Source organism: Bubalus bubalis, chromosome 7 (genome assembly GCF_019923935.1).
Source record: "Bubalus bubalis isolate 160015118507 breed Murrah chromosome 7, NDDB_SH_1, whole genome shotgun sequence".
Lineage (NCBI taxonomy): Eukaryota > Metazoa > Chordata > Mammalia > Artiodactyla > Bovidae > Bubalus > Bubalus bubalis.
The window spans coordinates 46,065,650-46,209,828 of record NC_059163.1 but is presented as its reverse complement, the minus strand read 5'-3'; the positions used below and the strand labels follow the sequence as shown (position 1 = coordinate 46,209,828).

General features: G+C 38.5%; 2 protein-coding genes, 1 long non-coding RNA gene and 1 pseudogene across 12 annotated transcripts; 2 read left to right on the top strand and 2 right to left on the bottom strand.

Moving 5' to 3' along the window:
* Positions 1-10,302: 10,302 nt before the first annotated feature.
* Positions 10,303-15,641, bottom strand: LOC123334419 (annotated as a pseudogene).
* Positions 15,642-49,885: 34,244 nt separating this feature from the next.
* EXOC1L (exocyst complex component 1 like) lies at positions 49,886-66,957 on the top strand. 2 transcript variants are annotated; one of them, XM_044945870.1, is made up of 4 exons: positions 50,520-50,633; positions 51,177-51,308; positions 60,098-60,228; positions 66,548-66,957. In XM_044945870.1, exons 3-4 carry the CDS (start codon positions 60,127-60,129, stop codon positions 66,812-66,814), a joined length of 369 nt encoding a protein of 122 aa, XP_044801805.1. In that variant the 5' UTR covers positions 50,520-50,633; positions 51,177-51,308; positions 60,098-60,126; the 3' UTR covers positions 66,815-66,957. The 2 variants fall into 2 exon arrangements, with proteins under 2 accessions (XP_025145824.1, XP_044801805.1); XM_025290039.2 differs by lacking the exon at positions 51,177-51,308 and having other exon boundaries at positions 49,886-50,633.
* Positions 66,958-82,336: 15,379 nt separating this feature from the next.
* Positions 82,337-89,380, bottom strand: LOC123334418. The gene is made up of 3 exons (XR_006552243.1): positions 89,243-89,380; positions 87,654-87,857; positions 82,337-85,917 (listed from the first exon to the last, which is right to left on the bottom strand). It is a non-coding gene; the product is annotated as an uncharacterized LOC123334418 (long non-coding RNA).
* A 25-nt stretch (positions 89,381-89,405) lies between these two features.
* Positions 89,406-143,837, top strand: EXOC1 (exocyst complex component 1). 9 transcript variants are annotated; one of them, XM_006058331.3, is made up of 21 exons: positions 89,406-89,559; positions 94,781-94,914; positions 98,375-98,505; positions 102,394-102,553; positions 105,626-105,646; positions 107,175-107,362; positions 109,314-109,541; positions 109,749-109,881; positions 110,488-110,597; positions 111,385-111,438; positions 115,325-115,474; positions 122,972-123,077; positions 127,586-127,630; positions 128,912-129,075; positions 129,638-129,745; positions 131,108-131,184; positions 131,703-131,931; positions 135,737-135,920; positions 137,950-138,149; positions 140,543-140,737; positions 143,029-143,837. In XM_006058331.3, the coding sequence occupies exons 2-21, from the start codon at positions 94,791-94,793 to the stop codon at positions 143,179-143,181; spliced, it is 2,760 nt and encodes a 919-aa protein (XP_006058393.1). In that variant the 5' UTR covers positions 89,406-89,559; positions 94,781-94,790; the 3' UTR covers positions 143,182-143,837. The 9 variants fall into 9 exon arrangements, with proteins under 9 accessions (XP_006058393.1, XP_025145820.1, XP_006058395.1 ...); XM_025290035.2 differs by lacking the exon at positions 127,586-127,630 and adding an exon at positions 124,109-124,135; XM_006058332.3 differs by lacking the exon at positions 89,406-89,559 and adding an exon at positions 89,591-89,730.
* The last annotated feature ends 342 nt before the right edge of the window (positions 143,838-144,179 follow it).

Here is a 144,179-nt window from a genome sequence, read left to right as displayed (position 1 = left end):
TCCCAAAATTACACAGCAAGTGAATGGCAGAGCCAGGATTAGGACTTTGTTCTGATTGTAAAATTCTGTTCACTACACTAAAGCGATTTCAGACTCCTTGAATAATTTGCTCATATTAAATGAATTGTTTTTAGTGAATTAGAAATAAAGACAAATCTGGAAACTATAAGTGTGCTGTGAGTAACTGGGTAAGATACTCAAAATCTAAAAATCACTCAGTTTCTTAAGGTTGTTGGAGATAAGCTTTTGCACAACCTGCGCCCGGGCTGAATAATCAGAAGCATGCAGCTGAAGAGGCCTCATGGCCATTCCTGGAAGAATACTCTGTTTCTCAATAATAGAACTCTCCTTTCTAGGACTCTAGAGCCAATAAACCTGAAATGGTTTTGATGTATTGACTTTAGAGCAAACAAATAAAACTAGTAAGAGAAAAGTGTGAGATTGTAATGTCCACTGCAGCTTTCTTAGGCAACCACATCAGATACTGCTGATAACCACCTATTCAATTTTAGGACTTTCAAGTTTCCTGTGGCTACCCAGTCTCCAGCACGGTATTTGTTTTCCCTCAAAGGCAAACACCACTGAGGCAACCCCACTGCCTGGAGAGAAGAGAGCTCCTGCATGGGACTAGATACACCTGCATGGATCTCTTTTCCCAAATACAAGGCAGTCACTGACTTCCGGAACACACTTACTTCCTGAGATGAGCTTCCATTGCTCAGGTCTCTCTGACTGCTCAGGAGAGGAGCTTGGCTACCAAGTGTCAGGTGGCCTAGGAGTGCCAATTGCTTATTGTTCAGTTCCCAGGGCCACCTCTAATTATAGAAAACTGGAAGTATATACAATAGTAAGTGAACATTTCCGCCTACAATTCAACCAGACAGTTGGCACAGAGTGTACAAGTCTGTGATTAAGATGGTGAGTCAGGCCACAAGCCTAGGTTTGTACAAATATTCTGGCATATTATGGGATGGATCACTATATAGTAAATCTTGGCACAAACAAATAAAAAGGCTTTTTTAACTATCTTGGAAATCAGGAGGTTTCACAACTATCTATCCAAGCTTGCAGGGCAGTCTCTAAAACTTCATGAGAGGTCTGTATCTTTCACAGCGTCACTTAATGGACATATCACAGTCGTTAAGGACTCTGGGTGTGAATCCTACAGCTCAATAGGCTCGGGCCCTGAAACAATTTCTTAATGATCTTTTAGCTTTTTTCCCTTAATCTGTGAAAGGGAATAAGGATAGCAGCAAATAGAGTTATTGTGAGAATTAAATATTACTGCAAGTAATATACTTAATACAAATGTCTTCTGAATCTTGAGACATTTCCCAACACTGGGCTCTGAGTCCTCATACAGGCAAAAGAGTTTCACAAAGTACATTAGTTTCCAGATTTGGAGATTTCCCAGATTAGTTCATTAAAAAAAAAAAAAAAAAGATTTGGCGATGGAAGAATATGATATATAGCTGGCAACCTCTGGTTTTCTTGCGTTATGTCACGTAAGAACATTAGGATTGTCAACATTATTTCATGAAATAAATGATACTTAAGCACAAAAGAGAAAGAAAGAAAGACAGAAACAAGTCTAAAATAGTATTTTGTTTTTAAATTTTGAATAAATTCAGCCTTCTGAAAAACATACATTATCCATATCTTTCTCATCTGCTCTCTGGCAGGTGAAGAACTATCAGAGAATATCAATAATGCATGAACTAGCATTTGAGAACCATTTGACAGCCTCCCCTGGCATCTCTCTGTGACCCCAGAGCATCAAGGACCCAAAAGCAAAACTGAGACTCCATCCTTCTTGTGGCTGGATCCCAGGAAGTTCTCCAAGTTAAGTCTCTTAAGATTCAGAAGACATGATCAGATGTAAAAAAGAAATACAGAAAGTCTGTGAGGGGTGGCCAGGATAGGAGCCCTAAATTTTTGTGGTTTTCACATAAGATGTTCATGGCACTGCCAAATAAGGGCACATCACAACCTGAGATACGACACTGTGACACCTACTGCAAGGCTGTACGTTCAGTCTTGACTCAAACTGGTGACTATCACTTTAAAGAGAATAGAATACACTTAAAGAAGGTAGCAGATTAACACCAGGAGTATTATTACATTTTCCCTATGCTAACACATTGGCAGCATTTTTCTGTTTTGTTTAGTAAAGAATTGGAGTTGCTTATAAATTTATGCTGAAACTCATAACTCACTTTCAGAGGCTAATGTGAGCTGCCCTACTTGCACAGGGAGCTGTATTTACCATACCTACTATTCCTACGTTTCCATTAGAATGCAATTATCCTGCTTGGGAAAAAATAAAGGTCACTGGGTTAATGGAGCTTACCTTCCTTTTATAGTCCATAAATAATAAATCAGATATAATATTTAAAAAGAAAACCACATCCTTCATATCATTGTATTTCTGATGCTTTTTTTCATAGGACCTTTTGAGTACCTGGCACTTACTATGGCCATAAGTCTTGCAGTCCATCAAGTTCCCACAGCACAGGTTCAGTGCAAAGTACATGGCATGTGTCTATTAAATTGATATTCATCAATACTAAAACATCCACAAAATTTCCTATGACATTTTCAAATCAGATTATTGAATGGCCCACTCTGAATTCGAGGAGTGTATCACAGAATGATTTATCCAAGCAAACACACAGAAAACCTCGTGAGCTTGATCTAAGTATTGACAGAGATATCCATTTAAAACATTCCAAACAAATATAGATTCAGGTGCCTTGCTTTGCTTCCAGAATGACTCAGCAACAGATGTCGTAAGTAGCCAGTAACCAGTGCTTGTGACCATGCTAAGAGCAATAAATGGCTCAAGGTAAGACTCTCCTGCCACTAGTTTCTCTAATGAAAAAATGAAGACTTTTCTGCCAGCTAAATAGCTGAATAGGGCTCTCAGCCCAAAAGAACCTAATCAACGCTTTCACTTCAGACCTCCCAAGGGATCGGGCAATCGTGCCAGTACCTAGCACATTAAAACTTATAGGCAGATTAGGAATGCATGGCCTAAACAGCTTCAGAAAGCCATTTGTCTTGAATTATATTAAAAAAAACAACAAAATTTAGAGCAGCTGCTGTTGGATCATCAACACCCTGAAACTAACAGGACATCTCGTGAGATTTATCCAAGAAATAATTTTAAAATAATATGGGAATGAAAATACACCCCTAAGCCTGCTGTAAGAACTGTTAAACACTTATAAATCACTTTCCAAAAATAATGAAAATCTCTGCTTTCCGCTTAACACAGGCTTGTGTAACAAAATGCACTTCAACTGCCAACAAACAGAATCACACACAACCCATGCAGCAGCAGCACAGCACGTTTCTGTGAATAAGCATTTTAGGTTCAGATTATAAACCTAGCAATGAACCAAGCAACCACTTGCATTAACAACACAGCATTATAAGCACACTTTAAAAAAGTTAATTTGAAGAGCATGTATCTGTCAATAGCACATGATTATTTGTTTTTATTATAATTAGTAACAACAAAATGGTAGTTAACTACCATTTACTGAGTGCTGTTCAGCTGGGCACTGATCTATTAGTTTAATGTGCATTATCTAACTTAATCCCTGAAAGAGCTTTATGGTCTGTGATAGGTGACAGAATATCCCACCCCCAAATATGCCACTTTGACATGAGAATTATTTAGAACTAAAGACTTTAAAAACAACATGTAAGAAGGGCATTCTAAGCTCCCCTTTTCTTCCTGAATATAGAATATCAAAAACTCCCATGTAGGGACTTCCCTGGTGGTCTAGTGGTTAAGAATCCGCCTGTCGATGCAGGGCACAAGGGTTTTATCCATGCCTAGAAGATCCCACATACTTTGGAGCAACTAAGCTGGTGTATCCCAACTACTGTGCCCGAGCTCTCTAGAGCACGTGCTCCGCAACAAGAGAAGCCACTATGAGAAGCCTGCGTGCTACAACTACAGAGCAGTCACCCACCGCACAGCCTAAAATTAATTAAAAAAAAAAACAAACTCCTATCTGAAAGATGCCCTCCCTATACCAGGAGAAAAGAACATTCTTCCATGGGGAGTCAAAGCCAAGAGAATTCTGTACAAACAGACCTTGCTAAAATAATTCCTATCTTCTTATCCTTTTCAATCTTCCTTAAGCCTCCCCATATATTTTAGTTACATTCCTACAATTGCCTCTCTTTCTTCAACCTGGTATACAAGTATTTAGGTTTTGTCACTTCTTTGGGTCTTCCTGTCATTATAAGGGCTCCTGTGTTATGTAAACCTTATAGAAATGTATATGCTTTTCTCTTGTTAATCTGTTCTATGTCAGTTGAATTTTCAGACCTAGCTGAAAAACTCCAAGAGGATAGAGGGGGAATTTTGCCTCCCGTACTTCTGTAATGGATTGTTATCTAATTAAATCTACTGACCTAATAGCACAGAGCATTAAGACCTAACATTTTATAGACACTTAATTTTCCTTAGTATTCATTCTCAATGTAAATATTTTGGGGCTTTGAAATTTATTTAGGCTGCGGTCCATGGGGTTGCAAAGAGTTGGACACGACTGAGGACTGAAATGAACCGAAGACCTCTCCACTTAGGGACTTCAGGTTTCAAGGATCTCTAAATGCAATCAGCCCTTGACTAAATATAGAAATGAAGCAAGTTTTATCATTACATACAAGCTGCTTTCTTAGCCTAAATTTTAACCCTTTAGCATAAAATCTTTGGAAAGGATAAAATTTCTTTAAAGAATCAGAAAGAGACCCATGAATCCATAAGTGTTTTAGCATAATTTCTCTATTTTTTAATGCCACCCTGACTCCTGAGCTACATGGTTTGTAACTCCTTCATTTAACCAGTCAGTCACTCATGTAAGTCATTTGATAATCTTGTATGTCCTCTACATTGACAAACTATATAATAGGCTATAAATTGGCTCTACAATGCTAAGGAAAACTGCTTTTACTAAGCATGTCAATTACCAAAATACATAATACTCAAGGACAATATTATAGTATACTATGTTAATTATTTTAATGCAATGATACATATAATTTTTTAAATCTTAATTTAAAAAAATGATGATGAAAGACTAATAAATTGGGACAGTATTTACCCCTATGAAGTTGCCTTCTTCAAACGCACTTAAAATTTCAGAGTTGGTATTTTTGTTCATGCTTATATTACTTGACATGACCTTTAAATGTCCAGCACGAACCAAGCAGTATTTCAAGGGTACGTGTCCTTGTCTCAGAATCATACTTTCAGCTTCAAATCTGGGGAGAAAGAATATTAAAAACATCTCTTCTGTGAGTTAGAAGTCATTTTTGGCTAACAAAATCCTGTCATCTTCTTCCGTAAAGAATTTTACTTTTTATTTTCTTAATAAAACTATCATCCTCTTCTCATAAAGACCTTGAAGGCAGGGACCCTAGTCAACTTGTCTATAGCTATAGCATCCAAGCCTAGAATGGTGTTTGGGTCAGAAAGTCGACACTCAATGAACATATGTTAAATGGATTTATAAACAGGCAAAAGGGGGTATCACACAACCACAGAACAGAAGGTCTCCCTACAAAATAATTTGTTAGATGAGCCCTGCTATTTCACAAAATACAGGTGTTTTTTGAAATCACTACTGCTGAATTCATGACATAAAGCCAGATTTTTGGCTTTCTGGGAGACATAAATTTGATGTTGACTTGCATTCCTTCTATCAAGACTTTTTAAAAGTACTGTATTCAAGAGAAGTTTTGTGAATCTGTTTCTTTCCCCTATTTGTAAATTTTTAGCCAGAAAGAGCAGTCCACCCTTAGTTTCTAGAACCTGCCCTAGTAATAATGCATGGTAAGTGCTAATAAACATAAAAATGACATGGGGCAGTTGATTAAAAAATTCAAGATTCCTTGATACCCTTGGAATTCTGATTTGGTAAGTCTGGGGTAGAGCCAGCCAGGAATCTATTCTTAAAAGACTGTCCAGATTATCTGATGAGGACCACACTTTGAGAAATACCATAATTGAAGCTAAGAATAAATGTCATTTATTTTGTTTTTTTCTGATATGAGTAATTTTTGTGAAGACCAGAACATGTTCTATGAAATATTAAGAATGGCATTGAAACATGTAAAATATCATGTATGAAATGAGTCGCCAGTCCAGGTTCGATGCACGATACTGGATGCTTGGGGCTGGTACACTGGGACGACCCAGAGGGATGGAATGGGGAGGGAGGAGGGAGGAGGGTTCAGGATGGGGAACACATGTATACCTGTGGCGGATTAATTTTGATATTTGGCAAATCTAATACAGTTATGTAAAGTTTAAAAATAAAATAAAATTTAAAAATTAAAAAAAAAAAAAAAAAAAAAGAAGTTCTATGAACTATTGGGATAGTTTCTGATTTTCAGTTAGCAGTTATACTATCCAGAATTCTTTCTTCCTAGAAGAACAGTTATAATTTCTTTATTCCATATCAGGCAGGTGTAATTATCAGAGAATGTGAATGGGAAAGAAGATAGCGGTATTAGATATCAAAGACACAACCATCTCTATGTTATCAGTGAGAAGGCCTGAATTCTAGCACTTGATGAGCTAGATACATTAAAAAACCTTGAAAAAAACCACTTAAGCTCCAATTCCTCACTTACAAAATAGGAATATACCAACATTCCTCATAATAAATGTTTTAGGGGAAAAGCATGGAATATATAACAGTGACTTAAATTATTCAAAAGGAAGATATTTTGTAAATAAAGTATTAGGATTTTGGCCCTACTTCAATAAATTTGACATCACAGAAGCAGGATAACTTCCAACAAAAAACCATACAAGTTGATAAGTAAGCCTGTCGCAGTTCCATGGATGCTGACGTGGGACTCTTGAGTCAGAGACAAAGGACTTTACCAGTTGCAGCAGGAGAAGCAGGCGTATCAGTATCGTTGCACCAGTCCTCAGACCTCTCAGGCAATGTGGAGGGTCCAGTGGGGCCTGCACACACAGTATGGTGAGTCCCAGAGGATTCTATGCATAGGAAATCCGCTGCTGTAGAATAGGAAGTAAGCAAGTTGGTTTCTCTGAAAGGTGACCAGGTGCTGTGAACTGCAATGCATTACTTTCTCAGGATTACCAAGGGCATAAACACTCCAAGAAACGGCCCAGGTTTTAAAAAAAAAAAAAAAAAAAAAAAACAGTCAAAGACTTGGGTGGAGAAGGCAATGGCAATCCACTCCAGTACTCTTGCCTGGAAAATCCAATGGATGGAGGAACTTTGTAGGCTGAGTCCACAGGGTCGCTAGGAGTCAGACACGACTGAGTGACTTCACTTTCACTTTTCACTTTCATGCATTGGAGAAGGAAATGGCAACCCACTCCAGTGTTCTTGCCTGGAGAGTCCCTGGGACAGGGGAGCCTGGTGGGCTGCCGTCTATGGGGTCGCACAGAGTTGGACACGACTGAAGCAACTTAGCAGCAGCAGCAGCAAAGTCTTGGGATGTATACAGCAAGATGTATAGGAACATAAGAGGCTCAAGCAGGCTGTATCTCAACATATAGCACATAATAATACAAATGAATGGAATTTTAAAATAAAGTTAGATGGCTACTTAAAGAATTATGATTCTAGTTCTAAAAGGGAAAAAGGCAAGGAGAAATTTTACAATGTTATTTTCACTGCCTTTGAGAAGAGGATCATAAGATTACAATGTGAAGACTCCCGACTTTGTATTATTTATGTTAACAGCAATTTTTAAAAACCATGACTAAAGCTCTTTAGACTTAAAAAAAAATCAAAAATTCCTGAACTGCCACATCACAGAAATATCCTCAAGATAATGATTAGTTTCCATGAACTAACTGTAGGAGAACAGTCCATAGGACCACCAAGAAATTACAAGAATGAGGCCAACGGTAAGGATGTGATGGAAAAGGACGGAGAAGGTGGGAGAACCTGAGAACTTACAAATTTAGCATTTTAATGGAAAAGGTCTGGAATTCAAGACTCAATCAGAGTTGAGGCCTCACAGAAACAGGAGGAGGATTCCACATTCTGTTTTCTTCCCTTTATATTATGAAAGTGTGGATGACAGCCAGTCATTCCCAGCCAGGTTTTGAAGTACATCATTTGGCTGCCAGACACCCATTATACTAATTGGATCACCAGTTTCCTCTCTATCTTGTTGACACAAGAATTCTAGGGCTACCTATTTCTTTCACAGCATTAAAATTTAAGCCTGCCACACATACAATAAACCATAAAATATTCACATAGGCCTGTACTCTGCTTTGGTATTATATTGTAACTCCAGAATGATTCTTCAATAGTCTGAATGAGTGACGAGAAGGCATGCCAATACTCAACAGGTTTCCCACGCTTAAACATTTAATTTTATACTTCTGAGGCATTTGACACATTTGTGAATTACAGTTTGATTCCAAGCATCATCTTTCTCAATAATTTTTTCTTGTTTAGAATATAGCTACAACTACTCCCAGTGGAGAAACAGAAATCAGAGTACTTCTATTAGGAGTAGAAAGACTTAATACCTTCACATTCAAAAACTACATAAAATGTCCTCATTAATATGCATACGGCTATACATGTATACTGTATATTGAACTCTAAGAGAGCGTATTAATATTATTAATTATTTATAGATAACACTGATTCATTTGGTTTTACTCTCCATTTAAAAGAAAGGGAAACTTGAATACATATTAATATCAATCTTCACTGAATGACCTGGTACTTTTAAAAAGTAATTCACCATTAAAATTTCTAAATATCCATGATTTTTTAAATGAGGCTTCATGTTAATGTTACACTTTTAACACTTTCCAAGACTCACATACACAATGTATCTTATATTAAGCAGGGTTCTGGGTTGCAGACAAAAGAATCTACTCTGGTTTAAAGAAAGAAAGGATTTAGTATGGGTACTAGATAGCTTATAGCAGCCGTAACCAACCTTTTTGACACTGGGGACTGATTTCATGCAGGACAATTTTTCAATGGAGTAGATGCTGTGGTGGGGGGCAGGGCTGGTTTGGAGATGATTCAAATGTGTTACATTTATTATGCAGTTTTTTGTAATCTAATACCAACACTGATCTGACAGGAGGTACTGGTCTGTGGCCCAGAGGTTGGGGATCTCTGGATTACAGAACCTTTACAAAGGTTAGTGAAATAGCCTGTAGGCAAAACTTACAAGAATAATTGTGAAAATGCCAGGCAGATCCCAGAACCATTTTATCTCTACCACAGTCAGAAAACTGGGGCCAGCCACCACACCTGAACAAAGAATCACATGATTTTTGCCAGTTTCTGCATCAGCAAAATGGATGTCCCATGTCTAATCCTTCCCCCACATACGTTAATTGCAAAAAAAAAAAAAAAAAAAAAAAGTGCAAGTGTTAGTCGCTCAGTTGTGTTGACTCTTTGTGACCCCATGGAGCCACCATGTGACCTCCACATGACCACCAGGCTCCTCTGTCTGTGGACTTCTCCAGGCAAGAATACTGGAGTTGGTACCCATTTTCTTCTCCAGGGGATATTCCCAATTCAGGGATCGAACCCAGGTCTCCTACATTGCAGGTGGATTGTTTACCATCTGAGCCACCAGGGAAGCCCATTAATTGCAAACCAAATGTCATAAAGCTATATTTTTTAGAATCTAAATCATTTATTGATAGTCTAAAAGAAAGTGAGGAGGGACTGGAAAAGGTAAGTTTTGGGGTTTTTCTGTTTTGGTTAATATTCTACATTGAAATGGTGAGGTTAACATTATGGGGAAATATTAAAATGTAGAGTTTGTTTCAAAGGATTTTGGGCAACTCCAGATTGCAAATGTCAACTTCAACCTTTATCACAAAATTCAGGGTGCCTTACCTAATACATTTTGCATGTTTTTCCTCTTTCTTGACAAATAAGGAGACTGTTACAATAGTCCAGTCATTTTTAAATTGCTTTGGTATTTGCTTATAAGTTTTGATCTTCATCCTGTTTTCAATTCTAATTTCCTTCAGGTTGGTTGGAAAATTCATCATTACATGACAGAGTTTAAAGCACAAACCCCAAATTATTACATATTTCTTTTAGTCACTCTTCAATTCGTAATATGTCTTTTGTCTTTAAAGTTTTGTTACACTCTATTCACCATCTGTCCCTGCCTTTCTTAGGGAATTGCCAAGACCCAAATGGAATATTTTTGTGTCACTTACTCTTGGTAGATTGCGGTCTGGCAAAGTTGGAGCTGTACTTCATTTGGCAAACTGTGAAATGACCTATTCCTCTTTAGACATAGTTGAAGCTTTAAAAAAGAAGGAGAAAGAAAATAAATAAATAGCCTAGAAAGGGGATGAAGGAAAAAGATTATGATCCTCTGCAATTAGCTCAGATCCCTTCAATGTTTCTGATAACCAAAACAAGAATAGACTTTATGTGTTCTCTAAAGTCTAATCATTTTTTAGGCGGTAGATAGTGATCATTAAAATCTTCCATATCTAGATTCATGAGAATTTGCTATGATGCTAACAGAGCAAAACTTCTATGGAAGAGAAGGAGACATTGATACAGTGAGGGGATGGTCTTCCCCTGTACTCACGAAGTGCCATGATGTTAGGGCCTCAAACTGTGCAGAAGTTGGTAAGGAATATTTCAGAACCTAGCTAGGCCAGCAAAACAGTTAAGAAAAAGCAAGCACCAGAAAAATAAAATCTGATGGTGTCCAGGAATCCTTGACTGGAAGACATCTGAGATGAAAAGTTCAAGCATGCCTTTTTTTTTTTTTCCTTTTTCAAAGTATTAGGTTTTAATATGCATGAATATTGCATCTGACTGCTATTACTGAGAAAGAACTGTGAAGTGGTTACTAAATCTTTAAAATGTTTGCATTTCTAAAAGGTCTAAAAACAAAGACATGTTCATAACTCCTACCTCATACCATAGATAAAAATTAACTCAAAGAGTAGATCAATGATGTAAATATAAGACTCAAAAATATTAAACCAGAAAATATAGAGGTAAACCTTCATGACCTTGGATTTGGTAATACATTCTTAGATATAACACACAAGCAGCAACAGAAAAAAATTAATTGGACTCTATCAAACCTAAGACTTTTTGCATCAAAGGACATTATCAAAGAAAGTAAAAAGACAACCTGTAGAATGGAAGAAAATACTTGCAAGCCATATATTTGACAGAGGTTTAATATCCAGAATACATAAAGAACTCACAATTTGGTAACAAAATACAAATTGGCCAATTAAAAGTATGCAGTGGACTTGAATAGACATTTCTCCAAAGAAAGTATACAGTCATAAAAACGTACATGAAAAGATGCTTAACATCCTTTGCCACTTGGGAAATGCAAACCAAATACAGAATGAGATACCGTTCACTCCTACTAACATGGCAGTAATAATTGTGGTGGGTGATTTAGTCGCTAAGTCAAGTCCAACTCTGTGAGACCCCATGACAGTAAACTGCTAGGCTCCTCTGTCCAAGGGATTTTCCAGGCAGGAGTACTGGAGTGGGTTGCCATTTCCTTCTCCAGGGGACCTTCCCCATCCAGGGATCAAACCTGGGTCTTCTGCATTGCACGTGGATTCTTTACCGACTGAGCCATACCAGGATAATAGTAGTAGTAGAAAAATAATAAGTATTGATGAGGATATGAAAAAGCAAACACTTGGGCATTGCTGGTGGGAATGCAAATGGTGCAGCTGCTATGGAAAACAGTGTATGGCAATTACTCACAAAAGCTACAGAATTATCATACAAGCAAGCAATCCCACTCTTAGGTAACCCCTTCCTTGACTCCTAATTCCTGGCAAACACTAATTGTTTTCTTTATAATTTTGCTGTCCATGATATATAAATAGAATCACACAATGCAGTACTTTTGTGCCTGGCTTAGCAAAATTCACTTAAGATCATCCCTGTCTTGTAGGGTTCCCAGGTGGCACTAGTGGTAAAGAATCTGCCTGCCAATGTGGGAGACTCAAGAGATGCTGGTTCAATCCCTGGAAGAGGAAACGGCAACCCACTCTAGTATTCTTGCCTGGGAAATTCCATGGACAAGAGGTGCCTGGCAGGCTACAGTCCATGGAGTCCCAAAGAGCTGGACACAACTGAACAATCGACTACATACGCACACCTGTCTTGTATGAATCAGCAGTTTGCCCCTTTTTATTATTCAGGTGTATTTCACTGTATGGGTATATCAGTTTGTTTATCCATTCACCTGTTGAAGAATATTTATAAGGACGATCCTTGAATTTCTCTTTCCGTTACTAAATAATTAAAATTCCATTTAATTCCTAGATGAGTATAGTGATAGATAGATAGTGAAGTCGCTCAGTCATGTCCAACTCTTTGCGACCCCATGGACGGTAGCCTATCAGGCTCCTCTGTCCACGGGATTTTCCAGGCAATAGTACTGGAGTGGATTGCCATTTCCTTCTCCAGGGGATCTTCCCAACCCAGGGATCGAACCCCGGTCTCCCACATTGTAGACAGATGCTTTACCGTCTGAGCCACCAGGGAAGTCAGATGAATATAGTTTTGTGTTAATATTTGCTTGAAATTTGCTGTTTACGATGTACAACTTACTATTTATAAAATCACTTAACTAAAAAACCTCATTTTCTGACCTGCTATGTAAGTTTTCTGCCAAGTCTACTTGATTAAAAATTTTGAAATTATAGGGTGTTTAAAGCCTAAGTATCAACTTCTACATATCATGACCATATCTTCTAAACTTCTAATGTCATTTTAACCATTTTTAAGTGTACAGTTGGTGGCAACCATCACCACTGTTTCCAAATCTTTTCCATCCTCCCACATACAAACTCTGTAACTACTCTGTAACTACTAAGTAATAACTCTTCATTATCCCCTCACTACAGTCCCTGGAAAGCCCTGTTCTACTCTCTCTGGGGTTTTTTTTTGTTTTTTGAAGTTAAAAATACTTCCTTTATTACATAAAGTCAGTACTGCTACTTCTAAATTCCACTGCTTGTGCATCTCTAGGTTGTTCAGTGTTATGCCTATGATGTGAAGGACAGTTACTTCCAGGTGTCCTCAGCGTGGCTTCCCATGAGAGTCATCAATCATAACTGCTCCCGGAATCACGGTTGCAAGCTACTCTAGGAGAGTAAGAAGTTCTCCCAGGCCCTAGAGTAAACGTAATGTTCTTCCATACTTGATAGTACCAGAAGCAACAAAGTTCTGAAGGAGACACAATTAATTAAAGACAGCATGGAGTCGCAGTCTGTCAATATATACCACCCTCACTGTTTTCCTTAACAAAGCGGGTTACACTGGGGCTCGGATCCGCTTTATGATTCACTATTACAAGATGGTGCACATTCTCCTGATTTCTAGGGTGCAAGGTCACTCTCAGAACAGCCTCCTGACCAGACCTGGGAGTGAGTGGCCCCAGGTGTGGGAGCAGCTCGGCAAGATCAGTGCTGGTTTTAAGCCTACACCATTTCAAGGCAGTCTCCAGCACATGTCCAGTGAATTACTAGGCTAGCATTTTAGTGCTGTAATATGTTGTGAGGAGAATTATTTTCCATTATGCAGTTTAGCTCAAGGAAATAAATAAATTTGGGCCAAAATTACAACCAGATTATGACCAATTCTCTAAGCAAAAAAGAAACAAAGTAACTGCTGAGGTTAACAAAGATGTGATTGTCTTCTTGTGGCCTTCTACTGGTTTGTGAACTGCACTATTAAAAATCATGAGCTTTAACAAAAATCTTTATAACAAGCCAACGCATCCCCAATTTAATTTCACAGCAATAAAATTTTAGAGTTTAGATTTATTTAGGGCCATTTGCACATGTTCACAGAATAGTTTACCCCTACAAATGACAAGACAGCTCCCCTTCAGCAAGTCCCTATATTCTGCTTTACTTATATATAGCAAAAGGATAACATTAAACATGGAAGCTTTTGATTTGTGGCACCAGATGATGGTCTACACAGGTCATCCTTCAAAAGCTACAATTAGGGATCCACCTAGCTTTTCAGCAATACAAGCTCGATTGAGGTCTTCTGGCCTATTTGCTTGACATTTGTTTTATGCCTTGGAACTTCTTTCCGATGGCATCCTTGGAGCTCCCATAGATCATTTTACTCTTCAGAGGAGATAGTTCTGGTGCCTACAGGAAAAACATCAACTCCTCTTTTCTGGATTCCTTTGTTTCAAAGCCTGTATCATACAGAGCATATCAACAATCTTTTTCCGGAAGCATCCCCACAAAATGCTTGAAAGGATTGCTTTTGGTGACACCAACATCTCCTACCAAGATCTCCTTGCCTTCCTCCATGATGATGCACTTTTTGTCTACACTGAGACAGAAGTTGACAGCCTTCTTTCTTTTCTTGATTTCTTCTGGTCGCAAGCACTTCTGAACTTTCCTGTCATAAAAAATGCAGCATACTTCGTCGGCAACGTGCACTCCTGAGGTTATGTTCGCCATGGTGGTCGCAAAGTGCGGAGAGGGAACCAGCCGGCTCCGATACTGAGCGTCCTTCTCACAGCAGCAGGGCGAGCCTCCCGGAGGGCAGGAGGGCACCTTGGGCCCTCTCTCTCTGGTTTTGGTTTGCTTGTTTTGGTGTGTGGTGTTTTTTTTTTGGTTTTTTTTTTTTTGGCCAGTGCCATGCAGCATGTGGGATCTTGGTTCCCCGACCAGGGATCAAACCCTTGCATTGGAAGCTCTGAGTCTTAACCACTGGACAGCCAGGGAAGTCCCTCTACTCTCTGCTTCTATGAGTTTTACTATGTTAGATACCTCATATTAGTGGCATCAAGTATTATTTGTTGTTCTGTGACTGTTTATTTCACTTAGCATAATGTCCTCAAGGTTCGTCCATACTCTTATGTGTATAAGAACTGTCATTCCTTTTGAAGGCTAAATAACATTCCATTGTAAAGATATACTACTTCTTTATCCATTCATATGTTGATGGACATTTAGGTATTTCCACATCTTGGCTATTTTAAATAAGTAATTCTTCAGTGAACATAGAGTTGCTAGTATCTTTTCAAGATTCTGATTTCAATTCTTCTGGAAAAATACCAGACGTGGGACTGTTGGATCATACGGTAGTTCTATTTTTAATTTTTTGAGAAACCTCCATACTGTTTTCCATAGTGATTACACCATTTTTCATTCTCAAAAACAATTATTTACAAGGATTCCAATTTTCCCATGTCTTTGTCAATACTTGCTGTCTTTTGATTTTTTGATAACAGCCATCCTAACAGGTATGAGGTGATATTGTGGTTTAGCTTGCATTTTCCTGACAATTAGTGACCTTAAGCATCTTTTCATATAGCTATTGGCCACTTGTACATCTTCTTTGGAAAAATATCTATCTAGTTCTTTTGCCCATCTTTTAATCTGGTTATTTGCTTTTTTGCTATGAATTGCAACAGCTTCTTACACCTTTTGGATAATAAGCTCTTATCACATAAATGGTTTGCAAAAATTATCTCTCATTCTACTGGTTACCTTTTTATTTTGTTCATTCTTTCCTTTGATGGTTCAAAACTGGGAAAGGAGTATGTCAAAGCTGTATATTGTCATCTTGTTTATTTAACATATGCAGAGTACATCATGCAAAATGCCAGGCTGTATGACTCATAAGATGGAATCAAGATTGCCGGGAGAAATATCAATAACCTCAGATATACAGACGACACCACCCTAACGGCACAAAGCAAAGAGGAACTAAAGAGTCTCTTGATGAAGGTGAAAGAGGAGAATGAAAAAGCTGGCTTAAAACTCAACATTCAAAAAACTAAGATCATGGTATCCGGTCCCATCACTTCATGGCAAATAGATGGGAAAAAAGTAGAAACAATGACAGACATTATTTTCTTGAGCTCAAAATCACTGTGGACAGTGACTGCAGCCATGATATTAAAAGATGCTTACTCCTTGGAAGGAAAGCTATGACAAATCTAGAGTGTGTATTAAAAAGCAGAGATATCACTTTGCCAACAAAGGTCCATCTAGTCAAAGCTGTGGTTTTTCCAGTAGTCATGTACAGATATGAGAGCTGGACTATAAAGAAGGCTGAGTGCTGAAGAATTGATGCTTTTGAATTACAGTGCTGAAGAATACTCTTGAGAGTCCTTTGGATAGCAAGGAGATCAAACCAGTCAATTCTAAAGGAAATCAGTCCTGTATATTCATTGAAAGGACTGATGCTGAAGCTCCAATACTTTGGCCACCTGAGGCAAAGAGCTGACTCACTGGAGAAGACCCTGATATTGGGAAAGATTGAAAGCAGGTGGAGAAGGGAGTGACAGGATGAGATGTTTGAATGGCATCACAGACTCAATGGACATAAGTCTGAGCAAACTCTGGGAGATGGTGAAGGACAGACAACCCTGGCATGCTGCAGTCCGTGGGGATGCTAAGAGTTGCAACTGAACAACGAGGAGGAGACATGAAAACTAAAAGCACCACTGTCTCCTGACTTGAATACAGGAACAGAAAAAGGACAGTGGAAATACTGGGGAAATATATATAGTCTATAGTTTAGTTTACAATATTTGTTAAACTAATCTTAATTCTTAGTTTTGGTCACTGTTCCATGGCTATATGAGATGTTAACATATGGGGAGACTGCATAGAGTATTATTGGAACCATCTGTACCATTTCTACAACTCTTCTGTAAGCCTAAAATTATCAACATAAAAAGTTTTAAAAAAATTTAGCTTCAGCAAAACACAGGGGGTATACTCAGCAATGCTGCTGCTGCTAAGTCGCTTCAGTCGTGTCTGACTCTGTGCAACCCCATAGATGGCAGCCCACCAGGCTCCCCCATCCCTGGGATTCTCCAGGCAAGAACATTGGAGTGGGTTGCCATTTCCTTCTCCAATGCATGAAGTGAAAAGTGAAAGTGAAGTCACTCAGTTGTGTCCGACTCTTCGCAACCCTATGGACTGCAGCCCACCAGGCTCCTCCATCCACGGGATTTTCCAGGCAAGAGCACTGGTGTGGGGTGCCATCACCTTCTCCAATACTCAGCATTAACATAATTCAAATAAATGGGTCTAAATCTCAGGTAACTGAAACCCAAAATAAAAACAAGTCATCAGTATCCAGTTATTACTTTTCACCCACACAGTTTGAATGTCCAAGTTTTCCAAACTAAAATCTCACATGAGTCATGAAGAGTGAGTAAATACCTACTTTTACACCTTCAGGAACACAATTCTGTATTTAAATTTAGATTCTATGAGAAAGATAAATTTAACTTAATCATGTTTATTTATACTACTTCTTCCAAGTTGTAAATTCACTGTTAAGGACTGTCTGTAACAAGAATTTCAGCTTGTAGTTATAGGAACTTACATGGCTATGACACGGAGTAGTGTTGAATCCTCCCAGACTAAAATGGTATAGGTGTACATGTGTGCCCACCTATACCATTCATTTTGATATTTGGCAAAACTAATACAATTATGTAAAGTTTAAAAATAAAATAAAATTTAAAAAAATAAAAATAAAAAAAATAAAATGGTATAGGTGGATTCAAGGCAATGGCATAAGCACAGAAAGCACTGTCAGAACTGTCTGATGCCAAAGATAATGAGTATTTGTAATACAGTATTTTATTTTTTAGGATACTCTGAACTGCTTTATATCTTAAAATGCCTAAAAATTAATACTTCTCTTTACTTTATAGCAGGTTTATAAAATGTTAGAGGTTTATTAAATGTTTTAGAGGCTTAAAAACAACAAATGTAAATCCAATTTACTTATACCTCAAAAAGTATATTAAACTCTTAACAGAAGTAGAGAAGGTCCACCTAAATTCTTATGGACAGAAATTCATGAGTATATAATGGATTGCTTTGAAGTTTGTTCAAATATTAGTAAATTAACATTACAGAAAGCATTTTAATATGTTGAAATAAATTTATTTATATTCAAAATCAAGTATCTCAAACACATACCTCAAACATAACACATAATAGTAACTCAATGATTAATATTTCTTTAATATATGAAATAAATTAAAGATTGTTTCACTAGACCAAAAGAAAATATGAATATCACAGCCAACTTTATTTAATCCCATTTTGTTTTCTAAAACTCCAAAATTAACACAAGGATTAGGAAAGTAGAAAAATAAGAAAAACAATTTGGCCTGGTTCTTTTATAGTGTTAACTTATATTTGCTTAAAATGATAGATGAAAAGTGTTATTAAAAACATTGGCATAATCATATATCAGAAAAAACCTTTTTTTATCTCTTTACCTCTCTGAGATTTTCTGGGCTTCTCTGCTTAGATCGAATGGACAGTGTTTTCAGCTTTTCCAAATCTTTGCTCTGTAAAACAAAGTGTACTTACATTGATCTGTCACCATGAACATAATTTCTTCTAAAAATTCGGAAAGGATTTATAGCCTGGGTAACAGAGTGTTACACTTATGTAATACTGACTTCTAACTCTGCACAGACATTTTATTGAAATAAAGAAACAGATTTACTTAAAACTACTGAAGCACTAAGTGTGGGATTCACTGGTCATGTTATATTGATAGACAAATTTGATTATAACTAATACAACAGGACCATTAAAGCAAATTGAGAGTTGTTTGTATGATGAAGTGGTATTTCTTGTTATGAGTATGAGGGACCCCATGAGTGTAGCTTACTCTCATGTCAACTCAGTTGCATAGTGGTCACATGCACCAGACTCTGAAACTACACACGAGTAGTTGTTTCCTTTTTATCTACAGAATTCAGTTTCAAAATAGTGTTACTGACTGAAGGCTATCTTCTAAGACAATCCCCTGGAGAAGGGAATGGCAACCCACTCCAATATGCTTGCCTGGAGAATCCCAGGGACAGAGGAGCCTGGTGGGCTACAGTCTATGGGGTTGCCGAGTCAGACACAAGTGAAGTGACTGAGCACACACACCCTACTATAATGTCCAATAAATAGTTATTGAAAAAGAAGTTGTTTCCTTTTTAAAAAAATATAAACAATAATAGGATCAACATTACTGCACACACAAATCTGTGCACTTGTCCAATTATTCCTGTGGCATAAATTTTGAAAATTGGAATGGCAGAGACAAAGGTATGCACATTTTGAATTGTAAAGCATATTGCCAAACTGTCCTCCAAAATCCCTGTAGAAATTTACATTACTACCATCAATGGATAAAAGTTTCCGTTTCTTTTATATCTTTGAGATATTGCTCATTATCACCCTTTAAAAAAAATTTTTTAACCAGAATGATGTCATTATCATTCATCACTTTTACAATTAGAAAAAAAAAATTGAGATATTACAGGTTTTACTATTCTTTAAACTTGTTGTTTAGTCACTAAGTCATGTCTGACTCTTTGTGACCCTGGACTGTAACATGCCAGGCCCCTCTGTCCATGGGATTTCCCAGGCAAGAATACTGGAGTGGGTTGCCATTTCCTTCTCCAGGGAATCTTCTGAACCAGGGATTGAACCTACATCTCCTACACTGGCAGATGGATTCTTTACCAATAAGCCACCAGGGCAGCCCATTCTTAAAACTAGATAGCTATTAATTAGCATGAAGTTAAGAAATACTAACCAAGTTATGTTCAGAATAATTGCTCATGCTGAATAACTCATGCTCAGTTCATTGGCTGAATGGTTTTTTATGTTCAAGTAAAATAGTGTCCATTCTTCTCCTCAACTCTTCAAGGTACCTGAAGGAGAGACAAAATAAGTTAATTGTTGTTGAGTTGCTAAGTTGTGTCTGACTCTTTGCGACCTCATGGCCTGTAGCCTGCCAGGTTCCTCTATCCGTGGGTATAAGTAAATAGAAAAGGGTATATAATAAGTACTTACTTGATGGAGAATAATGTAGAGATGAACTGACTGGAGTAGAACATACTTTAGTGCAAGTTAAGATGAGAGGGAAATTCTAAGGTGTGGATTCAAAAGACAGGATGGAATTGGGAACTTACTATGGAGGTGGTACATGTAGCTCTGACAAATGAAGTTGAAAGGTGCTGTCTTGCTATTCTAGAATTGCATTTCCAAAAGCTTATACCCCAAACTCAGCGTGTCCAGAAGAAAACGCATATTCTACACCTCTTTTCCAAAGAACATTCAGCTAATTGTGGATCCAGGCCATGATGCTATAGCTAGACTTGCACTTTCAGTATGTACATACAGTTCATACAAATGGAGATGAGCTATAAGTACTCACTGGATTTCAAAGATTTAGTATAAAACAATGTAAAATATGTCACTGTAATTTTTATATAGATTACCTATTGAAATAAGATTTTGGAGACACTGAGTTGAAAATATATTACTACAAAATAATTATCACTTGTTTGTTTCCCTCTCTCCTTTTTTAAAATGAGGCCACTGGAAATTTAAAATTAAATGTGTGACTCATATCAGCGGCTTGCATCATATTTCTATTGGACAGCAATGATCTAGACCATTGAGATCTAGATTGCTAAGTTTCAACGGCTAGATTATGAAGCTAACCATCAGTTGCTGTGCTCTAAGAATCTTCCAGAAAGGAGCAAAGAAGTGAGAGGTGGAAGGAGTTACCGGTGAACTGGGTTTGGCTTGAACTTAGAGGAATAAAAAAAGGGAATTTCCAGACATGGGAGAAAGGCTCATAAAGCAAAGATAGAAAACTAGGTTTTAAATGTCAGATTATCTAGAATACTGCTCTCACTGTGTTATCTCTGCTGCTTTTGCCAGAGCTTTCAGCAGTGCCTCAGAACATTCTAAACATGTCTTAGCTGGACCACGAGGTAGCACACTTGAGCCAAAGTGTTAAAATGGGAAAGTATGTCCTCTGTATCCAGCAGCAGCCAGTAAGAGAACCAAGAGGGCATGAACTTGAAGGGCAGAAATCAGTTGCCCCACCCCCCAGGAGATTCCATTTCCAGTACCAGACTGGGAGGTCTGAGTTTGGGTGGAAAGGTTTATTTGTATGTTTTTATTTAGGCTGTGCGTTTCAAGGATGGCATCACTCCCTCACAGGGCCTCCTTTAATTGTAACAAAACCCCGGGCTATCCCAAAGTTTACCTGAAACTCATCAAAATTTGCCACACACATGGAATCTTTGCCTTGATGCCAAAGTTGTCATCAGTGTCCAGCTTTGTACCCATCTTCTTTTTTACATGCAGATGGTAGGCTGGCTGGCCCTAGTTACGTCAACTTCCCTCATGCTCTTACCCAGTGGAACCCTGCATGCCTGTGCTCAGGCATGCCCAACTACTGAGCAATTGAAGCTCATGACCTCTGAGGTTTTCTTCAACCTTATGTTACTAAAACAAAAGCAGTGGTTCCCTGGAACCAGAAAGGCTGAAGAAACTTTGAAGAGTGATGTACATTTAAATTATTTTGATTATGGTGAGGGTTTGTGGGCATATGCATAAAGCAACTTATCAAAATATACACTTTCACCATGTCAATTATACCCCTATAAAGCTGTTAAAAACAGTATTAACATATTTCCTTCTCATAATCAGGTTCATCAATCAAGAAATCAATGAATACTCATCTATCACCTACTCTGGCCACCTCCATCCCTGGTAGGAATAGTGTTTTTCTGGCCAAACAGCATCTAAAAGAAGCCATATTGTTATTTCCTTTATGCATATAAAATAACATTTTAGCAGCATAACTTCCTTTATATATCTCTTTATATATTAGCCAGAAGAGAAAGTCATCTGATAGAGACATGCTTAAAACTGATGGACTGTATTTCTATAGAATTCCCGCTAGGAAATTAAGAATAAACTCTGAAAACTTCACAACCCAGTACAGGCATACTTCATTTTACTGTACATCACAGATACTGTTGGTTTGCTTTTTTTTTTTTTCCCAAACAAATTGAAGGCTGTAGCAACCCTGCTTTGAGTAAGTCTATCAGCAAAAAGATAACGACTTGCTGAAGGCTCAGATAATGGTCAGCAATTTTTAGCATTAAAGTACTTTTTAATTAAGGCATGTACATTATTTTGGACATACTGCTTCTGCACACTTAACAGACTACAGTATAGTGTAAACATAACTTCTTATGAACAGGAAAACAAAAAAAAATTCATGTGAATCAGTTTATTGTGATATTTGATTTATTGCAGTGGTCTGCAACCAAACCCAAGGTATGCCTACTGCAGAGCAGAGCAGTTGTCTCAGGTTGAGATTCACAGAAGCACATCCTGAGACAAAGACTCTTGTGTGCAATGATGGGAGGTTCTCAGGTGAAAACTATAAGGAAATGGGGCAACCAGGACAGCAAAAGGCAGGAAGCAAAGATGTGGGCCCAGCTGTAGCCCACCCCAGCCTGATCCCGTAGGCAGCTGTAGACCATGAATGCACTGCAAAGCGGTTCCCCCTGGAGCAGGCGGGTGCCCTCCTAGCAATCCTTAGCTACAGAACATCACCAAAAGCCTTGGGGTGTAACCACTGGGGCACTTCCTGGCAAGGCAGCCTCCATCAGTGAAGGCAATTCTTGAAAGGAGGTGCAACTGTGAGCTGTTAGGAGCCTATACTCGTAGCAGCTGGAGAACTGGGGCATTTACCCACTTGAAAAACTCTTGTTTTCATTTCCTCATCTGTAAAATGGGACTATAACAACAGCAGCTACTTCATATACTCATCAAAACTAAATAATAATACATTAAAGCTCTCAAAAGAGCACTCGGTATTAAATAGTATATGCAATTCATTTAGAATCGCACATAGCATATGCTCAATAAATATCACACTGTTATTGCTGCTGTTGCCTCTTCAGAGGTGGCCACACCAGGCCTCTCAATGCCCAGGTGCAAGCCAGTGCCCTACACAGCTGCACACCCAGGAGTGAGATTTTTGCCCAAGCATTACTTAAGGGCAATCTAAAGATTTCACTTCTAGGTGACGCCTAAACACATCCATTTTATCTGACATTTTCTCCAAGTTCAAAATCAAGCAAAAATAACTTTCCTCTTTCTCCTCAAAGAAGGGGAAAGGTGCAACCTCAACATCAGCTAATTTTTATTTCTCTGGGAGGTCCTCAATAGATGGTTTTCACCTAGTGTCAGAAAAACCAAACAAACACAAACCCCCCTCTCTCACCTACACTGTGTGGGCCCAACTATGAAACCAGTCTTCCTCAAGCAGCAGAGAGTTCCCACAACCACACACCATACTTGGAGCATCATTTAAATCCCAGGGACCAATTCTTGCGTTCTCCAGAGGCAAACATAGAAATATTAGACTCTTGCTTTGCTTCTCCTAATTTTGGAAACCAAACTAACATCTTTTTCTTATCTGACTAAAGAAACTGGGATGGGTCAGCGGCGACTAGACACAGTTCCCAGGAGAGAGATGGGATTGCCAGCGAACTCGAGAAGGGGACTGGCCTCTCTGAGACCGTGGTTCGCCTCCGGTCCGGCGCCTTTTCGGAACCAGCACACCAGGGGAAAACCCCGTGGGAGAGGCGGCCCTGGCCGCTGCAGGCACCTGGGCGGCTGTTACCTTTTCATGCACCGGGTCAGTCCGTAGACGTGCTCCAGAATGTTGGCCGCCCGCGGGAGCCTTCCCCTGGCCCCAGCCGGGCGCGGCCGGGACGAATCCGAGGGGCTCGGAACCCCGGCCATGGCCACGGAAGCCTTCAGACTCACCTTCCCCGCAACCGGCGCGCTCAGCTCCCTCTAAACAGGCCGCGGGGGCGGGCTCGCCTTTGGCCCCGCCTCTCGGTCGGGTTTCCTCCTCTTGTTTTTGTTCAGTCGCCAGGTCGCTTCCAACACTTGGCGACCCCGTGCACTGTAGCCCGCCAGGCTCCTCTGTCCATGGAGATTCTCCAGGCAAGAATACTGGAGTGGGCTGTCATGCTCTCCTCAGGGATCCATCCCAAGTCTCCTGCCTTGCAGGTGGAGTCTTTACTGTCTGAACCACCAGGAAAAGCTTCACCCTTCCATAGGTGAATGTATTCATTCATCTGGAAGCTCTCAAAATGCTGCTATTGGAGTTATGGAAGCTTCCTCAAGTGGGCACAATGAATTATTAACTCCATTTTCATCCCCTCTCTCCTCTCTGGAGAAGTAGGGAGCCGGCTTGAAAATTTCAAGCTTCTAAGTATGATGTGGTTCTTTCTGGTGACCAGCCCTCATCCAGGAGCCATCTGGGAGCCCACTGATTCAATAGATTAAAAGATGCTTCTTAGTGCTCTTGTCCCTTACGAATTCACTTAGGTTTGGGGAGCACTGTGCCAAGAACCAGGGACAGAAACCAAAATATATATTTTCTATTTTCTCATACACAGACTCTAGCCTATATCATATATGATGCATCAGATCAGATCAGATCAGTCGCTCAGTTGTGTTCAACTCTTTGCGACCCCATGAGCTGCAGTACGCCAGGCCTCCCTGACTATCACCAACTCCCGGAGTTCACTCAGACTCACGTCCATCAAGTCAGTGATGCCATCCAGCCATCTCATCCTCTGTCATCCCCTTCTCCTCCTGCCCCCAATCCCTCCCAGCATCAGAGTCTTTTCCAATGAGTCCACTCATCACATGAGGTGGCCAAAGTACTGGAGTTTCAGCTTTAGCATCATTCCTTCCAAAGAAATCCCAGGGCTGATCTCCTTCAGAATGGACTGGTTGGATCTCCTTGCAGTCCAAGGGACTCTCAAGAGTCTTCTCCAACACCACAGTTCAAAAGCATCAATTCTTCAGCACTCAGCCTTCTTCACAGTCCAACTCTCACATCCATACATGACCACTGGAAAAACCATAGCCTTGACTAGACAGACCTTTGTTGGCAAAGTAATGTCTCTGCTTTTCAATATGCTATCTAGGTTGGTCATAACTTTCCTTCCAAGGAGTAAGTGTCTTTTAATTTCATGGCTGCAGTCACCATCTGTGGTGATTTTGGAGCCCAGAAAAATAAAGTCTGACACTGTTTCCACTGTTTCCCCATCTATTTCCCATGAAGTGATGGGACCAGATGCCATGATTTTCGTTTTCTGAATGTTGAGCTTTAAGCCAACTTTTTCACTCTCCTCTTTCACTTTCATCAAGAGGCTTTTTAGTTCCTCTTCACTTTCTGCCATAAGGGTGGTGTCATCTGCATATCTGAGGTTATTGATATTTCTCCTGGCAATCTTGATTCCAGCTTGTGTTTCTTCCAGTCCAGCGTTTCTCATGATGTGTTCTGAATATAAATTAAATAAGCAGGATGACAGTATACAGCCTTGAGGTACTCCTTTTCCTATTTGGAACCAGTCTGTTGTTCCATGTCCAGTTCTAACTGTTGCTTCCTGACCTGCGTACAGGTTTCTCAAGAGGCAGGTCAGGTGGTCTGGTACTCCCATCTCTTGCAGAATTTTCCACACTTTATTGTGATCCACACAGTCAAAGGCTTTGGCATAGTCAAGAAAGCAGAAATAGATGTTTTTCTGGAACTCTCTTGCTTTTTCCATGATCCAGCAGATGTTGGCAATTTGATCTCTGGTTCCTCTGCCTTTTCTAAAACCAGCTTGAACATCAGGAAGTTCACAGTTCACATATTGCTGAAGCCTGGCTTGGAGAATTTTGAGCATTACTTTATTAGCACGTGAGATGACTGGAATTGTGTGGTAGTTTGAGCATTCTTTGGCATTGCCTTTCTTTGGGATTGGAATGAAAACTGACCTTTTCCAGTCCTGTGGCCACTGCTGAGTGTTCCAAATTTGCTGACATATTGAGTGCAGCACTTTCACAGCATCATCTTTCAGGATTTGGAATAGCTCAACTGGAATTCCATCACCTCCACTAGCTTTGTTCATAATGATGCTTTCTAAGGCCCACTTGACTTCATATTCCAGGATATCTGGCTCTAGGTCAGTGATCACACCATCGTGATTATCTGGGTCATGAAGATCTTTTTTCTACAGTTCTTCTGTGTATTCTTGACATCTCTTCTTAATATTTTCTGCTTCTGTTAGGTCCATACCATTTCTGTCCTTTATCGAGCCCATCTTTGCATGAAATGTTCCTTTGACATCTCTGATTTTCTTGAAGAGATCTCTAGTCTTTCCCATTCTGTTGTTTTCCTCTATTTCTTTGCATTGATCGCTGAAGAAGGCTTTCTTATCTCTTCTTGCTATTCTTTGGAACTCTGCATTCAGATGTTTATATCTTTCTTTTTCTCCTTTGCTTTTTGCTTCTCTTCTTTTCACAGCTATTTGTAAGGCCTCCCCAGAGAGCCATCTTACTTTTTTGCATTTCTTTTCCATGGGGATGGTCTTGATCACTATCTCCTGTACGATGTCACGAACCTCATTCCATAGCTCATCAGGCACTCATCTATCAGATCTAGGCCCTTAAATCTATTTCTCACTTCCACTGTATAATCATAAGGGATTTGATTTAGGTCATCCCTGAATGGTCTAGTGGTTTTCCCTACTTTCTTCAATTTAAGCCTGAATTTGGCAATAAGGAGTTCATGGTCTGAGCCACAGTCAGCTCCTGGTCTTGTTTTTGCTGACTGTATAGAGCTTCTCCATCCTTGGCTGCAAAGAATATAATCAATCTGATTTCGGTGTTGACCATCTGGTGATGTCCATGTATAGAGTCTTCTCTTGTGTTGTTGGAAGAGGGTGTTTGTTATGACCAGTGCATTTTCTTGGCAAAACTCTATTAGTCTTTGCCCTGCTTCATTCCATATTCCAAGGCCAAATTTGCCTGTTACTCCAGGTGTTTCTTGACGTGCTACTTTTGCATTCCAGTCCCCTATAATGAAAAGGACATCTTTTTTGGGTGTTAGTTCTAAAAGGTCTTGTAGGTCTTCATAGAACCGTTCAACTTCAGCTTCTTCAGCGTTACTGGTTGGGGCATAGACTTGGATTACTGTGCTGTTGAATGGTTTGCCTTGGAAATGAACAGAGATCATTCTGTCGTTTTTGAGATTGCATCCAAGTACTGCATTTCAGACTCTTTTGTTGACCATGATGGCTACTCCATCTCTTCTGAGGGATTCCTGCCCGCAGTAGTAGATATAATGGTCATCTGAGTTAAATTCACCCATTCCAGTCCATTTCAGTTCGCTGATTCCTAGAATGTCGACATTCACTCTTGCCATCTCTTGTTTGACCACTTCCAATTTGCCTTGATTCATGGACCTGACATTCCAGGTTCCTATGCAATATTGCTCTTTATAGCATCGGACCTTGCTTCTATCACCGGTCACATCTACAGCTGGGTATTCTTTTTGCTTTGGCTCCATCCCTTCATTCTGTCTGGAGTTATTTCTCCACTGATCTCCAGTAGTATATTGGGCACCTACTGACCTGGGGAGTTTCTCTTTCAGTATCCTATCATTTTGCCTTTTCATACTGTTCATGGGGTTCTCAAGACAAGAACACTGAAGTGGTTTGCCATTCCCTTCTCCAGTGGACCACATTCTGTCAGATCTCTCCACCATGACCTGCCCACCTTGGGTTGCCCCACAGGCATGGCTTAGTTTCATTGAGTTAGACAAGGCTGTGGTCCTAGTGTGATTAGATTGACTAGTTTTCTGTGAGTATGGTTTCAGTGTGTTTGCCCTCTGATGCCCTCTTGCAACACCTACCGTCTTACTTGGGTATACACTAAATATTACATTGCATTTATTAAAGAATGTCTACAGTGCTTTGTAATTTCTAATAATGAAGAGTTTTATGTTGTTTGAGACCAGTCACTGAACACGTTAGAAACAATATTTTATCAGTCAAAAGTTTATTTAAATAAAATTTTTTATCTACTTCGCTTTGTCACTGAGGGAAACATGAATTTTTATTCTCTTCTTTTGCTATAATAGTAGTATAGACTGTTTAGAATATACAGTGTTGTTAAGTGTATATGAAATATGTAGCTCTTATGTAGCTGTTAAAACTGCTTTATATTTTTTATCAACTTCCAAGAACACATTTCATTATTAGAAAGTATGGAAACTGGTTATGCAAATGACAAATATTTTGCAAACATTCTAAGCCCCACAAATGTTTAATAGTAACAATTTCATTGGCACACTTTAGCCTTTATTATTTGGTTTCCATTTCATATTCTACAAGCCAATATCCTACATATATATATGCTATTGGCACCTTTAATATGAAGATTCATATTATTGTTTTCCCAAAGCAGTTGTGGAGAACTTTTATTGCACCTAAAAATAGATGTTAAGATTCAATGATGTATTCAAGAGACAATACAAATCCTCTCCACAAAACTGTATTTTTTTTCCACGTTCCATTGCAATGAAAGAGCATGAAGATTCAAGTTGTCAGTTTCCTTTACTATAATAGTTTGAATATCAAAGGACACAGTGATTTTTGTATCACTAACTAAAGGAGTGGACATTCTTGTCTTCAGACTCCTCAGTTGTAGGGACTTTCTGAGGTCCATTATCCTAAAATGAGAGAACTGAATTATCTAAATTTCTCTCCAGCTCTGTCATTTTATTATTTTTTAATACTGTATGTTCTACACAATGCCAAGAACAACCAACAGTAACATTTTCTAAAGATCATAAATATTAGAGGAAGGAATCAATAAGCAAGTATATTACATTGTGTAACATTTTCTTTACCATGCCATCACACCAGTTTTTAAAAGTTGTATTGTGTAATTCCACTACTCCTTCAATTTTGTACATTTTTAGTACAGTACCTAGAAAAATTGCAAACTTAACAATACTACTACTACTAAGTCACTTCAGTTGTGTCCGACTCTGTGCGACCCAGTAGACGGCAGCCCACCAGGCTTCCCTGTCCCTGGGATTCTCCTGGCAAGAACACTGGAGTGGGTTGCCATTTCCTTCTCCAATGCATGAAAGTGAAAAGTGAAAGTGAAGTCGCTCAGTCGTGTCCGACTCTTCGCGACCCCATGGGCTGCAGCGCACCAGGCTCCTCTGTCCACGGGATTTTCCAGGCAAGAGTACTGGAGTGGGGTGCCATAAATGCATATTTTTAAAATCTCATGTTGGTGTTCCCTTTTTAGATGGAAACTCACCTAAAACAGTAAATCTATGAAAGCCATTGTTGCTTGTATAATTCAACTTAATTTTTAAAAAGCAGTAAACACAATCAAGATTTTTTTTAAATGTGAGAGTATATGGGGATAAGTACAAAGATACCCACATCTCTTCAGATTTAAACTGATTCTGAACCTGATGTAAATCATGGTTATGAACATAAGTCTGTCCAGTTAGTTCTAAACATTCACTGAATTTTTGTGCAAAATCAGATCTAATGAATCAGATCACATCCCTAGATACTGCAAAAGACTTTTATCCTGAGGCTGATTCTTTTTTTTTTTTTTTTAATTTTATTTTATTTTTAAACTTTACATAATTGTATTAGTTTTGACAAACATCAAAATGAATCCGCCACAGGTATACATGTGTTCCCCATCCTGAACCCTCCTCCTTCCTCCCTCCCCATACCATCCCTCTGGGTCGTCCCAGTGTACCAGCCCCAAGCATCCAGTATCGTGCATCGAACCTGGACTGGCAACTCGTTTCCTGCATGATATTTTACATGTTTCAATGCCATTCTCCGAAATCTTCCCACCCTCTCCCTCTCCCACAGAGTCCATAAGACTGTTCTATACATCTGTGTCTCTTTTGCTGTCTCGTACACAGGGTTATTGTTACCATCTTTCTAAATTCCATATATATGCGTTAGTATACTGTATTGGTGTTTTTCTTTCTGGCTTACTTCACTCTGTATAATAAACTCCAGTTTCATCCACCTCATTAGAACTGATTCAAATGTATTCTTTTTAATGGCTGAGTAATACTCCGTTGTGTATATGTACCACAGCTTTCTTATCCATTCATCTGCTGATGGACATCTAGGTTGCTTCCATGTCCTGGCTGTTATAAACAGTGCTGCGATGAACATTGGGGTACACGTGTCTCTTTCCCTTCTGGTTTCCTCAGTGTGTATGCCCAGCAGTGGGACTGCTGGGTCATAAGGCAGTTCTATTTCCAGTTTTTAAAGGAATCTCCACACTGTTCTCCATAGTGGCTGTACTAGTTTGCATTCCCACCAACAGTGTAAGAGGGTTCCCTTTTCTCCACACCCTCTCCAGCATTTATTACTTGTAGACTTTTGGATCGCAGCCATTCTGACTGGTGTGAAATGGTACCTCATAGTGGTTTTGATTTGCATTTCTCTGATAACGAGTGATGTTGAGCATCTTTTCATGTGTTTGTTAGCCATCTGTATGTCTTCTTTGGAGAAATGTCTATTTAGTTCTTTGGCCCATTTTTTGATTGGGTCATTTATTTTTCTGGAGTTGAGCTGTAGGAGTTGCTTGTATATTCTCGAGATTAGTTGTTTGTCGATTGCTTCATTTGCTATTATCTTCTCCCATTCTGAAGGCTGTCTTTTCACCTTGCTAATAGTTTCCTTTGATGTGCAGAAGCTTTTAAGGTTAATTAGGCCCCATTTGTTTATTTTTGCTTTTATTTCCAATATTCTGGGAGGTGGGTCATAGAGGATCCTGCTGTGATGTATGTCAGAGAGTGTTTTGCCTATGTTCTCCTCTAGGAGTTTTATAGTTTCTGGTCTTACGTTTAGATCTTTAATCCATTTTGAGTTTATTTTTGTGTATGGTGTTAGAAAGTGCTCTAGTTTCATTCTTTTACAAGTGGTTGACCAGATTTCCCGCACCACTTGTTAAAGAGATTGTCTTTAATCCATTGTATATTCTTGCCTCCTTTGTCAAAGATAAGGTGTCCATATGTGTGTGGATTTATCTCTGGGCTTTCTATTTTGTTCCATTGATCTATATTTCTGTCTTTGTGCCAGTACCATACTGTCTTGATAACTGTGGCTTTGTAGTAGAGCCTGAAGTCAGGCAGGTTGATTCCTCCAGTTCCATTCTTCTTTCTCAAGATAGCCTTGGCTATTCGATGTTTTTTGTATTTCCATACAAATTGTGAAATTATTTGTTCTAGCTCTGTGAAGAATACTGTTGGTAGCTTGATAGGGATTGCATTGAATCTATAGATTGCTTTGGGTAGTATACTCATTTTCACTATATTGATTCTTCCAATCCATGAACATGGTATATTTCTCCATCTGTTAGTGTCCTGTTTGATTTCTTTCACCAGTGTTTTATAGTTTTCTATATATAGGTCTTTAGTTTCTTTAGGTAGATATATTCCTAAGTATTTTATTCTTTCCGTTGCAATGGTGAATGGAATCGTTTCCTTAATTTCTCTTTCTGTTTTCTCATTATTAGTGTATAGGAATGCAAGGGATTTCTGTGTGTTGATTTTATATCCTGAAACTTTACTATATTCATTGATTAGTTCTAGTAATTTTCTGGTGGAGTCTTTAGGGTTTTCTATGTAGAGGATCATGTCATCTGCAAACAGTGAGAGCTTTACTTCTTCTTTTCCAATTTGGATTCCTTTTATTTCTTTTTCTGCTCTGATTGCTGTGGCCAAAACTTCCAAAACTATGTTGAATAGTAATGGTGAAAGTGGGCATCCTTGTCTTGTTCCTGACTTTAGAGGAAATGCTTTCAATTTTTCACCATTGAGGATAATGTTTGCTGTGGGTTTGTCATGAGGCTGATTCTTGACTCAGTGAATGGCACCACTCTGTCCACTTGTCCAAGGAAAAGTTTTGAAAATCATTCTCGACTTCTCCCCGTTTTCAGTTCCTCTCACATCCATTCTTCCTGAAGCTACCAGAATGGTCTTTATAAAATGCAAATTTTTATATATGTCCCACCTTTGCTAAAAACCCTTAAATGTTCCCTACTGGCCTGAAGATAAACACCTAACTTCCCTCCATAGACTTCCAAGGCTCTTTCCACTTGACCCTGCACTTCCCTCTAGCCTCTCTTCTCTTCACCAAGTCTATCTCTCCATCTCCAGCCATGGCCCTTGCTCAGTTACTCTGATTTCCCCCGAGTATGAGAATGTCTTTTGGCCCACTCAACCTGAAATGCTCTTTTGCCCTTTCATCCCTGGCTAGCTCCTACTGTCCCATCAGGCCTCTGATTTGATGACTTCCTCCAAGTAGTCCCACTGGCCCTCATAACACCATACCGTAACCCCACTACAGCCCTTAGCATACAGTATTGTAATCACCCATTTTCCTCCATTTGGCCACTAGACTAAGCTTCTCACCTGTGTACCCTGGAGGAAGCTGTGTGTAGTAAGAGCCCAAGCTTTCAAGTCAGAAAGACCATTTCCTGCAAGTATAAGTTGTGTGTACCTCAACAAGTTGTTCAGAGAAGGCAATGGCAACCCACTCCAGTACTCTTGCCTGGAAAATCCCATGGACAGAGGAGCCTGCTAGGCTGCAGTCCATAGGGTCACTAAGAGTCGGACACGACTGCGCGAGTTCACTTTCACTTTTCACTTTCCTGCATTGGAGAAGAAAATGGCAACCCACTCCAGTGTTCTTGCCCAGAGAATCTCAGGGACGGCAGAGCCTGGTGGGCTGCCGTCTATAGAGTCGCACAGAGCTGGACATGACCGAAGCGACTTAGCAGCAGCAGCAGCAGCAACAACGAGTTTTTAACCTGTCTGGGTCTCAGTTTCCTATCTGTGAAGAAAGACCACTATAAAGATTAATGAGACAACATGTAAAGTATTTGCACACAGCCAAGCACTTATTGGGCTTCCCAGGTGGCGCTAGTGGTAAAGAACCCACCTGCCAATGCAGGAAATGTAAGAGACATGGGTTCAATTCCTGTGTTAGGAAGATCCCAGGAGGAGGGCATGGAATACCCACTCCAGTATTCTCCCCTGGAGAATCCCATGGACAAATGGGGAGAATCCCATGGACAGAGGAGCCTGGAGGGCTATGGTCCATAGGGGCACAAAGAATCAGACATGACTGAAGCAGTTTAGCATGCACTCATGCAAGCACCTAGTAGATACTAAATAAATAGCAGTTACAGATGGTAACAGTACTGCTGCCAAATCTCCTCCATAAACTGGACTTCTCCAAGAGAATGAACACCCTCTTATCACTACCAAGTAGACATAGATGAAAGAGAAAACTGATTTTTCTGACTCTCTTCCAAAAAGATACTCATTAGCTATATATATTTAAGGAGGTTATCTGACTGGTTTTCATGCCTCTGTTTATTTATTTGAACATGCCTCATGTGATTGATCTAATCATATGATACACATAAAAATATTTTTAACAAACACAACATCTTGAAATGATACATTCCTTTGCTTATTATCAACTGAAAGAAAATTAATTTGGAGGGGGGGCAAAATTTTTTGGTTTGCAGGATTTTAGTTCCCCAAACAGGGATTGAACTGGGTCTCGACAATGAGAATGCAGAGTCCAAACCACTGGACGTCCAGGGTAATACCCTCAAAGAAAGATGATTTTTAAAGTCCTTTATCGAGCCCATCTTTGCGTGAAATGTTCCTTTGGTATCTCTGATTTTCTTGAAGAGATCTCTAGTCTTTCCCATTCTGTTGTTTTCCTCTATTTCTTTGCATTGATCGCTGAAGAAGGCTTTCTTATCTCTTCTTGCTATTCTTTGGAACTCTGCATTCAGATGTTTATATCTTTCCTTTTCTCCTTTGCTTTTCACTTCTCTTCTTTTCACAGCTATTTGTAAGGCCTCCCCAGACAGCCATTTTGCTTTTTTGCATTTCTTTTCCATGAGGATGGTCTTGATCCCTGTCTCCTGTACAATGTCATGAACCTCATTCCATAGCTCATCAGGCACTCATCTATCAGATCTAGGCCCTTAAATCTATTTCTCACTTCCACTGTATAATCATAAGGGATTTGATTTAGGTCATCCCTGAATGGTCTAGTGGTTTTCCCTACTTTCTTCAATTTAAGCCTGAATTTGGCAATAAGGAGTTCATGGTCTGAGCCACAGTCAGCTCCTGGTCTTGTTTTTGCTGACTGTATAGAGCTTCTCCATCCTTGGCTGCAAAGAATATAATCAATCTGATTTCGGTGTTGACCATCAGGTGATGTCCATGTATAGCGTCTTCTCTTGTGTTGTTGGAAGAGGGTGTTTGTTATGACCAGTGCATTTTCTTGGCAAAACTCTATTAGTCTTTGCCCTGCTTCATTCCGTATTCCAAGGCCAAATTTGCCTGTTACTCCAGGTGTTTCTTGACGTGCTACTTTTGCATTCCAGTCCCCTATAATGAAAAGGACATCTTTTTTGGGTGTTAGTTCTAAAAGGTCTTGTAGGTCTTCATAGAACCGTTCAACTTCAGCTTCTTCAGCGTTACTGGTTGGGGCATAGACTTGGATTACTGTGCTGTTGAATGGTTTGCCTTGGAAATGAACAGAGATCATTCTGTCGTTTTTGAGATTGCATCCAAGTACTGCATTTCAGACTCTTTTGTTGACCATGATGGCTACTCCATTTCTTCTGAGGGATTCCTGCCCACAGTAGTAGATATAATGGTCATCTGAGTTAAATTCACCCATTCCAGTCCATTTCAGTTCGCTGATTCCTAGAATGTCGACATTCACTCTTGCCATCTCTTGTTTGACCACTTCCAATTTGCCTTGATTCATGGACCTGACATTCCAGGTTCCTATGCAATATTGCTCTTTACAGCATCGGACCTTGCTTCTATCACCAGTCACATCTACAGCTGGGTATTCTTTTTGCTTTGGCTCCATCCCTTCATTCTGTCTGGAGTTATTTCTCCACTGATCTCCAGTAGTATATTGGGCACCTACTGACCTGGGGAGTTTCTCTTTCAGTATCCTATCATTTTGCCTTTTCATATTGTTCATGGGGTTCTCAAGGCAAGAATACTGAAGTGGTGTGCCATTCCCTTCTCCAGTGGACCACATTCTGTCAGATCTCTCCACCATGACCTGCCCACCTTGGGTTGCCCCACAGGCATGGCTTAGTTTCATTGAGTTAGACAAGGCTGTGGTCCTAGTGTGATTAGATTGACTAGTTTTCTGTGAGTATGGTTTCAGTGTGTCTGCCCTCTGATGCCCTCTTGGAACACCTACCATCTTACTTGGGTTTCTCTTACCTTGGGCATGGGGTATCTCTTCACAGCTGCTCCAGCAAAGCGCAGCCAATGATCCTTACCTTGGATGAGGGGTATCTCCTCACCACCGCCCTTCCTGACCTTCAACGTAGGATAGCTCCTCTAGGCCCTCCTGTGCCCGCACAGCCACGGCGTGGGGTTGGTCCTCCGGGCCACCGCCCCTGGCCTCGGGCCTGGGGTAGCTCCTCCCGCCCGCCGCCCCTGGCCTCGGGCTTAAGGGCGTGGGGTATCTCCTCCCAGTGGCCGCCCCTGACCCCGGACACAGGGTAACTCCTCTCGTCGCCACCCCTGACCTCGAACACTGGGTATCTCCTCTCGGCTGCCCCCCACCCCGACCTCAGATGTGGGGTAGCTTCTCTCGGCCGTCAAATCGCCTGTTTAATATTAATTGTAATGTTAATTTTTTTCTCATTAGAAAAATGATATAATTAAAAAGAGTAGCTACACTAAGCAATGATATATAATTTACCAGGCTTAATTCACACTTTAGAATAAAACTCCATGTGGACACTTCTTCCAACAATAATCCATCAGTTATAAGTTGAACACATACAAATGAGTATGTTTAAAATAATTTTTTAAAGAACTGTAAAGATCTGTCGTAAGCATGTCCTCCAACACTGACAAAAGTACCTTTTCCCAGAATAATGTATTTGATAGGTCATCAGTCTTAGAACTCTGTAATAAAATGTATTATAATTTTAAGGTATCACTCCTTGTTACAGTAGTGTAAATTATTGTGTGTGGTTTCTAATCTTATGTGACTGCCTCAACCAGGTTGGATGGGCCTGAAGGCAAGGTGGCCCAGACTGCATATGTAATAAATGCTCATTTTGCATTTGAAGTGGCTAAATAATGAATCAGAGTATGGAATCCTGGAATGTTAAAGTGGAATGTGTCCCAGGGATCTACAGTTCTAACTTCCTCTTTTTACAATTAAGGAAATACTAAAGAAACCCTTGAGTGTATACACTTAAGTCATACATTTCATGTGCATTTGCTCATGGCAGCCCCACTAGACAGAGAAGGAGAAAGAGTCAGAGAAGTTCAGTAACATGCCCAGGGTCACACAGGTAGTCAGTGCGAACACTGGGACTCTGACCAAGGTGACAGGAGACCGGAGCATGTGCTTTGATGAAGCACAGAGACAAATGTCTACTGATTTATGGTGATCTTATAGCTTTGTCAGCAAATTTGGAAAACTCAGCAGTGGCCACAGGACTGGAAAAGGTCAGTTTTCATTCCAATCCCAAAGAAAGGCAATGCCAAAGGATGCTCAAACTACCTCACAATTACTCATCTCACATGCTAGCAAAGTCATGCTCAAAATTCTCCAAGCCAGGCTTCAGCAATACATAAACTGTGAACTTCCAGATGTTCAAGCTGGTTTTAGAAAAGGAAGGGGAACCAGAGATCAAATTGCCAACATCCACTGGATCATGGAAAAAGCAAGAGAGTTCCAGAAAAAGATCTATTTCTGCTTTATTGACTATGCGAAAGCATCTGACTGTGTGGATCACAATAAACTGTAGAAAATTCTGAAAGAGATGGGAATACCAGACCACCTGACCTGCCTTTTGAGAAACCTATGTGCAGGTCAGGAAGCAACAGTTCGAACTGGACAGTTAGACCTGGTTCCAAATAGGAAAAGGAGTATGTCAAGGCTGTATATTATCACCCTGCTTATTCAACTTAAATGCAGATTACATCATGAGAAACACTGGGCTGGAGCAAGCACAAGCTGGAATCTAGATTGCCAGGAGAAATATCAATAACCTCAGATATGCAGATGACACCACCCTTATGGCAGAAAGCGAAGAAGAACTAAAGAGCCTCTTGATGAACATGAAAGAGGAGAGTGAAAAAGTTGGCTTAAAGCTCAACGTTCATAAAACTAAGATCATGGCATCCAGTCCCATCACTTCATGGCAGATAGATGGGGAAACAGTAGAAACAGTGGCTGACTTTATTTTTCTGGGCTCCAAAATCACCGCAGATGGTGACTGAAGCCATGAAATTAAAAGACACTTACTCCTTGGAAGGAAAGTTATGACCAACCTAGATAGCATATTAAAAAGCAGAGACATCACTTTGTCATCAAAGGTCCATCTAGTCAAGGCTACAGTTTTTCCAGTGGTCATGTATGCATGTGAGAGTTGGACTATAAAGAGGGCTGAGCGCAGAATTGATGCTTTTGAAATGTGGTGTTAGAGAAGACTCTTGAGAGTCCCTTGGACTGCAAGGAGATCCAACCAGTCCATCCTAAGGGAAATTGATCCTGGATGTTCATTGGAAGGACTGATGTTAAAGCTGAAACTCCAGTATTTTGGCCACCTGATGTGAAGAGCTGACTCATTTGAAAAGACCCTGATGTTGGGAAAGATTGAAGGCAGGAGGAGAAGGGGATGACAGAGGATAAGATGGTTGGATGGCATCACTGACTCAACAGACATGAATTTGGGTGGGCTCTGGGGGTTGGTGATGGACAGGGAGGCCTGGTGTGCTATGGTTCATGGGGTCGCAAAGAGTCAGACACGACTGACTGAACTGAACTGAACTGATAGCTTTCTGCTGACAGAGTCAGACCTAGAGTCAGATTGGCTGACTGCCCAGGGCAATAGCTCATTGTCAGATCCATTAGTACATGTATTAAGTTTAAAATGAGTTTCTGTCTGGTGATGCTCTTAACTATAATTCCTCATTTTTATACAGTAAAATTTGAGAAGACTGTACTTGTAAATTACTCCTGCAAAATGGTTTCTCTGAAACACATATCTTGGAACTGAAAAGTGTCAGCTTTGATTCTCTTTCATTTCTTAAATAAGGCAACAGAGGCTCAGAGGGAAGAAACAAATTCAAGATCATGCCACAGCTAAGGGAAGATGTGGCACTGGGACTGGGTCTCCTGTCTTGAGGCAGGGCTGCCCTGCCCCTCCATGCCCCTTCCCCTAGCACAACACACTCTTGTTCCATGTGTTAATAGAGACCTCTGTCTCACATGCTCTATAAATCCATGTTCCAGACATATGGTCCTGGAACTTTTCATCTCTCCAATTACTTTCATTTGTATTTACAAATATTTCCAACCTCTGATTTACTTCTTACCATTAATAGATGGAAAAGTGGAAACAGTGACAGATTTTATTTTCTTGGGCTCCAAAATCAGAACAGACAGTGACTGCAACCATGAAATTAAAAGATGTTTGCTCCTTGGAAGAAAAGCTATGAAAAACCTAGACAGCATATTAAAAAGCAGAGATATCACTTTGCTGACAAAGGTTAGTACAGTCAAAGCTATGGTTTTTCCAGTAGTCATGTAAGGATATGAGCGTTGGACCATAAAGAAGGCTGAGTGCCAAAGAATTGATTCTTTCAAATTGTGATGCTGGAGAAGACTCTTGAGAGTCCCTTGGACAACAAGGAGACCAAACCAGTCAATCCTAAAGGAAATCAACCCTGAATATTCATTGGAAGGGCTGATGCTGAAGCTGAAGCTCCAATAGTTTGGCCATCTCATGGGAAGAACTGACTCATTGGAAAAGACCCTGGTGCTGGGAAAGATTGAAGGCAAAAGGAGAAGAAGGTGGCAGAAGATAAGATAGTTAGATAGCATCTCTGACTCATTAATAGCAAATTAATAGCACATTACTTTGAGCAAATTCCAGGAGATAGTGAAGGACAGGGAAGCCTGGCATGCTGCAGTCCATGGGGTCACAAGGAGTCAGACACAGCTTAGTGACTGAACAGCCACATTACTTTCTACATCAGATGCAATTTATGGGCATCCTCACATGGTCTCTTTGCTACTTGTCACTTGAAAAATCTGGCCCCTGCCACCATTGCCTGTCCTCCAAGCACTGCTGAAGTCACATCCTTCTAAGGGGAAGACTGGAGGCTAGTGTGACTTCCATCATAGCAGAGCCATGGCAGCTCTTACAGACTTACAGAGGCTCTGGGCTGCGAAGCATGGGATACAAATTTCCCATTGGATGTCCAATGGGGGTCAAGTAACACAACAAAAATGGGTCAAATTTTGACTGACGAGAGTAATAAGGAGGAAACCAACAGATAAATTCACTTCTTTCTCACAAAGAACTGCTTCAACGTGCAGGGGCTCCAAATAACCCACCCGGAGACAGCTAATGGGACCATAGTTCCAGCTGTTTTCTTTTGAAGCCTGTGGCCCAGGCAGTAATTATCCACCCTCCCTCTCTGCCTCACACACCCTTTTCCCTCACTCTTGCTATCCAGGGATTGCACTAGCCTCTCCCAACCCCGCCCCACAATAAAACATTCACATGAATGCTTTGTCTTGGGCTCTGTTTTTCAGCCAACTCATGTCATAAGGGTTCAAATTCTGGAGAAGCAAAATTCTAGAAATTAAAAATATCCTTTCACAATGTCAGCTGGCAATTATTGTGGGTAAATGTTTTTTGCTTTTGCCTTTTTTTTTTTTTTCCTGAGATCTCCTGGTGGAGAGGCAATGGTGCGGAGAACAGAAGAGGCAGAGAAGAGTTCACAGGCCCCCACTTTTGTCTCCAGTTTAAAAAGTACTTTCATATCTTTGCTATCCACAGATATATGATATTTAATAATGAACCTAAAATCTAGAAGAGAAAGTCTTCAAGTGAGGTAAGGAGCTCCATGTGCATATTCTCTTAGGATATCTAGAATACGTAAGCAATCACTTCTACTATAGAGTCTTTGAATTGTTATTAAGTTCAGTGAATAGGGCAGAAACTCTCTCCTCTTTGAAAGGTATATGTTAGATACCCTCTCTGACCCCAAAGGAGGGAGGAGGTTCATTTATAGCTCAGAAAAGCAGCTGGAGGCCCTTGGAACTCAGAAATACCAGCCCAGTTATATTTTTTACCATTAAATTATACACTTTATTATTTTTTTGATGGAGATCTCTATTTTGGAAGTACGGTTGATTTACCACATTGTGCTTGTTTCTGGTGTAAAGCAAAATGATTCAGTTACATATATTCTCATTCATATTCTTTTCCATTATGGTTTATTATAGGATATTGAGTATAATTCGCTGTGCTATACAGTAGGACTTTGTTATCTTTTTATATATAGTAGCTTGTATGTGCTAATCCCTAACTCCTAATTTATCCATCTCCCCCCTTCCCTTTAGGTTACCATGAGTTTGCTTTCTGTTATCTGTGAGATTGTTTCTGCTTCATAAATAAGTTCATTTCTGTCATATTTTAGATTCCACATAAAAGTGATATGATATGAAATATGTTGTCTGACTTCCTTCTCTCAGTATGATTATCTCTAGGTTCACGCATGTTGCTATAAATGGCATTATTTATTCTTTTTATGACTGAGTCATATTCTGCTGTATTCTGAGATGTGCACCACATCTTCTTTGTCCATTCAGGGACATTTAGGTTGTTTCTATGTCTTGGCAATTGTAATAGTGCTGCTATTGGGGTACATATATCTTTTTGAATTGAAGTTTTCTCTGGATATATGTCCAGGAGTGGGATCACAGAATCATGTGGCAACCCTATTTTTAGTTTTCTTAAGGAAACTCCATATTATTTTCCATAGTCAGCCCAGTTGTATTAATCATTATTTTTTATATTTTATGATGCTTTGACACTGGGGTGAAGTGCTTGCAGACCCCAGAGGACTGCTCTTCCCAGTGTTAGCTAATTTCTAGAGATGGAGAACAACTTGCCAGGAACATACCTTTATATACAAAGCAATCAATCCAGAGTCCACACCCCAACAACCTCCTTTATCAAACTCTCACACCCCAGCCAATATGCCCCCTGCCCCAAATCACTCCAGAGCCAGTACTTGATAGCTAGGAACCACGCCTATAGCCCAGGGCCTGAATAAATTATTCAAACTACTCAATCCTAAACTGTGCCCTGCCTTGCCTTTCCTGAAGAGATCACAATAAAAGCTTGTGCCCATGCTTTCTCCTCTCTTGGTCTCCTGACTCACCCTGGTGCTTCCCTATGTGCCCCTGCATAGAATGTTGTGCTGTCTGCTCCCAGACATCTATAAGTATAAACTTCCTCCTGCATGAAAATCATTTCTGTCTGCATGTCTTACCACACCCGATTAAAAACAACCCCAGGTACACTTTTCAACACACAAGTCTAACAGCACCCCTCCTCAGAGACCAGACTTTCAGCTCCAGGGTCTTCTCCTCTAAGTTTAATAATTTCAAATTCTTAAATTTGTTCCCCTAGTCCTAGGGTAGCCATTGCTTTCCTGCTGCATCCATGATGCTGAGTGCTTCTTTTATCTTTTCAGGTAAAGATTCTTTATATCTAGTCAACTGTTGTTCATATTACATTTTTTGCCATCAAAATAACACATTGTGTTTTCTGCCTCTTGACTAGACCCTGACGAATACACAGCTTTATGGTTAATCCTGGCACTTCAGTTTGCTTCAGAGCTTAATAATTTATCAATAGCTCATAAGATATTGCCAAGGTTGGAGGCGGGGTGGGGGAGGAATTATGGAATAAATCCAGCCAGTCAAAATTCTGGGAAATCAAAAAGATTCAGATCAACTTACAATATGTTATTCTCAAGAAAATAATGCTAAATTCTTCATAACTGCCAATTCCTCATCCTATGCAGAAATGCTATTCTAAATCTTCACTTTTTACTAGATCGATAATGGAGACATATCAAAGTATCTGTTGTCAATAAAGGTCATGATGCATTTCTAATCTTATGAAAATCAAGAGGGTTTCAAAAACACATGTCATTGTCAGTTGGGGCCATTATAACAAAATGCCGTAAATTAGGTGGCTTATCAACAAGCATTTAACTCTCATCATTCTGGAGGCTGGAAGTCTGAGATCAAGGTGTCAGCATGGTCAGTTCTAGTGAGAACCCTTTTCTGGGTTAGAGACAAGTGACTTCTCCTTGTGTCTTCAAATGATGGAAAGAGAGTAAGCTACCTGTTCAGTTCGGTTCAGTTGCTCAGTCATGTCCGACTCTTTGCAACCTCATGGTCTGCAGCACATCAGGCTTCCCTGTAGCCTCTTTTTATAAAGTCACTAATCCCATCATGAGGGCTCTTCTTTCGTGACCCAATTACCTCCCAAAGGCCCCACCTCCTAATAGGATTTAACGTAAGAATTTTGGGGTGACATAAACATTCAATCCACAAAAACATATATAATAGAGAATGAGATCTCGTCCCATGAAAGGACAGCCTTAACTCCTAGGATGTAAGAATGACTCAGGAAGCAAGCTAGTATTGTGATGGTAGGTAGTGAGAAGTTCTGGTGGAGTAGGTGGCTTAGTGCCTGATTCTAATCCAGCTACACTACTTCACACTAACTTGGTGACCTTGGAAAGAGCATTAACTTCCCTAAGTCTCAGTTTAATTATCCTTCAAATGGGATTATTAACACAACCTATTCCACATCCCTTACCCGCTTACTCAACTCACTAATTATACATCAACTATAGGCAAGATCTTGTGGCAGGTATTCCAAGATAAACAAAGAGAGCTAAAACATGGTCCCTGACTTCAAGTCCAGTATTCTTCTATACTGCAGTCCATGGGGTGGCAACGAGTTGGACATGACTTAGGGACTGAAAAACAACAACAAATTCTTCTGTGCATTCAACGATATGGAACACCTGCTACCAGACACTGTGCTGGGAACTAAGAATGTGTGTTCAGTCACTCGGTAGTGTCTGACTCTTTGTGACCCTTTGGACTGTAGCCCATTAGGCTCCTCTGTCCATGGGATTTTTCAGGCAAGAATGCTGTTGTGGGTTGCCATTTCCTCCTCCAGGGGATCTTCCTGACCCAGAGGTAGAACTCACTTTTCCTGTGGCTCTTGCATTGCAGGTGGATTCTTTACCACTGAGCCACTGGGGAAGCCCAGGAGCTAAGAATACAGAGGTGTTTATGGCTCTCCCCTTCAAGGGGTTCACAGTCTGATGGAGAGCTAAAACAAGGACACAGATGACTAGAACAAGAGGTTAAGTATGTGATTAAATTTGAAAAAAGTCAGTGTCGCAGTTCATAAAAGGGAAGGCCTACACCTAGTTGGAGAAGACTCTTGAGAGTCCCTTGGGCTGCAAGGAGATCCAACCAGTCCATTCTAAAGGAGATCAGTCCTGGGTGTTCTTTGGAAGGAATGATGCTAACGCTGAAACTCCAATACTTTGGCCACCTCATGCGAAGAGTTGACTCATTGGAAAAGACTGATGCTGGGAGGGATTGGGGGCAAGAGGAGAAGGGGATGACAGAGGATGAGATGGCTGGATGGCATCACCAACTCGATGGACATGAGTTTGAGTGAACTCCAGGAGTTGGTGATGGACAGGGAGGCCTGGCATGCTGCGATTCATGGGGTCGCAAAGAGTCGGACATGACTGAGCGACTGAACTGAACTGAACACCTAGTTGAGAGGGTCAAGAGAGGCTTTGTGGGTCTGGTGCCATTTGAACTGACCATGAACAAAAACCTGAAAGATGGAAAGATGAAGTGGGTGATCAGAAAAGTGAGCCTAGGTGACAGTCAGTAAGAGTCTGAAGTAGAGTGGAGTTGGTAGAACTCAGATAGAAGCAATTCATATGAGCAATATGAGATGAACACTTCTTGGAAATTCAGGGGGATAAATACTTAACAGTAACTGAGTTACTGATAAGGATACAGAGGTGAATAGGTGGGCATGGCCTCTTTTCCAATATTAATTAAGACTGGGAAACATTTTTAAAAATTCCCCAATATGGTGTCTGTTTGTTAATATAGTACAGAAATAGGACTTTGGAGGTTCAGTAAGATCAGCAGGTCAGGAGATAATTGCCACCAAAGAGACAGTTTGTAATATTCACAGATCCCAAGAGGAGGGGTCATGCCATGCCACACCACAGGGGGTCATTCAGAGAAGCACCAAGCTCTGTCAGGAGGCAGTGGGGAAGGGAAAAACCATGAGCTAGGATGTTTACTGTAGTTTTCAAAGGAAGGAACAAAATAGGGTAAGCAGTCTTAAGATAGCCTGGCTTGATTACTTTCAGCAGGCGTTGGGGCTAGCAGCTATTCCTGGTGGATCAGACGGTAAGGAATCTGCCTGCAGTGCAGAAGACCTGGGTTTGATCCCTGGGTGGAGAAGATCCCCTGAAGAAGGAAATAGCAACCCATTCCAGCATTCTCACCTGAAGAATTCCATGGACAGAGGAGCCTGGCAGGCTAGTCCATGGGGTCACAGTTGGACACGACTGAGTGACTAACACTGACAGCTATCCCTAGATGTCTGGCCCATGGCCTCAAACGATTATGCCAGGTGGCCCAGAGTTTGAGAACCTGATAAGGAAGGTGATGCGGGTGTGACCCTTCTAGGGTCAGCAAGGCCCCAGATGTCAAACCAAAAGAATACAGAAAATAAAGCACGTAGTTAATACAGTCTCCTTTAAAATGTGGGATTTTATTTAGTTTTGTGTCCCTAATATCCACCATGATCCTTCATACATAATATGGAGAGATACCGTAAAAGTTTGTTAACATATCCCCTCTTTTGACTCTTAAACTTTGTTGGAGTTGGACAACTCCAATATATGATTGTGTGTCATTTGTGGTGGTCACTACAGAAGGTTCTCAGACTAAGGTAGGTGTCCCTGAGATGGACACTGCAATGCATGCCCCAGTCCCCCTTCAGTGAAGAAGGGCTCACAGCAGACACCTTCTGAGTCTGCCTTTGGGAGACTGTGAACAAGAGTTAAATAAGTGATCCTTTTAAAAATTAAAGATACTGTTAAAACCAAAAAATGAATGAATGAATGCTTACTTCTTAAGTGGTAAAACTACTTTCTAACATAATTAGTGTTCTTTCAATTTCAAGAGACAGAAATCTAACTCAAACTTGCTTAAGAAAAATAAAGGGAATTTACTGATAACATGACTGGAAAACTGTCTTCAGGCAAGGCTGGTTCTAAGGAATCAAATGACTTCATCAGAATTCTCTCCATCTTCTCTTGTCTCTCACATATATTTATCTCTATGCATGACCTCATCTTTGTGTTTGTGTGTGTGTGTTTTTCTTAACTCAAAATAGCTTCTCTGCGTTTGGGAACCATAGCCTCCAGCTTTATGCTTACAGCTCTCAATTCTATTAGGAGAGAATGATCTTTTTTCCCTAGAATCCCTATGTAAAATTTCAGAGAGGAAACTGATGGACCTTTTCATCAGTCAGTATCCAGTCTGGAGACAGAAACCACAACGACTATTTGAACAGAGAACAGTTACAAAACAGCAGTTATTAACTTTAGATTAAGGATGACTGAACAATAAAAGACTAAGGATTATGGGAATTCCCTGGAAGTCCAGTGGTTAGGGGGAAAAGGTGATGGCAACCCACTCCAGTGTTCTTGCCTGGAAAATCCCATGGACGGAGGAGCCTGATAGACTATAGTCCATGAGGGTCTTGAAGAGTCAGACACGGCTGAGCGACTTCACTTTCCCTTTTCACTTTCATGCATTGGAGAAGGAAATGGCAACCCACTCCAGTATTCTTGCCTGGAGAATCCCAAGGACAGAGGAGCCTGGTGGGCTGCCGTCTATGGGGTCATCTCTGAAGTGACTTAGCAGCAGCAGCAGCAGCCAGTGGTTAGGACTGATGCTTTCATTGTCAGGGGTGCACTTAAATCCCTGATCAGGGAACTAAGATCCCAAAAGTCTACCAGGCTCCTCTGTCCGTGGGATTCTCCAGGCAAGAACACTGGACTGGATTGTCATGCCCCCCTCCAGAGTATCTTCCTGACCCAGGGATCAAACCCAAGTCTCCTGCAGCTCCTGCATTGCAGGCAGGTTCTTTACCACTGAGCCACCAGAGATCCTGCATTCTAATTCATTTAAGAGACATTTATTAAGCACCTTCTATGAAAGGAGCTCATCCTTACTAGTCCTAACATCTTTGTGGACACAGGCTAAATTAAAAGGCCTAAAAATGAAAAGGCAGCTGGAAAAAAGACTGAGACAAGAAAATGATACCTTTATAGATTAAATGTCCTAAAAGATAGATCTACACCTTCATAGCAAAGTTTTAAAATACTGCTGCTGCTGCTAAGTCGCGTCAGTCATGTCCAACTCTGTGCGACTCCATAGACGGCAGCCCACCAGGCTCCCCCGTCCCTGGGATTCTCCAGGCAAGAACACTGGAGTGGGTTGCCATTTCCTTCTCCAATCCATGAAAGTGAAAAGTGAAAGTGAAGTTGCACTGTCATGCCCGACTCTTAGCGACCCCATGGACTGCAGCCTACCAGGCTCCTCCGTCCATGGGATTTTCCAGGCAAGAGTACTGGAATTAAAATACTACTCATGGTCAAATCAGAACAAGGCAGCGTGACCCCATGGTTCAGAGGATTAATCTTGAGCACAATTGTGGCCATACAAATCTAGTCTCATTAAAATGTGACATGAGACAGGTAAGCGGTTACTTGTATGAAAACTTTCTTAAATCTAAAATTTGAATAACAAAAATACCTTCCTCGTAGGACTGATGGGAAGATTACATAAGCTAACATCTGTAAAGCTCTTAGAATAGATCCTGACACTGAATAAATAACCAATATGCATGTGTGCTAAGTCACTTCCATCGTGTCCAACTCTTTGGGACCCTATGGATGGTAGCCCACCAGGCTTCTCTGTCACTGGAATTCTCCAGCCAACAATACTGGAGTGAGTTGCCATGTCCTCCTTCAGGGGATCTTCCCAACCCAGGGATCAAAACTGCGTCTCTTTTGTCTTCTGCGTTGGCAGGCAGGTTCCTTACCACTAGCCCCACCTGGGAAGCCCTAGTAATCTCTATATGTTAGCTCTTACTATGAAGTTGCTATTACTAGTTGGATATCAAGTAAATGCGACTTTCTCTCTGTTAACTAATTTGAAATTCCTTTATCTCCAAAATTCAAAAAAAAAAATCTTCTTTGGAAGCATCTAACTGCTATATCTATTTTAGCACTCATAAAAGAGGCCATTCTATAAAAAATAAGTTTATTATATTCATTACCTCTGACATTAGTCTTTTTATGAACATAAATCATGTATTCCATGGAACCAAATTTAAACAAAACAAAAACTGGAGGGATGGAATGGGGAGGGAGGAGGGAGGAGGGTTCAGGATGGGGAACACATGTATACCTGTGGTGGATTCATTTTGATATTTGGCAAAACTAATACAATTATGTAAAGTTTAAAAATAAAATTTAAAAAAATAAATAAATAAATAAATAAAAATAAACAAAACAAAAACTGGTTGCTCATGTTATTCTATAGACTATGGAAGAAAATACAAACCTTCCCTTTTTCTTCTTTCTTTAAACGTTTGTGAAATTGTATGAAAATACAAACTCTTTCCTGAAAATGGATCTGTATGTATATCTTGTCAAAAGAAAATTTTTTTCACAGAGTACTTTTAGAACTTCTTTTTCACTTCTAAATGCAAACTGCCTCTGTAAATCCAATGCTTTATAAAATGACACTAGAGTATTCCGAGCAAGAAATGTACTCCCTCTCTGGCTGAGTCAGAGAAGCCCTTTCCTAATGAGTACTCTGGCACTGATTGTGAACTGCTGAAGCCTTCCTATTCTAACACATTCTGCAATATTAGTAATAAACCAAAGTCCAAGGTACCGAGACCCTCAGAGTCCTCATCGCAGAATGTTAAGAAGTCAGGGAAGAGCGGGCATGAAAGGAAGGAATTACATTGCTTTTCCTCTCAGGGACAGGGCTATGCTCTCTAGTAACTCTTATAACAGACAGAGTTAGGGGACTATATGGAGTATCCATAACCAGAAAAAAAGCAAATAGAAACAAAAGAAAATATCTTACAAAGCACATCCATTTAGAATCTATCCTAAGTCATCAAAGTGTGTACACACACACACACACACACACACACTCACTCACTTCCTGTGCAGGCTGCCATAACAATACCACAGATTGAATGACTTAAACAACAGAAATTTATTTCTCATAGTTCTGGAGGCTGAGAAGTTTAAGTTCAAGCCAACAGATTCAGTTTCTGATGAGGAACTGCTTCCTAGTTCTTTTCCTTCATCCTCCTCACAGAAAGGGCAAGGGAGCCCTCTGGGGTCTCTTTTTTAAGGACACTAATCACATTCATGAGAGCTCCACTCTCATGACTGAATCACCTCCCAAAGACCTCACTTCCTAATTCCTAGTACCTCCAAGTACCATCACACTGGGGGTTAGAGTTTCAACATATGAATCTGGGGACATAATAAACATTCAGTCCATTGTACAAACTCATGTATACACACATGCACACACATAAAATATTCCTAAACTAGAATTACCAAGCAATACCTTGATTAAAGAGCAAGTATTTGCTGTATTAAATAAAATATAATATGGCATAGTAATACAGTTTTTGTGTATAAAAAGGTTAAATATTTTAGTACCAACATGGTCCTCATTCCTTCAAATAAAAGTTTAAGAAATATAAAAGATTGGCATTTTCAAATCTGGTATATAATCACACACAGGAAGGTATTAAGTTCAGGGTCTATGAATGCATATTTAGTTGCAGTAACATTTTACTACTAAAGATATTCTCACCAAAGATAGAAGCAATAAATAAGTATGAGACAGAGATGCATCATCTTCCTCACCAAGCTATGAGGAGGCTACCATGCTTCCACAGAGTACTCTGCTTCCTAAGAGGAAAACATGGGGACAATCACACCTCTCTCTTAGCTTTCTTTTTTTTTTTTTTTTTTCTTATTTTTGTTTTTCTTAGCTTTCTTGAAAGGTTAAATGACATAAGCCAACACACAGGGTCTGGCATTTATTCCTGCCAATTAACAGTATTTTGTCTCCTCTCCCGAAGGCTACTCCAAGACCTCCTTGTATGAGGATGGACAAAACCACGACATTTTGCTGAAGCAAAAGGGCTCTGGGACGTGAATCTGATGAAGACACAGAGTTAGGGCCCAGCCTATATTCATAGTGTTTACCACTATTTCCTCCGGCACCGAGAAGAGCAGAACTTTCGTCAGTATTCTCCCAACTAGTTCAGGCCTGTAATTCCAGAAACCAATGAGTTACCTTAGCCCTGAACTCTGTGGAGACCTACCCTCCTATAATGTGCCAAAGGGAAAAGTCCTGATATCATTTGAACATTGTGATCCTGTTACTTATGGACAGATAGGCACTCCCTGATTTCTTCAGCAGGTAAACAATTCTGTGGTTGCAAGAGAATGTAAAAATTTTAATGACTGTGTTGGGAAGTGATTGAAGCAAGATTCCAAAACTGAAAATTAAAAGAAAAAGAGTTCCTTGGTCTATGAAAAAGAATCATAAGAATAAAATAGATCTGGACAGTTCATAGAAATTAGAGTCCACTCTTGTGGGTCTTTAGAATCCAAGCTACAGTTCCTCAGTTAACACATAAGTTCATTAATCTATGAGTCTTATAGGCAAGGAAGTCTTTTCTTCTGAGTAATTTGCCTCCCTGTGTACCCTCTGGGTTATATCTACATGGACACAGCTTCACAACATTCTTTCCACAGAATATGTTCCTCCATTTAAATACTTCCCTCTCCAGATCTTCTACCCATAGCACTCTCTGATATTCTCCAGGTACAAATATCTTTTCTATATTCCTTTTCCTCTTGTGCCATTTATCACTTTTACATATTTACAATTATTTGGTGTGCTCATCTCTTATTAAATTACAAACTTCTCAAGGATAGGAAATTCAGCCTCCCAAGAAACAGATACCATATTTTGCCCCAGTAGACACCTAGGAAATTCTTTGGGAGTAATGAAATGAATAACATTACAGGGAGCCCATTTTAAAAATAATTGGGACCCAGGAATTGATGGTGACTCTCCTGAAACAAAGGTCTAGATGAATTGCAGAAAGGGGAAGAGAGGAGGGAAAAAGACTTGTTGGAAGTGTCAGGAGCAAGCACAGAGGCTTTTTCTCTCACGGGTGATAGCAAATTTCTTAATGGAAGATGATCCCAATCAATAGAGCCAGACAGCTGATTTATGTAATGGAATCACACTGAAGGAGTGGTCTTCCCCTGCAGAGCCATGTGAAAGGGGAAAAGGGTTACTAGGCTAGGGAGACCAGCGGACTCCACAAGTGTATCTGCTGGTGTTCATAAATATGTTGCCCATCAACAAACCACAGGAGAGCTCCAGAGAGCAGCCTCCTTGAGCCTGGATGCTGGAGAGTGACGGTGGGGCTGGTGCGGCTGCTGTATTTTGGCTGCTGCTGCCGCTGCTGCCATTGGGCAGATACCGCAGTGAGGGGTCTGACCGCGCTGAGTGCTCTCAAGAGCCTGGGTCTGGCCAGGAGCGAGAAGTTGAGAGTGAGGGTTGGGAGGTGGGCAGGACTCACCAAGGAGCTGCAAACCAAAATAAGAAATCTAGGGAGCAGAAGGAGAAAAGAGAGTGAGCTGGAGCCAAGACCTCAGGCCAAGTGGAACTGGAGGAAATGTCATCATTGGTAAAGGAGGACTTGGAGAAGAAACTGTTTAAGCCACTCTCACAGAATCTGTACGAGTTTATTGAAATAGAGTTCTCGGTCCAGGACAGGTATTACCTCTGTGTGTCAGGTAATCTGTTCTTTCTGTTATCATTTCAAAATGTAAATAACCCTGAGAGGCTTAGGTGATAGAGGGGCATTTGAGGGTGTTTACTTTCTACACAGTAACAGCCCATGTATCTTCTTGTGATAGAATTTAACTATGCCAAGATAAAGAATTTGGATTTTACAGCATTTTTGTAAGTGCTAAAATGTAAGGCAAAATGTATTGTATTAGTATTTTGGTTAATTGTTCAGAAATGAAACTGGGTATGTGCTTTTTCTGATCTGATTAGTCTCCAATCTTTTATTCAATTCACTTGCATGGCAAACAGTTTTATTTGTGTACGAGCTCATTTTAAAAAATTCAACAGAAAGCTCTCTGAATATTTTTAAACATATTGGATAACTGAGTTATACGGCTCTATTTCCAACCAGTCTGGAAACCAGCATTCTCTCTTTTCATGCTGGGAAAGAAAAAAAAAGACCTAAGATTTTCTTCTGAGGTTTATTTAGACTTCCTGGTGGGTTATTTTGAAAAGAGAAATGATCTTTTAAAAATTCTTTCTCACAGTATGCTCACAGAAACAATATTTTAATGGTAGAAATTAGTTCATGAAGATGGAACTTTAAGGAAATGTTCTCTAAACTATTCAACTAAAATATTTTTCCTCGTGTTTTAAACATTCATGAAAATTGTCCAAAGGTAGGTATAAGCTTTTTCACTTAATTATGATTTACCTAACCTGTAATTATTGTGCTGAACTTAGACAAAAATGTTTGTGCCACTATTGAATTTAATATACAGCATTTTCTTTTTTTAATCCATGATTTTTAATAGTTTTCAGGGGCTTAAGGAAAGAGATTAGAAAATCTAACTTTCATTGTACACTTTGCTTTTCAAGGCACACAGTTCAACATTTTCAGAAAGTCTATTATACTTCCCTTCCTGATACTTTGCTTAAAAGAACTTGCAAAAGTTGTCAAGAGAGAGTACTGTAAGAAAAGTAGAACATCTTTAAAGAAAGTGCTAAGAACGCTTTAAAATCCTATCATTTCTAACAGGTATACTAATATTTACTTAATAATAAGAATAATAAGATTTATCTTATACTTTACCTAGTATATTTTGCCAAATAAAAAGTGTGAGGCTTGGCATACCAGCCAGGTACAAAACTTCCTCAGTCCAGGAAAAAGAAAGTCAAATTATGGAAAAAGATCAAATGAAAAAATTTTAGAAACTGCATTATATTCAAACCATCAGATCACTATATCTTAAAATATTTTGACCTACTGTATTAGAGAAAATGCTTATTCCAACGTTAAAATTTAATAGTTAATTTTATTCCTATTGAAATTCTTTATAAAGCTAATTACTCATCATGTAACATTATAGTATATACACATTGTTTTAAATCCTATGAAAATAAAGCAATCATAATAATGTTTATGTATTTACCAGGAATGATTTAAATCTAATTTACTAGATGTATCTTAATGCCCCCCTCCAACAATATAATTAACTAAACTTGTTCTATCTGGCATGGGGAAAAAAACACTCCTAGAATTAAATTTTTGGAAATGGATGTAATTTTTCTTCCCAGTGTCCTCAAGTTCTGAGAAAGACACTGTGGGCTGGGGTCACCTGCTGTCTTTTTTCATAAATAACATGAATCCTTTTAATCAAGATTGGTTAAAAGGTGTTGGCATTGTTAACATGTGCAAAGGAAACCTCTTTAGGGGTCAAAGTTTTCACCTGAAAAATAATCAAATAAAGTAAGTGATCACTTTCATTAGTAAAATTCAATGATTCTCTTATGTAAGAAGGGAAAACCAAGATTGTCTCAGAGGTGAGGAAGAGGAGATGGTATTGTGATATTCCAGGTAAAAGTTAACATTAAAATTAATTTTCATTCATCAGTTTCATGACTCTCCTCTGTATCACGTCCATCAATTTGAGAGCACTTTTCCAAATGTAGCATCTCTTTATGACCATCTCAAATGCATTTAGACAGAACAGTAATTTAAAGTCAGAGTGATTCTTGCTAGTGCTAAACCTTTGGCTGTGCTTTACTCAGAAAATAACTCCATTGAGAGGAATCAGACAGGCCATATCTCAGTTGTGGAGGCAGATAACTCCAGATTTTGAAAGTTGGCCACCTTCTGGGAGTAGAGAGACACAGTTATGATTTCCTCTTTATAGCCTCTAATCCAGCAGTTCTAAATTTGTGAGAGCCAAGAGTCTAGGGTAGTTAAATCCCATTATACATTTCTCAGAATAAAGAAGGTATGTTTAAATAAATTACACTTTCTGTTTATCTGATCTGAGTCTGTCTTTTGCAGGGGTCTCCCAGCCAGGTGATTGCAATTTGCTGTTACCTGGATACTTTACTTTGTCAAGGTCAAAAAACAAACATTACAAATTTCTCTCCCTCCCTGTAGTTTGCTAGGACTTACCTTGGGAATTTCATGGCACCTCAGGGTTTACATGGTCATTTTCTCTTGGAATTGGCTTCACCTAACCCAGAATGTCATATCCTTGGAGTTAAAAGCAGCATTTTCTTATGAAGGAGGGAGGGGCTCTATCATGTGCGAGAACAAAAAGAGGCAGGTCACTTGTGCCATGATGAGAATGCAAATGAGTTAAGGAAATTCTGAAAGATTTGAAATTGCATAGAAAGCATTACCCATAATTGGATGGGAAGTAGCATTGCATGGTGGGATAGACCTTGGAATGCTAGGAGTCAGACAGAGCTGGAGTGAAATGACTGAACTTTGCCCACCTGCCAGCTATGAAATAAGGGGCAACACTATTACTTATTCAATTTAATATTCAGTTAATATTCAATAACATCTACATTTGCACATGGACTTTCCTGGTGGCTCAGTGGTATAGAACCCACCTGCCAATGTAGAAGACGGGTTCGATACCTGGGTTAGGAAGATCCCCCGAAGGAGGAAATGGCAACTCACTCCAGTATTCTTGGGAAAATCCATGGACAGACAAGACTGGCAGGCTGCAGTTCACAGGGTCGCAAAAGAATTGGACACAACTTAACAATTAAACAACAACATTTGCACATAGTGTTCTCTCTTTTTAAAAATTTTATTTTTAATTAGAAGATAATTACTTTACAATGTTGTATTGGTTTCTGCTATACAACAATGTGCGGAGAAGGCAATGGCACCCCACTCCAGTACTCTTGCCTAGAAAATCCCATGGACGGAGGAGCCTGGTGGGCTGCAGTCCATGGGGTCATAAAGAGTCAGACACGACTGAGCGACTTCACTTTCCCTTTTCACTTTCATGCATTGGAGAAGGAAATGGCAACCCACTCCAGTGTTCTTGCCTGTAGAATCCCAGGGATGGGGGAGCCTGGTGGGCTGCCATCTATGGGGTTGCACAGAGTCTGACATGACTGAAGTGACTTAGCAGCAGCATACAACAATGTGAATCAGCCATAAGTATACATGTATCCCCTCCCTTGTGAACCTCCCTCCCACCCCCCTATTCCACCCCTCTAGATCCTCACAGAGCATGGAGGTGATGCTCTCTTCTTAAATCCTAACTAGGAAAAAAGCAAACTTGATAAATTATATTCCAAATAAATAAAAGGTAGGGTTATATTGTTAAAATATATAGGAAAAAAAGTATTGTGAAAACATATGCTTAGATGTAGAAATATAGTATATACTGTAAATAAATATTTATAATAAAAATAAAATATAAAGTAAATACATAGATATATATTTATGTTATATAGTTTATAAATAAATTATATACATATTGCAATACAGAGTATTTTTTAAGTATTCACATATATTTTGAAAAATATTCTCCATAGATAATTAATTTGAAAATAAACAGTATTTGCTAGAATTATGAAAACAGTACACATAAATTCTCCATACATATTACATTTTGATGTCAAAAAGAACTTCTCTGTGCATCAGAGAATTGAATAATTTTGTCAAATCATTTATAATATTAACAACAAGAGTTTCAAATAAGAATGTCAACAGGAAAAATAAAATACTAAAGACTAGGTGTTTTATGAAGCACAAACATTAATTTCTCATATTCCTGGAGGCTGGGAAATCCAAAACCATGGTGCTTGCAGGTTCTGTGTCTGGTGAGGATCTTTGTCCTCACTGACCCCTGTTTTCTCCCTGTGACCTCGCAGGGCAGAAAGGGCAAGAGAGCTCTCTGGGGTCTTTTTATAAGGGTATTAATCCCAATAATACCTTCCAAAGACCCCACCTCCTAATACCATAGACTTGACTTAAGGGTTAGATTTCAACACAGGAATTAGAGGGAATAAACATTAAATCTGTAGTATCCAGTTATTACCCCCAAATCAATCTGATTAAAATATTTCTAGATAATTTTTTTGAAAGCTATCTTTTTATTAAATCAATAATAACATTCTCAACAATCCCAAGACATAACTAATACATTAAAACATTTTCAGTGAGGCTTCTTGTCTTTAATATCTCACGGTAATTTCCCCCTATTACTTAATTTCAATGATGAAAGCAGTTATATAACTCTAGGATTATGAAATGATGGTAGTTTATGTGTTTAAAATATTTCTGTGCAGCTTACTTACAAGCTGCTTTTTTTCCTCTTATCTGCCAAATTATATTGGATCATTGGCCAATTTCTTTCCACTTAGCCTCCTGAATGACACTTTTACCATGAGTGACTATTTTACTATGATAATAGAGGCAATTATTAACAACAATGTTTATTACAAAATTAAAAGTGAAAATCAATGGTTGGCATGAGGTTAAGATGGTTATTCTGAAAATGCTAACTAAAATAATGACATTGAAGTAGGTTCATTCTGAAATTCCCTGGGTCTATAGATATCACTAAATCATAATTGGGCAGTAATACATCTGATGTCACTAAAACCAACTGTGCAACATTCTAACTACACAAACACATTTCTGTTTTAAGACCATGTGATAAGTTGCCACTTTGCCACCACATTGATGTGGATATGGCCACTTAATTTTAGCTGGCAGCAGAGCTCAAGCATGGAGATGAGGGGTTGGGTCCACTCCAACCTGAGCAGACTTCTTCAGCTCTTGGCTAAAGACAATTCTTGGAACCTCCTTGACTACAGAGGAGATTGTTTTGCCAAATCAAGGAGGATGTACTGTCTCTGTGCTGCATCATTGTATCAAAAAGTTAACTTTTAAAGCATGATTGCTGTTTTCTTAGTTTGTAGTTAGTGAGACAATGATCACTAATGTAAGAAAACTTGATAACTAGTAGATCCTACCTTCTTATCTCTTTCTTCACTCCCTCCCTTAGACCCATCTTTGCAGCAATCCCCAACCTTTTTGCCACCAGGGATCATTTCGTGGAAGACAATTTTTCCATGGACTGGAGCAAAAGAGGGATGGTTTAGGGATGATTCAAGCACATCATATTTATTGTGCATGTTATTTCTTATTATGACATCAGATCCAACCTCACATCATCAGGCGTTAGATCCCAGGGGTTGGGGACCCCTGCTTTATAGAACTGCTGAAGAAAACTTTCTAAAATATAAAGTTCAGCTTGACTGTTTACTTAAAGTCTTCAGTGACAACACAACCCCCTGTAAATCTCCCCACATATATAACTTCAGGATGATATTTGAACTCCTTAGCCTAGCATTCTAGACCATTCAGGAACCAGGTCCTGCCTTCCCGTTTCCTATATCTATTCCCCCTACACGTCATGCCAACAGTAGTAAATGCCTGTGAGGACTAGAAGATTCGAGGATCTTACGCTTTTGTGCACATGTTGTTTCAGCACTCCCTGTACCCCTTTATTCATTCTGCTAACTCCCACGGCCCTTTGCAACTCAGAAAACCTGTCAAGAAGCTCTCTCAGGCCTCCAGTGGGATGCAGATATCCCTTCCCCATGCTCCTATAAGACCTGTTCATTCCTCGTTCACAGGACTGTAATCATGTGTTTTCTTTCTGAAGTCCCACACTTTGTAATCTCAGTGGGAACATGATGGTGCCGCAGAGGAATACATTTTTTCAATGCCTAGCCCAGGACTTTGTACAAAAGGGGAACTCAGATATCAAATTAATGAACAAATCAGTGGGTCTGCAGTTAACGAGCTGGTTATCCTAACAGGTTGATGAGGCCATGAATTTGCTTCAGATGACATTTTTATACAGTATCCAGTTATTTCTCCCCATCCCCATCCTCTCCCACTTCCTAAGTAGCCAGTGAGACAGCTAGTGAGAACAAGAGTGTCATCACTTGATTCTGAGGTAGAGCCTTTGTCTGGACAGACAACAGCCTCTGAGAGCTTGTCCTTAGCAAGTATGACAGAGGCTACCATGTTTCCACGTCAACTCACCAACCAAATGGCTTCTTTTCTCCTCTCTTCCTTTCCTCTTCCCAAAGCTAACATCTACAACAGTGGAAGTAGATCTCTTTTAGGGCAGGAAAAGTAACACGAGCAGAAATCCACCAAGTTTTCATACAATTTCAGAAGACTCACAGATTCTGAATCAGTTTTCTTACCCAGGGTTAAAAACTTCCACTTAAAACCTTCCACTCTAGGTCCCCTCAGGACATGCCCCTCAATCACTCCTTTGTCCTCAAAATATGAAATCCCTCCTCTTCCAAACTCTTGGAATATGTGCTCTAAATCATAGTCTTTATTCTCTTCCTATTTCTTGTTCTAAACCCTACATAACATAGCAACTGGTACACAGTAGGCACTCAGTGTTAGCCAGTCCAGGAAGGAGGCTTCTGCAAGCTGTCTTCTACGCTCCCCATTATAGAGGAATTGCCCTCAGGGAGGAAATCAGTGATCTTCCCCAAGTCAGATTGAGTGCCAGAACTGAACTCTGCTTTTTACCCAACAAAGTGACTTCATGGGATTGTCTCCAAATCTTTGAAATTCTCTGTCCTTTTCATTTCTGTAGCATCTGTTGGGCTTATCTCTTTTTTGATGGCTCCTTCTTAGGCCTCTTGGCTGGCACCTTTTTTTTTTTTTTTTTTTTCTCTACTCCATCTCACCTTTTTCCTCTGCTTTTTTCCCTATAAACCTTGTCTTGGAAAACTGTCTACACAGAAAAGTCCTAAGTCCATATCTCCATTCCTAACTATCTCCATCTCCATATCTTCATCTCCTTCTCTTCCCAGATACTTTATGGATCTCATCTGTATGTCAAAAACTAAACTCACTATTCTGCCCAACCAGTCCACCCTCCATACTTTTGTATTTTGATTTCCATCAAGTGTTGTCAATGCCTCATTTAAAATCTTAATTAGATTTGCTACTTCTATTTTTACTGCTCACGTCTTATGCCTAGATTCTAACAACCTCATAAAACAAAACAAAGACAAAAACAATTACTATAAACTAGGCACTATCCTACATCATTTACATACTTTAATCTTTACACCCTGTGAGTTTGTATCACTCTGATGTTCACTTTACAACATGAGACAGCCGAGGTTTAATCTCTCTATGATTAAGTAATATGCTCAGACCACACTGTAAGAAGTGATGTCATGATTTGAATCCAGAATGTCTAATGCCAGAGCCCACTAAGATTTACTGCCTCTTCTATCAACCTCTAGTTCCTCTTTCTTTTCTTCTTCAATGTTCTTTGGCATCACTGATTCCAGAAAAATACTCCTCTAATGAGGTGCCACTGTATTAGTCTCTTGCTCAAGAAGGAAAGAGACTTAGTGAATGTGTGTTACTGTATGACCTTTCACTGAACTCCTGACACAGTGCCCCCTTAGATTTGTCAACCTGCTCAGACTCCCTTCTCTAGGAGACTGAGTTCAGGTCCATTGTGAACTCAAAGCTCAACTGATTGCCTTAATTTCAGTATCACCTGCACTTTCAGGGGATAACTAATCTCTTCACCAGCCCCAACTCTAGAGCCCCCAGTGTCCAGGCCAGACTCCCATCCTTCCCACCAGAGAGGGGACTCAACACCACAAGTCCACAATGGTTTATGTCACTTTTCAAAACATTTTCACAACCTGGTTAACCTTATCCTTCATCATGTCCTAACACCAATTAATCTATACAATCCACTGTCTCTAATCCTACCTGGTGAAGTTCAGGGTCAGTTGTCCTCTCAGTTGGTCATACTGTCCTTCACCTAGAAATGCCTTCAGTATCATCCCTGCCTTTCTGAAACTGGACTAATTTAAAAGCTCTATCTCCAACTCTATTTCTTCCATAATTCTTTTCTTAACTTTTCCAATCCTCTTTCTTCTAAGAACTCCTGTTGAGCATATACTCTGTTCCAAATTGCTGATCTATTACTGTGACTATATTGTAATATATTGTTTTCATCTTAACTAGGAAGCAATGCCAAAGTGATACTTTCTAGAACCAAAAGACAGTCTTCCTCAAAGACAAATTCCAATCTCATTCTGAGGAGACAGAACCAGCCTGCAACACTCCAAGTGACATCAACCATCTTGAAAGCTTAAGATATTCAATTCTCACTGCCACTCCTCTATGATATAATTGTGTACCTTCATAATACATATTTTATATGACATGTCTGTTAGCCTTTTCTCTTCAACAAAACCATAAGTTACCAGAGGGCAGGCAATCATTTATCCTCACTGGCAATCCTAACAGTTCTATCTGGCAAATTGTGGATACCTAGGAAATACTCCCTTGATAACTCACTGAGAACTTTCAATTCAGGAGTTCTAACACCAAATGCTGATTCTCCTAGTGTGTTCATATGAGACCAAACTCAACGATTTTAAGGCCAGAAAACTATTTCCCTTATGTCGTTCATATAAAGTAAGCAATGCTTTTCCCCACACCCTTCAAAGTATAGTACTAAAGTTTTTGCCTCAATGGCACATTTCAAATACTAGAAGTTTAGATACACTCTGGAGAAGATTAAAAACCTCAAACAATACCAAATAGGTTAGTAAAAGCTGTGTTGCAAGCAATCCTACATCCAAAATCTCAGAGCAACTTTAAAAGAAAGTGTGCATAATATTATTTGCATGCTCTCTCTTCCACAGTTGGTTGCTGGGTGAGCAGAATGATATACTTTCCTGACCTCATTTTCTTATATTGTCATAAATTAAAATTCCAACTTGTTCTGGTAAACACTTTGGCACTGACTGTATGCTCACGCTAAGCCTCTTATTTCCTGCCCTGAGTTGAACTCCATCCTCCACCACAAAGCTCAGAGCTGAAAGCATAGAGCTCAGTGTTCTATCTGACAGACATTACCGCGGCTGTATGTGACCACAAATGTAGCAAAAATAAAGTTAACACACTGATAGAACAGTGAGCAAATTTGAGGGAACATTCATGAAGCGTCAGATACCTCAGAGTTCACAACTAGGGTGCAGATAAAATGCATGTTCAAGTTCATTATATGAAAAGGAGCTACATAAATACAGAAAACTATGACTTGGTGAATAATTTATTATTTTGCAAGAGTCTATGTAAACGAAGTCTTTTTCTGTCCTACAGTGACCAAAAATGAAGAAGTAAAAATAATTATGGTGAAACACTACAGAATAGGTTTAGATGAAAAATATGAAGTAACCAAAAAGTGGTCTTTGAATGATCTGCAGATGATCGATGGAAAAGAAGCAGATACAGTAAGTGTTATGTTTTGTAAGGGAGCTATGGAATCAATATGCTGGAGATCTTGATGGTCAATATCCTACTTCATACATTTTTGACATATACTGAGTGTCAAGATGACATATTGTTCTTAAGTAGTACGGTTTAATCTACTGGGATGATCTACTGGTTTGTTTTTTATGTTTCTATGAGTTTAAATTTGAATTTTGTCTATTAGATTTAAAAGTGTCTTTCCCAAGTGGTTCCTAACAGGTAAAACACAATCTTCTAGTCTGTTTTGAAACTTTAAATATCTGACACTTTCACACCACTCTCTCCCGATCCCAACTTCCTCCACAAGTTGTGGGAATTCCTTTCCTCACCTTCTTCAGATTTTACTGCCAGTTAGCCACTTGATCCTCCAGAAGGACTGATAACTCTAGGAAATCCTACAGCCTCAGTGTTGAAAGTAGGGAAAGAGAGTGTAATCTCTCCCGTGACCACTTGAAAGTGGTTCTCCCAGTCTCTCCTTAAATTCTACTGATGGAAAACTCATTACCACATGAAGAAGTCCATTCTATTTCTGAATTGCCATCCTTTATCTTTACATGTCCTACTTATGTTTTATTATTTTTTATATTTATTTGGCTGTGCCAGGGCTTAGTTGCAGCATGTGGGATCTAGCTCCCTAACCAGGGATGGAACCCGGGCCCCCTGTGTTGGGAGCATGGAGTCTTAGCCACTGGACCACCAGGGAAGAAGTCCTTCCCTACTTATATCTAACCCAAATCTGCTTCACTATGACATCCACCCATCAGTTCTAGTTTTGCCATTTGGTACAACCAGAACAAACCAACCCTGCTTTCACATAGCAGCCTTTCCAATATTTGAAGCCAATTATAAGGTTCCCTCAAGTCTTCTCTTTTCTGGGTTAAATGTAACCATTCATTCTTTAAATGATATTCATATGAAAATTAAATAAGATAATATGACAGGACCATACAAACACTAAGAGGGAATAGCACTGTTGTTATTTTATGCAGTGACATTGCTACAACACCTTCCACTATGCTATTTTCTCTCCTCTGAAATGCTTGTTTCTCCAGAATTAAATACAATACTTTGGAGTTAGTGTGACCTGTAATTCCTTTGATCTGAATTCTTATTTCTATTAAACACTCAACTGAGCCCTCGGATCTTTTGGGCGTGAATTGCCTCTTAACCTGATCTGCCATACCCTCTATGTACCTAGGATAAAATGTAAATAAAGGCCCTTGATCATCTGGCTCCTTCATCTCTGGTTATTCTCCCTAAAACTTTATAGAGTGAAAGTACCGACTCTCGGGGCTTAGAATGCCAGTCACCTCCATCCCTCACCCCATTCTTAGATTCTCCTTGAAGTAAAGTCCTACTCACGTCCCCCAGCCCTACAACCCCATTGCGTTATGGATGTAAATAATCCAACAAACTGCAGCTGTTGGCTTACTCTGTCTCCCCTCTGAATAAAAAACTGCAACCCTTACTTTTCATCTTCTATTGTAGCCTTCTGCCTAACACATATTAGGGACTCAAATACTTCTGATATCGTTGGATGAATTAGAATTGAAGCTCATTTATTCTTCATCCTATTCAATGTCATACTCTTAGTTTGGTCTATTGTTCCCACCTATCAAACCTTCTAATATTTTGATTCATTAACCTTCACTGTAGTATGGTGCAGGTTTAATTTGCACAACATTTAGCACTTCATTCAAGTCCGTAATAAAAATGATGAAGCAGGCACACCTAAGAATACCTTTGGGTAATGACGGGTTATCATGACTACTACTATTATTACCATTACTAGTAGTACTGCTACATGCTACCATCTCACACTTAGTAAACGGTTATCAGATGACAGGGACCAAAAAAGCTCTTTCTAGATATAATTTCATATAATTGTCACAACCCATGAACTAGATTCTAGCATTACTCCTGATTTACAGATGAGGAACATGAGACATGAAGAGATTAACTGACTTGCCCAAGGTCAAATACCTACTTTAGTGATGGAGGTGGATTTTTACCTCCAAATCTATTAATTCATTTTCTTTGGACTTGTTGTTTACCATTTGTACAAATTTTTATATTTGTTTATTCACTGAGAATTTATGGTATATTAGGTCTTGCTAAGCTCTGATGATAAGTGGCAAGTTAGATGGACACAAGCACTTAATTCTGCCTCACTTATCTAGTCTGAATATCAAAATTTTACCCTTAAGATCTTTACTGAAATCAATACATGTTATCTGCTGTTATCTTCCAGGAATCCTGTTTTTAAAATTTGGTATATTTGACAGGACTTCTTGGTGAAAGTATGCTGGATTTCATTACTTTCTTTCCTAAGTAATCACATAGCATTTTTTCTGGCAAGACATTCTACCTAAACATTCAACACTTTAGGAAATAAATATTTTTGGCATGTCAATATGCTGGAACATTACATGGCCATTAAAAATCATGTTTCCAAAAGAATACCTCAGAACACAATTGTTCGTCATTTACTACGTCTTGTAAAAGTCACCTGATACAAAACTCTTCTATAGTATTATCTTGTTCTACATATTTAATCTATCATAGTATCAAAAACTTCAAAGCTGAACCTCAAATTTTAACACAAAAATATATAGATGTGTTTATATGCATATATGAAACTAACCAGTACTTTAGCAATAATTATCTTTGTATGAAAAGATTATTATAATTTTTAAATTATTATCTTCTTTCTACTTTTATGTATTTGCCAAAAGTTCTGTGTTGCATTGAATTTTATCAGAAATCAATGTCAATTTCATTAATATGTAGTTTTAGGAATTAACCATTCCCATTTATTTATTTATTTATTTTTACCATTTTCTTCTTTTGTTATAAGTCCTCAAATATTTACTGATGTCATAATTATTTTCTACGAGCTTGGTCAGTGCCCAGGAATGTATTAATCAAGACTGTCAACTCAGATACACTGGAAGCAACTAAGTCTGCTCTATTTTATCCTCAACTTTCTGGCATTTAATTTCATCTTTATGTTGTTGATTCTTCCCTTTCACATTTGAAGATCATTATCTTTCATAGTGAACTAGATAGATACAAAAGAGAAGTTGAACATTTTTAATTTTCTCATCTCTTCAGGACCTAAAATATTAAACTGTCAGAAGAAAACCTGTAATATCCAAAGTGTAGTTCTTTTAAATATTTCTTTCCTGTGGATGAAGTAAAAATATCTCAATTGTTCTGGGAATTTCCACTTCTCTTCCCTCTTGTAATTGAATCCTCAGGAGTCAGCATTTATTATATTTTTCTCAATAGCAATGATACAGTTTTAAAGAGAGCTAGTTCAAGCCAGAAAGTTGTCAACTTTAAAATGGAATGGAATTGAAACTGAAGTCAATTTATGTTGCAGAAATCAAAATGATGGGGGACTTGGAGACTGTTGTGGTGCAACAGGAGAGAGGATGATGTAGCAAGAAATGGGGCTGGGCTGACTGAGAGCTTGGCTCTCATCTTGGCTCTGCCGATAGCTACATGTGTGACCTGCGCTATAACCCTCTGGAAACTTATCATTCACAAGAAGAATTGATGCTTTTGAACTGTGGTGTTGGAGAAGACTCTTGAGAGTCCCTTGGACTGCAAGGAGATCCAACCAGGCCATTCTGAAGGGGATCAGCCCTGGGATTTCTTTGGAAGGAATGATGCTAAAGCTGAAACTCCAGTACTTTGGCCACCTCATGTGAAGAGTTGACTCATTGGAAAAGACTCTGATGCTGGGAGGGATTGGGGGCAGGAGGAGAAGGGGACGACAGAGGATGAGATGGCTGGATGGCATCACTGACTCGATGGACATGAGTCTGAGTCAACTCCGGGAGTTGGTGATGGACAGGGAGGCCTGGCATTCTGCAATTCATGGGGTTGCAAAGAGTCGGACATGACTGAGTGATTGATCTGATCTGATTTGATCTGATATTATAATCTATTATAAACAAGAGATTACAGGATGAACTATGAGATTCCCTTTTAGCTCTATCACAAGAAAGAAAGAGAGAGAAAGGGGAAGAGGGAGAGAGGAAGGAAGGAAGCAGGGAAGGAAAGGGAGGGATGGACAGATGTGTATTCTGTGTTCATGCCTGCTTGAAGTGAAGTCGCTTAGTCGTGTCCGACTCTTTGCGACCCCATGGACTGTAGCCTACCAGACTCCTCGGTTCATGGGATTTTGCAGGCAAGAATACTGGAGTGGGTTGCCATTTCCTTCTCCAGGGGATCTTTCCGACCCAGGGATCAAACCCAGGTCTCCTGCATTGTAGGCAGACACTTTACCGTCTGAGCTAGCAGGAAAGCCCCATTATTAGGCTAATGGAAAAACTTAATCCTCTGCAAATATTTCAAAAACATAAAGCATATTTTCTACATGACAAGGAGCAAATGGTTCTGTGAGGAAACTACATAAGAAGTGTGATTAGTATCTGGTGATGGAATGGGTGTGATTTCCTTTTGTTGAGATTCTCTGCACAAGTGTCTTTCAACTGGCAATTATGACAGTTAGGAAACATTTTGCAAGATGTGAGTTGGGGAAATGCGCTTAAAATCACATCACTCTTCTACATTCTTTAAATATTGCTTTGTTTTTAAAAAATTGTAATAGTGCAAAGCAAGGTGGTATTCCCACCAGTATCATAACCTCTGGTGGCAGATCTGGGAAAAGGAACCATCATTCATTAAGCTCATTAAGCTCCATCCTAGTGTCACAGTTGATATGATTAACCTCATGTAAACTTCATAGCAATCCCATCTAAACGTGAAGGCCCAATCTGATAAGGATCTTGCCCATGGTTATATCAGTGTCAAAACAGTGGTCTAACTTTAAAACCCTTGTTCTTTTTCCTGCCTTCTGCAAGAATTTTCCTATTAAAAAAAATTACAATATATAAATTGTTTATAAACTTTACACACTATACAGTAACACATTATTAATACTGTTGTTTGGTTTTGTCTCTGCTTCCTTATCATTTAGGACAACGTTTACCTCCACTTCACTTTTTCCCTTGTGTTCAATTAGTAAAGAATTTGCCTGCTATGTGCAAGACCTGGGTTCAATCCCCAGGTTGGGAAGATACCCTGGAGAAGGGAACAGCTACCCAATCCAGTATTCTGGCCTGGAGAATTCCATGGAATGTATAGTCCATGGGGTCCCAAAGAGTCAGACACGGCTGAGAGAACTTCACTTTCACTTCACTTTCAGCTCAGTTCAACATGTGTTTGTTGAGAAATTTATTGTTGTCATGGATAAGCACCAGGAACACGAAAGATAAATGATTCAAAAACTCTGCCCTCAAGGAGAGTTAGAAGTTAGGCAGATAATGAATTTGAAAGCATTTTGTAAATTGAAAAAGCACTTCATAAATGCAAGGTATTGTTATTACTACTATTAGTAACAGTAGCAGTTATTATTATTTTACCATGTAGACCTAGATCAGATTTGATGCCTACTTTTCCCCAAAACATCTCCACTAGAAGTACAGAGCCTAACTCAATCCAATGAGTCAGTGTCAAATTGTCAGTTTCAGTCAAATGATTTAATGAACCTTGTCATTAACTTTAAAAGTAATTCCTTGCTATTAACTTCAAAGCCAGCAAGTTGGTGACCTGCCTACCTGCTGCCTGCCTGCTAAGTCGCTCCAGTTGTTTCCGACTCTGTGCAACCCTATGGACTGTAGCCTGCCAGGTTTCTCTGTCCATGGGATTCTCCAGGCAAGAATACTGGACTGGGTTACCATTCCCTTCTCCAGGGGATCTTCCTGACCCAGGGATCAAACCGCATCTCTTGCTTTCACAGGCGGGCTCTTTACCACTAGCACCACCTGGAAAGTTAGAGACTTAGCAAGTATGCATGCATGTATGCCAAATGCTGATTCTGTATTTCCCCCTTCTATCACTGAAATAGCAAAAAGGACCAACTTGCTAGTTGAGAAAAGGTTTCTCCTTTTCTCCCCTGTGGAAGTCTGCTAAGTGGGTTTATTATTCTCCAGCCCCTCCATCCTCTCCAATTCACTACCCTGGAAAGATTTGATAACTACACATTCTAACATATGTTTTATTTGCATATTTAAAAATCAAAGATGCTTCAAAATGATCTTTATTATTGTTATTCTTTTTAGAAGCAATATGTTTGAACCAGATAGCTTTGGAAAGCTCATTTCTAAATTTTTTGAAATATGTTTGATATCTTACAATCAATAAGCATACAAAAGAATATGAGAGAATCCAGGAAATCTAGCTACTTTCTTAGCTACAAACAAAATCTTGGCTCTCTTTTTCTTCTAGGACAATCCATTCTTTGATCTGCACTTCAAGAAAGTGTACAGTTTGGAAGCATATAGTTGTGCTTCGAAATATGCCTTTGCTCGGACTGTAAACAAGCTGAATCATGCATACCTCAAGAAGGACTTACAGATCGTGAACTTTGATTCTACTTACATTAATGATGATTCCATTTGGTCCTCCAACAACAAGGATTGCTTGGTCCTTATGAGAATATGCTTCTATGCCTTCAATTTAGTGTGCTTGTCCCTGTGTCCTCTGCCGCTCTGAATACATATACTATGTTCCTTCATCAGTGTTCTATGAAAATGGTTCCCTAAGTAAATATTGATAGTCATAATTTTGTTTTTTCCCTTTATCGGTGACTATTATTTATATGAAAATAAAGTGATGCTTTGTGAATTGTCGTGAAATGTGCTTTAATGCAGTCATTCAATATTTGGGACTCTTGCCTATGTGTTCTTTGGTAACTTTGGAAGGAGTTAGATGGTGTTGCCTAAATTAGTATTCTACGAAGGGGTATCAAGAAGTATCTTGAAAGACCAAAATAAGTAGAAATGCATTCAATGTTCGTGGATAGGAAGATTTAATATTGTCAAGATGTCAATACTACCCAAAGCAACCTGCAGATCAGTATAATCCCTATCAAAATTTCAATGATTTTTTTTGCAGAAATGGAAAAGTCAATCCTCAAATTCATATGGAGTTACAAGGGGCCCAACATATCCAAACAATCTTGAAAAAGAAGTACAAAGTTAGAGGACTTACCTCTCCCAGTTTTAAAACTTGCTACAAAGGTACAGTGATCAAAGCAATATAGTACTGGCATAAGGACAGATATATAGACCAACGGAATAGAATTGAGAGTTCAGAAAAACTCTTACCTCCATGGTCAACTGAGTTTTGACTAGGGTATCAAGTTCATTCAAAGGAAAAAAAGACAAATCTCTTCAACAAATGGTGCTGGGGCAAAACTGGATATCTACATGCAAAAGAAAGAAACTAAACTCCTATCTTACACTTTAAACATCCTTAAAATGGATTAAAGATTTGACTGTAAAACATGAGAGCATAAAACTTCTAGAAGAAAACATAGGAGGAAAACTTTAGAACCTTGGATTTGGCAATGGATTTTATGACATCACAATGAACAACAAAAGAAAACAGATAAATTGGACTTCAACAGAGTTCCTTTTGCATTAAAGAACATTATTAAGAAAGTGAAAAACAAACCTACAGAATGAAAGAAATTATTTACAAGTTATATATCTGATAAGAATCTGATACAAAGAATTCCTACAACTCAGTAACAAAAAGACAAATAACCCAATTTAAAAATAGACAGGAAATGCGAATAGATATTTCTGCAAAGAGGTACAATAAGCACAAGAAAAAAAAACTCAGCATTATTATTCATTAGAGAAATGTAAATAAAAACCAAAATGAGATACCACTTCACCACTACTAGAATACCTATTAAAAAAAAATACAGAAAACAAGAAGTGTTGGGAAAGGTGTGGAGAAATTGAAATTCTCTTACATTGCTTGTGGGAATGTAAAATGCTATAGCCATGGTGGAAAACAATTTGCCTTTTCCTCAAAAAGCAAAACACATAATTACTAAACAACCCAGCAATTTTTCTCGTATTGTCCTAGGTATATACCCAGAGGAATTGAAAGCAGGGATTTGAACAGATGTCTGTACACCAATGTTCATTGCAGCGTTATTCACAGTAGCCAAAAGGTGAAAACAACTCAAGTATCCATCAACAAATGGATGGATAAACAAAATGTGGTATATTCATACCATGGAATATTATTTTGCCATACAACATGGATTAATACTGAAAATATGTGAAGTGAAATAAGCCAGTCACAAAATGACAAATATTACATGATTCTACTTAGATGAAATACCTAGAATAAGCAAAATTAGAGACAGAAATTAGATTAGAGATTGCCAGGGGTTGGGAGAAAGAAGGAATGGGATGTTACTGCTGAATAGTTACAGCGTTTCTTTTTGTGATGATGAAAAAGTTTTGGAGATATATGGTGGTAAGGATTACACAACATTGTAAATGTAGTTAATGTTGCTGAATTACATATTTTTAAATGGTTAAAATGGCTAATTTAGTGTTATAAATATACTTTAGTTTTTAAAAATAACAATGTAATATGCTAAAAAAAAAAGTCCAATTATATACTTTAAATGGGTGAGTTGTATGATGTGTGAATTACACATCAATAAAACTGTTAGAAAAAAAGAGCTACTTTAAGTCTACTAGAAGAAAACATGGGTGAATTTTTTTATAAACTAAGAGTAGGGAAAACTCCTAGCTATCAGTCAAATTCAGAAAAAAAAAAGAAAAAATGATTAACCACATAAATCAAAACCACAATGAGCTGTCACTTCCCACCAGTTAGGATGACTACCAAAAAGACAAGAAATACCAAGTGTTGAGAAGGATGTGAAGAAAAGGTAACCCTCATGCACTGTTGGTGGGAATGTAAATTGGTGCAAACATTATGGAAGTTTCTTAAAAAGCTAAAAATATAACCAACATATGATCCAGCAATTCCACTTCTGGACATTTAAATACCCAGAAAATGAAAACACAATCACAAAAAGATATATATACCCCCATGTTCACTGCAGCATTATTTACAATAGTCAAGATATGAAAACAACTATCAATAAATGAATGGATAAAAAAAAATGTGACATACAGGCGCACACACACACACACACAAAGTGGACTATTATTCACGTAAAAAAAAGAGATGAAATCTTGCCATTTGCTACAACATGGATGGTTCTCAAGGGCATTATTCTAACTGAAATAAATCAGACACAGAAAGACAGATAACAGATGATCTCTCTTATATGCAGAATCTTAAAAAAGGAAGAAAGAAGATACAGATAACAGACTGATGGTTGCCAGTGGTGTAGAGTGGCTGGTAGTGGGAGAAATGGGTGAAGGGGGTCAAAGGTAAAAAGAAAAAATAATTACAATAAAGTAAATAAAAATGAAAAGTTTATAAAATAAGATCAGCTTCCTGAGTTAGGTAAAGGGAAGGAAAACAAAGGGAAAAAATTTAAGGTATGTATGAAAGTGAAAGTGTTAGTTGCTGCTCATTTGTGTCCGACTCTTTTGAGACCCCATTTTGTACAATTGCTTGCCTTAATTAACTTTTTCAATTATCTGGAGAGCTGTGAGGAAAGGATCTATCCCAGGCACCTCTCTTTGGCTTGTAGATAGCTGTCTTCTCCTGGTGTCTTCACATGATTGTCCCTCTTTGCAAGTAACTCCATCCAAATTTCCTCTTTTTATGAGGATAATAGTCATACTGGGTTAGAGCCCACATTAATGATCTCATTTTAATTTGATTACCTCTATGAAGAGTTTGGGCTTCCCTGGTGGCTCAGATGGTAAAGCGTCTGCCTGCAATGCTAGAGACCTGGGTTTGATCCCTGGGTTGGGAAGATCCCCTGGAGAAGGGAATGGCAATCCACTCCAGTATTCTTGCCTGGAAAATCCCATGGACCGAGGACTCTGGTAGGCTACAGTCCATGGGGTCGCAAAGAGTCGGACACGACTGAGCGACTTCACTTATGAAGAGTTTATCTCCAAGTAAGTCACTTTCTGAGATATCGGGGGTTGGAACCTCAACACATGAATTGGAGAAGGTGGCAGCAGGTGGGGGGAGTCTGGGGCACAATTCAACCCATAACACTGAGGAGCTGACTGGAATACACCTAAATGCAGTGTGGGGTCCTGGATTGGACACTACAACAGAAAAAGGTTATTGGTGGGAAAATTGGAGAAATCTAAATCAGATCTGTAATTTAGTTAGTGACATTATACTAAAGTACATGCCTTCAGTTTTGATAATTGGCCATGGTTGTGCTTATTTAACTTCTATGCAGAGTACATCATGAGAAACGCTGGACTGGAAGAAGCACAAGCTGGAATCAAGATTGCTGGGAGAAATATCATTAACCTCAGATATGCAGATGACACCACCCTTATGGCAGAAAGTGAAGAGGAACTAAAAAGCCTCTTGATGAAAGTAAAAGAGGAGAGTGAAAAAGTTGGTTAAAGCTCAACATTCAGAAAACGAAGATCATGGCATCTGATCCCATCACTTGATGGCAAATAGATGGGGAAACAGTGGAAACAGTGTCAGACTTTATTTTGGGGGGCTCCAAAATCACTGCAGATGGTGACTGCAGCCATGAAATTAAAAGACACTTACTTCTTGGAAGGAAAGTTATGACCAACCTAGATAGCATATTCAAAAGCAGAGACATTACTTTGCCAACAAAGGTCTGTCTAGTCAAGGCTATGGTTTTTCCTGTGGTCCTGTATGGATGCGAGAGTTGGACTGTGAAGAAGGCTGAGCGCCTAAGAATTGATGGTTTTGAACTGTGGTGTTGGAGAAGACTCTTGAGAGTCCCTTGGACTGCAAGGAGATCCAACCAGTCCATTCTAAAGGAGATCAGCCCTGGGATTTCTTTGGAAGGAATGATGCTAAAGCTGAAACTCTAGTACTTTGGCCACCTTATGCGAAGAGTTAACTCACTGGAATAGACTCTGATGCTGGGAGGGATTGGGGGTAGGAGGAGAAGGGGACGACAGAGGATGAGATGGCTGGATGGCATCACCGACTCGATGGACGTGAGTCTGAGTGAACTCCAGGAGTTGGTGATGGACAGGGAGGCCTGGCATGCTACAGCTCATGGGGTCACAAAGAGTCGGACACGACTGAGCAACTGAACTGAACTGAACCATTATGTTATGTTTCTTCTCTCTCTGCCTTTGCCTTCTCTTTTTTCCCCCTATTCTTTTAAAGTTTAATTCATCTTCAAGCCAAAATGTCTTTAATTCTCTAGTCTCTGTCTTATATTTTTTCTTTATTCCTCTTTTACCTAAGCTACTGCAGTTTGAAATTCCTAGCACCTAGTTGCCAATACTAGCAGAATCATGCATCCAGGCATTCAGGTTTATACCACATAAGAGGATTATATCTAAAAGATAAACCTTGAAAAACCTAATTGAGATGACAATTTAGAGGTAAAATCCATAATTTGAGGCCACTCAGTTTGGAATGACTGGGAGAGCTCCCTCCATGAACTCCTGTCTGCACTCATGGAGAGTACCAATGAACTAGCCTACACTCTAACAATTGTCCACACTCTCACTTGACCATAGTCTGAGCATTTCTTTGTATCAGCTGCCTATTTTCACAAAATGCCATGTAACAAACAACTCTGAGTGGCTTATAAACAATAAGCTTTTAGCTCTTGCTCATGCATCTTTAGGTTTGCTGGAATATGATTGATCTAGGCTGAGCTGGGCTGGACTGGGCTGGGCTAGGCTCCAAGCTTCAGATTGAATTCAGGTTTGCTCCACATCTCTCTTCCACCTTTAACCAGTTACTACTCAAATTCATCATTCGTATGGTCAAATACAGCAACACAAAGGGCAAATCCAACTGTGCAAGCATATTTCAAACATCTGCCCCCATCATGTTCACTAACAGCCCACTGGTCAAAGGAAGTCACTACGCCAAGTCCAAAGGCAAAGTGCAGGGAAGTAGATTCCATGCACTGTGAGGTCTTATCAAGGATGTGAATGTGTAATAGGAACACAAGGGAATGATAGAGACCAACAACTCAGTCTGTTAACCACAAACTCCTCATGTTGCTTTTCTTGCTCCCCTGCTACTCTCAGAAGTCTGAGCCCTCTGACTTTGTCTCCTTACCTAGATGGAGTTGGGAGTTTGGCTGTCTGCCTGGGCTCTGGAAATCTCCCTTAGGGGGAGTTTTTCAGGTTGTGAAATAATATACTACCAACTTTTTTTTAACTTTAAAAAAGGCATGCTTCTTTAAAATTCATATCAAGGTATTGCATAAGCAAGGAATTGACAGCCCCACAGAGGGGATATGTCCACAGTCACCAGTTTTCATTCCAAGGTCCTCAACTGTATATTTTCAACCATAAAAGAGAATGAAATATTGCCATTTGCAGCAACATAGATGGACCTAGAGAGTACTATACTAAGTAAATTAGGAAAAGAAAGACAAATACTATATCACTTGTATGTGGAATCTAAAAAAAAAATACAAATGAATCTATGTATAAAACAGAAACAAACTCAGACATAGAAAAAATTTATGGTTCCCAAAGGGAAAAGGAAGAAGGGGAGGAATAAATCAGAAGTATGGGATGAACAGAAACAAACTACTATACATAAAATAGATTAGCAACAAAGGATTTACTGTATAGCACAGGGGACTATACTCAAAATCCTGTAATAAACTACAATGGGAAATAATCTGAAGATATTTATACACACACACACACACACACACATATATATATATATGAAAAAAAACTTTCATCTTTCAGTTCCTTGTAGCACATAGTATAGTACCTGCCCTAATAGATGTCTTACAAATATAAAAATGAGATGTTTAGCAGACCAGATTTGTTTTGTAACAAAGAGAACTTTTAAGCAAGTAGCAAATGTGTCTATGATCCATAAGCCCACTGACTCATTGACCATGAAGTCTGGTTGTGGGAGAAGCTTGCAAGCTTTCAACTTGGGGATAAGAAGAGCCCAGTACTGACAAAGGAGAACTGATGGAACACAGACTAATATTTTTCCACAACCTCTGAGAAAAGCTTATTCATGAGCCAAGAGCAACCATTTATCCCTTCTTGGGGAAATTTGAGCCAAGAAATTATAAATTCATTATGTCCCAGATACTATAGGGATGCTTAAAAACAATTTTTAAAAATCTTATGTAATATCTTTTAATCATCTCATTCTCTACCCCTAAAATCCTACTTAAAACTTCACTGCAAGTAGCGTGGTAATTGTCAGGGACTGGGAGAGGGGAAATGAGGATTTATTGTTGAACGAGTTTCAGTTTTGCAAGTTTTAATATTTTGCCTGAAGATTCTAGGGAAAAACAGGTAACAGGCTTATTGCAGAAGTACCAGAGTTAATGCACAATTCTAGGGGGAAAAACAGTCTTGGGGACTCTCCTAGAAAGCCCTTGACCCTCAAGGGCCTTCATCAGTGGTACAAATTACTTATCTATACTGCTTGTCACTAAGTAACAATAACACCAACAAAACCTTATCTTTGTACAGTCTAAATGCCACTTATCAGAAAGTTACTTACTGACTGGTGTTTAAACATTGATTTTCCATAAAAACAAACACAGTCAAGCTATTTAGTATTTATCTTGATTTGCTTACACTTGTAAGGTGCATGTCTAGGCTTGCCAACAGCATTGCTCCTAAATTCCTCAAGTGCGAAAAGGAGAAAAATATTGTGTCCAGGACCTGACCTGAGTGTATTAACGAAGTCACTCTGAGAATCATTAACCTCTACTTCAAGCCAAAATATGTGGTGTATTTTTGTCCATAAAAGTGGTCAATTCCCAGAAGAGATTCCAAATTAGGTGAGAGATATCTCTGCACTTCTGAGAGAATCTCTGCAAATATAAATAGGGAGCTTAGCCATGTGCCTTTTATTATAATATCACCCTATAATACATACATTGAATAAGGCAACTGCATAAAAAAAGCTTGACAATACAATGTGATTCTGCAAGTCAACTTCTGCCTTCCTTATGGTATTTGTATGTCTTTTTTATTATTTTTCTATCTTGTTCAATGTGCATCTATATCTGGTTAATACTTATTTTTAGTATTTATTTAATGAATAGCAATACAGATACTTACCATCCTCATTTAGTGTCTACCTGACTTCCTTCTACAAGGCTGTAAAGAAATGGAAAGTATCCTGTGGGGATATTTACATCTGTTTCTAATAAAAAAACAAAACAAGCACTGACTGCTTTTTGTGTATTACAGCAGATGCTCTTCTCTCATGCTGTCACTGTTGAGGCCATTTATAAAGAAAGAATCTGGAAACTGGAGCACTATAATCCTCATTGCCCCAAAATAATTTTCTTGGTGTTCTTTGTGTCAATACCAATGGTCTGACATCTCTGAAAAATTGTTCTTCCTTCATTAGACGGGTATGTGCATAATGAGCTATAAGAAAACAAAGCTAAGAAATAGAAAAGAGAAACATCAAAGTAGCTGATGTAATAAAAAGTCCCCAAAATTAGGAATAAGAAAAAAATGAGATTACATAAACCCATATGATTTCTTCAAATGTGTAAAGACTCCTTGACCTAATACCCAAAGTCAATAACTCAAATTAAGCGTCAGTGAGGACTGCAAAACTGTATTATCCCTCAATCTGCTTCTGTGAGCTCTATGGAGTTTTCCACTAAAGTCCACAAAGCCCACCCATTTGTACTTCACCAGGCAGAGTCCTGGGTTTAGCAGGACATGTCTTTCCTTCTTCCTCAGGGCTTTCAACCTGAGATAAAGGGACTCCCCCTCTCCCACCAAAAGCCAGCTTCCCTGGTGGCTCAGATGGTAAAGTGTCTGCCTGCAACATGGGAGACCCAGGTTCAGTCCCTGAGTTGGGACAATCCCCTGGAGAAGGAAATGGCAACCCACTCCAGTATTCTTGCCTGGAAAATCCCATGGACAGAGAAACCTGGTAGGCTACAGTCCATGGGGTCGCAAAGAGTCAGACACAACTGAGCGACTTCACTTTCACTTTCCTCTCCCACCAAAATGGGTGAAATGAGTGCAGGTTACTCTGAGGGTTCTGAAATCAAGTCTCCACAAGCTTCATACCTCTGCTTTATTGGTGCAGATATTGAGAGTGATTTCTCTGAGGAAACAATTAAGTTTCTGCCAATATTATTAGGTAATTTTGCCTATATTGTTCAAATATCAATATTCACTTTTCTCAGAGACTTCCCTAGTAGTGCAGTAACCAAGACTCTGTGCTCCTGATGCAGGGGGCCCACGTTGCATCCCTGGTGGGGAACTAGAACCTGCATGCTACAACAGAGGTCAAAGTTCCTGCATGCTATAAGACCGGGTGCCGCCAAATAAATAAATACTTTTAAAAAAAAGAAAATAAACTTGCAAAAAATATTTGTTACTCTTCGTCATTTATAATAACTTTCCCCTTGGAACTCATTAACAATGAAAAGTTTATTTCATGCTATCCAAATACAAGATTGTATCCTATATGACCATGTTAATATATGTGGCCTTCAGCCTATGAAAGGGAAGCAGGACCTCAGGGCCTGAGAGACTATTTTTCGTCTTTTGAGAACATAAATCTACCCAACTTAATTTTCTGAACAACCTGTATGTAAATAATAGCTACCATTTATTATATGCCAAGTAAAGAGCAAGAGCGTTACATGAAATATATCTCAGCAAATTGTAGGACAGTCCCAAAAGATGGTGATTATTATCTTAAACTTACAGCTAGTAAACTAAAGCTCAGAAGTTATTTCCATGTTGTCATTAAACTAATAAAGACCGACTGGAGCCCAGGTCTGCATGACCCCCGCAACTGTGTACTTTCCACTATCTTATGCTGCTTCCCAAGTCTACTTTATGCAGAGGACTATAGTAATATGAAGAGACATTCACTGAAATATTACTATGTGTCCGTGGGCTAAATAATTAATCTTTCTCTTCATTTTCTAATCTTTAAAATGAGGATAATAAAGATTCATACCTCATTAGTTATTAGTAGTTATTACATGTAAAGTGAGATGAGTGCAATTGTGCAGTAGTTTGAGCATTCTTTGGCATTGCCTTTCTTTGGGATTGGAATGAAAACCGACCTTTTCCAGTCCAGTGGCCACTGCTAAGTTTTCCAAATTTGCTGGCATATTGAGTGCAGCATGTTCACAACATCATCTTTCAGGATTTGAAATAGCTCAACTGGAATTTCATCACTTCCACTAGCTTTGTTGGTAGTGATGCTTCCTAAGGCCCACTTGACTTCACATTCCAAGATGTCGGGCTCTAGGTGAGTGATCACACCATTGTGATTAACTCTGTTGTGAAGATCTTTTTTTGTACAGTTCTTCTGTGTATTCTTGCCACCTCCTCTTAATATCTTCTGCTTCGGATAGGTCCATACTATTTCTGTCCTTTATTGAGCCCATCTTTGCATGAAATGTTCCCTTAGTATCTCTAATTTTCTTTAAGGGATCTCTAGTCTTTCCCATTCTATTGTTTTCCTCTATTTCTTTGCACTGATCACTGAGGCAGGCTTTCTTATCTCTCCTTGCTATTCTTTGGAACTCTGCATTCAAGTGGGTATATCTTTCCTTTTTTCCTTTGCTTTTCACTTCTCCTCTTTTCACAGCCATTTGTAAGGCCTCCCCAGACAGCCATTTTGTTTTTACATTTCTTTTCCATGGGGATGGTCTTGGTCCCTGTCTCCTGTACCATGTCACGAACCTCTGCCCATAGTTCATCAGGCACTCTGTCTATCAGATCTAGTTCCTTAGATCTATTTCTCATTTCTACTGTATAATCATAAGGGATTTGATTTAGGTCATACCTGAATGGATAAGTGGTTCTCCCTGCTTTCTTCAATTTAAGTCAGAATTTGGCAATAGGAGTTCATGATCTGAGCCACAGTCAGCTCCCAGTCTTGTTTTTTGCTGACTATAGAGATCTTCTCCACCTTTGGCTGTAAAGAATTTAATCAATCTGATTTCAGTGTTGGCCATCTGGTGATGTCCATGTGCAGAGTCTTCTCTTGTGTTGTTGGAAGAGGGTGTTTGTTATGACCAGTGAGTTCTCTTGCACTTACCTCACATGCTAGTAAAGTAATGCTCAAAATTCTCCAAGCCAGGCTTCAACAATATGTGAACCATGAAATCCCAGATGTTCAAGCTGGTTTTAGTAAAGGCAGAGGAACCAGAGATCAAATTGCCAACATCTGCTGAATCATCAAAAAAGCAAGAGAATTCCAGGAAAACATCTATTTTTGCTTTATTGACCATGCCAAAGCCTTTGACTGTGTGGATCACAATAAATTGTGGAAAATTCTTCAAGAGCTGGGAATACCAGATCACCTGACCTGCCTTTTGAGAAGTCTGTATGCAGGTCAGGAAGCAACAGTTAGAACTGGACATGGAACAACAGACTGGTTCCAAATAGGAAAAGGAGTACATCAAGGCTGTATATTGTCACCCTGCTTATTTAACTAATATGCAGAGTACATCATGAGAAACACTGGGCTGGATGAAGCACAAGCTGGAATCAAGATTGCCGGGAGAAATATCAATAATCTCAGATATGCAGATGATACCACCCTTATGGCAGAAAGTGAAGAACTAAAGGGCCTCTTGATGAAAGTGAAAAAGTTGGCTTAAAGCTCTACATTCAGATAACTAAGATCATGGCATCCTGCCCCATCACTTCATGGCATATAGACTGCGAAACAGTGGAAACAGTGGCTGACTTTATTTTCTTGGGCTCCAAAATCACTGCAGATGGTGATTAAAATGGAAATTAAAAGACGTTTACTCCTTGGAAGGAAAGTTAGGACCAACCTAGACAGCATATTAAAAAGCAGAGACATCACTTTGTCAACAAGGTCCATCTAGTCAAGGCTATGTTTTTTCCAGTGGTTATGTACAGATGTGAGAGTTGAACAATAAAGAAAGCTAAGCACCAAAGAATTGATGCTTTGAACTGTGGTGTTGGAGGAGACTCTTGAGTTCCTTGGACTGCAAGGAGATCCAACCAGTCCATTCTAAAGGCGATCAGTCCTGGGTGTTCATTGGAAGGACTGATGTTGAAGCTGAAACCCCAATACTTCGGCCACTCGGTGCGAAGAGCTGACTCCTTTGAAAAGACCCTGATGCTGGGAAAGATTGACGGCAGAAGGAGAAAGGGACAACAGAGGATGAGATGGTTGGATGGCATCACCGACTCAAAGCACATGGGTTTGGGTGGACTTGGTGATGGACAGGGAGGCCTGGCGTGCTGTGATTCATGCAGTTGCAAAAAGTCGGACACGACTGAGCAACTGAACTGAACTGATGCAGATGACACCACCCTTAGGCCAGAAAATGAAGAACTAAAGAGCCTCTTGATGAAAGTGAAAGAGGAGAGAGAAAAAAGTTGGCTTAAAGATCTACATTCAGAAAACTAAGATCATGGCATCTGGTCCCATCTGCTGCTGCTACTGCTGCTAAGTCGCTTCAGTTGTGTCTGACTCTGTGTGACCCCATAGATGGCAGCCCACCAGGCATCCCCATCCTGGGATTCTCCAGGCAAGAGCACTGGAGTGGGTTCCCATTTCCTTCTCCAATGCATGAAAGTGAAAAGTGAAATTGAAATCACTCAGTCATGTCCGACTCTTCGCGACCTCATGGACTGCAGCCTACTAGGCTCCTTCATCCATGGGATTTTCTAGGCAAGAGTACTGGAGTGGGATGCCATTGCCTTCTCCATCTGGTCCCATCACTTGATGGCAAATAGATGGGAAAACAGTAGAAACAGTGGCTGACTTTATTTTTTTGGGCTCCAAAATCACTGCAGATGGTGACTGCAGCCATGAAATTAAAAGACATTTACTCCTTGGAAGGATAGTTATGACCAACCTAGAAAGCATATTAAAAAGCAGAGACATTACTTTGCCAACAAAGATCCATCTTGTTAAGGCTATGGGTTTTCAACTAGTCTTGTATGGATGTTAGAATTGGATGATAAAGAAAGCTGAGTGCCAAATAATTGATGCTTTTGAACTGTGGTGTTGGAGAAAACTCTTGAGTCCCTTTAACTGCAAGGAGATCCAGCCAGTCCATTCTAATGGAGATCAGTCCTTAGTGTTCATTGGAAGGACTGATGCTGAAGCTGAAACTCCAATATTTTGGGCACGTGATGTGAAGAGCTGACTCATTTGAAAAGACCCTGATGTTGGGAAAGATTGAAGGTAGGAGGAGAAGAGGATGACAGAGGATAAGATAGTTGGAGGCATCACTGACTCAATGGACATGAGTTTAAGTAAACTCCGGGAGTTTGTGATGGAGAGAGAAACCTGGTGTGCTGCAGTCCACAGAGTCACAAAGAGTAGGACACAACTGAGCGAATGAACTGAACCGAATTTAACATGTAAAGTACATATAATACTACATAGAAGATAATAAGTGAGTTGATATGTTACTAGGAACTGGAAATATATCAGCAAATGAGACATAAGTCCTTGTCTTCATAAAATTTCATTCTGGAGAAAAGGAAAGAACAAGTAGACAAATCAGCAAATAATGTGCATATCAGTTCAGTTCAGTTCAGTTGCTCAGTTGTGTCAGACTCTTTGCGACCCCATGAACTGTAGCACGCCAGGCCTCCCTGTCCATCACCAACTCCCAGAGTCCACCCAAACTCATGTCCATCAAGTTGATGATGCCATCCAACCATCTCATCTTTTGTTGTCCCCTTCTCCTCCTGCCCTTAATCTTTCCTAGCATCAGGGTCTTTTCCAGTGAGTCAGCTCTTTGCATCAGGTGGCCAAATTATTGGAGTTTCAGCTTCAACATCAGTCCTTCCAATGAACACCCAGGACTGGTCTCCTTTAGGATGGACTGGCTGGATCTCCTTGCAGTCCAAGGGATTCTCAAGAAGTCTTCTCCAACACCACAGTTCAAAAGCATCAATTCTTCAGTGCTCAGCTTTCTTTTTAGTCCAACTCTCACATGCATACATGACCACTGGAAAAACCATAGCCTTGACTAGAAGGACCTCTGTTGGCAAAGTAATGTCTCTGCTTTTCAATATGCTGTCTAGGTTGGTCATAACTTTCCTTCCAAGGAGTAAACTTCTTTTAATTTCATGGCTGCAATCACCATCTGCAGTGATTTTGGAGCCCAAAAAAATAAAGTCTAACACTGTTTCTACTGTTTTCCCACCTATCTGCCATGAAGTGATGGGACTGGATGCCATAATCTTAGTTTTCTGAATGTTGAGCTTTAAGCCAACTTTTTCACTCTTCTCTTTCACTTTCATCAAGAGGCTCTTTAGTTCTTCTTCACTTTTTGCCATAAGGGTGGTGTCATCTGCATATCTGAGGTTATTGATATTTCTCCTGGCAATCTTGATTCCAGCTTGTGTTTCCTCCAGTCCAGCGTTTCTCATGATGTACTCTGCATAGAAGTTAAATAAGCAGGGTGACAATATACAGCCTTGACGTACTCCTTTTCCTATTTGGAACCAGTCTGTTGTTCCATGTCCAGTTCTAACTGTTGCTTCCTGACCTGCATACAGATTTCTCAAGAGGCAGGTCAGATGGTCTGGTATCTTTTTCAGAATTTTCCACTGTTTATTGTGATCCACACAGTCAGAGGCTTTGGCATAGTCAATAAGGCAGAAATAGATATATATACCTGATGTAATGCCATAGTATTTCAGGATGTAATAAGAACCACGAAGAAATACAAAGGAAAAATGGGAGATAAAGAATGCTAGATTGGGGTGCTATTTTAAAAAGGGCCTTCGTGGGAGGCTTCGTTGAGGTAACCTTAAGCAGTGACATGAAAGGGATACAGTAGTGAGCTGTGCATATATTTAATGGTAAAATTTCCAATCAAGGGAAAAGCAAGAACAAAGGATCGGTTTGCCTGAACCTTTTTTTTAACTTTTTTATTTTATTCTTAAAAATTTTTATTTTGTATTGGGATATAGCTGAATAACAATGTTGTGATAGTTTCAGGTGAACAGCAAATGGATTCAGCCACGCTGATACATGTATCCATTCTTCCCCAAACTCCCCTCCCATTGCCTGGACTTTTCAAGGAACAACAAGGAACTAGAGTAGAGTAACCAAGGAGAGTGGTAGAAGATGAAGTCCTGGTGAGTGGGGAAAGGGGGAGATTGTGCAGGATTTCATAGGTCATTGTAAGACATCTGAGGGTTCTGAGCAAGGAGTAACATTATATGGCTCATGTTTTTAAAAGGATCTCTCTGGCAACTGTGTTAGGAATCCATAATAGAGAGAGCAGCAGTAATTCAGGAGAGACAAGATCTTGGTAATAATCAAGGAAAGAGTAGCAATGGAGATGGTAAGCAGTGGCCAGATTCTGGAAATACTCTAAGTATAGAACCCCGAAGATTTCTTGAGAGATCGGATGTAGAATGTGAGTGGAAGACAGGAGTCAAGGATTGGCCTGAGCAGCTGAGATGACAGAGATAACATTAACTCAAACGGAGAAAACTCAGGGAGAAATTGTGTTTAGAAATCTTCTGCATATCATTTAAAATCCTTTCAGCCTCACCATAGTCCAGGTGTTGCTGCAGTGATCAATTTTGTGCAGGCATCAATCTGAAGATCATCTCTCAAGAGCAATATTCCATCCCACATCTTCCCTCCCTCCCTTCCTGCCTCTAACGTGGGATACTGCAGAAACTAGCCCTCCATACACATGTGCAGTTAGAAGCATGTGGTGCTTCTGACCAATGGCAGACAGGAGCCAATGGATAAATGCTTCCTCTTTGTTCTTCTTCACTTTAGTAGAGAATATAGGACATGTCTCATAAGTATTCTCAGAAAGTTCCACAGTGTCAATCAACACATGGCATTTGTTAACTCAATAATGCATCCTTGTATTGGCTTTTGTGACTTCTTTATTTTGTTTCCCCCAGCCCCTTATTCTATTCCGTGAACTCATATTCTCAAGCCAACCATCAGCACATAAGCCTTTGTTTGGGGCTCTGCTTTCAGGAGAGGGCTTCTCTTGTGGCTCAGCTGGTAAAGAATCCACCTGCAATGCGGGATACCTGGGTGTGATCCCTAGATTGGGAAGATCCCCTGGAGAAGGGAAAGGGTACCCACTCCAGTATTCTGGCCTGGAGAATTCTATGGACTGTATAGTCCATGGGGTTGCAAAGAGTCAGACATGACTGAGAGACTTTCACTTTCACTTTCAGGGGAACTCTGGTCCTCAAAAGTGACTCCAAAAAGCAAAGCCTCAGTATGAGATTTTGGAGGCAGTTCTTACAACACTGATTACAAGACAATAAGGACCCCTGCTGGTGGTTAAGTGGTTGTTGATAAATTGCAAGTGGTGACAACTCCTGCATACAGTAGAAGCAAAGCTGATTATCAAGACTTTACTGTAGTAGATTAGAATGAAGAGCAGACAGAAAATGAAGCACTGAATTACACAGTGGCTATGGGACTTGAGCACTGTGGAAGCAATGATACTGTGGACTAGCAATGACAGGGCTAACAATAATCAAATCATGGCCCAGTGTGAAAGCCAGAAGCCTCTAGGGCACAGTAACCACCGAGCAGACTGTGCTAAAAATCAGCTTCAGTATATAATCATAAGGGTGGCAGGGCTGCAAAGCAGTCTAAATGCACAGACTTGAAATATCACCCACGTCAAAACTACAGCCCTAGTAGGAAAACAATGAAGTCTTGAGATCTAGAATGTGGATATTTGTGTGCCCATGTCTTATAATCTTAAATGGTCAGATTTTTTTGTCATCCTCTCTGTCAACAGTCTTTCTTTTGATAAAGGAAAGCAGCCTCTCCTTGTCCAGAAATACGGCAAAGAGTATATCGGAGGCAAGTGCCTTATTTATGACCTTATTTTCCCCAATATCCTCCCAACTGCCACTGCTTCAAACCTGTAACCAGCGTCAGATCTCAGCCCAATCTACATGGAGATTGCAATCCCTGCTCCAGGGGGAATCAGACCAGAATTATTCAATCTCAGTACTAGTGACATTTGGGGCTGGGTAATTCTTTGCTGCGGAGGCTGTCCTGTGTATTGTAGGTGTTTAGCAATATCCCTGGCCTCTACTCATTCGATGTCAATAGAACTCTCTCAGTAATGACAATCAAAAATGTTTCTAGACAGTACCAAATGTCTCCTTGGCATCAAAATCACCCATTGAGAATCACTGACCTATAGATAAAGAACTGCAAAACTGTCTAACATAACCAATAGAAACCAGGGGATTATATGCAGGAGTAGATATTTAGAGTGTTAAAACATAGGAATGAAGTTGTAAGGCTAGGTAACAAAGAATTTATGACATGGCGCCATTTACTTATGATTCTGGATTTAAAGTTTGACAAGGATACCTGGAATCAGTCCTAATACAAACGCTTCATGCCTCCTTAAAGCTTGGCTATGCTGATGGCCTGTGCTAAATGAGATGTTAGAACAACTCTGAATGACTATTGAGAAAGGAATCAGAAGACTCAGGGGAGCAGGAGTGTTAGAATGAATTTATTAGGTGAAACAAAAGAACCACCAGAATATGTTTCCCAGAAGTAAGGATGTTGAAACAAACTTATTATAAAACTAAAGTACCTATCAGCTGGCTATGTTGCCCAGAAGGGCCATGATGCACGTTGCCTAATGTTCAGACTATTTGTTCCTGCAGATCTAATGGTACTTGAGGGATCTGTGATGGATAAGAGCCCTGTGTGAAATTTCTGGAAAGTTCCCAGTAAAAGAGTTGCAGCACAGATCCTGAGTATTCTGCAAGGCCATGCCTGAGCCAGAAAACTATTCTCCACTGGGAACACTAGCGCTGTCTATCATGAGCTGGATTTTATCAGATCCACTAAGTCATAAGTGCATGAGTACAGCAGCAATTGGTTGAAGAATATAAACAGTGTAGGGCTGAGCCTGAACAGGTCCAGAAGACACAAGTAAATTACATGAAAGGGTGACTCAGACTTCCATGGAATGTCCATAGCAGTGGCACCTCTTCCTCAACTCACTCCTCTGCCCTCCTGGGGCTCCCTACAACTACCAATCTCAGAATAAAAAGCTTAAGTGTGGTTCACAGATGTGTTGGTGTGTAGGAAAAACTGAACTGTGGCTGTGCAAAGTCCTACTCAGGGATGGCTTTAAAGAACAAAGGTGAAGGGAAATCTTGCCAGTTGGCAGAGCCTGGGGCAGTATTCTTCATCGCATGTTTTTAGAGAGACATGGACTGATGTACAAACATCCAGAGACTCCTAGGTTTGTCTTTCTTGCCTGAAGTGACTCTGCCAACATTGACAATCACCAGAATTATAGCATTCCTGATTGTTACCCTAACCGAGGAATATATTTTACAGCCAAAACAAAAAGTGAAAATACACACATGACCATAGACTCCACCGAGATGGTCATACCCTCATCAATCAGAAGCAGCCAGCTTCTGATGTGGTAAATGCTTCCAATCAACCAATAAAGACAGAGCTAAAGACATAGCTCTGGAAAGCCCGGAATGGGAGCAGGATTAGCCCATTTTATCATCACTCCCAGTGACTCACAGAATTTGTGTTTCCTGCCTCTCAAATCCAGGCTTTGCTGGATTATAATAATTAACTCTCCAGGGGTTGGGTGGGGGCTTCCCTGCTGGCTCAGTGGTAAAGAATTCTCCTGCCAATGCAGGAGACATGGGTTTGATCCCTGGGTTGGTAAGACCCCCTGGAGAAGGAAATGGCAACTTGTTCTAGTATTCTTGCCAAGGAAATCCCACGAACAGAGGAGCCTGGTGGGCTACAGTTTGCAAAAGAGTCACAAAACATTGGACACGACTTAGCAATTGAACACCAACACAAGCACGAGGGGTTGGGTGGAGGAGGCTTCACTGAACGTGAAACTCCCTCACTTTGAGTTTCTCATGATAGTAGTTCAGCCAGCAAAGGGAGGAGTGACTGCATTGGTGGGAGTAATCAACTGTGATTAGCAAAGGATCTGGGATTGTTGCTGTAACAATAGCAATAGGGAGGGTAAATCTAGAATCCAAAGAATTCAACAGAGGCTTATCTTGGGATAAGTTGAACAGGCAATCACACAATCACGGCCCAATCAGTGGGAGGGAAACAAAAGCTGAAGGTTCCAGTTGCCTCACTGAGCCAACAACCTAGATCAGGTGATGTGCTGGCCAAGGGTGAAGGGAGGTAAGGATGGGGAGTAGAGCGGGGAGCTCAAGAGAACAAGTACAGTCTTGGCATCAGTGTAGCAGCAAGGACTGAAGCTTATTGCATCAACTCTCTTATATTAAGTCTTTGCAGAGATTGCCGGTATCCATCACCTTGAAGGGGACTGTAAAGGACTAGACTTAAATAGCCAAGCAGTTATGAGTGGTACAAAGACTGGACTGATGGACACCATCTGTGTATCTTCTGTCACCATTTCAAATCCTTTAGCCTCTTATTCCAACCACTGCTGCAGCAACCTGTTCTAAACAGTCCGATGAACTGTGGGCAAGTCCAACGTGGCAGCGCCTCTCCTCTTCCTTCCTGCCTCAGGACTTCTCTGATGTGGCAGTCAGCTTGGCAGTCACAACTGTGCATTTGGGAAGTGTGGAGTAGTTAATGGCTAGGGGCCTTAACGTTTGATCTAAGGTAGACCGGAGCTGACAGATAAATGCTTCTCCCACTCTTGGTTTCAGTGGACAGTTTTGAGACTCACTTCATGACTTTTCCAGAAGGTACTAAGGGATCAAGAAAACAGACATGGTGGCAACCAACTGAACAACACATCCTTATACTGCCTCTCTCTCCTCCTTGTTTTACTTCCCCTCCCTCATCTCTCACTCTTGCTGCCTGGGATCAAAACCCCAGATAAAATACTGTGCCTCCACTTTGAGAGGAATCCAGGAGAGGAAGTGAGAAATGGCGATTCACTTTTCAACTCTGAAGAGGGCTGTAAACATACAAGTTAAAATAATAATAATGACAAAATACCATGTGCAACTGTCATATAAAGGTGACTACAGTAAGTGTTCTGGGACTGAACAGGAAGGACCCAAGAGGCCTGTTTAAAGATCAGATCAGATCCTGCTCTTAAAAGGGAAGTCATTCAATGAAACTGAAAAGCATTTCAAGTAGTATTGACCAGAGTATATTGATCTCAGTAGCAAACAGGTCCCTACTATTTCTGCAGATTTTTCCACCAAATTATATCTTCAGATACACATTGAAAGATACTTTGCATATCTCATTTTGTCCCTTTCTCAGTGAACCCACCTTGAAAGAGTGAGTTACACATTCTTTTGCATTTCCATGGTGTTTCATCTCTTTTTTTCTACTTTTATTGTTTGGTTCACCACACTAGACTGTAATTTATCCATCTATTTAATTCTGTCTCTCCAACGACCGTGGGAGAGACAGATCCCCTTCTCAGTGGCATCCCCATCTTTGTATCTCCAGTCCCTGGCACTTAGGTGGCTCTGTTTCTCAAATAAACAAATGCTTGCACCAAAGGGTTCCTGCAGAACCCTTGCAAAGGATGGTATTGAGCTGAAGTAAAGAAATCACTCCTTTGAAATACCAACACATTTATCTGGCCTGTATCTCTCTTTGGTCATTTATTTTGTCTTATTTTATATGTATTTATACGCACCCCACTCCAGCACTCTTTCCTGGAAAATCCCATGGACGGAGGAGCCTGATGGGCTGCAGTCCATGGGGTCGCTAAAAGTCGGACACGACTGAGCGACTTCATTTTCACTTTTCACTTTCATGCACTAGAGAAGGAAATGGCAGCCCACTCCAGTGTTCTTACCTGGAGAATCCCAGGGACGGGGGAGCCTGGTGGGCTGCTGTCTATGGGGTCACACAGAGTCGGACACGACTGAAGCGATTTAGCAGCAGCAGCAGCAGCAGCATACGTATATCTTATTTGGCCCTACCATATCATGAACTTCTTCAGGGTAAGAGTCATATCAAATCACCTCCACACCTCCATCAAAGTATCTGGCATAAAACAGGTGCTAAAAATATGGACTAAATAAATCACTTGCCTTGCAACCAACAACACTGGCAGTATCTGTGCTTCCTAAATTTACACCTGCATAGGTGTCATCCTGTTAAGATATAGATTACCATTCAGTAGCTCTGAAGTAAGCCTGAGAGCTGCATTTTCTAAAGAACTTTCAGATGATCCTCAAGAAGCTGCTCTACAGAACAATTTTTAAATGTCAGTGTCACTACATCAGTGGACCTCTACAGTATTGAGACTCTTCCTGCTGCTAAGTCACTTCAGTCGTGTCCAACTCTGTGCGACCCCATAGATGGAAGCCCACCAGGCTCCCCCGTTCCTGGGATCCTCCAGGCAAGAACATTGGAGTGGGTTGCCATTTCCTTCTCCAATGCATGAAAGTGAAAAGTGAAAAGAAAGTCGCTCAGTTGTGTCCGACTCTTAGTGACCCCATGGACTACAGCCTACCAGGCTCCTCCATCCATGGGATTTTCCAGGCAAGAGTACTGGAGTGGGGTGCCATTGCCTTCTCTGGAGACTCTTCCTGGAAGATATTAAATGTGCTGGTGGGGACTTCCCTGGTGATCCAGTGGTTAAGACTCCATGCTTCCACTCCAGGGGGTACAGGTTCCTTCCCTGATTGGAAAAGGAAGATTCTGCATACTGTGGGGCCTAAAAAATTAAGAAAGAAAGAAGAAGAAAAAAGTGCTGTTATTTTGGCCCCAGCAAGATACCTCCTGCCCCCTCCCCCATTCTGATTTAACTCATTTAAACTCTCCATGCTATAACCTGTAAGTATCTAGATTTAGATTTAAAGCAAGAGAGTTTGAGAAAAACATCTACTTCTGCTTTATTGACTACAACAAAGCCTTTGACTGTGTGGATCACAAAAAACTGTGGAAAATTCTTTGAAAGATGTAAATACCAGACCATGTTACCTGACTCCTGAGAAATTTGTATACAGGTCAAGAAGCAACAGTTAGAACCAGATGCAGAACAACAGACTGGTTCCAAATTGGGAAAGGAGTATGTCAAGGCTGTATATTGTCACCCTGCTTATTTAACTTATATGCAGAGTACATCATGTGAAATGCTGGGCTGGATGAAGCACAAGCTGGAATCAAGAGTGCCAGGAGAAATATCAATAACCTCAGACACGCAGATGACACCACCCTTATGGCAGAAAGCGAAGAGGAACTAAAGAGCCTCTTGATGAATGTGAAAGAGGAGAATGAAAAAGTTGGCTTAAAGCTCAACACTCAGAAAACTAAGATCATGGCATCTGGTCCCATCACTTGATAGCAAATAGATGGGGAAACAGTGGAAACAGTGTCAGACTTTATTTTGGGGGGGCTCCAAAATCACTGCAGATGGTGATTGCAGCCATGAAATTAAAAGATGGTTACTCCTTGGAAGAAAAGTTATGACCAACTTAGATAGCATATTAAAAAGCAGAGACATTACTTTGCCAACAAAGATCCCTCTCATCAAGACTATGGTTTTTCCAGTGGTCATGTATGGATGTGAGAGCTGGACTATAAATAAAACTGAGTGCCCAAGAATTGATGCTTTTGAACTGTGCTGTTGGAGAAGACTCTTGAGAGTCCCTTGGACTGCAAGGAGATCGCACCAGTCAATCCTAAAGGAAACCAGTGCTGAATGTTCAGTGGAAGGACTGATGTTGAAGCTGAAACTCCAGTACTTTGGCACCTGATACGAAGAACTGACTCACTGGAAAAGACCCTGATGCTGGGAAAGATTGAAGGTAGGAGGAGAAGGGGATGAAAGGGGATTAGATGGTTGGATGGCATCACCGACTCGAAGTACATATGTTTGAGCAAACTCATGGGAGTTGGTGATGGACAGGGAAGCCTGGCGAGCTGCAGTTCATGGGGTCGCCAAGTCCATAAGGACACGACTGAGCGACTGAACTGAACTGATTTAGATTTAACTGAACTTTAGGCGTGCAAAAAAGAAAACATTTGATCAGATCTCTTCTTAAGTGAACTGTTGAAAACAGCTGAATAAATAAGTCTTCTAGAGAAAGGAATACGTACACCAAATCCCCCAGGTCCGCAGTCAGTCTCCAGCGACAGGGGCCGCTCCTGCAAGTCCTAGACACGCCCCCTCCGGAGAAACCTGACCCCACCCCCTCACCAAGGCCAAAGCCGCGACTGCTTCCTTCTCAACCCAACAGACTTCCGGCGAGGAGGTGTGTCACGTGCCCGGATATAGGAAGTTGTGGCCGGACGGCTGCTTCCAGTTCTCTGCTTAATTGAGGGGTTCGTCCTAGTAACGGTGGCCGCCCCAGTCCTGTCCGGTCTCCGTGTTGGAGGACCCGCCTCGGCACAGCCGGGCTCGGTCCGGCCTTGCGGTAAGCCTTCGGCCGCGGCTGCCGGGCGGTCCTGGCGGCGGCGGACAAATGAACGGAAGGGTGGACGCCAAGGTCTCAGGCGGCTCCTCAGTCCTGGTGCTGGTTCAGCGCAGGGGGCTGGGTACTGCTCCCTCCGCCGTCAAAGCCCCCTTCTCTTCCCAGCCTTTCTGGGTAAGGCGGAGAGGCCGGTGGGAGGATCCCGTTACCCCTTGTTATCCTGGGGGACTGGGAGGGCAGCCCAGACATCCTTTTCCGGTTCCGCCCATGAAAATCAGATTTCATCGTAAAAACCGGTCTTGAACAGTTTGTTCTTTGGCTTGGACCAGGAGGGGAGGGCGTGGCAGTACCTTTCCCTTCTGTGTCCAAATCCTCATTTTCTTCTAAATCTCATAAGTGCATTTCCCTGTTGCCATGCAATGGCGTGTTCTCTTAGTGCTCCATGCACTAAGGTGTCTGGATAGCAGACAGGGTACTTACCAACACGCACTCACTCTCATGACAGGACTGCTTACGAGTTATCTGTCACATCCTGTAGATCCGGCTGAATTTAAGGAAACAACGACCGACATAGAGTATTGTGGCTGACTGCTTCTGGAACGTGGTCAGACATGGGTTCTTATACCTGGAAAATAGTTTTAAAGAACCTCTAATGATTTATTCACTGATTTATCAAAAGAGTATTATAAACACTGGAGAGTTTCTCACGCCATGTTCATAAAGTAGATGCCGTTGGAGGCAAGAATCGTCCTGTCTTCGTGGATATGTCTGTAATATTCACCATGGTAACCTAGAATTTTGCCTGGCACTTAGTAGGCATCCGGAGAAGGCAATGGCACCCCACTCCAGTATTCTTGCCTGGAAAATCCCATGGACGGAGGAGCCTGGTAGACTACAGTCCATGGGGCCGCTAAGAGTCGGACACGACTGAGCGACTTCACTTTCACTTTTCACTTGCATGCATTGGAGACGGAAATGGCAACCCACTCCAGTGTTTTTGCCTGGAGAATCCCAGGGACGGGGGAGCCTGGTGGGCTGCCTTCTATGGGGTCACAGAGAGTTGGACACGACTGAAGCGACTTAGTAACAGCAGCAGCAGCAGCAATAGTAGGCATCAATGTTTGCTGAATGTGTAGTGCTTTTCATTCTGCCTAACTCCTTTATCAGCTGTGCCTATTTCCTCTCTTGTTTTTAACACTTACCATATTGTCAGTCCTTGCTTTTGACCAAACAGGGATTGGGTGATAGTTGCTGACCACTAATAGTCATTCATTCATTTAACCAGTTTTTATAATTCAGCTTAGATTTCCTCAAGAGGTATTTGTTTAGTACCTACAAAGACAGAATATGAAACTGCTAAAACACCTCCTCCCCCAGCCATCCCCCCGCCCCTTGAAGAGAGTTCTTGAGATCCAGGAACTTGTGACTTTATGAGCCAGTTGGACAGCAAGTACTGGATGTTTAACAAATACAGTAAGTGGTATAGCAGTTGAGAGGAGAAATCAATTTGGATTAAGGTCTGTATTGAATCAGTTCAGTTTATTTGCTCAGTCGTGTCCGACTCTGTGACCCCCATGGACTGCAGCGTGCCAGGATTCCATGTCCATCACCAACTCCCAGAGCTTGCTCAAACTTATCTCCATCAAGTCAGTGATGCCATCCAACCATCTCATCCTCTGTCATCTGCTTCTCCCTTCAACCTTTCCCAGCATCAGGGTCTTTTTCAAGGAGTCAGTTCTTTGCATCAGATGGCCAAAGTATTGGAGTTTCAGCTTCAGATCAGCCCTTCCACTGAACATTCAGGACTGATTTCCTTTAGGATTGACTGTGATGAATCAAGTTCATGTAAATTATGGTATGCAGTTAGGATTTGGGTAGACGATACCCTCTGCATGGAAAATCTGAGCAAAGATTTAAAGGCTAGAATGATCAGAGGGCTTGGAGTGAAAGGTTTGTCTTTGGGAGCATTAGAAAAGTGTTGAGCAAGGGCATATTATGATAAAAGATATGTTTTAATATTATTTGCTGAGTGTTTTGGGGTTATGGAAGCTTGCAAAGAGGTAACCAGGTGCTATGGTGTTAAATAGATGTAGTTGGTGTGAATCTGGATTGTACCTTGGCAGTAGGACCAGAAAGGATAAATTATGTGTAGATGAAGGAAAATTAGCAAAATGCTTTAGCTGTCAGGTTATTTGGTACCTTCATTTTGGTGACTTTATTAACTGTCTGCTATGTCTTTGCCAAGTTCTGGGAATATAAGGATGAATAAGACACAGGCCTTGCCTGCAAGGAAATACTCTTAATGGGAAAAGAATACAACTAGCTGGACAATATGGTTTGTAAGTGCTGTGTTAGCAGAGTAGAGGGGAAATGTTAGAAAAGTAGGAAAGGAATTTTTTTTTTTTTTTTTGGCGTGTGTGACTATTTCACAAAAGAGGTCTTATTTTAGCAGGATGAATTGGAATTTCCCAGGGAGAAAAGAATTTGAGAAAAACGAAATTGCGTGAACAAGAGCCTGGAGATAGAAAAGCAAACTGGCCAGTATCCAGGGTGGCTTCAGCAAAGGATAGAGTTGAGCTTTTAGCATATGTGTAGGATCTAGAACATATGAAGGGATAGTAACATAGACATTTTATAATGGGTGGAATGGAGGTTAAAATGGAATGTAGAAAGATGAAGAAAGCAGTTGGGGAAACTTGCTCTTCGTGGTTTTATATTCTCTCCAGGGTAGATGGTGAAGTCATTTGCAGAGAGGGAGTAGACTGACAGAATTGGGGGTTGAAGGAGAGGAATAAGGATTTGCAACACCGATGGAGTAGGAAGAGGGAATCGAAGGAAGTGTTAAGGAATTGCTGAGCAACATTGAAAGCTTAGCATTGATTGGATCTAAAAGTTGTAATGAGTACAATGGACATGGATATGAGACCTTCTTAAGTGCCATATGGTAGCCCAGGAGAAGGAGAGAAAAAAAGACAGTTTATGGAGATTGATGAGCAGGGTGAACTGGTCTACAAATGGAGCAAGATCATTGAAAGGAATGGTGTGGGTGTATGGAAATAAACACTGCCTCCAGGCTAAACTGGGAAAGAAATTAAGCTTGGAGAGGCCAGATGTTCTAAGAGAACAGGATGGAAGGGGAGATCAGAAGACCGGAGGCTGAGATGAGGGGGAATAGGAATGGAAGTGGGAAGATGTGGTTTTTCTGAGAAAAGCAATTTTTTTGAGTTGGAGCAGAGATAGAAATGTTACAGATTGAGTAAAATAGAGGAGTTTTCAAAAGAGTCATTGTATTATAAAAATACATTCAAAGTTACTTATTTAAAACTCATAATTCCTTCATTTTCCCATAGAAACAGTGTTAGGAGTAGAGGTTAATTTCCTAAACCAGCTCACATATATTAAATACTAAACATCTGCATTGGAAATAGTAATACACACACACACACACACACAAATATGTATTCAGTATATTTAACAAATAAAATTGAAAAGAGATGTTTAAAAAATATTTAAGTTGATATTTGAAAAAAGACGTTGAATTAGATGAGAAAAGGAAGACGAGTGGAAAACTATTTTCTAATAACAGCTTTTTTGAGATATAATTAATATACCATAAAATTCACCCTTTTCAAGTATATAATTCAGTGGTTTTCAATATATTCACAGGGTTATACACCCATCAGTACTGTCTAATTGAAGGACATATTCATCACCCCCAGAAGAAGCCCCATACACATTAGCAGTCACTCCTCATGCCTGCTTGCCCCCCACCCCTGGCAACCAGAAATCAGTCTGTCTGTGTGGATTTGTCTACTCTGGACATTTCATATAAATGGAATCATGAAATATGTGGCCCTTGGCAACTGACTTCTTTCACTTAACATAATGTCTTTAGGATTCATCTGTGTGTCAGTAGTATGTATCAGTACTTTGCTCCTTTTTATGGCCAAATGCCACTGTATGGGTACATTTCATTTTGTTGTTCCCCAGGACATTTGAGATGTTTCCACTTTTGGCTATTGTGAATAATGCTGCAGTGGACGTTTATGGGCATGTTTTTGTGTGGACATACATTTTCAGTTTTCTTAAGTATATACCTAGGAGTGGAATTGCTGGGTCATGTGGTAAATTCACATTTAACTGTTTGAACCCACCAAATTATTTTCCAGAGCAGCCGCAGTATTTTACAATCATCAGGAGTATATGAGACTTCCCTTACCAACACTTGTCTTTCTAATTTTAGCCATCCTAGCAGGTGTAAAGTGGTGGGTATCTCATTATTTTAATTTATGATTCCCTAATGGCTAATGATGTTGAGCATCTTTCCATGTCATTTTTAACCATTCATATGTCTTCCTTGGAGAGATGTCTCCCAAATCCTTTTCTCAATTTTTAATTGGGTTATTTGTTTTTTTGTTGTTGAGTTGTAAAAGTTATTTATATAGGAAATTTATATTTAAATATTGGGAATGGGCCTTTTAATTTTTCTTAAATCTTTTAAAAAATATTTAGTATTTGGTGAGCACTTCAAAAGATCTTCAGTTCAGTTCAGTCACTCAGTCGTGTCCGATTCTTTGTGACCCCATGAATCGCAGTATGCCAGGCCTCCCTATCCATTGCCAACTCCCGGAGTTCACTCAGACTCATGTCCATCGAGTCAGTGATGCCATCCAGCCATCTCATCCTCTGTCATCCCCTTCTCCTCCTCTCCCCAATCCCTCCCAGCAACAGAATCTTTTCCAGTGAGTCAACTCTTCGCATGAGGTGGCCAAAGTACTGGAGTTTCAGCTTTAGCATCCTTCCTTCCAAAGAACACCCAGGGCTGATCTCCTTTAGAATGGACTGGTTGGATGTCCTTGCAGTCCAAGGGACTCTCAAGAGTCTTCTCCAACACCACAGTTCAAAAACATCAATTCTTCGGCGCTCAGCTTTCTTCACAGTCCAACTTTCACATCCATACATGACCACAGGAAAAACCATAGCCTTGACTAGACGGACCTTTGTTGGCAAAGTAATGTCTCTGATCTTAGAGTTTGATAATACTGGTTCTCTAATTTCTTTTCCAAACACACAGCTTTTTATCTTTATGATATAGGTGTACAAATGTATGAAATTATTTCCCCATGCTTATTAACCATAAATAAGGTCTTTTCCTAATCCTAAATGGAACAATATAAGAAGAATGATTTTGACAAATATAATATCTATACTCTGAATTTTTCAGCTGAGTAAAGATGACAGCAATCAAGCATGCATTACAAAGAGACATTTTTACTCCAAATGACGAACGCCTGCTGAGTATTGTCAATGTCTGCAAGGCAGGAAAAAAGAAAAAGAACTGTTTTTTGTGTGCCACAGGTGAGTATTTAATAAGGAAAGATTTCTTTTATTCCTTGGAGACATTTCCTGGTTGTTTATAAAATATTCTCATTGTCTCTATGATTGGAAAAACTGTTGGGCCAGCACATTCATTTTTTTCAGTTGTCTTTAATTAAATCTTAAAAAGATACAAAAGCACTTCCATAACATATAAAGGTATGAACACTTGTGTAGCCACCTCCCAGGATAAAAGGAATATTACCATTACCTTTGAAGTCTCTTGTGTGCCCTGCCCTGCTCCCATTCCCTTCCCTCGCTCATTAAGAGGTAACGAGTATCCTGAGTTTTGATTTACTATTTCCTTGCTTTTCTTTATCATTTTGCCATATATGTTTGTAATCTCAAATAATGTATTGTTAGATTTGCTTTAAACTGAGCATATATTGGATTGTAACACATGTATTCATTTGTGACTTCCGCTCATCAGTAGATTCATGTTAGTGAGTGTTAACATCTGTTTTTCTCCCATGCCTGTTGAGTCTTTTATTTCCACTGCTATGTAGTGTTCTATTCTGAGAGTACAACTGTTTACTTACCCATCCTACTAGTGATGACCAGGAGATTTGTCTCCAGGTTTTGCTATTCAGGCAACAAAACATGTTTGTCCTTGTCTGCCAGTGTATAGGCAAGAATTTTCTGGGGTAGATAGATGAGTATGAGATTGCTGGGTCACAGGCATGTGAATGTTCAACACTATAATAACAAATTATTTTCAAAAGTAGTTGTATTGATTGCACTCCCACAGGCAGTGTGTATTTTGGGTTCTCCACATCTTAGTCTAAACTTGGTTTTGACACTGGCTTTTGACAGACTATCAATTGTTTCCAATCTGGCGAGTGTGAAATAGAATCTCATTGTGGTTTTAAACTGTATTTCCCTAAATAAAAATGAGATTAAGTCTCTGTTCATGATTTTATTAGCCATTTATTGCCTAAATTTGCCTGTTTAAGCCTTCTGTTCATTTTTCTACTGTGTTGGTTGTCCTTTTTGTTTGGTTGATTCTTTGAGGTCTTTATATAATGTGGGTGCTAATTTGTTGGTTATATGCATCCTGGTTTGTGGCTTGTGGTTTCACTTTTTATCATGCCTTTTGATGACATTTATAATTTAAATGAAATCAGATTAATCAGTCTGATCATTTATATGACCATTTATGGCCTTTTGTCTCTTGTTTAAGATGTCCTTCCCTACCCTGTCGTGTGTTAGTGGCTCAGTCGTGTCTCACTCTTTGTGACCCCATGCATTGTAGCTCACTAGGCTCCTCTGTCCATGGAATTCTCCAGGCAAGAATACTAGAGTGGGTTGCCACTCCCTTCTCCAGTGGATGTTCCCTACCACGGGATGAAACCCAGGTCACCTGCATTGCAGGCGGATTCTTTACCGTCTAAGCCACCAGGGAAGCCCTTGAAAGTATTCTCCTGTATTACCTTCTACAAGTTTTATAATTTTACCTTTCATATTTCAGTCTCTGATTTACCTGTATCCATGTTTGTAGTGATAAGTGTTTGTTTTTTTCTGGTCACTTTCTTATATCTGGTTTTTGTTGTTTTGTGGGTATTTTGTTGTTTTATCTAAATTTTATAATCAACCTGTCATGTTCCAAATTTTGTTAGGATTTTTATTGGAGTTGTTTTGAATCTATAGTTCACTTTGGAGAGAACGTGCATTTTTACATAAAATCTTGTTCATGCATATGGTGTGGTTTTCTTGGTCTTCTTTAATGCCTTTCAACAAGGATTATAGTTTTAAAGACTTTCAGTAAGTTTTATAATTTTAAAGGCTTTTGCACATGTGTTGTATTTACTCCTAGGTATTTATTTATTCCTAGATTTTTTATACCATCATAAATGATAATTCTTATTAGCATTAATACATTTTAAGACTTTATTATTTTTTTAAAGCAGTTTTAGGTTTACAAGAATATTGAGAGGAAAGTACAGAGAATTCCCATATATACCTTTACCCTTACATGCATAGCCTTTCTCTACCACTCACCACAATGATACATTTGTTACCAAGAATAAACCTACATTAACAAATTGTAATCACCCAAAATCCATAGTTTACCTTAGGGTTCAATCTTGATGTTGGTTTGGACAAATGGATAATGACATATATCTGTCATTATAATGTCATACAGTATTGTCACTGCCCTAAGAATTCTCTCTGCTCTGCATGTTCATCTCTTCCCCAATTCCTGGTGACCACTCATTTTTTTTACTGTCCCCATAGTTTTGCCTTTTCCAGAAGACCAAATAGTAATTGGAATCAAATAGTATGTAGCCTTCTCAGATTGGTTTCTTTCATTTAGTAATATGCATTTAGGTTACCTCCAGTGGTTTTCATGGCTTACAGCTTACTTGTTTTTAGCACTACATAACATTACATTGTCCAGATATACCACAATTTATTTATCCATTCACCTACTGAAGGACATCTTGGTTGCTTCCAAGTTGTCAGTTTTGAATAAAGCAGCTATAAACATCCGTGTGCAGGTTTTTGTGTGGACATGTTTTCAGATTCTTTTAGTAAATACTATGGAACATGATTGCTAGACTGTATGGTATGAGTATATTTAGTTTTGTTAGGAAATTGCCAGACTGTCTTCCAAAGTGACTATACCATTTTTAGTTCCCACCATCAGTGAATGACAGTACATGTTGCTGTACATCCTCACATGTGTTTGGTATTGTCAGTGCTCTGGATTTTGGCCATTAAGAAGGAAATGACCACCCACTCCAGTATTCTTGCCTGGGAAATCCCATGGACGGAGGAGCCAGGCGGGCTACAGGCTGTGAGGTCACAAAAGAGTCAGACACGACTTAGTGACTAAGCAACAGTAGGTGTGTAGTGGTATCTCACTATTGTTTTAATTTGCATTTTCCCCATGAGAAATGATGTGGAGCACCTTTTCATATGTTTATGTACCATCTGTATATTTTCTTTGGTTGGATGTCTGTCAAGGTCTTTGGCCCATTTTTTAATTAGCATATATTGTCTTATTGTCGAGTTTTAAGAGTTTTACTTATGTAAGGAATCTGCCTCTGACCCTCTAGTCTGATTTAGATTCTTCTTTTAGTAATCTGTGTATTCCCCAGTCATAGCATTTGTTATGAAATACTGTTCCTGCTTTAGTATCGTGTGGTGGCAGTGAAGAATCTGCCTGCCGATGCGGGAGACACGGATTCAATCCCTTCATCAGGAAGATCCCCTGGAGAAAGAAATGGCAACCCACTCAAGTATTCTTGCCCAGGACATCCCATGGACAGAGGAGCCTGGCAGGCTACAGTCCATGAGAGTCAGAAACCACTAAAAGGGTCAGAGACCGCTTAGCAATTAAACAACAATAGGCATCTGACAGCTATTTGCAATGAATGAATGAGTGAAGAATAAGGAAATGAATAATATCTCTAATGAAAGTGTATGTTTTATTCAACAGTGACAACTGAACGCCCTGTACAGGTGAAGGTGGTCAAAGTCAAGAAATCTGATAAAGGAGATTTCTACAAAAGGCAGATTGCTTGGGCCCTTCGAGACCTGGCTGTGGTAGATGCCAAGGATGCTATTAAAGTATGTTTTTCTTTTTTTCTTTGACGTGTCTTTCATTTTATAACATAGTATGTTGACTTCTAAGATGATCTAAATTTATTTTGTGACCCAGTGGTTCACCACCTAACCTTGAATTAGTCTACAGTGTATTGTCCAGCCTTCCATTCTCCCACTTCTCAGTCTCAGGCTACTAAAAATAAGTAAATATGTAAGCTTGTTTCATTGTTGGTGGGTTTTTTTGAGCTGCAATTATGTTTGTTCACAAGCTACATAATTAGAGCAAAATAACCTTGACTGTACATTTCTTTGTTTAGATTAGGTCTACTTAGTATAGAATCCATGAATTAGTATGGATTTTAAGGTGGTTTGTAGTGTGAGTTTTTTAAAAAATCATTGTTTTGGTAAAACCTCATTCAAAATCACATAAAATATAATCAAAGTGAATCTTCCTCAGGTAGCCCTCACAAATTAATGCAGAATCATCAGCTGAGGCAGCTGAGCTGGTCCTGTGAAGCCATGGTTTGAATATTGTGGCTCAAGTGATGGCACTGAGTTACACCCCTTATTCTGAGGACTTTAAAGAATATGATTGTTGTTGTTAAGTCACTAAGTCGTGCCCAACTCTTCTGCAACCCCACGGACTGTAGCCCACCAGGCTCCTCTGTCCATGGGATTTTCCAGGCAACAATACTGAAGTGGGCTGCCATTTCCTTCTCCAGAAAGAATAAAATATAAGATATTAAAGAATAAGATATCACACCTTTTGCTTAAGTCACTCTCAAATTCCAAGAAGGTTGAATAATATGATAATCATGATAAAGGGGCACCTTTATTCCTGACAGTTCAAGGCTTTTCACAGCAGTACCCCTTAAATAAAAAAAAGGAAATCAAGTAGAGCTCTCCAGGTTAAAGCACGTACCTCCTCCTCCTCAGCCTCTCTAACCCTGCCCTCATCTTCCTTCACAGCCCAGGGCCCTTCCAGAGCTCTCGGGGGTGCTTTGCCGCATATCCTCTATACTGTGATGGGGCTGTAAGCAAGGCTTATAGTACTGTAACCGCAGGTGCCCTGTGAGTGAGCGCTTCAGTCTTTACACTGATTCAAAAGGCACAGAGAAGTGAAAACTACCTTTGTAGAGCAGTCTGATAAAATAAAAGTCTGGTTTTAGGCTGATTCAGACCTCTGAGGATCTCAAAGCTGTTCAGAATGACAAGCAGTTGAGTCAGGTGCAAACAGAAATTTTTTAAAGAAACAGAAACAAGTTTAGGAGAGTCCTGCGTATCTGTAGAGTTGTGATTTCTTTCAAAGTGGAGAGAATGCCTTTTCTTTAAGTATTTTAGGGAAAACTGGGCCTTTGTTGATTTCTACAAAGCACCCAATTTTTAGAAAAATGTGGAATGTGGAAAACGGGGTCTGACAGGTGCTTTGAGTGTGGGTGCATGTGTATGTATTTGAAAAGAACACGAAAATGAGATTTTAAAAAACACTTTGCATTATATAATAATGGATCAAGAGGAAAGATTTTCTGTTTAAGACAAAATACTTTAAGGCCTTTTTAGAAACTCGCCTTTATTAAAAAGCTTTCTTCTCTTCAGTAGTTTTACATTTCATAAGCCCATTGACTTGTGTAATTCACTAACATTGCTAAATGCTTATTTGAATGCATTCCTCAGCTGACACCTCATTGCTGACTTGCTTAATGGATTTTTTTTTTCTTTTTATGCAAGCACCTTGGTGTGTGTATGCTATATATGGATAGAAAACATAAAACTTTTATACATAGCCTAACAGCCATTTAGCATCACACATTGATTTGTGTGAGTGTTGCTGCTGGAGCACTCAGCTTCTTTTATGGCATTATGGGAAATATTCCCAAGGAAGAGATCATTTCCCATCAAGTTTCATGTTGGTTGCCAAGACTGTTAGATTTCTTTATAGATACTAATGCAGTTACCTTTTTTTTAAGTGTATTTTACTGAAGTACAGTTGATTTACAATGTTGTGTTAATTTCTGCTGTACAGCAAAGGGATTCAGTTAGACATATACATACATTCCTTTTCATTTTCTTTTCCACTATAGTTAAGCACAGGATATTGAATATAGTTCCCTGTGCATACAGTTGGACCTTGTTTATCCATTCTCTCTCTATATATATAGTTTGCATCTGCTAGTCCCAGACTCCCAACATATCCCTCCTCCCCTTTTCCTCTCCCTTGGCAACCCCAAGTTTGTCCTCTGTGTCTGTGAGTCTGTTTCTCTTTTGCAAATAAGTTCATTTGTGTCATGTTTTATATTCCATATATAAGTGATATACAGTATTTGTCCTTCTCTGACTTTCTTCACTTAGTATGATAATCTCTAGTTGCATCCATTTGTTGTAAATAGCATTATTTCATTCTTTTTTATGGCTGAGTAGTATTTCGATAGAAGAAGGCAATGGCACCCCACTCCAGTACTCTTGCCTGGAAAATTCCACGGACAGAGGAGCCTGGAAGGCTGCAGTCCATGGGGTCGCTGAGGGTCGGACACGACTGGGTGACTTCACTTTCACTTTTCACTTTCATGCATTGGAGAAGGAAATGGCAACCCACTCCAGTGTTCTTGCGTGGAGAATCCCAGGGACAGGGGAGCCTGGTGGGCTGCCGTCTATGGGGTCGCACAGAGTTGGACACGACTGAAGCAACTTAGCAGTATTTCAATGTATATATGTACCATATCATCTTTATCCATCCATTTGTTGGTGGACATTTAGGTTGTTTCTGTGTCTTGACTATTGAAATAGTGCTGCAGTGAACACTGGGGTGCATGTATCTTTTCATACTATAGTTTTGCCCAATACATGCCCCGGAATGAGATTGCTAGATCATATAGCAACTCTGTTTTTAGTCTTTTGAGGAACCTCCATACTGTTTTTCATAGTGACTGCAACAATTTAATGCAATTACTTTTTCATTGTAAATGAAAGTTTTTAATTGCTTGTCATTTTAGTTCTGCTTATTGAGCTATAGATTAATACAACCATCCTAGTGTAATATGTCAAGTCTTAATCCTTAAATTATCTCAGATCTTCATAATAAAAGTCTGGTATCACTTTTCTTCCATGTTTGTGGTCTTTATTTACATTTTATCCCCCTAAACAACACTTTAAACTAATTGAATGTATGATTAGCCTTCTATAGAACATTAAAAACATTTGAGACTATTTTTTAATTCCTTAGATGTAAAGAAAAGTATACATCTATATGTTTTCATTTTTTATATAGTAATCAAGTAGTTCTGCATTCAAGGGAGAATATCAAGGCATGAAATTATTGCTGTAATTTGACTTAAGAGACATGTAGAGAGCATACTACAGTTCTCTCACATCAGTTGAACTTCTTTTTCATTAAAATAAGGCCACCAGTATTTTTTACTTTTGAAACACTCTTAATTATTCTGTGTTTTCAGAATTGAAAACAGGAGCAGTCCCTGCTTTCCACCTCATGTGTTCTTGGAAACCACACTCGGGTATAGATTGTATTTTTTCTCATATGTTATAAGGAATTAGTGTCAAATCACAGTTATGAATAATAGCACATTATTAAAGAAGAAGTGTAACTCTGAAACCCCCAAAGGCAATTTAAAAAGAAAAGTAAAAACTCAAGACCATTGTCATCTTATAAAGTAGGAAGCTGAAACACATGCTGTTAAGTAGACATCCTGTACTTTCATGTATAGACCTAACGGATATAGAAGGGAAATTGCCAACTATGTTGTTTTTAATCCAGCTTCTTTTGGGAAGCAAATACATTTTTGCTATAAATTGAATTTTCTGAACCATTTTCTACAAGTCACTTAGTTGATTTTTAGTGGTGATTTTAGCTTTTTGTTTTATTGAAATATAGATATCTATTATGTGTTTTTATTGCAGGAAAATCCTGAATTTGATTTACATTTTGAAAAAATATATAAATGGGTTGCCAGCAGCACTGCTGAAAAGAATGCATTTATTTCATGCATTTGGAAATTGAATCAGCGATATCTTCGGAAGAAAATTGATTTTGTCAATGTCAGTTCACAGCTTTTGGAAGGTAAAGTTAAATAAAAGTGTATATGTAAAATAAAGTATATCTGTAAGGGAATATATAATTTGGCATTCTTCAAAGTAATTAAAACTCTGAAAGATCTTTTTTAAAAAATAATTTTCCTTATTGCAGAAGTGATGCTTATTTGTTATAGAAAATTGATTCAGCCACTTAATAAACTTAATCCTGAAATATAACTACAGTTAACATTTTGTTAGATGTTCTTCTGGTCTTTTTTTCTATGCATATTTAAATACTTGTTTTTAAATAAATTTATGTTGTTACCTCCCATTCTTTTTCATATAATGTATCGTGAACATTTTCCTTATTAAACATTTACTCAACAGTATTTTTAATGGCACCATAGTATTCCATTTTATTGGATATTTTTTAACTAGTCACTTTTTAAAAGTTTTCCAATCTTTGCTTATTTTAAACAACTCTGAGATGAATATCTTTATAGCCGTATTTTTGTGTAGCGTATTGGTGTAGTATTTAAGAATACAAGTCTGGAGTCAGACTGCCTGGATTCAAATCTTGGTTTTGTCCCTTACTATAGTTTTGTGACCTTGGTTTACTCTTTGTTTCAATTTCTCTTATCTCAGAAACAGAGATAATAGTTATCAACTCTGTAAGATTATTATAAGGATTAAATTACTTAATATATGAACATGATGAGAACAATTCCAAAGCTGTAGTAAGTACTGTTGTATATTAGTGATTATTATTCTTTTATCCAGGGTAAAGTCCTTAGACATGGAGTAAATTAAGGTATTTTAGATCATACATCTTCAGGAATATTACTAGGGATTATTTTGTGTTATAAGACAAAAAATCTACTGTTATTGAAAATGTACAATGAGGTTTTTTTTTAACTTTAAAATTTCTTTTATAAGGGCACACATGTTGTGAGAAGAGGGTTCTGTGTGCCTTGCAGATACAATTTGTTGTACTCCTCATCTCAAAGAAAGTAACTGAGGTAGCGGCAGATGGACAGAGCTGTAGCCCCTCTTTACTAAGGGGAAAATAAGTAGATTTGTCTTAAGTTGTATATTAGTATTTAAAAATAGAATCTTCTGTTCTGTCAAGTTGAAATATCTGAAATTGCCAATATTCAACCGTTTTGACCTATAAAAACGTCAACTTCAGGTGCTTCAGACTGTTCTTTGGCTTAGCTACTGGCCTCTGTTCTTTCTCCATTTTGTTTTACTTAATTCCTTTGCTGTTTGGCCGCCTGTCTTTCTCTCCTTAAATGTAGTATTCTTGTCCATCACTTATTAATTAGTGAGCCCGTTACTGGTTTCAGGCTTGATGCTTGGAACTGGCAGGGGCATCTCTCAGGCCCTGTGCTCCTCCCTGCAGTGGGGCTGGCCTTGTTATCTGAGGCCTCAGGGCTTCCATCTCGCCAACATTAGCCTCCGATGACCTTTAAGAAATTTATGGTAATTTTCCGTGCCTTGAATAATAGGTTAAAATGCTCTGAGTGAAAGTGAAAGTCATTTAGTTGTGTCCAACTCTTTGCAACCCCATGGACTATACAGTCCATGGAATTCTTCAGGCCAGAATACTGGAGTGGTTAGCTGTTCCCTTCTCCAGGGGATCTTCCCAACCCAGGGATTGAACCCAGGTCTCCCGCATTGCAGACAGATTCTTTACTAGCTGAGCCACCAGGGAAGCCCAGGAATACTTAAGTGGGTAGCCTATCCCTTCTCCAGTGGATCTTGCTGACCCAGGAATCAAACCGGGGTCTCTGGCATTGCAGGCAGATTCTTTACCAGCTGAGCTATTTAATTTTTTTTTTCAGCATTTCAGGATTGAACATTCTGGTCAGTGAATGATTGATAAGCTTTCTGTTCCGTTTTCAAATATTATATATATTTCAAGATGTTACTTATTGCCTAAAATATATTTTAAAGCAGTATATTTTGTTCAGTCAACAATATGGGAAAATACATACCCTACCTGTATTTCTCTCATTGAGGAATAGCACCAAAATCAATAAGAAGAGTATTGCTGTTTTTTGAGAATAAGGTGACTAGCTTTAAAAAAAGAAAAGACATTTAATTTTTTAGAGCCTTAAGCAAAGGTATAGACATTTTTATAAACATTAACCTAATTGAGATCAATTTTAAGAATACTAAGATCCTTAAGGATCTCATTTTGAAAATCACTTTCTATAAATCAGTAACTACTGCTTTGATTTAATGGAGTTTATATAGTAGCTTTATTAATAATTATAAACTAGTTTAATGTTTTACTGGACTTTAAAATCATGGCCTCTAATTGGTTTTTTTTTTTTAAGTCTCTAAGCTTTGGGTTATGTTAGAAAACAAATGCGAAATTATCACCATTTCCTTTTAAGAGCTAAATAATCATTCAAGTAAGACTGTTCATTGCAGTAACAGCTTTAGTAGTTTTCGTTGGTGACAACTGAATGTTCATGCTGGTAATTGGGGCTTCTTGGTAGAATAATATTTTTAAAACAGAGCTTTGTTAACAGGTTAAGTTAGAAAATTTTGTTTGGCCTTTTCTTTTTCATTCTTACAGCCTGATTTTTTTTTTTTTAATCTTTGACTTGAATTCTTAAAAGCCAGCTTGAACTGATATCTTGTGTGTGTTTTAAATTGGTTCCATCTTGTCCTTTCTAACAATGTTTTATGACTAATCCATTGTGAGGGAATGTCTGGGTAAAGGTTTTGGGTCTTGAGTGAAAATAACTAGACTAAATGCATGAGTCACAACTGACCTAAAAATAATCCCCAGGAAGTAATCTGTTTTCCAGTTTTCTCCTCCAAGGTCTCAGCAGTACTGTTTGTTACTAAGAGAAAATAGAAAGATAAATGTATTTTTAGTCACTGTCAGAAAATGAATAAGAAAAATGAACTCTGGAAATTTAGCTTCTTATGAATATTTCCAGTTGGTAGTTGAATTTGACATTGTCTTTTAAGCTTTAATTTAGCATGAAGTTCAAATGAGATGTGGGTAGTATTTTTAATATTTAAACCTGTGTACATTTCTACCCAGCTAATATTCTTTGCTTACTTTCCTCTGCTTTTTTCATACCTTTTTACTCTCCAGAACTGCCTAAAGTTACAGAAGGTGCGTAACACCTTTTCTTCTTATTCTATTCCATATATTATATTCCATAATATTTTATTACTTGCCATTGTTCTTTACTATTGGTTGCATATTTTATGAAATTGTGTGCAGGGAAAGATGTATTACAACAAAATCCATATGGTAATAAAAATTAATGATAGTATTCATTATTGACTTCCAAAGAACTGTTTTATGGAAGAGAAAATACTTCTGAAATAATTATGATCATTTAAAATATTTGTTTATTTAAAATATTTACTTGTATAAGGAGTGTACAGAATGATTTGGGCGTTCCCTGCCCCTAGTGGCTAAAAAGCTGCACACAGGACACTAACATTTCCAGAGGGACTGTTTCAAAGGGCTAGGAGCTTGATGATGCTATCTAAGGAACTTATATTTGTATACTGCAATCTGTAATTGCCTGTACCAAAAGTTTTAGCCCCTCCTTTTTTTTCTGGTACATTATCTAAACCTGCCTAATTAACATTCTTAAGAGTAAATCATTTGTTACTTTGAATTAGGTATGTTTTGTTCAAGGACAAGTTAACATATGTCAAGTCATGCTGAATGAAGATTCTCATTTTCATACAAAATAATGAATATTTAAAACACTTGGAATTTGTGTTTTAAATGGTGTTCCATGAATTATTGAAAATTAGTAATTTTGTTTCGAGGTTTATTTAAGGGTAAAATTATTTTTTTCATTTTATCTCTCTTAACCTCAAGATTTATATAAAATCCCATATGCTGAGTGTTCTTTCCAGAAAGTGAACTGAGACATTTATCTAGAAAGCGTCTCAGTTCTGACCTCATGGTCTTTTGTTTTGAAGCAGGAAGACAGTTGAAATTTTTGTAGTCTTAACACGGCCATGTTGTTGTTCTTACTATAGAGATATTGAGAAAGTTTCTATTAGCTGATCCTTAGAAATTTTATAAATACATGTGAAAATTTTTTAAAGAAAGAAATGGAAAGTTCAGTTAATATTTTCATTGCCCAAAATAAATTATGAATTGTAGATACATTTTTAAAATTTCAATTGAAAGTTATTTGGAGGAAAACACAAAACATAACAAAGACAAAAAGAACAAAAATAACGGAAGAAGATGTTACCTGGGAAAAAAAGGAAAGCAAATTGTTTCTCATGTGTCCTGAATTCATAAGCATTATTGTATTAGAGCAACAGTTACCTCAGGTAGGAAAAAAAAAAGCTAGGTTTGTGCATGTGTTTTGTTCTGGTTTTATATTTGTTTTATAGTTTAATTTTGTTTTGGGAAAGTGTGACTAAGGCCTGTTTTAACACAAGTCAATAAATTAGACTGCATGCTTTTGTTATACTAGACATTATGTTAACGTAAGCAGTTCTTCATAAAAATAAGTCTTTTTTTCATATACTTTGAATCATTTTTTTTCCTATTTTTCAGCCACTAAATGTGACCTGTGCTTATAACTGACATTACATATAAGTACAGTGCTGTTACCCTTCCTAGTTTTTTACTACTTTATTTTTAATTTTTACCCTCTTTTAAGAATCTGTTCCAAGTGGAGAAAATCAGAGTGTGACAGGAGGTGACGAAGAGGCAGTGGATGAATACCAAGAGTTAAATGCAAGAGAAGAGCAGGATATTGAAATAATGATGGAAGGCTGTGAATATGCAATTTCCAATGCCGAGGCCTTTGCAGAAAGGTTGTCCAGAGAGCTGCAGGTGCTAGATGGGGTAAGCCTTTGTTGTAACGTATGACTAGGGATGTGTGGTAAACTGAGGAGACTGGTGATGTTCATATTCTACGGCCTCTGCGCTTAAGCCTGGATAGTGTGATTACTGCTGTCTTTCCCTAGAAGTGCATTACCAGCTGCCCTCCCTCCATCTTTCATGGTTCTTGTTCCAAAGACAGAACCATTTCTATTAGGCCAGTGAAGGCAGTTGGCTGAGGTTCTGGATTTGGGGAGGTTCTTGATATGAAGTGATGGAAATAGAAAGTAGCCAACCTGAAACCACCCTGGGGGTTGAATCCCCCGCCTCTGAAACACTTCAGAATAGTTCAGGGCAAGAGAATAACATTTTTGTGGTTTGGGGTTGAAAAAAACAGGTAAAAGATAGAAAGAGAGCGAGTGAGCTGAAAGAAGTGAATCCTTTACCCAAAGAGAGCAAAATAGTGTAGTGAAAACAGGAGAACCAGGGCAAGAGGATGTTTGACTCCTCTGAACTGCTTTGGAATAGATCCTGTTCATTTGTATGCAGGTATATGAGCTTGTATCTAAATGTACATCTTTAGGAAGTAAAAAGCTACAAGTAGCACCTGTCTTGTGAGAAAAATCTAAAATGAGAATGTTTTGGTGGGGGGCGGGGTGTGGTTTTGTTAGGCAAAGTATGCATTTAAGAAAAACTCTCAGAAAATAAGGAATGTTTTAAAGACTTTAAAGAGTGTTGGCATTTTATACAAGAAAGGTACAGAAGTTGTAAGGTTGAACTGAAGTCCAGAGATTACACCAATAGTCCAAGCTTACAAATTTGTAAAACTCTCAGGAAGTAAAGCCTAGAAGAGACTTCAAGATGTTGAAGTGAAAATTGTCCTGAATCAGTTCAAGTTCCAGCTCTGCTACTTAAGATGTCAGTGGGTCTGAGCTCTGCTGCCTTTACAGTTGGGCTGCACCTACAAGTGAGTTATTATGAATAGTATATAAAATAACATGTGAAATTTTAGCATCACTCATACAATGACATTATTTTAATTCTTTATCCAGATTTTTTCCTCATATCATGTTATATGCCTTCTTAATGTGGCTTTGTGGTTTGTGTTTTCTAGTTAATGTTGCATCTGTGTTCCAAGTCATCATATTACTTTGCAGTTTAATTTTGGATTTGAAAGCTTCCATATTTCAAGGAATTCAGAATCAATAGTCAGAATCTTTAGAAAATATTAATAAGGGGTTGGTGGTTTGTTGCTGCTTTGGGGAAAGAAAGTAGTTGCAAATGAAAGAGAAAAGAAAGAATACTATAAAAGGAGCTGTCTTATGGCAATAGGCTCTTCCATATCCTATTAGTACAAATCATGCTACAGTTATAAATTAGTTCTATGTATCCATTAAAGACTGGCATGCTTCTGCTACCCTCTTAACTAAGGTAGTAAGACAGATGATTATTATGTTTTTGTTTACCCACTCCAGTGTTCTTGCCTGGAGAATCCCAGGGACGGGGGAGCCTGGTGGGCTGCCGTCTATGGGGTCGCACAGAGTCGGACACGACTGAAGTGACTTAGCAGCAGCAGCAGCAGCACGCTTTTGTTTAGGGTTTTACGTAAATAGTGCAGATTATAGAAAATGTTTATAGTTGATAGAACTAAAAGAAGTGTCAGAGATGATATAACCTAATGCCAGTTAGTTTACAGAAATGAGAGTACACCATTACTGATGATACATCATGGGGCCTCCCCTAAATATGCAGTATTGAGGTCTGGTTCCTAACCTCCATATAAGGGAAAGTGTGCTTCCCTGAAATACTATGTAAAAAAGTGGAATGTAAACACAAAGTAGCAAATTAAAGTAGATGTGTAGATGTGTATGTCAGCCTTTGTTGCTGCTGCTGCTAAGTCAGTCTGCTGTCAAAGAGATTTATGGATATTTCATTTAAAGCATATGAAGTATTACTTCTCTTTTTAATTTTGTAGGCCAACATCCAGTCAATCATGGCCTCCGAAAAGCAAGTCAACATCTTAATGAAGTTACTGGATGAGGCTCTCAAGGAGGTGGATCAGATTGAATTGAAACTGAGCAGTTATGAGGAAATGCTCCAAAGTGTAAAAGAACAAATGGATCAGATCTCGGAAAGCAACCACCTAATTCATCTTAGTAACACTAATAATGTAAAACTCCTATCTGAGATAGAGTTCCTTGTGGTAAGCATGATTATAAACTATTAACACCAATTAAAAAAAAAAAACTAATGATCTCTAAAGCCCATTTGTAAATATTTCTAATTTCCTTAGGAGAGCAAGATTTAAAAATACTGCAGTTTCAAAGACCCAGTAATAGGATTGAGCAGCATCTTACCTGTAAACTTCCTAAGAGTAAACAGACAAATGATGTGTTTATTTACATTCCAGAACCACATGGACCTGGCCAAAGGTCATATAAAGGCACTTCAGGAAGGAGATCTTTCTTCTTCCAGGGGCATTGAGGCCTGCACCAACGCCGCAGATGCCCTGCTGCAGTGCATGAATGTGGCTCTTCGACCAGGTATGACCATAAAATCTGCCCAAGAACCTGGAACTAAGCTTCTGACTTAGTGTAAAGCTGTTGACAAGAAGTCCACAAGGCAAGTGGTTTAGGGTTAGATTATTAACTATTGAAACAAGTTTCACTTACTATCAAACATAATTTATATTGGCACGAAGAACTTTTTAGTTTCAGTACCTTCTGATTGACCATCAGTGACTAAGTTAACACCAGGATTTTTCTTCAGTGCTGTTCACAGGACCTAGGACAAAGCAGATGCCATAAGGCTTTGCTAGACCAGCGGTTCCTAAACTTGAGCTTGCATCAGGATCACCTAGAGGGCTTTTTAAAACACAAATTGCCAGGTGCCACCACAGAATCAGTAGGTCTGGTCTGAGGCCTTAGAATCTATGTTTCTGACCGTTCCCAAGTGATGCTGAGGCAAGACCGCAGTGTGAGGATCACTGAGTTACACTGTTTTTTCCCCCTTACCTTTCTTTTATAAACACATGAATAAACCAGTAAAACTTTGAGTTCTTCAAAACTGAAATAGGGCTTCTGTTATAAATGTACTCATTAGACATCCAGGAGCTCTTTAACCCATTAAATAAGTTGTTACAATTTCAGGCCATGACATGCTTCTGGCAGTTGAACAGCAGCAGCAGCGTTTCAGTGATTTGCGAGAGAATTTTGCCCGGAGACTGGCCAGTCACCTCAACAATGTTTTTGTTCAACAGGTAATTTTATTTTATTATATTACTGTCATGTTCCTGTAGCGTGAAATGAAATTGTCACAGAAAAAATTTTAATGTATTTAATTGGGAGCACAGTATGTTCCATTATATATTTATTTGATTTTAATATTTTTAGATATATATGTATTTGCTCATAGATGTATTTGGGGCCTCAGTGGTCTCCTATGAAGACAGTTCCTTTTAGCTAAAATTCCCTAAGTTTTAAATAATTATGTTTACATATTACATATACCCCATTTAGACAATCTTGTTTACAAAAATAGGTCCAAACTTGTTACGTGTTTAATGTTTGGCCTGTTTTATTTTTCAATATTTTCAAGTGAGAACAGGGACTTGATTCCATGTTTTAAGTGTTTCATTGGCTCCATGTACTTATAAATATGAGAAAAATGACTAACTCAATTGTAAATTCTAGTTGATTTAATCTTATATAAAACCTTTGTCTCTATTTTTATGTGGAAAGGGTGTTATAATTAAGGTTGTGGCAATGCTATAAATGTTACTATTAAGTATACCTTAGAGGGATTTGAATAGAAGGTGTTTTATTTAATAAATAATAAATTAGACAATATTTATCGAATAAATTAGGTGTAATAAATTAGATTTTGTGTATTTATCATCTCTTTAATAGGGATTTGGGGCAAAAAAAAAAAAAAGTTGAGTGAAATTTTGTTCATCAGAAATTCTGTCTGAAATTCTAGGTTCTTATTTGTTTTCACTTTGTAGTATTCTGAAACAATTGTGTTTACTCTATTTTATTTCTGACTAGTTTACTCAGGCCCTCCTTCAGCTCTATAACAGGTCCTACTTTCTTTCGGTGCCTGTGAGTACATCAACTTTGGCTCCAGCTTCTCTGATTCTTTTTTTTTTTTTCCTGTAAAGTTTACTAAGCTTAATAGCAGCAGAATCTTTATAGTTATAATTTACTGATTTAAGCTACCTGTTAACCATATTTGTGGCATTTTTAATGTCCCATAACAGAAAGTTTATTTAGATCCAAAAGGCATTTAATCTCATTCTGCTTGCCTTTCTTTCTGTCATTCTTTCATTCACTCACTCACTCCTTTATTTGAAAGCCATTTGCCCAGTGATTAAAGATGCATTCCAGACATTTCACTGGAATAGATGAGAGGCTGATTCTTTCCTCTAGTTGCTCACGGTCTAGAGAAGGGACACAAACAGACTGAGGGAGGGTATATGTTATGGTGGTACCATGGGAGCATAAAGGAAGATCAGCTAACTAAGCGTGCAAGGGGGAAACAGGGGAAGACTCTCTTAACATTCCACTTGACTTAAAAAGCATCAGGAAAAAAGTAAACCTAGGAATCACATAGGAAATACTAACGCACATTTTTCTTACACTGTTATTTCAATAATATCTATTTCTACACAATTCCCTAGTTTTTTTTTTAAATAATCCTGTTGGCAGGGGTGTAATCCACATTTGTAGATGGTACTGAAAATACCAGTCAGTAAGTGATAATCTTTTCTCCACCCTTAATTGTTATAACATGCTATTATTTGTGATTTTGCTTCCTTGCCTTATAAACTAATAGCTTTGTTTAAAATGAATGCTTCCCAGTTCTGAAAATCTAATATGCATTGTTACATGTGAGTAATGCATGTTAAAAACCAGAATGTTGCAACAACCTGGAATGTGCTGAAGAAGATGGAAGATGATGTCCCAAGTACAGAAAAGAGATTTTCTTTGTGTTAAATTTAATACTTTGTGTCACCTAGCAAAGAGTTGGGAAACAAGGGTGTTTCTAGTCCTGGTTGAGGGGCAGACTGTCTGGGAAGATTTGATTACCTCATTGTGTTCCATGTCTTTGTCTGTCAGCAAATTTTGATTGTGTGTCTGACTTGTGTGTCACATTGTGTGACAGTACTCACTGTCCTCCATATGTAAGAATAAGAAATGGCTCCTACCCTCAAGATGCTTGTGTGGATGTGTTAAAAGGAATGTGCTTAAAACTCTACAGCAGTGTATACGGGATACCTTGGAGACACCACAGTAAAGTGAATGTGTCAGTAAAGCAAGTCACATAAATTTGTTGGTTTCCCAGTGCATAGAAGAGTTATGTTTATACAGTATTATAGCCTGTTGTGTGCAATATCATTATGTCTAACAAAAGAATGTACACACTTATTTAAAAAATACTTTATACTAAAAATTGCTAACCACCATCTGAGCCTACCATCTGAGTCATAATCTTTTTGCTGGTGGAGGGTCTTTCCTCAGTGTTGACGGTGCTGGGGGACCAAGGGAGTGATTACTGAAGATTGGGGTGGCTATGGCAATTTTTTAAAATAAGACAACAGTGAAGTTTGCTGTATGTAATGATCAACTTTTCCTTTCTCAGACAATTTCTCTATAGTATGCAATGCTGTTTCATAGCATTTTACCCACAGTAGAACTTCTTTCAGAATTGGCATCAGTCTTCTCAAATCCTGCCACTTGATTTATCAACTAAGTTTATATATTAATTATAGTCTAAATCCTTTGTTGTCATTTCAGTAGCCTTCACAGCATCTTCACCAGGAGTATATTCTATTTCAAGAGACCAGTTTCTTTGTTCATCCGTAAGAAGCTACTTTTCATCCATTAAAAAATCTGTTAAATGAGATTATAACAGTTCAGTCACATCTTTAGACTCCACTTCTAATTCTGGTTCTCCTGCTTTATACCACATCTATAGTTACTTCCTGTACTGAAGTCTTAAACCCCTCAAAGTCATTCATTGGTTGGAATCAGCTTCTTCCAAAACTCCTGTTAATGTTCATATTTTGACCTCTTCTCGTGAATTACGGTGTTCTTAATGGCATCTAGAATGGCCAGTCCTTTTCAAAAGGTTTTCAGTTATCATTACTAATTTATTTATCTATAATAAGAAACTTTAAACAATGTCTTAATTTTTAAAGTATATAAAGAGTCAAATTCTTAGCACAATTGAGTTCTAGATATGATAGTTATCTATATTATTGATTGAATTAAGCAATTTAAGTATTTGATTTTCCTTCTTCCTATAAATATTTTGGAACCAGTTTCTCGAAAATCTTTCTGTTAACACTAACAATATTTAATATATCTTAATAGTCTGAAGGTAATGATGTTCTTTATATCAGTGAATTTTCAGATGATGGTGATCTGAAAATGCTACTTGCAGTAGAAAGCTTTGAATAATAATATATGTAAAAGGCCTTTGTTAAACTGTAAAATTCTCTATAAATGTTGATTCTTCCTTTGCAGAAGAGATGAAGGTTTTTAATTGAAGAGCTTTCCTGACATTAAATTAAATAATATAACTTAATATGCAGTGACCTGAGTAAACAGATATTGAAGAACATAAACCATGATTTTGAGTCTTGAATCATTGAAAAAATTAATGAGGAAGAGTGGGATAATGGAAATATATCTAATATTATTATTAATAAGGGCAGAATATTTGAAAAACATTTATCAGCAATAATAAGTTTGTCAAATACTCCTTCCTTTTAGTCAGTGTAACTTAGTTAAGACACAATTTGGAGACATTAGCAGACTTAAAACTAATCTCTATCTGTGTACAGTATCTAATATCTGTGATTCAGTGGAATCTCAGTCATCCTGATGTGGCAAACATTTCTGAAATGTAATGTTTGTATTGACCTTTAGCAATTTTTGAGTCTGGTTAAAATGATTTTGTTTGGCATGTTTTTAAAAGAAAACAGAAGTGAGACTCACGTGACTAAGGTTCAGATTCTAGCCTTCCTCCTGTGTGACCTGTGTAAATCATTTAACCCTTTGAATTTCAGTTTGTTCTATTGGATCAACTGATGTACTGGATCCATATACTCTAAAGCAAAGTCAGGATGCATCGTCTGTCTCAGGCTGTTTGAAAACTTACTAATTTATATAAGTCATGTCAAGGATTAAAAACAAAATTATATAGTTGCTTGTTTAGCAAATTAATGGAAAAATTAAAATTACATTATTATTAGGGATTATCCTGGAAAGGGCTTCCCAGGTGGCTCGGTGGTAAAGAATCCACCTGCAGTGCAGAAGACATAAGTTCAGTCCCTGGGTGGGGAAGATCCCCTGGAGGAGGAAATGGCAACCTACACCAGTGTTCTTGCTGGGAAATCCCATGGACAGAGGAGCCTGGCAGGCTTACAGTCTGTAGGGTTCACAAAGAATAGGACATGACCCAGCAACTGAGCACCAAGCGCTATCCTGGAAAGCCCAGGAAACAGTCATCTGTAGTCCTTCCTAGTTCTGAAATTCTGTATCCTGTGTATTTTCATCTGCTGTTTTAAATATTGTAGACTCTAATGGAAATCTCATAGATGTAGACAATTTGTTCTGAATGACTTCCCCTGTTTGGTGTGTGTTTCTTAGTAACAGTTTATATCATGATATTTATTTGCTTAGTAAATTGTAAAATGATAGGGTAGAGGTAAACTTGATTAAAACATTCATTCTCAGCTACTTTAAAAGATAAAATGAGTCAATTTATCAGAGAGTCATTCTTGTGTGTTTATGACTATTTTATGGTGATGGTGTTCAGTTTGTATACACGCATGATAAAGACAAGTAAGTACTCAGTTCGTATATTTCTATGTTCTGTTGTTTTTGCTTGGCCATGCTTAATCATTATTAAGGATATTTAGTTACAACAATGTTTCTTTATACTGTCAGTGATATTTATGTACTTATTTATTCACTCTAGGGTCATGATCAGAGTTCAACTCTTGCTCAGCACTCTGTTGAACTGACTTTACCTAATCATCATCCATTTCATAGAGACTTACTCCGATATGCCAAGCTGATGGAGTGGCTAAAGAGTACCGATTATCGAAAATATGAGGGACTAACAAAGGTATGGATTTGATGTCAGTTACTCACTGAGTATAGAGCATTATCTTTTAGAATCGAGAGCTCATGTGTTCAGTTCCACAAGTGACATTTGAAACACTGTTGTATATTCTTAGAAAAGCAGCAAGTAGTTGAATTTCTGAGTGCTTATTAGCTAGGGAGAACATTTATTTTATTTACTTGGCTGGAGAATAGCTATATTTTGAACTTCAATATAATATTAGGCCGTACTGCAGCTTGAAGCATCATTCAGTTTAAATAATTATTTCCTGAGTTTCTTTATGTGCAATATAAAAACCAGAGAGTATGAAGATATTTTCAGTGAGGCATTTGCTTTCTAAGAATCTGTAATCTGTTCTTCTAAGCACATGCAGTATGCCTCTTTATTAAACAAACATTCCACTGTTCCAGGCACATAGAAACATAGGTATTTCTGTTCCTGATTGTGGAACACACTAGCTGGAAAAATTGGATTATCGTATTATGGTACATCTCTTTGTCAGTCACCAGATTTTCATTGTGTGCCTCTTTTGTACTCACTGTAATCCATATGTAAGAATAAGAAGTGACTCCCACATAGGCTCCTACTTCCAGAGAGCATCAGGTCTGCTGGGGAAGAGTAATTATACTTAAAACAGCTGGCCATAGTTAAGTGCTAAACTGGAGATGAGTTTAAATGTATAGCAGTTTAGAGAAAGGAAATTCATGACCTGAAGCTACAGGAGAAAACTTCATAGAAAACACTGGATTTGACCCTTTTCCCTGGACTTTAAGAAGGCCAGGCTGACTGAAGCTGAAATTCCATATTCTAGAAGAGTGAGAAGTTAGGTTAAAAAATCTGAGCTGTGGGTCCTAACAGCATTCTTCACACATAGGAAAAGACTTGATAGGGGAAACTAATTAAGAACCTAATATAATAATGAACTGAAATGAAATCTTGAACGAGGAAGATGATAGTAGGAATAGAGATTATAAATCACAAGAGAGAATCCAAAAACAAGGGACAGGATGGTGCCAGACTTGTGAGACGTAGAGGTTAGAACAGTGATAAATACCACTTGGGCTTCCCAGGTGGCGCAATGATTAAAAAAAATCCACCTGTCAATGTAGGAGATGCAGGTTTGATCCCTGGCTTGGAAAGATCCCCTGGAGAGGGAAATGGCAACCGACTCCAGTATTCTTGCCTGGAGAATCCCATGGACGGAGGAGCCTGGTGGCCACAGTCCACTGGGTCACAAAGAGTTGGACATGACTGAGTGACTGAGCACGCACATACACACAGATGTCCGCAGTTGGACAAGAGAAGAGTCATTCATACATTCACTTAGCAAATGAATTGAGCATCTGTTGTGTGCTAACACTGTTGTATGCGCTAAAGATAACAGCACTGAAGAAAATAGGCGAACGCTTGACTGTTCAGAGTACGTATTCTAGTGGAGAAGGACCAACACAAAAGTCAGTTTTGTAGTCTGCTGGAAGGTACTGCTGAGAGCTCTAGCGAAAATAAATCTGGGAATGCTAGGACATCAGAAAGGTTGCAGTTTCAAAAAGGATGGTCAAAGAAGGCAACATTTGAGCACAAATTTTAAAGGTAAGCAGGGGTGAGCAGTGGGAATTTCCGAGGAAAGCTTTCCCAGCACAGCACAAGTGCCCCAAGGCAAGAGCAACCTGGAGCACTGGAGGAGCAACCAGGAGGCCGTTGTGGTGGCAGCACAGGGAGCACAGGATGAGAGGGCGGGCGTGAGAGGTGAGGTGAGGTGGGGCAGGGCAGATCTGGAAGGGACTGTGCACCATTGTTAAGAATTTGGTTTTTACTTCCAGAGAGATGAGGGAGGGGTGTTGATGGGCTTTGAGTAGCAGAATGACATGATCTCACTCGTTTATATAAATGGCCATTGTAGCAGGAACCCATGGGTTCAGTACTCTACTGTTGTGTTGCATTCTGATTTGTTTTGAGTCAGCAGAATTCTGATTTGGAGATAGCTTACAGAATAATATTTGTGTGACTGGAATCTTTGCCTTCTGAAGTTTTAAGAGGATTAATACTGTATTTTGAATAATTAAATATTGTTACATCTTAAGAGTTTTGTGCCAACAAGTGCTTTGTCCCCTAGTGAATATTCAAATGAGTAAAATAATCAGTAAGCTTTTTGCCTGATTGTGTTCTCAGTGAGTATTATTGCCCTATCTTTATATATATGTATCATTCATGAATGTAATTTAAAGTGAAGAAGCAAGACAGTAGCCATTCTAGCACTGAATTATGGAATCATTCTCTGCTCACAGTATATTTTCAATTGACAATATTGATGTGCTTTTTTAAATGAAATTATCTTATTTCCAAGGAATCTTACTTTATCTTGTGTTTGAACTTGTGACAGACCATGCAGTTTTATGCCTGATAATTAATTTGGTTGCTCAAGTGTTTTCAAAAATAGGAATTTTATTAATATGACAAAGAAAGGAATGAAAGGAAATGGAAAGAAAGGAATGAAAAAAGGAACCTGACAAATCAGTGTTTCTTTGGTAAATAATAATTAAATCCAGATACTATTTATACTTCATACTTCCCAGGTAGTGTGTGCTAGTGGTAAAGAACTCACCTGCCAATGCAGGAGACATAGGAGATTGAGGTTCAGTCCCTGGTTCGGGACGGTCCCCTGGAGAAGGAAATGGCAACCCACTCCAGTATTCTTGCCTGGAGAATTCCATGGACAGAGGAGCCTGGTGAGCTATATAGTCCATAGGGTTGCAGAGAGTTGAACCCAGTTGAAGTGACTTAGCACTCACCTTTGTACTTGGTTAGTTGTACCCAGCTCACACTTTTTGGCAGGACCAGGAAAAGCTTGTCTTCATTTCTTTAGGGATAAGAATAACTAGGCTCTGCCCCAACTCTACTTACGGCTGAATCTAAGCAAACCCCTGATTTGGGGTATATGTAATTAGAGCCTAAGGAAAATACAGGTGCGTTGGACATGTAATGAGCTTGGCTGCCCAGAATCCCTTCTCCCTAGCTGGGGCTCTGAGTTATGCATGTAGAGCGGTTGATCAGGTCCATCCATGTTTAGGTAGGAATGATCTTTCCTCTCCAATAGTCCCCTGCAGCCAACAGTCTTGAAGACTGCTCAGACATCGTCTCTCAGCCTCAGTCCTACATTTGTAAATATAGAAAATAAAACATGGTGTTATCCGTAAGACTCTACAGTGAGCACAAAATAAAGTTGGAAATACTGCCTGAGATAACAGTATTTAAACTCAAGATAGTTGGATTTTAAGTTAGGTGCTGTATACAGGGTGCTAAGAAAAATACGTACAGTGAGAAACATCTTTCTGAATTTAGTAAATGAATAATGAACTGAGAGTCACACCTGTCTGTGGCCTTTCCCACCCCTGAGTTCTGTTGAGAACCTGGGGGAAGGTATTCAGTCATTTGAATTGTATTGAAAAAGAAGGTGATTTTCGGTAGTCTGCTCAAATCACTGTTTTCAAAATAGCAAAATAGCTGTTTTGAGACTGTTTAAATTGCTTGGGTAGTAGTGTGCACTTAATTTGGGTATTGGAATGCAGTCTGTTATATTGAGTGAGTTGAGTAGAAATCTAATGATTTTATGAATTATAAGTTGGTCAGTCATTTACATTGATTTCCAGTGATTAGTGTTTTTGTAAGAATTTAAAATTCAAAGAATGAGATGCTGAAAAAGTGAAATAGCTCAATGAAATAGGAATAATTTTAGGGTCTGTTTAACTTTAGGTTTGCTTTTGAAGTTATACACAAAGAACACAGGAAAAAATTTCCTATTTAACTTTCCTTACGGAGAATCTGTGGGAAATGTATGTGGCATACAAATTGGAATAAGCAGGCTCTATATTATGTTTCATCCAAAAATTTTTTATAAGGACATATCTATCTATAAAATATCTAAATATATATAATATCTAATATATATTTATATATTTATAAAATATCTTAAAAAATCAATGATGAACTATGAGTCAGTATACAGATAATTTAAATGATATACCTTTGAAAGTTACATCTGATGTTTAAAGCAAAGTAAACTGTTCTAAAACTGGATGTGTTTGAAGTGTAGATTCCATGATAAATTTAAAAGAATAACTAGGCATAGAAGTCTTTCTGCTGTGGATTTATTTAAATTTAGTAAAACTCTACATAAGGCATTTAACATAGGATTTGGAAAAATACATGGTCTACCACTGTTGAATCTTTCGTAAGGGTATAAAATATTTTTGTATGACAGTAAGCATATATGATGAGGGAATGAGTTTGCCTGTTAAATAATAGATGTTTTCAGTTAAACTAGAATAAATTTTGTTTTTTAAAAATAAATTATTTGATTATGAAAACTGTAAGATGTAGTAATTAAATTCTTATGAAAGTAACCTATTTTGGGTTAATTTAATACCCCATGCTGGCAAGGTATGGTAAAACTCAGTGTACTGCTTCAATGTCATTGATACTGTCTGTTGGTAAAATAATTTTTAAAACAGCAGGGCAATATGGAGGAAGAGTTAAAAGATTCCCTTACTCTTTGGCACTGTAGTTTTACCCTTAGGAAATTATTCCAAGGAAGCAGTTCATTAGAGATGAAAAGCTTATTGTAACATTGTCTATCACAGCAAAACATCGAAACCACTTAAGTAGTCTGTGTTAGGAGGATGGTTTACTAAATTGAGAACATCAACAGAGCGTAATACTGTGCAGTCATTAGTGTATGACACTGGGAAAGCCTGATTGTGCTGACTTAATACCCTATATAGTATGAATGCAGCTATATTTAAAATACATGAAAGGTAATGTGTAAATTACCATTGGATCATTGAAAAAGCAAGAGAGTTCAGAAAAACATCTATTGCTGCTTTATTGACTGCGCCAAAGCCTTTGACTGTGTGGATCACCACAAACTGTGGAAACTTCTTCAAGAGATAGGAATAGCAGACCACCTTATTTGCCTCCTGAGAAATCTGTATGCAGGTCAAGAAGCAACAGTTAGAACTGGACATGGAACAACAGACTGGTTCCAAATCAGGAAAGGAGTATGTCAAGGTTGTATATTGTCACCCGGCTTATTTAACTTATATGCAGAGTACATCATGTAAAATGCTGGGCTGGATGAAACACAAGCTGGAATCAGGATTGCTGGGAGAAATATCAATAACCTCAGATATGCAGATGACACCATTCTTACGGCAGAAAGCAAAGAAGAACTAAAGAGCCTCTTGATGGAAGTGAAAGAGGAGAGTGAAAAAGTTGGCTTAAAACTCAACATTCAGAAAACTAAGATCATGGCATCCAGTCCCATCACTTCATGGCAAATAGATGGGGAGACAGTGGAAACAGTGAGAGACTTTATTTTTGGGGGGCTCCAAAATCACTGCAGATGGTGACTGCAGCCATGAAATTAAAAGAGGCTTGCTCCTTGAGAGAAAAGCTATGACCAACCTAGACAGCCTATTAAAAAACTGAGACATTACTTTGCCAACAAAGGTCCATGTAGTTAAAGCTATGGTTTTTCCAATAGTCGTGTACGGATGTAAGAGTTGGACTATAAAGAAAGCTGATCACCAAAGAATTGATGCTTTTGAAGTGTGGTGTTGGAGAAGACTCTTGAGAGTCCCTTGGACAGCAAGTAGATCCAACCAGTCAATCCTAAAGGAAATTAGTCCTGAATATTCATCGGAAGGACTGATGCTGAAACTGAAACTCCCAATATTTTGGCCACCTGATGCGAAGAAGTGACTCACTGGAAAAGACCCTGATGCTGGGAAAGATTGAAGGTGGGAGGAGAAGGGGACGACGGAAGATGAGATGGTTGGATGGCATCACCAATTCAATGGACATGAGTTTTAGCAGGCTTTGGGAGTTGGTGATGGACAGGGAAGCCTGGCGTGCTGCAGTCCATGGGGTGCTGGGGTCCAGCCCCGGCTGATCCAGGGTCTTCGAAGGAGAGACGGCTAGGCGGCCTATTCAAATGTTAATTAGATATAATAAAGAGGAATAGAATGAGGATAGCTCAGTAGGAAAATTCAGTGGAGAAAAGAAGCTGAGTGGCTTGGTTTACGCGGAAAATCAATATAACCCGTGACACCAGGTTAGCTCTGACCACGGAGGCCGCAGGCGCCCTCTCGAATAGCGGAAGGTGCCCCACCTTAGACACCTTCTCGAGTGGGTCTTAGAAGCCCAGGCAAATAAATGGTCGCAGAGGACATCCACGCTCCAGATGGACACTCAGCTAGAAGTTAAAGGGAAGAATGACATGGGGAGACCAAGCGTTGGTGAGCAAGGCCCATAGCTTTATTTTCAACAGGGGCTTTTATACCCTAAGTTACACATAGAGGACAATAGGGGATGCAAAATCAGCAGTCTTTGATGCTTATCAAAAACCAGGGTTTCTTTCCTGCAGATTTATCGTATACAAATGGTTTAGGTGATTTACATCATCTTCTGGCCAGAGGCCTATTAACATTTTATGACTCTTGACAAGGACTTATCAACAAAGACTTATTTTCTCTAAGAGTAATTATTTTAAGGTTTGGCGCCATCCTCCGAAGATAAGATTACGTTCCTATAGGGTGGATGTGTAATGGGTTTACAAAGGAAAGAATTTACTACCTTAAGGGTCTAAAGTTACTAACACCAGGCCACTACTTATTTTTTCTACATACCAACTATATTAATTAATGCACATTCAAGGATACAATTCAGGGGATGTGAAAACTTGGCAACAAACATTGGCTCATCAATGAAATCTTTTACTAGTTTTATTCTGACAGTTTCTAATTCTCTGAGAGGCTCTAAGCTATTTGAATATCTTAAGCTTCCCGTGCCTCTGGAGGCTGGGAGACTGTAAACAATCGTATGCATAGCTGTAGGTGTCCGGGTAAACTTGTCAGGCGAGTTAGAGAGCCATCTGAGGGGTTTGGATTTAAACACTCCTAATTGCCCAGGAACTTTATTAATTGGAGCTATAAGTTAACTCTGACAGAGAGAGTGAGATGGTGGTGGGGGACAGCCCCCAGTAAAGTCAGAGGTGAGAGCACAAAGCAATAAAGTAGGCAGACTCTGGTTTTTTGGGGGGTAGATGCTCGAGAATATCCGGGGGCACTCCCGAGGCTCGATCCCGCCTTTGCGTATGCTGAGCCCCCTTCCTCATGACCTTTGTCATGAGTGGAATGTCTCTCGCCGGCTCCCGGCAATGGGGTTGCAAAGAGTCGGACATGACTGAGCAATTGAACTGAACTGAATGTATAAAAGTGAAAATGTGAGTTTGATTATTCAACTTAATATTTTTATAAATTGTTAATATTATGATGCCAGTTCAGTTTTTTAAAAGATGGAAAATAGCCTTCTTATGTCCTATGAAATGCATCAAATATTTTAAGACCACAAATTCAAAACAAGCACAAAGGATATGGGGGGATTGAGAAATGGAAATTGTTGTATTTGTTTTATTAATGAGTATGTGTTGTTTTCACTTTTAAGAATTACATGGATTATTTATCACGACTCTATGAGAGAGAAATTAAAGAGTTCTTTGAAGTTGCAAAGATCAAGATGACTGGCACAACTAAAGAAAGCAAGAAGTTTGGTAAGCTTAGGCATCTCAGTCCCCTTGTTTGTTTTCTATTCTATTAAAAATTGCTTTATTTGTGACAAATAATTTTAAGACTTTTTAGGCAAGGTGGAAGGAGATACAATAGAATTAGTAAAAGAATAAATCTAATGCATTGGTTTATAGGTTTTTCATGGAACAAGTATGTCTCTAAATACTTATTTTTACTGATTAAAATTCTGCAGTATGTGAATTTGACAGCAATTGTAAATACATGCCATGTCTAATAAAAGTACAGTGGACCTCATATCCGCAGATGCGGAACCCATAAATATGGAGGACCAACTATGGGACTTGAGCATCCATGGATTTTGATATCCACGACAGGTGCTGGAACCAACCCTGCACAGATACCAGGGACAACTGTATATAGTCATAGAAGAAGCAGTTGGCCAGAAAATGAAGTGCAGTCTGGTAGAGAAAGTACTAGATTAAGAGACATATGTTGAAAGTTCAGTTTCTGATTTCCTAAAAGACCTTTTATAACAGTTGGAGGCAAGTCTGTGATCTCTTAAGTCATTGCACTCCACAAGGAGGTGAAAGTGATTCCTAGCTTCTTACTTCTCACTGGCTATTTTGAATCAAAAAGAAAGTTTCTAAGTGTTTTCTCTCCTGTGAAGGGGCTATAAAAATGTCACCAAAATTTCTCCTGTAATTATACTTTATTTTTCTGAAGAGTTATTTTTGAAACAAGAAGTTTTTTTGTTGCTTCTAAATGTGTTAAATAAACAAAAAACTTGATTTAAAAGGATAACCAGTGAAAGTATCAAGTTGCAAGGAAATGATTTGCCGAGGCCACATTCTGCTCTTGCATGTACCCATCTCTGGACTTCTTTTTGGATGGAGTTCTGTGCCTATTGGAGTCAAAACCTGGCCTTAAAGGGCTACAGTGTGTCCTCTGTGTCTGCATAGTTCCCCTTTAGAACCATGAGTTTAGCATTTGCTTGTTGAAAGGAGCCTGTGCCCTGATTGAAATTGATAGCTCATCTTTCCATTCTTTTCTTTAGGACAAAGAAGACTATCTTTAGTAGTGGGTAATTATTTTATGATTCACTGGTTTGTGGTTGTTTTTTTTTTTAATACAACACTAATATATTGGTGATACTAGTTCAGATTTTTTAAATGGTTTGAATCTGTGTATTACACTTCGGTAAAGATACTGATAAAAATATTGGGACAATAGGCTTTTGGAAACAGAAATGCTAACTCATCCTAAAGGTTAATTGTTCTTAAACAGTGTGTTTATATCCTTGTTAATGTTTCACCATGGATATGTTAAATCAATTTTTCTTTTTAGTAAACAACATATTAATACAGTTACGTGTTTAATGTTTTCATTGAGTATATTTGTCATCACTTGTTACTGCAGTAAAAGGGAAATCTTTCTAAAACTACCTCCTTGGGAGGTTATTAATGCCACTATCATAATATTAATTTATCAAGCCTAAGATTCTCATTGAGATAAATGACATAATTGAAATATAATTTAAATCAAGTACAATAGTATCTTAATGGTATCATTGCATTAACCTAAAACCTTGATTTTTTTTCTTATCCCTTGAAGTTCTTAAATTATCTTGTTAAAAAAATTTTAATTAACCTAATACAAGTTTAGAAGATACTTTTAAAACAGGGTTAAAATTACATCTCTTGTATGTATCTATTAAGCAATAAAGAATAGGAGAGTAACCAAAAAATTACAGTTTCTATTACTTTGATGTTATCAGTTACAAGAAAAGAAAAACTAAATAATAAACAGAATTCAGAGGATAAAAACTATTTTGTTCATCTTTGAAAATGTAACTTGTTGGTCATCATTTAAAAATAAATTTCAAGTAAATACAAATGACTTCAGAAGTTCTAAATAGGTAGAATGTAAACTTTTTCAAGATAGCTTTTCAAGGATTCAAATTACGTTTAAATCAGTTCTTAATAGTAATTACAATTAAAAGAGAAACCTAAAATTTAGGGAAGATAACTTTTCAATGGATCAAAATTAAGTAATTATGAATAAAATTTAAATTTGTTTTGTTTTTTCCTTGCTCTGAAAATGCTGCATCGTAGATACTAATAAGAATAGAAAGTCAGATTGAATGTGTTTTACAAAAGGAAATTGTGTAGACAAAATATAGTCGTAGAGATTCAGGGGAATTCTCTCTTTTTGAACCATTCTTTACTCAAGTCTTTAACATTTACTTAGTTCAGATAATTTAAAATAATGTTAAAATGCCAGTAAACTACTTTTTCTTTGTGGTAAGGTTTTTATAAAGTCTTTGCCTTTTTTAGATCAGAAGGTTTACCCTGATATCTTCAGAGGTGTGGAATTGTCCCCCCAAGATTGATACTTTGGTGTTTTTTCTTTTATGCTCCTCAGATGTACTTAATGAAAAGACAGGCAAAGGATATTTAGTAATAATTTTTTAAATCGCTTGTTTTTTTCTTTCTACTACTAAGATAAGACACACATGTGTTAGTTGAGCCCATTTACATAAGAACTTCCTTATTTTTATTAATCCAAAACTTAAAAAATGATATGCCAAAAACTTATTTTTTCAGTATTTCTCCACTAAATTAAGAAATCTTGTTGACTCCAAAGGGAGTCTTGAACACAAGACTAAATTCAGTCCTGACTGGAAGATTCATTCAGTAAATGTTTATTAATTACCTATTATATGATAAGCCGGAGAAGGCAATGGCACCCCACTCCAGTACTCTTGCCTGGAAAATCCCATGGACGGAGGAGCCTGGTAGGCTGCAGTCCATGGGGTCGCTGAGAGTCAGACACAACTGAGCGACTTCACTTTCACTTTTCACTTTCATGCATTGGAGAAGGAAATGGCAACCCACTCCAGTATTCTTGCCTGGAGAATCCCAGGGACGGGGGAGCCTGGTGGGCTGCTGTCTATGGGGTCACACAGAGTCGGACACGACTGAAGTGACTTAGCATAGCATAGCATTATATGATAAGCACTGCTCGGTACTGAGAATGCAGCATGAGCAAAGACCCTACCCTCTTGATGCTTATACTCTAGCAGAAATTGTTTAAGGATATTTAAAATTTATCGGAATATTGTTACTTCTTGCTGATAAATAATACAGACTTTTTTATGAGCCCAAATAGGGCACTAGTAGTATTTATTAACTACTTTAAAAAAAGAAAAATACATGCAGCATTAGGCTTTGCTCTGAAACCGGTGAGCTTAGTAGAGTGACAGCTTAAGGCCACCAGAAGGTACTGTTCAGATTGACCAGCTAGTGGCTCCAGCGCATCCCTCCCTACTGGTCGCTGTATTGTCCAGCCTTATCATTTCATATTCCTTGAAACTTCAGGCAGACAAGGCTGGGAAGATTTACATGTTTTTGCTCTGACAAATTAGTAGTTTATATTCGAGCTTTTGCCTAGCGATAGCAGCTATCACTATCCCTGTTTGGCAGGAGTTGACACATTGTTTTCTTTTTTTTTATTATTATTATTATTTTTTTAATTTTATTTTATTTTTAAACTTTACAATATTGTATTAGCTCCGCCAAACATCGAAATGAATCCGCCACAGGTACACCCGTGCCCCCCATCCTGAACCCCCCTCCCTCCCCGCTCCCCAGACACATTGTTTTCTATTTCTTAAATATTTCTAGAGTTATATTCATTAATTTTCTGTTTTATTCTGTAATTTCTTTCTTTGCCTTTCAAATTAGCTTCTCATTTGGGTTTAGAATGTTTCACAAGACAATCTCTACAATTGATCTAACAAATACTAAAGAGAGGTTTTAGATAAAGGAAATACCAGATGACCCTGAAAGAGCTCCAATTCCCACATTAGACCTGTTCCCTCAGCTTTACCCTTCTACCTACTCATCTCCCAATAATTAGTATTTTGATACATATGTTTTATTCTCAGTGTTCACAGAGCCAGTTAAGTTACTAAATAGTTTAGCTTATTATTCTAAAATGGTTTTAAAACCCCACTCATAATTTTTTTATCAGAGGGAGTATAAAATTATTTAGTACAGTGGAGATTCCTTCCAAGAGCTTTCAGTGAATACAGGATTGTTAATGCATTTAATGTTTAAATGTGCAACTTCATTCTATTAAATTTTCACTGTATTAAATTATTTACTTGAACTCTGTTTTCTTCAGAAATCAGAACTTGCAAGTATAGTCTTTAAATTTAAGTACATCAGCTTAGGAGACTTAAAAACATCATTTAAAAGTGTGGGGGAGGTTTACAAATGTAGATATTTTTACCTGAATATTTGCATAAAATAGTACATTAAAAGACTAGTAAAGTCTTTTCTCTCATGTAATTTCTCAAGCAGTAGCTGACCAACTAAACATACGTTGCATCTCTCGTTACTTGATGCTCATGGTTCTTTGCATGTGTCTTTTAAACTAGAGCTTTAACTTCCTCTTGTGCATGGTTTGTGCAAATTGCAGTTTATTAACTTGTCTTTGTCTTTGATGCTTGCAACCTAATCCATCACAGCTACACTGCCTCGAAAAGAAAGTGCTGTCAAACAGGAAACAGAGAGTGAGTATGCTTAGTGTATTAGTAGGTATTCTCAATGCATGTTTGTTTAATGTCTAGAAATTAGTTATTTATCTTGAAAAAAGTTACACCAGAAATATTGATTGCTCTGGGTTGCCAGGTATTGATGAAAGAAAACCAACAGAAAGGAAGTGGTATGACTACATCCAAGAAATATGTAATATGGTTAAACATGTATGGTGGGTAGTCAGAAATTTATATAAAGTCTTAACCATTATACTTTTGTTTTCAGGCTGTGTTTAGAAACTATAAAATTTCTTGTATGTGTGGTCAGATTTTGCATAATGAAGCCAAAGTTTGTCTCTAACTAACTATATATCATATTTTTTATCACTTATTTTATTATTTGTCCCTTCTGACCATCAGCGAATAATACAGGTTAGCTGAGAAATAGTCAAGAAGAATAAAAATGTTTTATTGTTTAAATTTAATTCTGAATAAAAATATCACATTTTCTTATAAAAATAGAATCCTTTACTTATTTGATGTATGTAGGATATTGTCCAGACATATTGTTCTCATTTTTCCTCATGGCTATTATAGATACCTGTGTTTATACCTAAACTCAGATGTCCCATATTAATATAGTTAATAACGTATGTGTTATATTTTAGTTGTATTTTAAATACAACAAATATTCAGGGTTTGTTTTTTTTTCTCTTTTCATTTTGTTCAGTTTTTAAAAGAACTTTAATCAGTTCACTTGCTGAAAAAACAAGAGTGTCTGAGTTCAGGAATGTACTGAGTCATGTGTAATTGACATTTTTAGTAGGGCAAGAATAATTGAGTGTTGGTAGTTTCATATGGTTCAGCCTAATATGTTGATTTAATGTAGAGGCAAATAACATTGGAATATGGCAGTTTTTTTCTAGAAATACAATCATCATGTTAGCTAGTATTCTAGGGGGTCATTGACTTTCATCCATAGTCATATCTTCTGAGTGGAAAAGAAATCCTCATCTACTTTAGAAAAATCATCAGGCAACTGTAATGAGACTGGGCAGGGTACAGTGTGGTCTTTAAGATCCCTTTCAATCTTATTCTGTGATTCTGTATGATTTCACCTATCTTTACATATGCTCAGAAGTAGAACACAAATCTTAATGAAAGAGAAAAGACACTCTACATCCTTTTCATATGGTAGAGTTGTGCCCTAACTAATATGAGCCCTGGAAGACCAGGACAATAGAAGAGAGCCCTGATTTATGCCATGGATCTTTTATTCATGAAGGTCACAACTTTTAAAGTTTTATCATTTCTTAGGTCTTCATGGAAGTTCCGGGAAATTAACTGGATCTACTTCTAGTCTAAATAAACTCAGTGTTCAGAGTTCAGGGAATCGCAGATCTCAGTCATCTTCCTTGTTGGATATGGGAAACATGTCGGCGTCTGATCTCGATGTCGCAGACAGAACCAAATTTGATAAGGTAAAATAAAATAACACATGTTTCTTAAACATTACTGTCAGTTTTCTAGCACCAGTTTGCTATTGCTTTCATTGTGTTCAAAGATTTGGGCTATATTGACTCTTTTAATTAACTATGTCTTACTTTCCATTTCTGAATCTAAAAAAAAAATACTGGTCAAATGGCAACTGAAATGTGATTCATCAATTAAATGACATAACAGCTTTATTAAAATTTGTTACAAATCATAAAGAGCTTGCATTGTCAATCCAGTTATTTGAGTGACTACAAAGAGGAAACAACTTTTATGAAGCTAAATTGTTTATAAATAGAGAGTTTTATATCTATGTTCCTCTTTTCAGATTCCAAGTGAATAATTGTTGTCAGTTTTGTTTTAGGTATGTTCTGACCCTGTTATGCCTCATTAATACTGCATTGTCCTGTCAATCTTGGAAGTATTTGTTTGGGGGATTCCATTAAGATTATAGATAAAGCTTTCCTGGTTGCTGGAGAAAAGTAAATGCAGAATGTTATTTTAAGCATTTTGTTCAGTTCTTTGTAGGATCATTTTGGTTTTCTTCAGATCTTTGAACAGGTACTGAGTGAACTGGAGCCCCTGTGTCTGGCAGAACAAGACTTCATAAGTAAATTTTTCAAACTACAGCAACATCAGAGTATGCCTGGAACTGTGGTATGGGTGACATTTATTTATTAGCTCATATTTATGCTCTATATCATAATTAGCTTAATCAATATGTTGTCATAATTTCAATATCAACAGAAAGCATTTACATTGTAAGGATATTGAAAATAATTTTTATCATACAAGATAATAAAAAAAGGGATAGGGTTTGGGCATCTAATCTAATATTCTAGACTATCTTAGGCCTAAACATTCTCCAAATTGATGAGTGGGGGAAATGTCTAAGTTTACTTGGCAAAATATATTTTTAAAGAGCGAATGTATTGTTTTACTGATCAAGAAAAAGTAAGTAGAATTTTAAAAATTAAAAAATTATGTTTTAATGTATATTTGTTGTTATTTAGTCACTAAGTTGTGTCCGACTGTTTGCAACCCCGTGGACTGTAACCCACCAGGTTTCTCTATCCATGGGATTTCCCAGGCAAGAATACTAGAGTGGCTTGCCAGTTCCTTCACCAGGGGATCTTCCCAACCCAGGAATTGAACCCGTGGCTCCTGCATTGGCAGGCAGATTTCTTTACCGCTGAGCCACCAGGGAAGCCCCCGTGGTCTTAAAAAAATAAATGAAAGCAAGAAAGAAAAAAATGGTGAGGCCTCAAATCAGAATCTTTCTTACGGCTTTCTTACTATGAGACCTTAAACTAATTATTTAATCCTTATTTTTCCTCATCTGTGTAATGGGTATAATAATGCCTATTGAGCATGGCTCTCTGGTGGCATAATGTAAGAAAATAAAATGAGACATTTGCTAGAGTATTTTAAAGAAGTTAAAAGCACAATGCAAATCGAGTGATTTTTTACAAATTAAGATGATCTTTAAAAGAACCAACATATAAAAACAGTCCTCAAATGACTGAGAAATTAAGTCTTTCAAATGGTTAGGGGATTTGTTCTTATAGATGGTATTGCTAGTAAATTTGTTAGTTTCTGTAAGAACTTCTGGCAGCATTTTTTATGCTCAAGTTTTATTAGAATGATTTTAATTGTCAAAATTCTCCCTTGAACATGTTCCTAGATGTTTTCAGCTCTTTACTAAGTTGCCCTCTCATTCCTACACTCCCTCTGAGTCTCCTCTACCTTTCTCTCCCACCCTACCCCCCGAAATGTGCTCACACACAAACACAACTTCTCATTCTCGGGTAAAATCTAAAAACAAAGCTTTTCCTGAACATTCTGAAACAACATATTAAATTATATAATTTCATTGATAATACTACCTTTAAAAATCATTATTTCTCATAATATATTCTCTCCTAAGAATTTTAAGACTGTGCAGGCTATTGCTATATAAACTAAACTAGTCAATTTGTTAGTCTTTTATTATGTAAAGTACCTGAATAATTTTTGCAGACTGAAGCAGAGGACACAGATGGAGGAACTTTGTCACGGCAACATAACGCTGGCACACCACTGCCTGTTTCATCTGAGTATGTGTTTGTTACTATCTGTTATTTATTGTGGAAAAAAATAAACTTTCAATTGAGCAGAAAGAAATACTGCCCAGTGAGGAGTCCAGATTACTGTCCATAACTGACAACACTCAGAGCACCGATCTGTGTGCCCAGTGTCTTACAGAACATCTCAGTGAAGTAAAATTGGTGCTATTTATGGCTCTTCGGCTTTTCTTTGCTCTTGTAATCACACAAATGCAATCAATTTTGATGTTTGCTGGTAGGAAGTAGCATTTGAATTGTAGTGTATTTCTCAGAAATCACAAAGCACGTTTCAGGACCCAGTTCTACAAAGGACAACGTTATTTTGAGTGATAAAATGCAACCTCAAAAAAATATGTTTATATTGGAAACCATTCTAGAATAATTAACTATTTGGGCAGTGTTAGTTGAAATATCAAATTTTAGTCATTTGTGTATACTGAGGGGATTAAAGTTAAAGGTGAATACACCTGAAGCTTGTAATAACTTTTCTGTTTTGTATTTCTGAACAGGAAAGATATGATCCGCCAAATGATGATTAAAATATTTCGCTGCATCGAGCCAGAACTGAACAACTTGATTGCATTAGGAGACAAAATCGACAGCTTTCACTCCCTTTACATGCTGGTCAAAATGAGTCATCACGTGTGGACGGCACAAAACGTGGACCCTGCTTCTTTTCTCAGCACTACATTGGGAAATGTTTTGGTGACTGTCAAAAGGAACTTTGACAAATGTATTGTAAGTTGGGTTTTTTTTTTCCCCAATAACTTAGAACTCTTAACCATTGTAAAATATCTATGAGTGTGCATGTGTGTGTGTGTGTGTGCGCGTATGTGTATATATATATATTTAAAAGATTTCCAGCTTTCCACCAGGGGATCTACTGTTCATATCCCCCAAGCCTTGAAGCAGGTATTGGCTGCAATATACAGGAGCAGGGTTAGTTGGATGGTGCTGTGCCAAGTAGTGTCCCATCTACACTGTGAATCATGGCAAGTTCTGGAGTAGCTGACATAGAGGCAGCAGTTATTACACTTGAGATCCACTAAGTAACTGAAATCCCAGTTGACTGATTAGTGACCATAGATTTAATGAAACAACTGGAACTTGAATTTATTGTTTTTCTTCTTTTAACATATTACAGTAGGATAATTAATATTTGGATTATTTAAATTAATTAAAGTCTTTTTTTTTAGTTTAATAGCTTTAATCATATTGCTTTAAGAATAAATTGTTCTTATGACAACTTTTGGCAGTTATCATTTTTCTCCTTCTAATAGGAAAAAAATCATTAACTTTATTTTTTCTGTTAGGTTTCGGTAAGCTCATAGATATGAACAGGATTGAGCCAGCTTCTAAAAAGAGTTTCATTTTATTAATATATTTAGTATTAATATGTAAAAGTAGGTATTTATCATCTGAATTATTCTACTATGTAACCTCTAAATTAAATCCAGTGCTTGAATAGCCATAGAATAATTAGTGAGTGAAAGTCGCTTAGTCATGTTTGAGTCTTTGTGACCCCATGGTCTGTAGCTTGCCAAACTCCTCTGTCCATGGAATTAACCAGGCAAGAATAATGGGGTCGGTAGCCATTCCCTCCAGGGGATCTTCCCAACCCAGGGATCGAACCCAGGTCTCTCTCTTTGCAGGTGGATTCTTTACCAGCTGAGCCACCAGGGAAGCCCATAGAATAATGAGAGAATAATAAAAATATTAAGGGTAATTAAAATCCACATCATCTTTTATACTTTTTAAAAATAATATGTACTGATTTCTGAAAGTTTAAAAGCCATCCGTAGAAACTTAAATGTCACCTCAACAGACTTGTTAACCCTCCTTCCCCTCCAAATGATTACACTGGCATTTGAAATATTATGAAATTTGGCCACTTATCCTCTTCCCTGCTCAGCTTTCTTCAGAAGTGATGATAAACCTGTAAGGTCTGATTGTAAGCTGATAGCCAAAAGGAAAATAAAGAATTACTAAAGTCTAAGATAATGAGTCCCATGTGACATAGAATAAGAATAGCTAGAACACTAATCATGAGAACACTATACATTTTTAGAATATGAAGATTTTGTTGCTCTTATCAGTGAAATAAAACTATTATATGAAACTTTAATATAATCTCTCTCAATCCAGTTGAATGTAATTATTAAAAGTGTAAGATGTAGTAGTGTCAGGTAGATGTAGACATGGGTTCAGATGAAGCGCTTAGCACATTGCCTGGTACAGAACAAGGGCTCGTAACTAGAGGTGTTGGTGGCAGTAGTGCGAGTGAAGTCGCTCAGTCGTGTCTGACTCTTTGCGACCCTATAGACTGTAGCCTACCAGACTCCTCCATCCATGGGATTTCCAGGCAACAGTACTGGAGTGGGCTGCCATTTCCTTCTCCAGGGGATCATCCCGACCCAGGGATCGAACCCGGGTTTCCCACATTGTAGGCAGATGCTTTACCATCTGAGTTACCAGGGAATAACAGTAGTAATAATAGTTTGCTGAAGAATATTCATGTTACTCTCAAAACTGGGAAGTGAAGAAATTTAGTAAAATTAACCTAGACAAAGGTATAAAGTCATGTTTTTTTCCTAAATTGCATGTATTTCTGAAAGATTTTGGAGAAGGCAATGGCACCCCACTCCAGTACTCTTGCCTGGAAAATCCCATGGACGGAGGAGCCTGGTAGGCTGCAGTCCATGGGGTCGCTAAGAGTCGGATACGACTGAGCGACTTCACTTTCACTTTTCACTTTCATGCATTGGAGAAGGAAATGGCAACCCACTCCAGGGTTCTTGCCTGGAGAATCCCAGGGACGGGGGAGCCTGGTGGGCTGCCGTCTATGGGGTCGCACAGAGTCAGACACGACTGAGGTGACTTAGCAGCTGAAAGATTTACCTTTTGTCACTAAAGGGAGAAGGATGGTTCCTTCTGTTGGTTGTCATCAGTCTGTTTCTTATTTTAACTCAAGTCTTTTCACAGTGTCCAGTCAGTTGTGCTCAGTAAGTGTTACATGTTTTGGTACTTGGGACAAGATCTGGACCTGAGGCATACCTTGAAAAAGTAGTGAATGGTTCTGTGTGTATTGAGCCAAACAATGAATGTCAGACAACTGCAGAAAGTGGAATAGATAGCATCTGAGTTTAGTACTTTCATCTGGTGGCCAAGCCCAAAGTGTTCTTCAAGGAACAGGGCTAAAAAGATTAGCCTACCAAGAACTAGAGATAAAATTAGAAACATATCAAGTACTACCAAGCTGGACACTGCACTCCAGTACATTTCTTAGCTGCATTTACTTTGCTTTTCAGGATTCCTCACACTATAGTGATGTGGTTTTGTACTCTTTAACCTTTGAAAATGATATGATGTGGGTGTCTCTTCCTTATTGTATATTCTTGCCTTCTTTGTCATAGATTAATTAACCATAGAAGGATGGGTTTATTTCTGGGCACTCTGTTCCATTGATCTACATGTCTGTTTTTGTACCAGTACCATATTGTTTGATGACTATAACTTTGTAGTATAGTTTGAAATCAGGGAGCATAATACCTCTGATTTTGTTCTTCTTTCCTGAGGTTGCTTTGGCTATTATGATCTTTTGTGTTTCCATACAGGTTTTAGAATTATTTGTCCAACTTGGATTCCTTTTATTTATTTTTCCTGTCTGATTGCTCTGTCTAGGACTTCCAATACCATATTGGACAAAAGAACAATTACTTTTCTAATCTCTACATGTCATATGGTTTTCAGGTTATACCCCCAGAATCTCAGCACAATGAAATTTTAGGTAGGAGTTGAAAATGATTCAACACTTTGGCAATGTACTTCTTACTGGGGATAGAACTAGATCCCCTGGAAGTACACAGAATCATAATTGATTATTTTGAACCAAAGTGTCTATTCTGTCTATATGTCTACTTGTACTTTGTATCCATCTTACACAATACTTTGCTATACAGATTTAGAGTAAACAACTAATAGATACATGGAAAACTATATAATGCAAATCCACAGTAGAAATACCTGTTCTCCTTCTCTGTTCTCATACCCCCAAAATATAGAACTTCTCTATCCAAACAAATTTTAGGCTGTTGAGATTTGGAAATGATTGTGGTTCTCAACTTGACTATATAGCCACCAACCAGAAATAATCTTGAAAGATCCTGTGTGTGCTCTGGTATCTTCTACCCTGCCCCAAAATGGGCAATCACTATATACTTACCTTTTATAAATGATAGAAGTGTTCATTGGTTGTTTTTACTTTAAACAAAGACCTGACGTTCACAAGCTTTGAATGCATTTTGTTTTGAATAATTTGGATTTTTTCCCTTGCTTTTAGTTTCTTAAATAATATATATGTACTTTTTAATCTCTAGAAATAGTTTTTCTTGGTTATCCATATTGTATTAATCTTTGATTAGTAAATGTCCAAAATGTTCTAGGTATTACATCATGCCTTTGTGGTATATATATTTGCTTTTAATTGTATGTTGTTTCTAAGTTGCTTAGCTATTTTTCTCCCTTGTTTTCTGCCTAACTTTAGAGTAACCAAATAAGGCAAATGGAAGAAGTAAAGATCTCAAAGAAGAGTAAAGTAGGAATTCTCCCATTTGTTGCTGAATTTGAAGAATTTGCTGGACTCGCAGAATCAATCTTTAAAAATGCTGAGCGTCGCGGAGATCTAGATAAAGCATATACTAAACTTATCAGAGGAGTATTTGTTAATGGTAAGCTTTTGTTACATTATGAGGAAGTTTTTGGTGGTGGTTTTCCTTATTTCTGGTATTTTTGGTTGGTTGTTTTCATTATTTCTGATTAAGTTAGAAGTTGGGGGACAGATATGTTCATTATTTTCCATAGTCTATAGTCTTTTTTGTTTTCTGAAATTAAAGATTTCTTAAATTTGAAAATCAAACAGTACGTAAAACCCATTTGTATTTACCAGGAACTACTTATATTTTAGGGTTCATATGGTCTGTCTACTATGTAAATTTGAAATTCATTTTTTAAACACAAAAAGGACCTTGTGGATTACATTTGCATTTTAGCAAGAGTCTTCTTGAAATGATCAACAGTGATGTCTGTATGTGTGTGTGCTTAGTCACTCAGTCATGTCTGACTCTTTGCAACACCATGGACTGTAGCCCACCAGGCTCCTCTGTCCATGGGATTTTCCAGGCGAGAATACTGGAATGGGTTGCCATGCAATCTGCCAGGGGATCTTCCCAACCCCAGGATCAAACCCACATTGCAGGTGGATTCTTTACCATCTGAGCCACCAGGGAAGCTCAAGAATACTGGAATGGGTAGCCTATCTCTTCTCCAGGGCATCTTTCCGAGCCAGTAATTGAATCTGGGTCTCCTGCATTGCAGGCCAATTCTTTAACAGCTGAGCTACCAGGGAAGCCCAAATTAATGCTAAAATAGTGTAATTCATCATCTATGTCACATCATACAGTTAAGTTACAGAAACAGTGTGGATGTGTTTCATTTGAAATAAATGATCTGACTGCATCAATTCAGAAATTTTTAAAGCTAAAAAAATGACAAAAGTAGAATTATCTCAACAGTTACAGATAATACATTTTTGGTGGAAACAGATTTAGGGGAAAGATGATAAATTATATGATTGAATGTTTATATAGTTGATATTTCTTTTAAAATTCAAAGTAGCTTTGCTTTGTCTGATTATAAAGTAGTATATGCTCATTACATACCCCCCAAAATCAGCAAACTGACTTTAAAAATCAAGAAGAAAGTAAAGGTAATTTGTAATCTCATCATACAAAGGTAACATTTAATTTTTACCTGTCTAAACTTTTCAATATATCTCTCTCCCTGGTATATATGCACATATGGTGTGTTCTCTAATTTTAAAATGTTTTATCATACCTTACACACTGTTTAGGAACCTGCTAGACTCTATGATTCTAGTGTCTTTCCTTGTCTACTAATATAGATAACCATAATCACTTTTAATGATTACATAGAGTTCCATCTATCATTATTTACTTAGCAAATCTTCTGTTACCAGGCATTTGGTTTGTTTCCAGTTTTCTGTATATTTCTGTATATTGTCCAATAATTTCCCTAGGATCAATTATTAGAAATAATTACTGGGTCAAAAGTTTTGTGTCTGTTGAGTTTCTGCCAAATAACCACACAGGAAGATAATACCTGTTTAGTCCTTTGAGCATTTGGTGAAAGTTTCTATCACATCTGCCTCGATACCCAGTATTTCTTGGTATGATCAGTCTTGTTATCTTTCATTAACCTAGAAGGATATAAATCAGTTTTGCTTATGGTATGTTTTACTGTGTAAGAGCTTCCAGATTATATGTCAAGTTTATTCATCTTTCACTTTATGACTTCTAAGTTTTGGGCCATTCTTAGAGAGTTCATACTGTCACAGAATTATTTTTTTAATCAGGTTTATTTTTCTTAGTACTTAAGATTGCATTCATTTATTTGCTTTTAACATTTTAAGCAGCTGAACAATTTAGAATTTGTTTGGCTAAAAGATGTGAAATAGGAATCCAAATTTATACATATATATATATATATATGACTGTTTTAGAATGATATTTTATTTAGGTTTAGGTTGATCCTTCAATACAGTATGTTTTATTTGATTAAGTCCAGAAATGTGCTTACTTCTTAAACTTACAAATGAAAAAAATTATGTAATTTTTCCATAACTAAATGTGGTCATATTCATACCAGGGCATTGTTATATTTTTTCCGTTTTTGTTTTAGTGGAAAAAGTAGCAAACGAAAGCCAGAAGACCCCTAGGGATGTAGTCATGATGGAAAACTTCCACCATATTTTTGCAACACTTTCACGTTTGAAAATCTCATGTCTAGAAGCTGAAAAAAAAGAAGCCAAACAAAAATACACAGATCACCTTCAGTCTTATGTCATATACTCTTTAGGACAACCTCTTGAAAAACTAAATGTAAGCATATTTTCATTCAGTATATTTTTCCTGGTTTTGAACCTGTGTTTACATATGAGTAACACAACAGACATTTAAGTTTGCTCATTCATTGGTACAGGAGGATAAGGAAGGATGGACTGAGATACTGAAGTTGCTCAGACACTGCTAGATGTTTTATATATATTATTTCTTTTAATTCTTATAAACCATGATGTGGGGTAAGATAGCATTATCCTTGTTTTACAAATGAAGAAACTGAAGGTAAATAAAAGGTTATAATAATTGATAGGTAGCAAAGCAGGGGGATTAACCATATTTTTAGCCTTTTCCATTATACCAGTCTTCCATTTCTTACTTCATAAATGGCTTACCTTTATCCCTAGCTCAGATGAAGATTTTGAAAACTCTATCAAGATATAAAGAAAATAAAAAATCATTTTATTAATTGCCTTTTCTTTATCCTTCCTTTCTTGATTTGTCATTTCCCAGAGCAGATCTGATCTTTAAACATGAGAAATGGTAGTTTTAGAGAACTTTGCAACATAGTAGAATCTTAAATGGACCCTTCTAACAAATTATGTCCACAGTGTGATTAGTCATCTTCTATGTTTTGAAATTAGAGTCAAATAAAAATTGTCTATCTGTTGTCAAGCAATTCAAATGCAGAACCAGTGCCTTATAAACTGAAGAACAGACCGATATTCCTTTAGGGTACAGGGTCTGTCTCAGACCTAAAGCCTGCATGATACGTAACTGCAACATAAAGGAACTTCCTTTGAAATCAAATTTAAAGCAGAAACATTGATAAATCCTTTATTATTTAACATTGTTATAGAAGCTCTAGCCAGTGCAGTAAGACCGAAACATAAAGATATATAAAAAGAGAATCATACTGGAGTGGACTGCCATTTCCTTCTCCAGGGAATCTTACCAACCCAGGGATCAAATCCGTGTCTCTTGAGTCTCCTGCATCTGCAGGCGGAGTCTTTGTGACTGCGCCACCAGGGAAGCCCTCAGGGTTATAATTACGTGTATAATATGTTGAGGTTATTTTATCTGGTAAAGTAAAATAGGTTTTTTAACCTAGTCAAGATATATATATATCAAAAACAATTTGTTTCCTATATGTTATAATAACCAATTAAAAATCTGTATAGAAAAATAAATAAAAATCTGTGTAGAAAAAAAATTTTAAATATCCAGAACAGATTTGTCTAAAAAATTATTATTAAAAATGTAATAATTTAATGAAGAATAAATAAATAATTGCTAAGAAAATTTTAGAGAATAGTAGTGAGGGGATTTGACTTGTATTAAATCCTGTTGTACTCTAGGAAAGACTTGCCAATCAATATGCATGTTAAAAAACAAATTACACTTACAAGGCAACCTGAGAAGAATATAACAGCACAATAGTCAGTATACTTAATATAAAAGACCTTTTTAAAATCAATCAGGAAAGGATTCAGATCCCAATATAGAAATGGTATGAGTTCTGAATGTACTTACTGAGCATATGAAAAGCAGATAAACTTCATTTCTAGCTGAAGAATATTGAAATAAAATGACAAACAAACCTTTCTTACTTTTTTTTTGGCTATACCACTCGGCATGTGGGATCTTAGTTCCCCCTCCCATCCCTCCACAGCATGATCCAACTCATGCTGTCTGCATTGGAAGGGCAGAGTCTTAACCACTGGACTGCCAGGAAAGTCCCCCCTTTTCACTTTTCAAAATGACAAAGATTTTTTTTTAATTATGATAATGCTGATGATAGTATGATAAGATAAAATAGTCTCATATACTGCTGACAGAAATATAAAGTGATTGAAGTTTTCTGGGAAGCAATTTGTGTATATGAAGAATCTTCAGAATACTTGACAATTACACTCCTCAACTGAGGAATTATAGTCCTAGAAATTTATGCTGGACAGTCATCAATAATGTGGGTAAATACCTATGTATGAAAGTTATTTATAACTGTATTTATAATAGATTTTGTTTTTGATGAATAGATTTTGCCAACTTCAAGAAAAAAAGTAAAAAATATTAAATACTTAATACTGGAGGAATGAATAAACATAGTATAGTCATTGGATGGAACGTGATGCAGCCATTGAAATTTATACTTTGGGAAAAACATATAAAATATTAAATGAAAAATATAGCATACAAAATTATAATCTCATTTTCATACTCACATCAAAAGACTAGAGGAAAATCTAGTCTTTTGACAGTGCTTATCTCTGAGTAGTGTGATAATAGCTGATTATTATTTTATCCTTTATATTTTCACACACTGATTTTTACACAGTGGATATATACTATTTTATAATCAGATTTTTTTTTTTTTTAATTTAAGTGGTAATGAGAGCCGTTCTTAGCCATTGTTTCTTTTCATTTCCTTGAAGCATTTCTTTGAAGGTGTTGAAGCTCGGGTAGCACAGGGTATAAGAGAGGAGGAAGTGAGCTATCAACTTGCATTTAACAAGCAAGAACTCCGAAAAGTTATTAAAGAGTATCCTGGAAAAGAAGTGAAAAAAGGTCTCGATAACCTCTACAAGAAGGTTGATAAACATTTATGTGAAGAGGAGAACTTACTTCAGGTATGCTTTAGTTCTGTAAAACTACCTAGATTGAACATCCTTATATATATCTATTTCCCCCGAAATATTCCTCTAGAAATGCTATACATTTTCTAATTTTAGTGCAGGAAAAAAGCGCCATATAAAATGCAGACAAGATTAGTAAATTGTGAGGAAGAAAGGAATATTTATACAAGTTTATATGGTTATCTCTGTGTATTTTATATTTCTGTTGTAACGTTTTGAGACATTAAGTTGTTTTGCTTTTGTTTGGGGATGGGTTTTTCATTAACTTTTTGTGTTTTGTTTTAGTTTGGAGGGTAGTAAGGGAATGGAATGGTGTATGGTACAGTGGAGTGATTCTGAGCATAGGAGCCTGGATATGGGTTCATAATCTGCCTCCAGGTAAAGCTACCTGGTTTGGAGCAAGTTAGTTAACCTCTCTGAGCCTCAGTTTCCTTATTTGAAAAGCAGAAATAATACCTCTACTCTGTAGGTGGGCACTAATATTATTGCCATTGCCATTTTATACATGTGAAAATCAGAGCTTAGAGAGGTAGAGTAATGTGACCATGATCCCATACTTAGTGTATGATAGAGTCAGATTTACACCTCAGTTAGAGATGAGTAAGAATTTCTCTGATTTTAGCATCATGGAAGGCTTCATGAAGGAAAGCATTTATGTTAGTCTCTGGAAGTCAGATATTAACAGATAAAGTAGAAGTGGCATTCCCAGTGGAAGAAATACTGTGAGTTAAAAGAAGAGAAGCAAAAAGTATAAGTAAAGCTGTTTAGTAAAATAGTCTTAAGCTATTAGGAATTTAAGATTTGTGACGCTTAAGATTTACAAGGAAAAATCCTAGAAGACACTCTTTGAACTGGCAGATAGAAATGGTGTTCGTTCATAGTACCCACCCTCACCAGGTTGTCATGAGACTTAATAGAATAATACATACATAAAGCACTTTGTACTGTACTGATATGAAATAAGTTGAATAAATGTAACCTATTGATATTACTAATATGTCAGTGTGTGTGTGTCAAATTCTGTCTTGATAGTTGTCTAAAATTTATTTTTTTATGGGACTGTTCATTCGTTTACTTTTTTTACTGAAATATAGTTGATTTACAGTGTTGTTGATTTCTGCTTATATCTGTCGGCATTTTAATTTCCACTTCCAGATTATAGAATCCTTTGATTGCTCATGATTAGTCTGACTCATCTTGGTGTCCTCCATGTCATCAAGAAGTGTTTTGCATCGTTAATTTTAGATAAAGAAATTAAACTTTCATCTGATGTGAAATTTCAATTAATCCTTAGTCTTATTTCATACATAATTGTACATAGCCACATCTGTGTTGGATATTGGAACAGATACAATAACAGCTAAAATGTAGTAAACATTACTGTGTCGAACACTGTTCTGAGCACTTTACATACATTCACTCATTTAATCTCATTTGAACCTGTGAGGAAGGTATTATTATCACTACCCAGTTTACAGATAAGGGGCTTGAGACACAGAAGAATGGTCACTTGAGGAGTTAGGAATCTCGTTTCAGAATGTACATTCTTAACTGTTGTTGTTCAGCTGCTTAGTCCTGACTCTGTGACCCTATGGACTGCAGCACACCAGGCTTCCCTGTCCTTCACTCTCTCCCAGTTCAATTCAGTCCCTCAGTCGTGTCTGACTCTTTGCTACCCCTTGGACTGCCCAGAGTTTGCTCCGATTCATGTCCATTGAGTCGATGATGTTACCTAACCATCTCATCCTCTGCCACCATCTTCTCTTCCCACCCTTAATCTTTCCCAGCATCAGGGTCTTTTCCAGTGAGGCAGCTCTTCGCCTCAGGTGGCCAAAATATTGGAGCTTCACCTTCAGCATCAGTCCTTCCAATGAATATTCAGGGTTGATTTCCTTTAGGACGGTCTGGTTGGATCTCCTTGCAGTCCAAGGAACTCAAGAATCTTCTCTAGCACAGTTCGAAAGCATCAGTTTTTTGGCACTCAGCCCTCTCTATGGTCCAAGACTCACATATGTACATGACTACTGGAAAAACCATAGTTTTGACTCTACAGACCTTTGTCAGCAAAGTGAAGTTTTTGCTTTTTAATATGCTTTCTGGGTTTGTCATAGCTTTTCTTCCAAGGAGCAAGCATCTTTTAATTTCATGGCTGCAGTCACTGTCCACAGTGATTAACTGTTATGCTATCCTAAATGCTTAGAATATGTCTTGACAATATTTCTACATTCTTGTTTATGTATTATTTCCATTTGTAGTTTAGTGACTCTTATTTTCATTGTTTATAGGTGGTGTGGCACTCCATGCAGGATGAATTTATTCGTCAGTACAAGCATTTTGAAGGTTTGATAGCTCGCTGTTATCCTGGATCTGGTGTTACAATGGAATTCACTATTCAGGACATTCTGGACTATTGCTCCAGCATTGCACAGTCCCACTAAACCTTATGAAAGAAGAAAGGATAAACAAACAGTAACACTCTGAGTACACCAGACACTATTCAAAAATACCAAGCAACCATTTTGAGAACTCAGACTTGAAGTTTTACGTATCACTTAATGTCAAATAAATGGGCAATGCGTGCATGCTCAGTTGTGTCTGACTCTTTGCAACCCCATGGACTATAGCCCACCAGGTTCCTCTGTTCATGAAATTTTCCAGGCAAGAATACTGGAGTAGGTTGTCATTTTCTTCTCCAAAATGGGTAATACCATACCACATATATTCAAGAGCAAAACTACCGACCTATTTGGCAGTTTTATTCGCCCAGTAGGTTGTGTACTAACTTAAAGCATTTATCTCATCATAAATGCCTTTATCATTTTCCTATGACTAAACAGAAAATTTTCCTTTATTGTCTTGCTTCTTGTATTTGGGAGTGGTCATCTTATGTAATTCATTGAGAGTTCTTCAGCTTTCAGTAATTCAGTATTGATTACAAATCATGTAACTACTAAAATACTGTATCGAATTTTTCCTTCTGAATAACTAATGTATATATGGATAAGGCTCTTGTGAAGATCAGTTGTAAACTTGAATTTTGATGATCACGTGATTGTGTGTAACAGTCTGAAATACATTTTCCAAAAAGTTGAAATGTGGTAATATTATTCTTAAATTTATCATGTGCTTCATTTGTATGAAAGAAAATTCTTAAAATCAATATATAAGAATTATTACATGTCATTTACCATAAAACATAGTCAGTGGTACTCAGGACTGAGAATCACTGCCATAAAGAGACTCGTGTCCTTAATGCATAAACACAAAGACCCTATCAGTACATTGGCTTCATTTTTTTTTAACATTTATTTTATTTTTGGTTACATCAGGATCTTCACTGTAGCCTGTGGGCTTCTCTCTAGTTATGGCACTCAGGCTTAGTTGTCCCATGGCATATGGGATCCCAGTTCCTGGACCAGGGATCAACCCACATTCC

Coding starts and splice junctions, on each gene's coding strand:
- EXOC1 (XM_006058331.3), top strand. CDS start 94,791: ATGACAGCAATCAAGCATGCATTACAAAGAGACATTTTTACTCCAAAT. Junction 110,598..111,384: donor ACAATGTTTTTGTTCAACAG/GTAATTTTATTT, acceptor ATTTCTGACTAG/TTTACTCAGGCCCTCCTTCA. Junction 127,631..128,911: donor TGTCAAACAGGAAACAGAGA/GTGAGTATGCTT, acceptor ATCATTTCTTAG/GTCTTCATGGAAGTTCCGGG.
- EXOC1L (XM_025290039.2), top strand. CDS start 50,513: ATGTCATCATTGGTAAAGGAGGACTTGGAGAAGAAACTGTTTAAGCCA. Junction 50,634..60,097: donor GTATTACCTCTGTGTGTCAG/GTAATCTGTTCT, acceptor TCTGTCCTACAG/TGACCAAAAATGAAGAAGTA. Junction 60,229..66,547: donor ATGGAAAAGAAGCAGATACA/GTAAGTGTTATG, acceptor TTTTTCTTCTAG/GACAATCCATTCTTTGATCT.